General features: G+C 34.4%; 21 protein-coding genes, 1 long non-coding RNA gene and 4 other non-coding genes across 27 annotated transcripts in view; 17 read left to right on the top strand and 9 right to left on the bottom strand.

Annotated features, from left to right (window-relative positions):
- LOC105951992 (proline-rich receptor-like protein kinase PERK4) overlaps positions 1–4883 on the bottom strand; it is a 5575-nt gene extending 692 nt beyond the window's left edge. The window contains exons 1-8 of the mRNA XM_088813120.1: positions 4669–4883; positions 3642–4336; positions 2360–2914; positions 1509–1595; positions 1349–1419; positions 1136–1212; positions 902–1049; positions 15–176 (exon numbers count right to left, since the gene is read on the bottom strand). Coding sequence (XP_088669246.1) covers positions 15–176; positions 902–1049; positions 1136–1212; positions 1349–1419; positions 1509–1595; positions 2360–2914; positions 3642–4251 — 1710 coding nt within the window. The 5' untranslated portion in view covers positions 4252–4336; positions 4669–4883. The remainder of the gene's footprint in view (positions 1–14; positions 177–901; positions 1050–1135; positions 1213–1348; positions 1420–1508; positions 1596–2359; positions 2915–3641; positions 4337–4668) is intronic.
- Positions 4884–20484: 15601 nt separating this feature from the next.
- LOC105952064 (ras-related protein Rab7) lies at positions 20485–23534 on the top strand. Its single transcript, XM_012975568.2, has 7 exons — positions 20485–20825; positions 21266–21292; positions 21418–21517; positions 21909–22055; positions 22301–22381; positions 22958–23103; positions 23222–23534. Exons 1-7 carry the CDS (start codon positions 20773–20775, stop codon positions 23286–23288), a joined length of 621 nt encoding a protein of 206 aa, XP_012831022.1. The 5' UTR covers positions 20485–20772; the 3' UTR covers positions 23289–23534.
- Positions 23535–32624: 9090 nt separating this feature from the next.
- On the top strand, positions 32625–33815 carry LOC105952014 (BURP domain-containing protein BNM2A). The gene has a single exon (XM_012975510.2). It carries the CDS (start codon positions 32660–32662, stop codon positions 33548–33550), a length of 891 nt encoding a protein of 296 aa, XP_012830964.2. The 5' UTR covers positions 32625–32659; the 3' UTR covers positions 33551–33815.
- A 1237-nt stretch (positions 33816–35052) lies between these two features.
- On the bottom strand, positions 35053–36488 carry LOC105952015 (hydroxyproline-rich glycoprotein family protein). Its single transcript, XM_012975512.2, has one exon. The coding sequence runs from the start codon at positions 36293–36295 to the stop codon at positions 35303–35305; it is 993 nt and encodes a 330-aa protein (XP_012830966.2). The 5' UTR covers positions 36296–36488; the 3' UTR covers positions 35053–35302.
- Positions 36489–38714: 2226 nt separating this feature from the next.
- Positions 38715–41773, top strand: LOC105952066 (uncharacterized). Its single transcript, XR_016029480.1, has 3 exons — positions 38715–38894; positions 39537–39650; positions 40268–41773. It is a non-coding gene; the product is annotated as an uncharacterized LOC105952066 (long non-coding RNA).
- Positions 40391–43265, bottom strand: LOC105951993 (polyol transporter 5-like). Its single transcript, XM_088812836.1, has 3 exons — positions 42903–43265; positions 42422–42784; positions 40391–41772 (listed from the first exon to the last, which is right to left on the bottom strand). The coding sequence occupies exons 1-3, from the start codon at positions 43048–43050 to the stop codon at positions 40700–40702; spliced, it is 1584 nt and encodes a 527-aa protein (XP_088668962.1). The 5' UTR covers positions 43051–43265; the 3' UTR covers positions 40391–40699.
- A 5952-nt stretch (positions 43266–49217) lies between these two features.
- Positions 49218–52747, top strand: LOC105952016 (pfkB-like carbohydrate kinase family protein). The gene is made up of 9 exons (XM_012975513.2): positions 49218–49329; positions 49423–49542; positions 50127–50229; positions 50339–50386; positions 50664–50761; positions 50860–50974; positions 51065–51147; positions 51872–52433; positions 52522–52747. Exons 1-9 carry the CDS (start codon positions 49327–49329, stop codon positions 52578–52580), a joined length of 1191 nt encoding a protein of 396 aa, XP_012830967.2. The 5' UTR covers positions 49218–49326; the 3' UTR covers positions 52581–52747.
- Positions 52748–53344: 597 nt separating this feature from the next.
- LOC105952017 (putative NAD(P)H dehydrogenase (quinone) FQR1-like 1) lies at positions 53345–55018 on the top strand. The gene is made up of 2 exons (XM_012975514.2): positions 53345–53967; positions 54475–55018. Exons 1-2 carry the CDS (start codon positions 53432–53434, stop codon positions 54698–54700), a joined length of 762 nt encoding a protein of 253 aa, XP_012830968.1. The 5' UTR covers positions 53345–53431; the 3' UTR covers positions 54701–55018.
- Positions 55019–56196: 1178 nt separating this feature from the next.
- LOC148765110 (small nucleolar RNA snoR83) lies at positions 56197–56333 on the bottom strand. Its single transcript, XR_016029984.1, has one exon. It is a non-coding gene; the product is annotated as a small nucleolar RNA snoR83 (small nucleolar RNA).
- Positions 56334–58398: 2065 nt separating this feature from the next.
- LOC105952018 (putative lipid-transfer protein DIR1) lies at positions 58399–59057 on the bottom strand. The gene has a single exon (XR_016029811.1). It is a non-coding gene; the product is annotated as a putative lipid-transfer protein DIR1 (transcript).
- An 11963-nt stretch (positions 59058–71020) lies between these two features.
- Positions 71021–72600, top strand: LOC105953709 (UPF0496 protein At4g34320). Its single transcript, XM_012977397.2, has 2 exons — positions 71021–71106; positions 71283–72600. Exon 2 carries the CDS (start codon positions 71303–71305, stop codon positions 72440–72442), a length of 1140 nt encoding a protein of 379 aa, XP_012832851.2. The 5' UTR covers positions 71021–71106; positions 71283–71302; the 3' UTR covers positions 72443–72600.
- A 12527-nt stretch (positions 72601–85127) lies between these two features.
- LOC148765109 (uncharacterized) lies at positions 85128–86468 on the top strand. The gene is made up of 2 exons (XM_088813032.1): positions 85128–85272; positions 85635–86468. The coding sequence occupies exons 1-2, from the start codon at positions 85246–85248 to the stop codon at positions 86376–86378; spliced, it is 771 nt and encodes a 256-aa protein (XP_088669158.1). The 5' UTR covers positions 85128–85245; the 3' UTR covers positions 86379–86468.
- LOC105949794 (uncharacterized) lies at positions 86376–88512 on the top strand. Its single transcript, XM_088813031.1, has 2 exons — positions 86376–86969; positions 87079–88512. The coding sequence occupies exons 1-2, from the start codon at positions 86470–86472 to the stop codon at positions 88448–88450; spliced, it is 1872 nt and encodes a 623-aa protein (XP_088669157.1). The 5' UTR covers positions 86376–86469; the 3' UTR covers positions 88451–88512.
- A 1476-nt stretch (positions 88513–89988) lies between these two features.
- LOC105952068 (clast3-like protein) lies at positions 89989–92473 on the top strand. Its single transcript, XM_012975572.2, has 7 exons — positions 89989–90295; positions 90405–90570; positions 90701–90759; positions 90911–91029; positions 91221–91455; positions 91769–91892; positions 92195–92473. Exons 1-7 carry the CDS (start codon positions 90236–90238, stop codon positions 92272–92274), a joined length of 843 nt encoding a protein of 280 aa, XP_012831026.2. The 5' UTR covers positions 89989–90235; the 3' UTR covers positions 92275–92473.
- A 1924-nt stretch (positions 92474–94397) lies between these two features.
- Positions 94398–96136, top strand: LOC105952067 (allene oxide synthase 3). The gene has a single exon (XM_012975571.2). The coding sequence runs from the start codon at positions 94569–94571 to the stop codon at positions 96018–96020; it is 1452 nt and encodes a 483-aa protein (XP_012831025.2). The 5' UTR covers positions 94398–94568; the 3' UTR covers positions 96021–96136.
- A 671-nt stretch (positions 96137–96807) lies between these two features.
- Positions 96808–96881, top strand: TRNAI-AAU (transfer RNA isoleucine (anticodon AAU)). The gene has a single exon. It is a non-coding gene; the product is annotated as a tRNA-Ile (tRNA).
- A 236-nt stretch (positions 96882–97117) lies between these two features.
- On the bottom strand, positions 97118–99314 carry LOC105952019 (Tetratricopeptide repeat (TPR)-like superfamily protein). Its single transcript, XM_012975516.2, has one exon. The coding sequence runs from the start codon at positions 99176–99178 to the stop codon at positions 97661–97663; it is 1518 nt and encodes a 505-aa protein (XP_012830970.2). The 5' UTR covers positions 99179–99314; the 3' UTR covers positions 97118–97660.
- Positions 99315–103904: 4590 nt separating this feature from the next.
- On the top strand, positions 103905–104480 carry LOC148765107 (uncharacterized). The gene has a single exon (XM_088812664.1). It carries the CDS (start codon positions 103905–103907, stop codon positions 104478–104480), a length of 576 nt encoding a protein of 191 aa, XP_088668790.1.
- A 2329-nt stretch (positions 104481–106809) lies between these two features.
- LOC105952069 (Cysteine/Histidine-rich C1 domain family protein) lies at positions 106810–108485 on the top strand. The gene is made up of 2 exons (XM_012975573.2): positions 106810–107308; positions 108063–108485. Exons 1-2 carry the CDS (start codon positions 106902–106904, stop codon positions 108388–108390), a joined length of 735 nt encoding a protein of 244 aa, XP_012831027.2. The 5' UTR covers positions 106810–106901; the 3' UTR covers positions 108391–108485.
- Positions 108486–109130: 645 nt separating this feature from the next.
- Positions 109131–109778, top strand: LOC105952070 (uncharacterized). The gene has a single exon (XM_012975574.2). The coding sequence runs from the start codon at positions 109199–109201 to the stop codon at positions 109700–109702; it is 504 nt and encodes a 167-aa protein (XP_012831028.2). The 5' UTR covers positions 109131–109198; the 3' UTR covers positions 109703–109778.
- A 521-nt stretch (positions 109779–110299) lies between these two features.
- On the bottom strand, positions 110300–111795 carry LOC105951994 (anaerobic nitrite reductase HBII). The gene is made up of 6 exons (XM_012975490.2): positions 111574–111795; positions 111359–111482; positions 111131–111245; positions 110721–110837; positions 110500–110635; positions 110300–110407 (listed from the first exon to the last, which is right to left on the bottom strand). Exons 1-5 carry the CDS (start codon positions 111734–111736, stop codon positions 110501–110503), a joined length of 654 nt encoding a protein of 217 aa, XP_012830944.2. The 5' UTR covers positions 111737–111795; the 3' UTR covers positions 110300–110407; position 110500.
- A 181-nt stretch (positions 111796–111976) lies between these two features.
- On the bottom strand, positions 111977–113711 carry LOC148765106 (plastid division protein PDV2-like). Its single transcript, XM_088814113.1, has 2 exons — positions 113328–113711; positions 111977–112708 (listed from the first exon to the last, which is right to left on the bottom strand). The coding sequence occupies exons 1-2, from the start codon at positions 113565–113567 to the stop codon at positions 112094–112096; spliced, it is 855 nt and encodes a 284-aa protein (XP_088670239.1). The 5' UTR covers positions 113568–113711; the 3' UTR covers positions 111977–112093.
- Positions 113712–114666: 955 nt separating this feature from the next.
- LOC105951995 (fasciclin-like arabinogalactan protein 21) lies at positions 114667–116127 on the top strand. The gene has a single exon (XM_012975491.2). The coding sequence runs from the start codon at positions 114722–114724 to the stop codon at positions 115919–115921; it is 1200 nt and encodes a 399-aa protein (XP_012830945.2). The 5' UTR covers positions 114667–114721; the 3' UTR covers positions 115922–116127.
- A 650-nt stretch (positions 116128–116777) lies between these two features.
- Positions 116778–120908, bottom strand: LOC105952071 (putative E3 ubiquitin-protein ligase ARI2). 2 transcript variants are annotated; one of them, XM_088813219.1, is made up of 8 exons: positions 120506–120908; positions 119894–119926; positions 119463–119742; positions 118847–119327; positions 118217–118765; positions 117925–118088; positions 117546–117602; positions 116778–117313 (listed from the first exon to the last, which is right to left on the bottom strand). In XM_088813219.1, the coding sequence occupies exons 1-7, from the start codon at positions 120647–120649 to the stop codon at positions 117577–117579; spliced, it is 1677 nt and encodes a 558-aa protein (XP_088669345.1). In that variant the 5' UTR covers positions 120650–120908; the 3' UTR covers positions 116778–117313; positions 117546–117576. The 2 variants fall into 2 exon arrangements, with proteins under 2 accessions (XP_088669345.1, XP_088669344.1); XM_088813218.1 differs by lacking the exon at positions 117546–117602 and having other exon boundaries at positions 120506–120888.
- A 1930-nt stretch (positions 120909–122838) lies between these two features.
- TRNAN-GUU (transfer RNA asparagine (anticodon GUU)) lies at positions 122839–122912 on the top strand. The gene has a single exon. It is a non-coding gene; the product is annotated as a tRNA-Asn (tRNA).
- Positions 122913–124092: 1180 nt separating this feature from the next.
- LOC105952020 (diphthamide biosynthesis protein 3) lies at positions 124093–125305 on the top strand. The gene is made up of 2 exons (XM_012975517.2): positions 124093–124482; positions 125014–125305. The coding sequence occupies exon 1, from the start codon at positions 124217–124219 to the stop codon at positions 124460–124462; it is 246 nt and encodes an 81-aa protein (XP_012830971.1). The 5' UTR covers positions 124093–124216; the 3' UTR covers positions 124463–124482; positions 125014–125305.
- The last annotated feature ends 16692 nt before the right edge of the window (positions 125306–141997 follow it).

The following is a 141997-nucleotide window of genomic DNA, read 5'->3' as shown; positions in this document are numbered from 1 at the left end:
TATAAATATTAAACCTGGCTCATTTTAGGGCGTCTCCTTGCAGATTGTCTAACGCACGCGGCGGCAGAGTATATCATGCGCAGCATCTCATGTGGATCAAAATTGCCCTCTAAGCGTGGATCAACAAACTCTTCATAACTTCCCCCTTCTGCAACTTTTATCATAATTGGCCTAGCCTGTATTTATATACATATATATACATACATCATATGTCATAAAACAAAATTTAATTTTTAAACATATATATATATATATATATATATATATAATATTGCAAATTTAGTATATCACTATATAGGAAATAATCTTTTGAGTGACAATACTAATTTTCACACGATTGGTAACTAATGAGTTATGTATTTAGTGACAACTTTAGGTAAATTACGACCACCCTGAGGTAAGGTCAAATTGTGAAACACCCCCTCATGTTTGGTTAATTACAATCACCACTTAACTATGAATCTTTTTAATTACACATTCACCTTTATGGTGTCAAATTCAACATAATCTTTTATATTCCATGTAATGTTCTCTAATTTGTACTCGTTTTGTGAAAAAATGCAGTTTTCAAAATGTGGAGCTCGAATGGGATAAAACGGGTACACACTGGAGAATATTCCGCATAATCTAGAAGATTCCACTAAATTTGACACTGAAAAGATGAACGGGTAAAAAGATTCGTAGTTAAGGGGTGGTTGTAATTACCTAAATAAGATGAATTTTTTGATAATTTAACATTCTCTCAAAGGCTGTGCGTAATGTACCTGACAACTTTTGATAGTTTAATAGTTATGACATCACTATTCCCATTTTTTTTCTTGTACTGACAGTTTTCGATGGAAAGTTTTATAAGAGGTTTGAGCATAAATAAGAAATCGAAAAAGAAAAAAAAAAATCGTACCCAGTCAACTAGGGTGTCGTCGTCATCATCCCTGCTGATGTCAATAGGGCGCCGTCCGGTTATAAGCTCTAAAAGCATAATTCCGTACGAGTAAACATCGGATTTCTCTGTGAGCTTTCCGCTCGATGCATACTCCGGCGCCAAATATCTGCGTCACATGTTCGTTATTATTAATTAGTTAATTGATTTTTTTTTTAAAGTTAATTATTTGGATTATTATATATATTTTCGCACCCGAATGTTCCCATTATTCGAGTAGAGACGTGAGTGTTGTTGTCTGAAGAAAGCTTAGCCAATCCAAAGTCAGCAACCTACAATAATTAGCGTTCAATTAGTTTATAAAATTAAATATATATATATATATATATATATAACTTGTATCTGTAATAAAATGGTGATAGTTTATAAAAAAATAATTGATTGTTATAAATTAATTAATGTAATTACCTTTGCTTCAAAATTGTCATCAAGCAAAATATTTGCAGTTTTGATATCTCTGTGGATAATACGAGGATGACCTGGTAAAAAGAAATAATTATTAATTAGGTTGAATTAAATTAAATAAAAAAATGGGAAGTAATTAAATTAATATAGGTAATTAACTCACAATCTTCATGAAGATAAGCAAATCCTTTGGCTGAACCCAAAGCAATTTTAAGCCTGGTTGTCCAATCCATTACCGGCCGACCAGCTCCTGCATTAAGTATTCGACATACAAAATTAGGCTTTGATTTATTATTACTATTAAGGTAAATTATATCTACACCCCTCATGTATGCTACAATAACTTTAAGGTCCATGTAGTATCGGTAATTACAATCACCCCTAAAACATTGTTGGAAACCCTAACGTAATAAATGCATTGGATAAGTTAGTCCGTTAGGGTTCTAACGGACTATTAATTTCAGGTTAGGGGGTGACATGGTTCTCGTAATATTTCTTAAATCCTTATTATTTTGTATAAGATTCATAAATTTTCGTATATGGTAGCACTAACGGCCTCGCGGGAAACAAATATAGTGCATATCGATCACCCGGACATGAAATTTTGGCTCTGATAATTGTTTCAGGGGTGTGGCTGTAATTACCTTTACCACATAGATCTTAAAGTTATTTTAGCGTACCCGGGATGTATGTGTAATTTACCTTTATTGTTATTACTAAATCATAATATAGTATCATAAAAATAATCTCATATTATATTATTTTTTAACAAGATGTGGAAAAATATAATATATTTTTAGGGTAAAATTACAATCACCTCTATGAGGTAAAGTGTAATTACAAAATAAACCCTTATTTTTGATAAATTAAATCCAACCCCGCAATTTATAAATTTCTTACATTCACCACTGAAAAAGTATTAATGTAAGAAACCTACAAATTGCAAGGAGAAGAATGTAAATATGAAAAGAAAAGGAAAGAAAGAGTATATGAAGACGATGAATGAATTCATACCATGAAGGTGATACTCAAGGGTTCCATTGGACACGTATTCATAAACCAGCATCCTCTGAGCTCCGGCGATGCAGTACCCGACGAGCGACACCAGGTGGCGGTGGTGGACCCGGCTGATAATATCAACCTCCGCCTGAAACTCACGCTCCCCCTGCCCGCTGTTGGCCTTCAAGCTCTTCACCGCTATTTCCTTCCCGTTGGGCAGCACCCCCTTGTGCACGTACCCGAACCCGCCCTGCCCGAGCAGGTACTGCTGCGCGAAGCCCCCGGTGGCGGCGGCGAGGTCGTTGTACGTGAAGCTGCTCTGGTTGAAGCCGAGGGCCACCGCCGGGTGCGGCGGCGGCAGGGCGGCTTGGTGCGGGCCGGAGAAGCCGGCGGAGCTCATCTCGCTGCTGCTCATCATAGGTGGAGGCGGGGGCGGCCCCACCATCCAGTTGTGCTCGGAGCTCACTCCGGCGCTCCCCGGCGGCGGATGGGAGGGTTTCGCCATCCCGCCGGAGAGGTTGCCGCTGTGCTGCCAGTTGTTGTGGGGAGGCATGTCGTAGTAGTCGGAATCTGCATGGGAATTAAATGCGTGTGATTTTTTATTAGGTTTATTTAAATTACAGCCAACCCCTACGTAATGTCAAATTACAAAACAACCCCTTATATTTGGGTAATTACAACTACCCTCTTATAACAAATGTTTTCTTACGAAAAACCCCCTACTTCAGTTGGTAAATTTGCACCATATGGGAGGACATATAAGACAATCTATAGTTGATGGATGGTTGTAATTACCCAAATGAGAAGGGTTTTTCGTAACCTTAGGGGGCTGGCCGTAATTTGCATATATATATATATATATATATATATATTTACTACCAGCTTTATAACAAAAAACATTCGAACTTATAGAATACTGCAAAATTATCTGTATAATTAAGCAATAAAAAACTCATTATTAATTATAAGCACCAAGTAATATCAAAAAAAAAAGATGGCCATATTAAATTTAATATTATTAGAGTATGATTTTAATTAATAAGTTTTACATATTTTTAAAAATTAAATTAGATGCTACTACTTGTGTATAATCCCTATTATACAAAATCAAGAATGTTTAATAGTTTCTTTATAATTAATAAAATTTAAAACATAATTATCATAAGAAAAATTGATTGAAGTTTGTATTAGCAAATTAATAATGTATATATAAGTTCTATAAAATTACTATATTTTAAATAAATAGATTTTCTTTGTTATAAAAAGAAAAGTGAAATTCATGAGGAAAGTAACGTACTTCTATTTCCATGGGAGTTATCCGTATAGAAGTTCATATGATCCCGATGTTTCCGCTTCTTCCTCTTACCACACGACACCAAGAACACGATCATGATTAGCAGCAGTAATCCCGCACCGGCAGCCGCTCCGGCGATTACGGCCTTCTGATCGTCGTTCGACGATCCAGAAGACGGCAGTCGCGGCGGCGGCGGCGGATGCCGCCCGGAGTTTCCATTTGACGGCGGAGGTGGATATTTCTTGTTGTTGTTATTGTTGTTGTTGTTACCGTTACCGTTGTCGTTGTCGTTATCATTGTCGTTATCGTTATTGTTGTTGTTGTTGTTGTTGCCGTTGGAAGGTGATGAGTTTTTGTCCGGGGGTGGAGGGGGCGGGCTTTTAGGTGGAGGAGGGGGTGGCGGCGATGAATCGTCGTCGGAAGGTGGTGGAGGTGAAGATGACGACTGAGATGGAGGTGGAGGTGGTGGTGGTGTGGATGAGGATGAGTTGTCGGAAGGTGGCGGAGGTGAGGTGGAGGATGACGACGAGTCAGACGGCGGCGGTGGTGGTGGAGAATTTGAAGATTGACCGGAATCCGAGGGCGGAGATTCCTCCGGTGACGTTGAAGACATTTTTCAGAAATAATACTATTTTCGCCAGATTCGGTATCAGTTTCAGCACCAGATCAATTCCCCACCTCTCTCCCAAGAAATGACCCTAATCAAATATTCATCCATTTTTATTGTCACATTCATCTAAATTTCCTCAAAATCAAATCACCAAAAAAAAAAAAAAACACACAAAATATAACTCAAATTTATTAAAAGAATGATGTTACGCGTAAATATAAATATACATACATACTGATACAGTCGTTACGCGTAATCATATATAAGCGTATCGTAATTCTAATTTTACGCAACAAACAAAACCCTTGATCAAAACTAGCAAAAACGATTGTAATAAAAATTCAATTCACGAACATTATATATATGTTATTTCGAATTTCATCGTGAAAAAAAAGAAAATTAAAAACCGGGGGCGAATACCTTTAGGAGAAGGGGCAGGGATGAATGTGAAGAGAAGGGAAACAAAAAGAAGAAGGTGCATGGTAAATAATTTCAACCAACAAAAACTATGTTCTCAATCTTCCCATCAATCTCCTACAAAAAGGGAATATCAACTTACATTTTTTTTCTATTTTCAGTTTTTTTTGTTAACCATTCATTTATTTGAATAAATAATAATAATAATGAAATATATAAGGTATTAGATCAACAAAATTAAATTATATATATGTACATACGCTTTTTAAATGAGGCGGGAAGAAGGAACATAAACATTACACCCAAAATATATACGAGACAAGATATTCGTTAAATATGTAAACAGATCCCATTCAATATGTAAATTAATAAATAAAAATGTATTGGATAAAATCAATTTTTCGTTTTAATCACCATCTACAAAATTAATCGGATTTTGTTGAAGAACTACTAGTTTTATTGAAGGAGATATTGAGCCAACAACGTAGAGCAAAAGCATAATAAAACTTGTGCAAATTATAGTCAACCCCGCGAGATATATTAATTTATGGAAAAAAAAATTATTTTTGGATAATTACAATCACCTCGCAACTTTGTATTGTCCTACCAAAAAACTCATCCTTTAGTTGGTAAATTTGATATCGTGTTTGTGGACGTGTAAGAAAATGAAAGACTTTTATTTATTTTAGGGTAAATTACACACACCCCCCTGAGGTAAGCTTAAATAACTGTAAGATCCCTGTGGTATCGATAATTACACTTAGCCCCCTGAAACATAGTCAGAAATTCTAATGGGATAATGAATTGGATAAGTTATTCCGATAGGGTTCTAACGGACTATTGGTTTCAGAAAGTGGTGAAGACAACAAAGAGTTATGGGGTGACATGGCTCCCCAAACATTCCGAACATTTCTTAAATCACCCATAGCTCTTTGTTGTCTCCACCACTTTCTGAAACCAATAGTCCGTTAGAACCCTATCGGAATAACGTATCCAATTCATTATCCCATTAGAGTTTCTGACTACGTTTCAGGGGGCTAAGTGTAATTATCGATACCACAGGGACCTTACAGTTATTTAAGCATACCTCAGGGGGGTGTGTGTAATTGACCCTTTATTTTATGCGGAAAATCTTAATCACAGAATCTTGAAATCAAATTCATCTTAAGAATATAATCACGTAATAGAGATTATTGACATACCGTTCGCCATGGGTTTAGATAGAGACGATGAGCAATCTACAAGCCGAGCCTAGCCAGGCCTCCTTCGAATCTCCTTGAGAACTTTATTCGTAGCACACCTTCTTCTCTCTATCTCTCTAATATCACAACTCACGAATATTTCTGTAAGTGATGGAATTCTCAATTGTGTCTGATGGTTGAGGAGAAGAGTTGTGGATTTCTTTTATAGACGAGAGAAGAAGGCCACGATTGATTTGTAACGGCAGAAGACAAATCCCACCCATCATGGTCTTTTACTGCCTTCAACGTTACAAATCAACTACCATAAAATCACCTTAATACCATGATTTGAATTACCCACAATTTAATTAATTAAAATAAAGATTAGTGGACCAAAAAATTAAAACGTTTTAAAACGTAAACTAACATTCTCCCACTTGGTCCACTGAATCGATTAAGAAAAAATAAGTTTAAAAAATATTTGACTCGGTGGGTTCTTCATACAAAACATTTGACACGTGATCACGATTTTAAAAGAAAATTAAGGTGATTACCATAATAGGTAAATAGAGTACTTTAATACTAGAACTAGTTTGAGTTATTAATGTGAATCATAGCGGTTATATGATTCATTCATCATATTCCCTTCTATGTATCACGCCACTAATAACCTTTACTATTCTAATCCATAATAGCCCCTTTAATTTTGTCTTGTTAGGACAAACCCTGTTAAATCCAAATATAATATGTGCACACATAATTGGAAACAGGAAAACAGAAACATTTCATTAAATAAATTAAGTGTCAATTACATAATCATAACTCATTAAATCATGGATTGCTCAAAAGACCCATTCTAATAACATGTTCCTCATATGTCTTTATAGGCAATCCCTTGGTTAATGGATCAGCAACCATAAGAGTTGTACTTAAATTTTCTATTGACACTTGTTGTTTCTGGACTCTTTCTTTAACAACCAAGTACTTAATATCCATGTGCTTGGATCCACTTGAATACTTTCCATTCTTAGAGAAGAAAACGGCTGCGGTGTTATCACAATATATCTTCAAAGGCTTAGCAATTGAGTCAACAGCCTTAAGCCCTAAGATAAATTTCGCAACCACAGTGCATGACTCGAGGCCTCAAAACATGCTACAAACTCAGCCTCCATTGTGGAAGAAGCAATAATACTTTCCTTTACACTCTTCCACGAGATTGCTCCACCAGCTAGTAGAAATACAAAGCCCGATGTGGACTTTCTACTATCTACACAACCAGCGAAATCGGAGTCTGAATAACCAATAACCTCTAATTGGTCCGATCTTCTGTAAGTAAGCATGTAATCCTTTGTTCCTTGAAGATACCTCATAACCTTCTTTGCTGCTTTCCAATGATCTATTCCCGGATTACTTTGATATCTACCAAGTACTCCCACTGCATAACTAATATCTGGTCTAGTACAAGTCTGTGCATACATCAGACTTCCAACTGCTGATGCATATGGAATCAATTTCATTTTCTCCTTTTCCAAATCATTCTTTGGACATTGCTTTTCATTTAACTTATCACCTTTCGTGATAGGAGCATTAATGGCTGAACAAAACTGCATATTAAATCTTTCAAGAACTCGATTGATATATCCTTTCTGAGACAAGCCTAACAATCCTCGAGATCGATCTCTAAAGATCTCTATCCCAATGACATAATTTGCCTCGCCCATATCAACCATCTTAAAATTCTTGGAAAGATAATTCTTAGTTTCGTGAAGCAAATCAAGATCACTACTTGCTAGTAAAATATCATCCACATACAAGACTAAAAAGATAAACTTGCTCCCACTGACCTTTAGATATATACACTGGTCAACAGTGTTTTCCTTAAATCCAAAGGAAGTAATGGTATCATTGAATTTTATATACCATTGTCTAGAAGCTTGTTTAAGTCCATATATGGATTTCTTTAATTTACAAGCCAAGTGTTCCTTTCCTTGTTTTGCAAATCCTTCAGGCTGGTCCATATAGATATCTTCATCTAAATCCCCATTCAGAAAAGCGGTTTTCACGTCCATTTGGTGTAACTCCAAATCATAATGAGCTACAAGAGCCATAACGATTCTAAGAGAGTCTTTCTTAGATACTGGGGAGAAAGTTTCTCTATAATCAATGCCTTCTTTTTGAGTGAAACCTTTGGCTACTAGTCTAGCTTTAAATCTTTTGATATTGCCTTTAGAGTCACGTTTGGTCTTGAAGACCCATCTACAACCGACTTTCTTACTGTTATTAGGCAATTCGAAAAGATCCCAGACACCATTATAGTCCATTGATTTCAACTCTTCATTCATAGCATCAATCCATTTACTAGAATCTTTACTTTTCATGGCTTGTGAATATGAAACTGGATCATTTTGAATACCAATATCAAAATCAGATTCTTGTAGATACACCACATAATCATCGGATATGGCAGATTTCCTTTCCCTTTGAGATTTTCTCAAAGCTACCGGTTGTGGTGGTTCTATAGTATTGCCAATAATAACATCTTCATGAAGTGGTGAATGGAGTGGCGAATCATTTGTTTCATCAACCTGCTGTATAGGTTGAAGAGTAACGTTATCTTGAGGGAAATAAGATGGTAAAATATCCACCCTAATTTCCTCAAGTTCTACCTTTCTTGATTCAAGACTCCCACTAACTTCACCATTCTCTAAGAATTTGGCGTTTCCAGTTTCAACTATCCTCGTAGTATGGTTAGGACAATAAAATCTGTACCCTTTTGACTTTAGTGGATAACCAATAAAATATCCAGAAATTGTTCTAGGGTCCAATTTCTTTTCATTTGGATTGTATATTCTAGCCTCTGCTGGACAACCCCAAATATGTAAATGTCTTAAACTAGGTTTCCTACCAGTCCACAACTCGTAAGGAGTTGTTGGAACCGCCTTACTGGGAACCCGGTTTAAGATATACATAGCGGTTTTCAAGGCTTCATTCCAAAATGAAATGGGTACAGTTGAATTACTTAACATACTCCTAACCATATCCATGAGAGTACGATTACGACGTTCAGCAACTCCATTCTGCTGTGGTGTTCCAGGCATTGTGTATTGAGCACAAATACCACGCTTTTCTAAGAATTTAGCAAATGGGCCAGGATTTTGTCCCGACTCATCATATCTACCATAGTATTCCCCACCCCGATTTGATCGTATAACTTTAATTTTTCTATCTAATTGTCTTTCGACTTCCGTAACAAACACCTCAAGCATGTCAACGGCTTGAGATTTTTCATGAATTAGATAGAGATAACCATAACGAGATAGATCATCAATAAAGGTGATAAAATATTTTTCTCCACTAAAACATGGAATAGGTAGTGAGCAGATATCTGTATGGATTAACTCAAGAAGCTCTTTACTTCTTGTGGCACCCCTTTTATTGTGTTTGGTTTGCTTACCCTTAATGCAATCAACACACTTTTGAAAATCAGTAAAGTCTAGATTTTCCAAAATTCCAGTTTTTACCAATCTTTCGATTCTTTCCTTGGAGATATGCCCCAATCGTTTATGCCACAAGATAGAAGAATTTTCGTTATTTAGGCTTCGCTTTATGCCAACTTCCGAATGAGTGGTTAATAATGATTGTTCAAACTCATGATTCAAAGATATTTTATATAAACTATCACATAAAATACCGGAACCAATTATTATTGAATTAAACATAAAACTGAGTTTTCCACAACCAATTAAAGCTGAATAACCACACACATCCAGTTTTGACAAAGAAACCAAATTCCTAGAAAACGAAGGTACATAAAAAGTGTTTTCAAGATCCATCTTATGACCCGTCTCTAATATGAGACGATAAGTGCCAACAAACGCCACTTTAGATTTGAGACGGTTCCCCATATAGATGTACTTTTCACTTTCCTCCGGTTTCCGAGTTGTAAGGAATCCCTGTAATGAATTTGTGATATGAGTTGTAGCACTAGAATCAAGCCACCAAGTGTAAGAAGGAACTTCAGTAAGATTTGATTCATAACATACAAAATAAAGATGAATACCTTTCTTTTCGAACCAAGCCTTTCGTTTCTCACAATCCTTCTTTACGTGTCCCTTCTTGTTACAAAAGTAACACGTGACAACAAAAGCCTTTCCATGACCCTGACTACTTTCACCAGGTTCATATCTTTTGTTTGGTGCGAATTTCTTTCCACTCTTCACAAATTTCCCTTTATTCTTCATACTTCCATGAGTTACAGCCAATGCAAAGTGATTTCCTTCTTGCTTTAATCTCACTTCCTCTTGAATACACATACTAGTCAGCTCATTCAAATTCCACTTATCTTTTTGAGTATTATAGTGGATTTTGAATGGGCCGAACTTTGATGGAAGTGAGTTAAGGATAAATTGCACAAGGAAGGACTCTTCCACTTTCATGCCAAGAGCTCCAAGTTTGGCAGCCTTATCAGTCATATTCAGGATGTGCTCCTGAATTCCCTTATCACCACCATATTTCATGGTAGTCAATTCAGCCATGAGTGTCCCTGCTAACGACTTGTCCGCTGATTTAAAGCGTTCTTTAATAGCCGTTAACAAATCCATAGCATTGTCAACCTCGGGAAGAGAAGTCTTAATGTTATTAGCAACGGTCATTCTAATAAGCATAAGACTAAGCCTATTAAACTTGGTCCAGGCTTCAATTAGGCTAACTTCTTCCTCACTGTTAGCATTCGTTATTTCTCCAGGTTTTTCAGTAAGCAATGCTAGGTCCAAATCCATAACACCCAAGGTGAATTAAATTTGTTCATACCGTTCGGAGAAATTTGACCCACTGAGAGTCTTAATACAAAAAGCATGCGAGTACAATGAAGTAGGAATAGCAACTGAAATAAAATAGCAAATATAATAAGGTAAAGATAAAAGGATGCTCACATAAGACCTTGAGTCAAATAAGATGAACTATTGATATCACTACAAGTTCGCCTTTGGGTGAAATACATCATACCTATTGTTCACTCTATGTTGGTGTAAATGATCGTTTATAACACCTAAGTAGGGTCTAACATAATTTGTCTCACTCGTCAATTATTAATGTTACCTTTAGGTAAACAATTCTAATTGCTAAGTAATACAAATTATGATACCCTACCCAGTTCATAATTAATTAAAATCGACTATCCTTTGAGCTAGTCTCAATTTCTTAATTATGACTGCAATTTGAGAATATTATAATCTTTAATATCATGTAAATGATTAAACTTTCATATAGTTCTTATATTTATTAGATTTTACTAATCTAGGTCACTTTAGCAACTACGAGATTAGTAAATTTCATAAATATAGAACTAATAATATTCTCGTTATTTTATTTAAGTCATCAAATATACACAAACATGTATTTGATCACACACATATTGCATGATGTACTATATTAAACCCATCAAAAACATACAAAATGAGTACTGACATATTGTATCACCCAGTTAAATATACAAAATATCATGCATTCTGTTATGTACTATATAATCATATATGCCGACTAATAAAATTTCAGAGTTGTGTATTTTCTATTATTTCATGTGTACAGATGAATTATGTGTTCAATATCACGTGTGTGTGCAGATAATGTCCACAGTGTTTAATTCATACAATAGCCATTGATTTTTCCATAGACCAACTTTGAAACACACAGATTGATATTATTATAAAATTAAATAGACATATAATAATTAATTTAATCAAGACTCACGTATACTAACAGGCCTATGCTATATTCGTTACCATAGTGGAGCACAACTAATCAGTCGAATACAGATAAGTATACAAAATTTATCGGCATTATCTAAACACGTATATAAATCAAGATTGTGTTTCGCAGAAGACTACCCACAAATAATAATATCCAATTCGTCAAACAGATTATAAATATCAAAACACAAATACTAATCATAATCGCAATCCGATTTCATAAAACCGTATAATTAACATATAACATATTTGAGTTCTAAGATGAATCGATTTCAAAACCCTGCTCTGATACCAATTGAAAGACTTTTATTTATTTTATGCGGAAAATCTTAATCACAGAATCTTGAAATCAAATTCATCTTAAGAATATAATCACGTAATAGAGATTATTGACATACCGTTCGCCATGGGTTTAGATAGAGACGATGAGCAATCTACAAGCCGAGCCTAGCCAGGCCTCCTTCGAATCTCCTTGAGAACTTTATTCGTAGCACACCTTCTTCTCTCTATCTCTCTAATATCACAACTCACGAATATTTCTGTAAGTGATGGAATTCTCAATTGTGTCTGATGGTTGAGGAGAAGAGTTGTGGATTTCTTTTATAGACGAGAGAAGAGGGCCACGATTGATTTGTAACGGCAGAAGACAAATCCCACCCATCATGGTCTTTTACTGCCTTCAACGTTACTGTTGGTCGAAAACCTACACGCAAGTGCACGTATCGTACAAGTAATATAGTGGACTAAAAGTCCGGATATCGAACCCACAGGGAATATTTAATTACTTAATCCTAGACGCTAAATCCTAGCAATTATTATCAAGCCCACCCTACACAGTCGAAAGATGATTAATAAACTAAACTAAACTAAAGCAATTAAATAGATAAAAACAAGAAAGCAATTTAAACACGAAGATTAATCAAAGTAGACAAGCCTAGGATTTTATTCTTCCCCCTATGTGATTATTATTCCCCCAATTCCTTCAATTATGCAATCAATTAACCCGGATTATTAACCTGAGATGCTAAAATAATCATAACCCGCTTCCGCGTGTATTACGATTCTAATACTCTAGATTCAATTACTATATTCCTATGCAATTAATTCTAGAACACAGCATTAAACACAAATCTCAATAATGGCTACCTAAGAGATTAACTATATTCCTATGTTAATACCACAAAGGCTCTTCTACCACAGTTCTAATTATTAACCCGATCTTCCGATTCATGCGATTAACAATAACATAAAAGCACATAAGGTGATCAAATTCATGCACTTAATAAAACAAGTAGAAGAAATAATCCGGAATTAAAACTTGCATAAAATCATAGAAAAGGGTTCATAAATCCCACATAGGGTTCCATATAAAATCCTAGGAATAAGTAATTTAGCTACTCATGATTAAAGGAAAAACGCAAATAAAATAAATCATAGACGATAAATCTATGCTTGGAGTCTTCGAATTCTTCGTCTTCGTTATTGCTTTGTTGCTCTTGAAATTGCGTAAAAGGGGTCCCCCAATTGTGTGCTTGGTTTGGTCTTATATAGGGTGAAGAACTTTGAGAAGAAGGCAGTTTTCTTGTGCAATTAAAATCCCTTTACGGCGCTGTTTCGGGGTCTCGGACGGCCGTCCCATAATTTGAACTAAAACTCGGACGGCCGTCCCAGCTTTAAATCTCCATATTTTAATTTTTTCACTTTTGGCCCATATTTTCTCCAAAATTGCAGTTTTGACCCCATACTTTTCCAATTCTTCAATTTGTACCTAGAATACAATAAATCAAATTTTTAAGCACCAATTATCATTAAAACACACCAAAAGCTCAAATAAAAAGATACGATAAAGTGTAAAAATATACACTTAACACACCCCCAAACTTGAACTTTTGCTTGTCCTCAAGCAAAATCTACCAATAAGCAAATAACTCAACTATTACATCTCATCACATAGATCAATGATCAACTTCACGTTTTCAGAACTTGAAATTATAATGACAATTCTTAGGCATTCGCAAGCTCAAAATTCAACAACACTTAGTCACTCACCATTACCAAAAACCACAATTCATACAATTTGCTTCAAGCATCCAATATTTGCAAATTAAAGATAGAAAGAATTTATACTTACATGCATATGCTTGACTCCAAATACTCACCAAATTATTCTACTCTACTAATATCGAACATTAAGCTATTGGGATCATTGGGGCTTTGTGGCTTCCAATTGTTAGGCTCTTTGGTTCGAGGTAGGAAATATGGGTATATGTGGCTATTATTCTTGAATTGAGGTGATTACGCCAAAATTTGAAAGATAGGCGTTTGAAACAATGAATTCACCTTTAAGGACTTTAATAAACTCGATTCTCAAAAGTTCAAAAGTCTCCACTTTTGCTTTTGAGACAATGGATCGAGTTTTCAAAAGTAATTCAACAACTAGTCCTTATTTCTCCCTTCTAGTCTCTTTTTCTTTCTTTTTTTTTTTTTTTTTTTTTTTTTATATATAGAAGCATAGATATTTGTCTTCTTTTTATTTTTTTTTTCTTTTTTTTTTCTCTTTTTTTTTCGAAGAAGAAGAAGGACCTTATAAAAAATTTCGACCGAACTCCAAGGGGTAATTTTTTTCAAGAGTCTCCACTTTTCTACCTTATACACATGGCTAAAAGAAAGAACACCTTTTCTCCGAGGCTCAAATCAAGGTTCTAAGGAATTTCGATAAAAAGGTCGGCTTGAAAGGCTCAAACGGTTCAAAGAAGGCCCAAATCATATCCCAAATCACTTACTACTCAATACTTCGTATCATAAATTTCCTAAGGTGAGTCTTAAAACCGAACATAGCATGATCTAGCACAAATTAATTCCAAATTTAAAATACAAAACATTCAACAAAAGCAATGCACAAAATGTGATTCCTAGCAATAATTCGCTTCTAAGTCCCGTTGAATTGAAAGCTAAAAAACATCAAATCCTTATCACATAAAACGAGCAATTTCATCATCAAACATTGATCATCTCTCATCATCATAAATCATCGATGCATTCGACTCAAGCAGTTTTTTTATTATTATTTTTTTTTTATATTCCGGAAAAACGAGAAAAACAATAAAAACGAATAAAACCTAATGCATGCAAATTAAAACAAAAAATTAAAACACAAATAAAGCGCACATAAAAGAACACAAGTAGTTAACCACCCCCAAACTTAAAATTCACATTGCCCTCAATGTGATTCGCCCAAAGTTTAAGGATAGAAAACACCTGTTTAAGCGTCGGTTTTCTTGCCCTTCCCTTTGCCTTTAGAAGTGCTTTCGCCGTGTGAGGTGCCCTACCCGTCACGTCCTCGTTTCCTCATTATTTGAGAATGCTTGTGGAGGAGATTTGGAGTGAATTGGTGTGCAAAATTTCCCCCAAACTTGACTTGGGCAATTCGTCGAACACCTTGTGGGCGTTCTTGGTGGAATGGATTTTTGGAGAAATTTGTACCTTTCTTGAATCCTCCCTGCACAAATCAACAAGAATCCACCAAGATTAAGTAGTATGTGTGTGTAGTTGGTAAATTTTCGGTGAAATTTGTCAAAGAAAAGGGAAAATTTCGAAAAAGGAAGGCTAGGGTTCGAAGTGGGGGAGAGAGAGGATTTGAAATTATGGAAATTGTTTTTTTTTTTTTTTTTTTTTTAATCCGCACGGCCGTGCGAGATTTAGGTGAAAAATCCGCACGACCGTGCCCTTTCTCATAATTGGGCAGTACCCTCTTCAAATTTCGCACGGCCGTGCGAGATTTAGGTGTAAAATCCGCACGGCCGTGCCCTTTTCCAATTTTGGGCAGTAGCACCGTCAAAATCTCACACGGCCGTGTGAAATTCCTGCCTTTTTCATGCACGGCCGTGTGAATAATTGCAATTAGGCCCCTGAAAAATACAAACGTCTTATTAGTGCCCCTAAAACTTTTTTTTTTTTTTTTTTTTTTTTTTTTTAATAAAGACAAAAACTAAAAAAAAATTAAAATTAAAATAACATAAAATAAAAATAAGAAAAACGAAATCTCGGGTTGCCTCCCGAGAAGCGCTAAGTTTACAGTCTTCAGCCGGACTTTGTCTGCTTCTTTGTTCAAGCTACGTGACCGAAGTCACTTGGCAATTGAATTCCTCTCCCCGATGATGCTCATTTGATTTTTTAGGTGGCCACATCCTCCTTGCACGTTCATCACCGTTAGCGCCCCAACTCTTTTGACTATCTCTCGGAGGAGTTGAACTTGAGTCCGCACAATAAATGTGTTCCTTCCGATTCCCTTTTCCGGCGTCATCTCCTGCACTCAACGATGCTTTCCCATGGTCCAAAGTTGAAACATCAAATTTTTCATGATTTGTAAAATCCATAAGCTCAATAGTAAAACAGTCATTATTCTCACATGGATTTTTATTCGCATAAAAAACATTAAATTTGATCGTTTCATCATGCACCGTCATTGTAAGATCACCACTAGCACAATCAATGAGAGTTTTTGACGTGGCTAAAAATGGCCTCCCTACGATAAGAGGTATCTCCCTATCCTCATCTATATCTAGTATCACGAAATCAACATGGAAGATAAATTTATTGACTTTCACTAGCACATTCTCTAAAATACCTTTTGGGTAAACTAAAGATCTATCGGCTAATTGAAGAGTTATAGCCGTCGGTTCAATTTCTCCTAACCCAAGATTTTTAAAGGTTGAATAAGGCATAAGATTAATGCTAGCGCCTAAATCAATGAGTGATCTAAAATTAGTACCTCCTATAGTACAAGGAATAGTAAACTTACCTGGATCGCCGAGTTTTTGTGGAAGAGGCCGAGTAAGAATTGCACTAATTTGCTCCGTGAGTTGGATCATCTCGTTCCCTTGCAATTTCTTACTTTTCTTCACGAGGTCCTTGAGGAACTTTACCCACTTTGGCATCTTTTGAAGTGCTTCAATGAAAGGAATATTTATGCGAATTTCCTTCAACTTGTCCAAAAATCTTTGATATTCGGCATCGAGCTTATTCTTTATAAACTTTTGAGGATAAGGAATTGGAGGGACTTGTGAAGGCATCGTTGATGGTGGCTCTTCATGAGTTGATTCTTTTTCCTCATTCACTTTCGGCTTCTCGATTACCGTATTCCTCTTCTCTTTTCGTGGGGCTTCCTCCAATTGCTTACCGTTCTTCAAGGTGACTGCTTGGCACGTCTCGACCTCGATCTTTTTCGTTAGCAATCTTTGTGGATATGGGATTGGCTCGACCCATTCGGCTACAGTGACTTGCGGCTTGACTTGACTTTCTTCCTTTTTCTCGATCTTGAAATCGATAGCTTGGCACGTCTCGAACTTTTGCTTTCGAGGATCTTCCGTATTCGATGGCAATGCTCCCGCCGGACGTTTCTCTTGATTCACAACGAATTGAGCGAATTGATTCTCCAAATTCCGCAGCGAGGCTTGGGTAGCGGTCATGAATTGGGCCAATATCTCATTCGTATTTGATTTTTGGGCCGGTGGATTGTTGCCTTGATAGCTTTGTTGAGGAGGGGCTTGATTTTGAAATTGACCTTGAGGTCTTTGATACCCTTGGCCTTGTTGATTTCCTCCATATTGCCCTTGTGATCTCCACCCTTGATTTTGGAATTGGCGAGGTGCGTTATTGACGTAGTTGAGCGATTCCACATCTTGTTGGCATTGGAGCGTGTAGTGATTTCCACCGCAAATTTCACAACATGGAGACTCAACGGCTTAGACTTGTTGTGGTGGACTTGCTTTGATGTGCTGCAGAAGGAGTTGATTTTGTTGAGCAATTTGGGTCATTTGAGCTTGAAGAGCCGTAATTGCATCTAACTCCAACACTCCGGGAACTTTCTTGGCTCCACTAACCGTTCTCTCGCTTGACTTGGCAAACCGATTTTGTGCAATTTGATCCAACATGACGAAAGCATCCGGTATCGATTGACTCATAAAATTTCCCCCGGTTGATGCATCTAAGACCGTTCGTGCATTCTCGTTAATCCCTTGGTAGAAGATGTGGATTTGCCGCCATTGTTCGACTCCATGTGTTGGACACTGCCGCAAAAGAGTTTTAAATCTCTCCCATGCTTCGTATAATTGCTCGCCTTGCTCTTGGACAAAATTGTGAATTTCTCGTCGGATTCTCTCGTCCTTCTCGGGTGAGCTATAGAATTTCATGAAAATGTTGAGGAGTTGAGGCCACGACGAGATAGAGTAGGGGGCTTGGGACATCAACCACTGGCGAGCTCTTCCTTGTAAGGAGTGCTTGAAGAGAATTAATTGAAGCGCCTCTTGGGAAACGCCGTTTTGACGGTGGGAGTTACAGGTATTTAGAAAATTGACAATGTGAAGATGGGGATCTTCACCTGCCAACCCACTAAATAGCCCGTTATTTTGGAGCATCGTCAAAAGGCCTTGCTTGATCTCAAAATTGTGCGCCTCAATGGGTGGATATTGGATGCTCGGGCGGAATCCGTCTAGAGTTGGGATTATGTAATCTTGAAGTGCTCGTGGCCTAGCTGCTGGCTGTAACGGAAGTTGAGGGGGTGGGTCTTGGACTTGGTTTCCATTGGCATTGATTAAATTACCCTCTGCGCGTATGCGTTCTTCGTCCTCCATTGTATTGGTTGCGTGTTGACGTCTCCTAGCGGCTCGAAACGTGCGTTCGATTTCGGGATCAAACGGTTCTCTAGCAAGATCGAGTCTCCTAGGCATACACCGTACCTAAAACAAAAATAAAATAAAACAAAAATTAAATGGGTGAATCGTGAAAATTGTTCAAATCTAGAGCTAGAATAAAATAAATAATTAATATATTCCCCGGCAACGGCGCCAAAAACTTGTTGGTCGAAAACCTACACGCAAGTGCACGTATCGTACAAGTAATATAGTGGACTAAAAGTCCGGATATCGAACCCACAGGGAATATTTAATTACTTAATCCTAGACGCTAAATCCTAGCAATTATTATCAAGCCCACCCTACACAGTCGAAAGATGATTAATAAACTAAACTAAACTAAAGCAATTAAATAGATAAAAACAAGAAAGCAATTTAAACACGAAGATTAATCAAAGTAGACAAGCCTAGGATTTTATTCTTCCCCCTATGTGATTATTATTCCCCCAATTCCTTCAATTATGCAATCAATTAACCCGGATTATTAACCTGAGATGCTAAAATAATCATAACCCGCTTCCGCGTGTATTACGATTCTAATACTCTAGATTCAATTACTATATTCCTATGCAATTAATTCTAGAACACAACATTAAGCACAAATCTCAATAATGGCTACCTAAGAGATTAACTATATTCCTATGTTAATACCACAAAGGCTCTTCTACCACAGTTCTAATTATTAACCCGATCTTCCGATTCATGCGATTAACAATAACATAAAAGCACATAAGGTGATCAAATTCATGCACTTAATAAAACAAGTAGAAGAAATAATCCGGAATTAAAACTTGCATAAAATCATAGAAAAGGGTTCATAAATCCCACATAGGGTTCCAAATAAAATCCTAAGAATAAGTAATTTAGCTACTCATGATTAAAGGAAAAACGCAAATAAAATAAATCATAGATGATAAATCTATGCTTGGAGTCTTCGAATTCTTCGTCTTCGTTATTGCTTTGTTGCTCTTGAAATTGCGTAAAAGGGGTCCCCCAATTGTGTGCTTGGTTTGGTCTTATATAGGGTGAAGAACTTTGGGAAGAAGGCAGTTTCCTTGTGCAATTAAAATCCCTTTACTGCGCTGTTTCGGGGTCTCGGACGGCCGTCCCATAATTTGAACTAAAACTCGGACAGCCGTCCCAGCTTTAAATCTCCAGATTTTAATGTTTTCACTTTTGGCCCATATTTTCTCCAAAATTGCAGGTTTGACCCCATACTTTTCCAATTCTTCAATTTGTACCTAGAATACAATAAATCAACTTTTTAAGCACCAATTATCATTAAAACACACCAAAAGCTCAAATAAAAAGATACGATAAAGTGTAAAAATATACACTTAACAGTTACAAATCAACTACCATAAAATCACCTTAATACCATGATTTGAATTACCCACAATTTAATTAATTAAAATAAAGATTAGTGGACCAAAAAATTAAAACGTTTTAAAACGTAAACTAACAGAAAATTCATAGTTAAGGCGTGTGATTGTAATTATCCAAACACAAAAGATTTTTTTTCGTAAATTTGAGCATAGTTTAGAGGGTGGTCGTAATTTGGCCATAAAACTATTACGTACAATAAAAAATGACCATTGATAAGGATCTAGAGGGTAAATTATAACAACCTCTCTAAAGTAAAGTATGATTATAAAAGCCCCTATTTGTTGAGAAATTACATACAAACCCCTGACATTTGTAAATTTCTTACATCCACACCCCTTCAAAAGGGTGTCAAATGTAAGAAATCTACAAATTTCAGGAGTAGATGTAATTATTGATAAATAAGAGATTTTTTCGTACATAGACCTTGTCTTATGGAGACAGTTGTAATTATCCAAACATGAGGGATTTTTTCGTAATTTGAGCATAGCTTAGAGGGTGACCGTAATTTACCAATAAAACCATAATGTACAATAAAAAATGACCATTGATAAGGATCTAAAGGGTAAATTACAACAACCATTGAGAAATTACATACCCCTGACATTTTGTAAATTTCTTACATCCACGCCCCTCCAAAAGGGTGTCAAATGTAAGAAATCTACAAATTTCAGGAGTAGATGTAATTATTGATAAATAAGGGGTTTTTTCCGTACGTAGACCTTGGATCAGGGAGGTGGTTGTAGTTTACCCAAGATCTAAATCCTAAAACATAAATATAAAACTAATATATTTCGTGAAAAATGAATCTATTTTCACACACACACACAAAATAATTATAATTAAAAATAAATAAATAAATAAATAAATAAGGGAATAATCCAGCAAGAAATTGGGCCTAAGTCAGTCGCCAGCTGTTCTTTGTTTATGGTCTAGAGAGAGAAACACTTGCAAAACGAAAAAACAAGAGAGAGAAACGAAAACGAAAACGATCCGATTCGAATCATCAGACTAAATTCCAATCGCCTCTCTGGGGGTAACAACACGTACGTGGAGAGAAAAATCCTCGACCGGGTCAAATAACCCGCCCGAACCCGAATCAGGATGCCGTCCCGCCGCAGAGCTCTCCTCAAGGTCATCATCCTCGGCGACAGCGGGTCAGTTTTCTTCCTAATAATTCTGTTTGTAAACTTGATTTTTATGCGAAATGGTGTTCTCTGTGCGTGTGTGTGTGTGTGTGTTTCGGCGGTTTTGGATTGGGTTGATTTGGATCTTCAATTTCTAGTTTAAGCGGCGCAAATTCTCGATATATTGGTGTTTTTATGAGTTCGATTTAGATTAATTGGAACTATAGCACATCCGTTTTGGATCGTGAATTATGCAGAAGTGAAATGGAAAAAAAAAAAGAGGAGAAATTAGTGCAAACTAGAATCTGCTGTAGTTTCTTTCGAGTAATGCGGATATGGAAGTTGGATGTTGCGATGAAGTAGAAGCAATCGAGACGAATGGAGATGGAATTATGTGCTAATTAGTGTGAAATTGTGTTTGTGTGTGTACATGCATTTATATTGTGGCTAATGTTTGTGTGATTTTGCAGGGTGGGGAAGACCTCGTTGATGAATCAGTATCCTCGATTAAGTACTTGTTTAATTAAATTAATTGCTGATAATTAGTTGTTTTGCTGCTAATGTTGAGAATATCGAATTTTAGTTATTTGTGTGGTGTTTTTTTCTTGACCTGCGATTAAAGATATGTGAATAAGAAGTTCAGCAATCAATACAAGGCAACAATCGGGGCAGATTTCCTGACAAAGGAAGTGCAGTTTGAGGATAGACTTTTCACTTTGCAGGTCAGCCTCGAACGTATTTGTTTAATCGCGATATACGAAAAAAGTTCCGTTAAACGGGAAAAATCTTTATACGTATGGTCTTCCCTATGGATCATTAAACGAGACACTCACACACAATTTTCATGTACATTGTTCATCATTATCAAATGGATTTTATGCGCTATTGTTTATGAATCTGACTGCCGTTCTGCTCGATTATCAAGATTGTATCATTATTGAATTTTTTTATTATACAGATTAATTGTTCCTTTTGTTACATATTTCAATTTTATAGAACTAAGTTATCATATCATATATAATCTCTAGCCAATTTCTAGTTGTTTGTGTTGTGAAATGAAATTGAATGATGTGTAGGCTTCTTATTATCTAAGACCGATTTTTGTTTAATTAGATATGGGATACTGCTGGACAAGAAAGATTTCAAAGTCTCGGGGTTGCTTTTTACCGTGGTGCCGATTGCTGTGTGCTTGTCTATGATGTCAATGTGATGAAATCATTTGACAACCTTAACAATTGGAGGGAAGAGTTCCTAATTCAGGTACAACATGAAACAACAATTTGTGATTGTCTTTTTAGAGTTCCTGCCTTCAATTCCCTCGATTATTTCCCCACCTCAAATTCAAGTAAGCATGATCATGAATGCCAAAAAAAAAAATTTATCTATGTATTTCAGCAAAACAATCACACTTTTTGACTTAGATACCGAGGGTTTTCCATTTATGAAGAAAGGAAAACGAAAACGAAGACGGAAAAAATACTAATGAAACAGAAATTTCAATGCAGGCTAGTCCATCAGATCCTGAAAATTTCCCATTCGTTGTGATTGGCAACAAGACTGATGTGGACGGTGGAAATAGTAGAGTGGTAATCTCCTCTCTCACTCTTTCTCCGTGGGATTTCATGTTGTTCGTTTTTTCTATTTCAGTTCTGCTCTTTCTACTTCCAAGTTTTTTTTTTTGAGAGATCTACTTCCAAGTTTCTATTCCTACAATTGAAGTGCACTCCTAAATAAAGGGGTCTGTAAAGTTTGACACTCGTACAAATTGGCTCTTACGAGTGTCCAAGGAATTAAATAAATATGAAAAAAGTATAGCACCTCCGAAAAGTTACCTTCATGTTTTAGGTAACTCGTTGGTTTCTTTCACAAAGTCAAATTATGCTGCAGCAGTAGTTTTGGCCTGCCAAATTGGATTTTATATCTATTCGGTGCCTGTAAAGCAATGAATATTTTGGTCTTTGTTTGTACGATGTAGACTGAATACATGCCTTTTCGGTACAACATGAAACAACAATTTGAGTTGATATTCGACCTTGGTGATTTTGCCATGGACGATATATTAGTTGTACTTTACTGTTGCTCATCGGAGTTCTTTGTTCTTGAAGCCGTGTATTTTATTTGAGATTGACAAATGTTGTTTCACTTCACTTTGCTTGCATAAGGTGTCTGAAAAAAAGGCTCGTGCATGGTGTGCCTCGAAAGGGAATATTCCTTACTTTGAGACTTCTGCCAAGGAAGGCACAAACGTTGAAGAGGCGTTTCAGGTTATTGCCAAGAACGCCCTCAAGAGTGGAGAAGAAGAAGAAATGTGAGTACAAAATCCCATCTCTCTCTCTCTCTCCATATACATATATATGTATATGTATATGTATATATATGTAAATGTCTTAGTTCTTGATAAACATTTCTTCTTGGTGATGGTGTAGATACCTGCCGGACACAATCGATGTTGGTAGCAGCAGTCAACAAAGGTCAACTGGATGCGAATGTTGAACAGAGATTCAAATATTCTTCGGACGAAAAAAAAAAGAGAAAATAATTACTCATGTGTTTTACGCCTTGTTCGAAGTTCATCACTCCTGTATACTCTAGTGTTTGTATCATGGAGCGAATTCGACTCTCGTTGGTTTTCTTGGTTATTTTCGGTACATACTATAGTGTGTTGATTTTACAGAGTTGCTTATTCGGATATGATTTTCAGTAAAGCATTGTTTAATGGTTGCTAAATTTTATGTAAAACCAATTCCCTTTTTTTTTTTTCTTTTTTTCTGCATTTTATTGTATTCATTTACCATCGTCTTGAGTAAAAAAAATGTTCGTCCTCCAAACTTAGGGTCGTTTTGCACTTTGCCCCCTAAACAAAAAAAGATTGTACATTTTCGCCCCCTAATTTCATATTATGTTATTTTGCTTGCCCTTTTAATTATCATTTAAAAGTTTAAATTTCAAGAAACTTCACTCTTATAAAGATCATATATGTTACATTGATTGGATACACATTACATGCATAAATTAAATGCAGTCACACCATAATAGTATCACGCTACTCGTATTCGGGCGCATACAATACAATTACACACAATAACGCACCCAAACCTTTATTTATCAAATGCAAATAAACGCATTTATCTTACTTTCCGTACTCTCGATAAACCGAAACATTCTGCTTAATCTGTGTAAGCTGAGATATTAGGCCTCGGTTCAAAGTCTTTAACGAAAGATTTATTCTCCTCTGTTTTGTCATCATCTGTGTATGCTGAGATATTAGGCCTCGGCTCGAAGTCTTTAACGAAAGATTTATTCTCGTCTGTTTTTTCATCGTCTGTGTATGCTGAGATATTTGGCCTCGGCTCAAACTCTTTCGTGTAAGAAGTCTTCGGTTTAGGTGTCGATGCTTTGCCTAAAGCATGACAGTCGATTTCTTCGTTGGAGATTGTGCATGTAACTTTGCCGAAATCTTGCAGCAGGTACTCCCCTGGATCTTTTCTTGCATTAGTGAAGCTTGCAAACTGCGGTTTTTACATACGTACAATTCATGATTATTAGAACACGAACGAGATTTCTTGATTAGAATGTAAATAAGAAAATTAATAAAATTACACGTGCAAAACCGAAAAATGTCGTTCTGCATACATAGCAGGGAAATACAAAGGAGCCCGGATAGAGCGTAGATGGATACCATAACTTTAAAACGACGAACTATTATTTATTTATTTCTTTCTTTTTTATGATATGAATCCCTTGCACATCTGCAGCTCCTATTTATAGGTGCGTAATATGGCTAGGGGTGGAAATCGGATGAATAGGATTCGGGAATTGGAATTTTCATTTTTAGTTATGTATAATATAAAATACGTAATAGTATTGATGTTATAATTTATAAGTGTAGTTTTCGAAAATATTTTCGGAAATTGGAATCTAATATGTATTCCAGTTTCGTCAATTTCAGAAAAATCGGGATTTTTGGAATTCTGAACGAAGAATATTGTTCAAAAGATCGAAAAATACTCGGATTAGAATAGGCGGAATTCGGAAATTTCGTTCCAATTTATATCCCTAGTGATGGCTAATAATTCAATCTTGTGTATAAAATTCAGTATATTTCATAATAGTGAAAAAGATATATATACATTTTTTTTTGTCATTTTGATAAATAATAATTGCAGAAGTAAGAAAAAAAATCAAGATTGTCTGTCTTAAAACATTAAATGGGGTACCTTTTCTTTATTTGTTTATGTTATTGCTCAATAATTATCATGAAAATCCAAGATAGCTGTTTTTGCTAATGGGTCCTCTGTTTTAAACCATATCTTATCTCTTATTTAAATATTACTATATTAGTAACAATTCTTGCCAAGTTTATGTAAGTTTTAATAAACCACTAATTTAGCAATTAGAAAGTGGAAGATCCCAATCAACCCAATAGATATTCATATAAAAATTATAGGGTAAATTACGGAAAACCCCCTAAACTTAGGCAAAATAACGAAACACAACACCTATCCATAATTACTAAAAAACCCCTTTGACTAACTATTGACCGAGTTTTTAAATAGAATATGTGTAAAGTCCATTATACCCTTCGGTTAAATACGTGAAAAAATAAAAGAAAAAAGTCTAAAATATGTAAAGTCTACATCGGATCTCGATCAAGGCCATGAATTTTATGAACAACTTAATTAATGATATCTTCGAGAAATTGATGCAGGAGGTAGAGTCGACATATTAATGTGAATATTCTCTCGAATCAAGAAGATTTAGTGAAAAGTCACACCATAGGGGAAGTTTTGTGTAAGACATAAACAAACGTCAGGGAGGGATTTGATAATTAAGAATAGGTGGGAGTTTTTCGTTATTTAACCTAAGCTCAGGAGGGTTTTAGTAATTTACCCAAAAATATTATATATATATATATATATATATATATATATATATATATATATATATATATATATATATATATAGGAATCACATCACACACTTATCAATCCGCTAGATTTTTAGCCAAAATCGAATTCGACATAAATATAAATTAGATATTGTGCTATAGTAGCATTTTCATAATCACATCACACACTTATCAATCCGCTAGATTTTTAGCCAAAATCGAATTCGACATAAATATAAATTAGATATTGTGCTATAGTAGCATTTTCATCATCAACATCTAATTGGTGGGACATATTCCACACTTATATATATTTATTAATTTTATATATTATTTAGAGTAAATTGGTCAAATTACGAAAAAAATCATTTTGTTTGGGTAATTGCAATCACCCCCTTCAACTAAAAATCTTCTTACACGTCAACAATTATGGTGTTACATAATCTTCTAGATTATGTGGAATGTTCTCTAGTTTGTACACGTTTAGTTCAAAAATACAGTTTCTGCTGCACCACAATCTGATATTTACAAACCAAGTGATGCATCTTACGATCATCTTGTTTCAAGAACGTGGAGCTCAAACGGGGTAAAAGAACTGGAGAATATTCCACATAATCTACAAGATTCCCACTAAATTGAGAGCACGTTGTAATTACCAAAAGATGAGGGTTTTTTTCGTAATTTGATCGTAACTCGGAGGTGGCAGGAATAATTTACCCTATTATTTATATTAAAAATACTAATTGAGGGTTCTAAAAATTTGTTAACAAAAAAATACTGTATGATAAATCCCACATTAATTCCAGGTATATATGTAAGAAAAATAAGTTTAAACACATAATAAAATGTCTGAAATTTATAGATTATATAAATACCTTACATCTTCTGCAACACTTTGAAAACCCAAAAACAAAAACGATTGGACTATTCCAAATTATAAAATAATCCCTAGCAAACCAAAAGGGATGTGGAAATAAAATTAAACTCGAACTCAAACTCGACCCAGACGTTACATTTCACACACATAAAACCATCTCGAAAAAACAATAGTAATCAAATAATTATTTTAAAAATAATAAATTTTCGCAGCCAGACAGATCGATATCAACAAGGCTTCGGTGCCTGAGCATGACTGTTGGCATGATAATTGCTGTGGTATATAATAACATTCGGCTTCGTATCGAAATCCTTAACGAAGCGACTCGTTTTCACATCCGAATCCGAAACGACATCCATCAGCGCTTTAGGCATCGCCTCGCCGTTCATTCTGCTCTTCCAGTATTCTCCTGGGCTAGGTCTTGCTTCGGTAACACATGCAAACTGAATAATGATAATAATAATTAAAAAAATTTTAAAAAAAATCATAGATTAAATTTATCAAAATTCATAAATAAAAAAAAAAAAATAAATTCATGGAGAAAAAGATTACCACTAGAGAGAGAAGGAAGAAGGTAGAGAGAAGTTTCATTTCCATCTCTAGAATTTGTTTTTGTTTTTTTGTGTTTTTGTTTTTGGGTTTAATACAACTGTAGAACATGTGACTTTGGTATTTATAGAGAGGGGATTAATTATGAAAGAGAATTGTGATTAAGAGAGGATTAGTGGTTAATTAAATAATTAAATAGTCAACACCACACGTTAGAAGGGTGTGATTAAGAATTGACAATTGAAGCAATGAAAAAGCTTAGTGCTGGCTAGTGTTTGCATATGCTTTACTATTCATTGCGTCTAGTGGATGTCACACCCACCACATACTTTTTCTTTTTTCTTTTTTTTTTTCAAATTAAGTAAATTATTTTCAATTTGGTTGTGATTAAGAAAATTATTTGCAATTTGGTTGTGATTAAGACAATTATATATATATACTCAAATTGCAAATTTTTCCCTTTTAATGAATTTTACAACTATTTTTGTGTTTATATCTCAATTCTCGTCTTTTCTACGCATGCTGATAGGGGTGAAAATTGGAACGGTATACCCGAAATATGTTGATTAAAATCGGAAAATTTTGAAACAATATTTTTTTGATTTCAAATTACTGAAAATTTAGATTTTTGGATTTAATTGATTTTCTTTTTGAGAACTTGAATATATATTATAGGGTAAATTACAAACACCCCCCTGAGGTATGGTCAAATTACAAAAACCCCCCTCTTGTTTGGATAATTACATCTACCCCCCTCAACTATGATTTTTTTCTTACACATCCACCCTTATTGTGCCAAATTCAATATAATAATCTAGATTCCGTGGAATGTGCTCTAGTTTGTATTCGTTTTGTGTAAAAAACGAATACAAACTAGAAATCACATATACAGTTTCCGATGCACCACAAACTGATATACACAAGCTAAAAATCACAAATTATGCTCATCTTACTTCATAATGTAGAGTTTGAATGGTATAAAACGGGTACAAAAGTGATAATATTTCATATAATCTCGAAGATTCCACTAAATTTGAAGAGCTGAGGGGGTGGTTGTAATTATCCAAACAAGAGGGGTGTTTTTGTAATTTGACCATACCTCAGGGGGGTGTTTGTAATTTACCCTATATTATATTCCGATTTTCAGTCCAATTTTTTTTTTGAAAAATAATTAGAAATTTCCGAAATTTTATGGTGTCAATTTTGTTATATATCAAATTCCGAAATTTTGTATTTTCGAATTATTTGAACGAAATTGGGATTTATTTTTCACTTTCGAAAAAAAAAATGGAATCTATCAATCTATTTTCCCACCCCTACACATATAGAGAGAGAGGCCAAATATTTATTTTTTAATTTTTTTAAGGGGAAAAAATGGTTTGAGTGCCCTTCCATTTCTCAAGTGGATATTTAGATGCTTTGACCTCTAAACTCAATAAATTTAATTAACCTCTAAAACACACTTATTAAACTTTATAATTAATCTGTCTGCAATAATTAATGTAAAAAGATTAAAGTGAGTTAGCCAATGAGTGGTCGCCATTGTTAAAGTTGTCTGTTTTTTAACCTACCAAAAGAATTAGAACCCTTAATTTTAAGGCTGACAAACACATGGTCAACCAGAATTATAACCCATAACCGTTGACTTTTTCTTTATTTATATAAACATGCAAGGCATCTAGACGTAATATTGACAAAAAAATATTTAATTAAAAATTTCAAATTTATGGCATATCCATCTTTTGAAAAATTGCAAATCATAACCACCACATTTAGATGTTAAATTGTTGTGGGGCATCAACAAAATAAAAGGGTAAATTACCGCTATCATGAGGTAAGATTAAATTATAAAAAAACTCATCTTTTTATGAGTAATTACATCTATCTCCTCAATTATGTATTTTCTTACACGTATATTATTACGGTGTCAAATTTATCTATTATATAAGGGATTTTTTCGTTAGACAATACAAAGTTACGGGCTGTGGTTGTAATTACCTAAAAATAAGGGGAATTTTTGTGATTTTGACCTTAACTCAGGACCGGTGGTAATTTACCCAAAATAAAACGTGACAAAACATTTCACAACCAATCATATCTATCAAAATTCAAATCGTGACCTAACATATTTCATATTAGCAACACAAAAATTCAAAAGATCAATGATGCATGTAAAAATATGACAAAAAAGGCAATTGAACTTGCTATAATAGTACATATCCATGAAGGAATAGTAGACTTTTTCTTAGTGGAGTTGACTATATATAAAGTTTGCTTCATGATTTAAAGAAAAAATTGAAGCAGATAAGATCAAAATCTCTTTCTCTCTCTATATATATTTATGGTTTTTGTTACGATTCAATAATGTTTTATTTTCGTTACGATTATTTGCTTTCCGTGTAGAATAGGATTTCAGTTATTTAATTTGTTTTAGGTAGACACTAATCTTTCTTGTGGAGTAGAGAGTTTTAAAGTTTTATTATCTTTAAATAGATATTTCGTGTTAGGGTTTCATTTATATATGCAGAAATATATTATTCAATAAATCTTACGTTTTCGTAGGATTTACTTATGATATTGAAGAGATCCGGCTCATGTCCTTTCAACCAAACACATCCCATGAATATTCCAGAATTTTAATTAAAAAAATCGAAATAATTTTGATAGTAAAATTGAATATATATATATATATATATATATATATATATATATATATATATATATATATATATATATATATATATATATATATATATATATATATATATATTGAGTAGAAGAGTATATCCAAGTGCATATCTTAGAACCATACAACATTTGCCATTGGCACCTTTTGTCAACTCTCTTCACCCCCCACTCTCCTATTGATCATTCATTGCAAAATTTGGCTAAGTTCGGTGTCGGGATCAACCAAATTCTATATGTATAGCGAAATAATAACTTAGCACGCTATAAACGAATCGGGACCTAAAAAAAATATTATTTAAATGATGTTATTAATTTATCGAGATTCTACCGTGATTGTTGTTTCCCCTTTATATCGAATAAGTTAAAATGAAAAATGTATTCTTACTTTTATCCTTTATAAAAATATATATGGTCCATGCATACGAACTTTTCAATGTGAGAGGTCATTTTCGAATATTTAATATTTAAATTGTCTTTTGAAATGTTATATATATATATATATATATATATATATATATATATATATATATATATATATATATATATATATATATATATATATATATATACTTGAATGAGTATATGCAAATCTCTCTAAAACAAAAATGGAGATGTGACCTCAAGTTTGCTTGTTTGTTTTTTTTTTACTTCAACTTGATGCTTTCATTTGTCAACTTCGCTTTTATGGAATAGTTCGCAAATCGTGCAATCGAATTGATGTAAAACGAATTCAAGATTATATTTGTAAATTGTAATGCTTGAGATAAGGTTAAATTATGAAAAAATTAATCTTGCTGAGTAATCACAGCCATTCCATCAATTATGTATTATCTTACGAAAAAATCCATCTTCCGATCAGTAGATAAATTGGCCCCGTAAGAATAGACGTATAAAACAATACATAGCTGATGAGTAGTTGTAATTAACCATACTATAGGATTTTTTATAATTTACAAAAACATAGCTGAATTATTTTATGTATAAACCAAAATTTAAGAGCAAATATTATCTAAATTATTATAGTTATAGATTCTATTTTAATTTAATTGCAACTTCATCTCCAATCGTGTCACAACACTAAAGTTGACCTTCCATCTAGAAATTTCTTTTATTTATTTCTTTTTCCTCCCTAAACTTTTCAAAACATTAAAAACTTAAACTAATGCCCAATATCCCACTCAATGGTGGTGTGCCATCACAATGTCAAACTCTTGTTTTAAGAGGAATCACAATGTCAACTTATTTACATTATTAAATCAACGATTAAATAGGTTAAAAATGCTTATTAGATATAATTGTAATACCCAATTATTAAAGTAAAAAATACAGAAGTCTTAATCTTATAGTGCATTCAGCATACATAAATGCATATAACATCTGATTACGGTCTATCTAAACATGAATCTCTGTCACATGAACAATTAATATGAATCTCAAACCAATACACGTATGACGTAACTTTAAGAGAGGTGTATTACCGTCAATCTCAATTCTATCGAATAATTTTTTTTTTCTCCCAAATATTTTCAAAAACATATAGTAAACATAATGTGCAATTGTCACACTCTATAGTGGTATGTCATCACATTGTCAAACTAATTTCAATAGCTATATGAAAAAATACAATTTGTATAAGATCTTCTTAGATATTTATTTAATACCCCATAAATCTTCATGGTACGTGCTAGTACTTGCTTGATTCCTAACCCCACCACCACCATGTTAGGTAAAAGGGGTTTTTTTTTTTCTTTACTCAAGAAAAATGAGAAGAAAAAAAAAAAGTTAAATTACGGTGACCCCTGAGGTGAGGTCAAATTACGAAAATCCCCTTATGTTTGGGTAATTACAACCACCCCTTTATGAATCTTCTTACAAGTTCACCCTTGCGGTGTCAAACTTAGTGAAATCTTCTAAATTATGTGGAATATTCTCCAGTTTGTACCCATTTTATCCCATTCGAGATCCACATTTTTCAAAACAAGATTATCATAAGATGTGTCGTCTGGCTTGTAAATATCAGATTGGTGCACCAAAAACTGCATTTTGAACAAAACGATTACAAACTAGAGAACATTGGAATCTAGAAGATTATGTTTAATTTGACACCATAAGGGTGAAATAAAAGATTCATAGTCGGAGGGGTGTTGTAAGTACCAAAACAAGAGGGATTTTTTTTTTTTTAATTTGACATTATCTAAGAGAGTGGTAGTAATTTAGACAACAAAAGTATCCAAGGAATAGATTAAAGATTATTATTCTTAAAGAGAATAATAGCAAATTCATTTAATAAAATCATGGTTGCATAATTATAATCTTTCTGACTAAAGTGGCCATGTGCACATTTTAAATAATCTTGATCTTTTGACTTTTGACTACTAGACAATAAAATGCTTAATCTATTCATTTGACTTCCAACAAATTGTATTACTTGAATGACCTAAGCAATAAATAATTAAATAAATTAACAGAGTAAACTCTGTTGTAGTTTATCAACAACAATGTACAGCTCATCAAACAGAGACACAAACTATTACTTAATAAATAAATAAATAAATAAAAATAAATAAACAAATAAATAAAATTACATGTAGCTAGTTTCTTCTTAATTATTAATTTGAGTGGGAGCTTTTCAATATTTCCATCAGCTATTTCTGGAAAACATCATTACCACCATGATGTTTCTTTTTTCCTTATGCTAACAAGATTCCCTCTTCTTACCTCAATCAAGCTGCCACATGTCCTCTTCCCATTTGTCCAAATATTTTTTTAATAAAAAAAGTCAACACAAAGCAAGAAGACTTCATAAAAGGGAATCACACTAAGCTTCATTTCATAAGCAAAAGACTTTCAAAAAATCAAGAAATGATGAATCCTCCATTCTTGATCCTCTCTTCGGTCCCTCGGCTTATCGAAACTTCTATTACGTTTATTTCGAGTCGAAAATATCATATGTTCGGTACCGTTTTATTTGTTATGTTATTTTTGCAATGTATTCAAACAACGCAATCCCACCGCAGAAACATCGTCGATGAAAAAAACGACGACGACGATTCCAACCGCCATCTTCCGATAGAGCTCAACGTTTTCTTCCACTACGAAGACCTAAGGCTCGGGAATAAGATGCCGATCTACTTCCCGACAAACGACCCTTCGACCACGCCGCAATTACTATCGAAGCCGGAATCCGATTCCATTCCCTTCTCGTCATTCCAACTCCCTCAAATCCTCCAACTCTTCTCATTCCAAGAGGGATCCAAACAGGCCTTAGCCATGCAATCGACTCTCCGCCACTGCGAATTCCCCGCGATGAAAGGCGAGAGCAAATTCTGCGCCACGTCCCTCGAATCCATGCTCGATTCCGTCGCTAATATATTAGCGACGAAATTCAAATCCGTCACCACGAACTACCTCTCGGAACCGATACCCCTCCTGCAGAACTACACGATAACCGAAATAGTGACGGAGCAAACGGTCGGGAAAACGGTTATCGCTTGCCATACGCTGCCTTATCCTTACGCGGTTTTCTACTGCCACGGTCAAGTCAGCGACAATAAGATCTATAAGGTTTTGCTCGCCGGAGAAGACGGCGGCAAGGTGGCGGCTGCCGCCATCTGCCACCTGGACACATCGCAGTGGAACGCGGATCATGTTGCGTTTCGTGTTTTGAGGACTGTGCCCGGTGATTCGCCGGTTTGCCATTTTTTCCCTCCGGATAATCTCGTTTGGATTCCATTGTCTCAAGGGGAAAAATAGAAAAAATATATACTAAAAAAAATACATATATATGAAATATGTGACTGTTTTAAACATATGTAAAGTTTATAGTTTATTTTTTTATTTTTTTATTTTATTTTTGTAAGTGTAAAATAGAGGTGATTGCTATAATTATGTTTGGGTAGTGTTCTTGATTTTTCTAATTGTTGTGGTTTTTTGATGTGTGTACTGATGAAATGATATATGCAAAATGGTGATATTAGCTCTGTTTGTAAATTCTAATTGATTTATTTTTAGGGCAAAATACTCTTTTTTTTTTTTTTTTTTTTTTTTGATAAGTAAAGGGCAAAATACACTTCACCCCCTAAAGAATTAAAATTTTGCAATAAACCCCTTACAACCATAAAAAAGTGAACTTCCGCCCTTGAAAATAAAATATACATTGCACATTGCCCCAATAGTAGATTTTCTGGTAGATGAAGTGTTTTAGAAGGGTAGTTTTGTCAATTACTGTGCATCAAGTTCGGCTTTGATATATCCAACCTAATTTTCCGTTAAATGCTGGTATTCAGTTGATCAGTTGTGAGAATTTAATGATTTTTTAATTTTAATTATAATTGTATATATATATATATATTTTAATTTAAAGTTATTTGAATTTACTCTTATATAGATCAATATATAGATCATCATAGATCAAATTAATGATTTATTAATTCTAGAATTTACGGAGTTAGGTTTGGTTAAAATTGTTTTGAAATTAAATATAGATTTAGAAAATAAAGATAAGATTGAAATTAAATTAAAATTTATCATAGGCCTATTGGGCTATTGCCAATAAAACACACTTCTGGCACGGCCCAATTATCAAGTCCAAAACTTATATAATTTATGTAGCACGGAAACTCGAGGGCACTTTTTCATGTTTCCGTGTTTCCTACATGTTTCGGAAACTCGAGGGCACTTGCCGGACACTTTATGGGTCATTTTGCAATTTAAAAAAAAATTATAAACATATTTGAATAACAAAATTTCAAATATTCTTACTGTTTCCCTAATTATTTGCACGATTTGATAATCAATTGTCAAATTGATAGTTGATAATAAGATTTATTCCGAATTTGCTTGTATCAATATATATAAAAAATAGAATTTATATATAAAATAAATACTTATATATCTTTATATAGCATATTTATAAATATACCCTACAATTTTAATATTTACACGTTTCTCCCAATCTCCCATGTCCCCGTTTTTGGCATAGGCCGATTTCATGTATGATTGTTTTCATGTCCGTACTCCATAGATTTATCCAAATGACTAAAAAACCAGCAGAAATGTGATTTATCTTTAATTTAATTAAATCTTTATAAAGTCACCATAATCTTTCTACAAGCTAGAGAGAGAGAGAGAGAGAAGTACACACATGCAGAGATAGAGGTAGAGAGAGAGAGAGGAGAGAGAGAACACGTACGGTCATAATGAAGACTAATTAACTAACAAAATCTATTGAATTAAAAACTAGAGATGCAATGCAATGCACGAGTAATTAATATGATAATATTGACCAAAGATTCATTCAAACCAAAAAAATTAAAAAAAAAAAACAAGTAATGAATATGTTTGCATAAAACGAAACCAAGAGATCGATTTACACTACTGATAGAAGTCCAACCCAAAACCCTAGAAAAAAAATTAAAATCTCAACATGCAAACCATTAAACCCTAAAAAAAATTAAATCCACACTAATCCACGATTAACAAAACAATTAAACCGAATTAATCAAATCAAACATCAAAGGGACCGTTTGGATCGAGCTGTTTGCAGAGAGCGAGATAAGCCAAGTACAGAACCCGGTCTTTAGCTCCGGTGCGGTGGTTCTTGGTGTGCTTGCAGAAGTATTTGAGCTGTTCGAGTGTGCAGCAGCCGAGCATCTGTCCGAGGAGGAGGAACAGCCAGTTGATGGATCTCTTCTTGTCGGCGATTACGGGGCGGGCGGCGTTCTCCTGCCCGCAGAATTCGCACATGGGGAGCGGCGGGCTGAGCCAGGCTTTTGGTGCGCGGTGGTGCATGGCGTCTCTGTTGGTGGTGATGTATGCGGCCACCTCGTTGTACTTCTGCATCAGGTTGAATGAGATCGTGTAGCGGCGCTCGCAGCGGCGGCACTGGACCTCGCCGCTCACGGCGCCGATTTGGTTTGAGAGGAGGTGGTTGAGGCTGTGCACGGTGGCGCGGAGGTTTGTTGACCATGGGAATGGTGGTGTGATGGTGGGGGATCTGCCTTCCGGTGGGGGTCGGGATTGGTTGCGACGGGGGCGGCGTGGACGGAGGAAGCCGACGGAGGTTGGCGATGGCGGCGGCGGCGCGGCGAGGGGGAGGGGTGGGTTGTTGAGGTTGATGAAGGAAAGGCCGGCGGGGGTGAAATTTGGTGGGTAGAACATTTGGTTGAAGTGGGGTAGATCCATGGGTAGTGTTATTGGAAGAGGGAAGTACTGATGAATCTGCGGCGGCGGAGGGCGGTGGTGCCAGTTTTGTGGGGTGGAGAGCAGACGCGGACGGAGGGAGGTGGTGGCTGTGGCAGTGGGTTGGCTGGACAGAGATAGGGTTAACGAAACCGTTTCGTTCTCACCCACGCCGTTATTTTCATTGACGGCGGCGGGGGGAGATTCATTGACGGCGGCGGGGTGAGATTCATCATCGTCGGCGGAGGTGGAAGAAGAAGAAGGGTTCATTATCGGGATGGGTGAATTTTGGGCACTGCTCTTTCGCTTTCGGTCCATTTCTTTATAATGAATGCAGTAGAGAGAGAAAGAAGGCCTAGAGAGAGAAAGCTAGGGCAGAAAAAGGAGGAAGAAATTAAGAAGAAGAAGAAGAGTAGAAGAAGTTTGTTAGAGATAAAGATGCACAAACAGAAATGCCTGAGTTTATTTATTTATTTTTTATTTTTTTATTTTTCATTCGCGGAAAAAGAATCCCATCACCTACTAATGCGGAGTTTATGCCCATTCAAATTCTTATTTTTTATTTTTATTTTTATTTTTAATTAATAATATATATATTATATTGCAAATTAATTGCAATAAAAGGAAGCCCAAAAATATTGGAGTAATATAAGAAAAAAATAAAATGATAATTTTTTTTTTATTTTTATGTATTTAAAGGAGGAATTATATTATATAGTAGAAATGTAAAATGATTTCGTTTCAAAGATTTAGGCTTATCCAATCAGAAAAAATAGCAAACGTGATTAACTTTAAGATGTATATTACATTTTTGAATTTAAATAGGGCTCAAGTTTGTTAAAAAAGAAAATAAAATTGTCTTTAAAGATTTAAAAGTTGCCTCTAATTATTTGTCCAATTAGGACCAAATTTATTTATACAAGAAATGTATTTATTGAGATAAAAATATTGTTTTATAAATGAAATTCAAAATATTAATAACTAGGGGTGGAAGTGATTTAATCGAAAACTCTATTTTTTTATATTATATAAGTATAATTTCCGCAAAAAAGTGCAATTTTAGAATTATATTTTTTATGCCATGTATTTATAATTATTTATTGATAATTTGAATTTTTATAATATTATATTATTGATTATATCATTACTCATTACATAAGACAGAATGTAGTACGAATGTACAATATACCACCTGACATAATTAACAAAATATACCACCTGACACTCCCAGTAGTCACACTGGTGGTGCTGCAGTCTAATTCTAATTTTGAATTTTGATTTTTATTTCAATTTTTCTAAATTGAATAAATTTAAACGTTTATTGCAATTATGTAAGATGAATTTAAATAGGGCTTAAAAAATACTAGTATTTTAAAAAATGAGGAAAATAATTATTTAAATACGTGACAATTGAAAAACAAGCATATTTGAAGAAAATATTACGAGAAAAAAATGCTATCATGATTTCCGAGAGTTTTCGTATAGATTTTTTTTTTCTTTTACGAAAACGCCATTAACAATAACAAAAAATGAGATAGTAAAGATAAAAAAAAAATAGTAATTACACATAGATGCCATTAGGGTTTTCTTAGGCTTGACCTAAGCATTAACACCGTTTATATATAAAAAAAATGTTCATAAATGCAACTGAATTATTGAATTAAAAAGAATATATTATTCTTAAAATTAATGTATTTCTTAATTATTATTTTTTTAAATATATTATATGATTGCTATTATCATTACAGAGACACAAGTGTACGAATGTATAATATACTGTCTGATCGATTGATTATGATACAGTGGTACCTTTTATCTTTCTATATGAAAATATAATTTGTATTAACTTATTAATTATATCCACTAATACAACCAATTAAAAAGAAAAAAAATTAGCGTTGGGATTATTAGAGAAATTAAACAATGTACTTAGGTTCTTAATTACTCCTACACGAACAAGCACGAAATTCTGCGTATTTATAGCTTTAACTAATTCCATGCATATCGCATTAATTAGCCAATTCATTGAATTTTCCTAACTTTTAATGCAATTATATTACTACTAATTCTTACTCACTTCGTTTTGTAATTAGGTTTTTAATCTAACCTTGTCTTAGACCTACAAACCAAGGGACATCATTTTTTCCCGTGTATGAACAAGATCGATGCACGGGATAATATTTTAAAAGTGGAAAAAATAATTATTTAAAACATGAAAATAACAATTATAATAAGACAATAAATTAAAATTTATATAATAAAATTTATTAGTAATATTTAAATAACAATATCAACATTCATACAAATCCAATTTAATACAATCTTAATCTCCAAAATAAATTACATAAACTTAGTTGTCATAAAATGAAATCGATCGTTAAAGAAATGAAGTAATTAATACAACAAAATTTTAGAGAGCGAAAAAAAAATGTGTAAATGTAATTAGATATAAGATTATTAATTACTAACTCTCAAAGAATTAATTCAGATTATCATAATTCTGTCAATTTGTTTGAATTTAAATTCGTCAATTTATGCAACGGGACTACGCATAACGCGGAACGGAATATTGGGCCCATTCGAATTGAAAAAGAACGTCACGTGTAACAAATTTCCGGCCCAAACAAATTCCCGCCAAATTAGATAGAAGCAATTTCCGCCGTCCGATCTTTGTCGCAAAATCCGACGGCCATCATTGCGCCAGCCTTTTACGTGAAATCTCAATAGTACAGACTACAGAGTATCAGCACCACGGAATCCACGCCGCTCGCCTGCTGGAAGAAATTTAAACCCCCAACACCCGCCCCCCCCTCCGGCGCACGGCGGCGCGTGAGCTGGAATCGGAGATGTCGCCGAACTCCTCCGCCGCGGGTGCTGTTCGGCGGCCGGAACGATGTCGTCGCCGTGCGAAGTTCAGGTACGAAATATTCGAACCAATCGTTCTCGCATCTGAGCTGAATACTCTATTGATGATTTATTCATGGCGAAATTCGAAACTCGAAATTGAAATTGAAATGGATTTCAACTCCTTCTCTGAATTATGGAGATGTAATTTGGAATTACTGATAGTTCGCCACACAGAAATGCATTTAGGTTAATTAATCGGGGCCCTGTAGAATTATCACTACATCTAGGGTTTGATGCTATCAATGTACAATCACACATACACAAAATACATTAATTAACGCTTGTTACAATAATTAGTTTAATTTTGATGGTGGCTGATGAAATGAAATTACCAGAAATATAGCTAAAATTAAGTTTAATCTTGGGCTTTGATTTCTGTTCACAGTGGTTTGGCTTGTTGGTTTTCTGTCACGGGCCAAGTTTCGGGCTGCGTTCATGGTTAAATTCATGTTTAATTCGTTAATTGATTTTGATCGTTTAGTTAGAGTTATAGTTCGGTTAATTCACGTGTAGCACTGGTTTGGTATAGTTTGAGTAATTAACTCGGTCGCCGTAGTTTAGTGTATATTAGAATAGAAGAGCAGCCTTGCTATTATTATTATTCCCTTCGTTATTTTTCGTAAGCAACCGCTAAAGGGGTGTTTGGATGTAGGCATAGCAAAACGAAGATGGTGAATTAAGTACCTCGTTGTGCGGTGGAGGATTGAAGGCGAGCAGCCAAGAGAGGCCGGTTACTTATATTTGAAATTTTGCTTCTCCTAGTAATGTAAGTTAAACGACCCATAAGCTCCAACTCTACGATTATATAAACTGGGCATGCTTAGGTTGGATTGTTTGAGAAGGCTAGTTTGTTTCGCTATTCTTGCGGAATAATAAACGACTCAAAAGTTCATCACCATATGAGTTTTTATTTATTTTTTATTTTTTATTCCCCTTAAAGACATCTAAATTGTAATTCGTCGTGTCGCATTCGAAACTTTCTACTGATGGAAATATGCAATTTGAACATGCCCATCAAAACCGAGACATGAATTCGTTACTTGTTCCTTAGAAAGTCGTGATTTGTGTACATTACAATTTGATTGAATATTTTTGCAAAACGGGATTCAAAACGGGATTCAAAATGGAATAACGAGGCAGCAATTATATCATCTGCATGAATGCTGTGAGTTGCATATCTTGATCTCTCCTGATTTCGTTACTTTGTCCTTAGAAAGTCGTGATTTGGGTACATTACAATTTGATGGAATATTTTCGCAAAACAGTGATTGAAAATGGAAAAACGAGGCAGCAATTATATCATCTGCATGCATGCTGTGAGTTGCATATCTTTATCTCTCCTGATTATTTTCTTCTAATTTTTTATTTATTTTTTTGGAACAGAGGAACATGAAGATGAGCTACTTGTACGTAATCGGGCGATTCCTCGTTTTAGTAAAATTCAGACAGCAGCTCGAATTATTAAGGTATGTATGAAACTTTCCTCAGCTGCATGCAAAATCTGTGTAGAAAGTAAGTATGTTTTGTTGTTGGAATTTAATGCATCCCATCTTAGACTTGTTTCACATACAATCCATTACGAAAACTGCCGAAGTACTCAACAAATTCAGCACCTTACATCGAATATGTTCGCATGTTCGATTTTCTACCACATGTTTCATTCTACCTTACAATAGTACTTTCGACTTGTCGCCATCCATCCCTTTCTCATCTCCCACCTCACCCCCCACAATCTTTATGGATTGTCATTATTGATGAAGTTCGAAACGAAAATACAACTCATCAAGAAAGCAATTTACAAAACTACCCTCAACCCTAATTCGCAACACGAGCACCCTCTAACTGAATTTGGCCGTTCTTTTCGCTCTTCTTTTCGTTCAATGTCCTCAAAGTAGACCTCCACTTGAAGAAAGTCCCGAACAAACTCTCCATCTCCTCGAGTGTCTTCCCCTGCGTCTCGGGGAACAAGGTGTAAAAGATCACCAATGCAATAGCAGCTACCGCTGCGTAAAGAAAGAACGTCCCTCCAATAGTTATAGACTTGTTGAGGGATAAGAACGTCATTGATATCACCCCACTTGTGACCCGATTCACCGCCACTGCCATAGCGCACCCTTGTGCCCTCAGCCTCAGCGGGAAAACCTCCGAACTGTAGACCCATGTAATGGGGCCCATCCCTATCGAGAAGAAAGACACGTAGGACAAGGTCGACCCGATGCACAGAGCGATGGCCCAGATTAACTTGTGCTTCGCGTGTTCGATGACAGTGAGCCCGATCGCTAGGCCCGACAGGGATACGATCATCCCCACCACACTGGAGAGGAGCAACGGACGCCGTCCGATCTTGTCCAGCAGAAACGTGGCCACTAAGATGAAGACCGTCTTCATGAATCCGACTGCCATCGTCGCCAGCAGCTTGTCGGTGGTCTTGGTGATCCCGGCCTTTTCGAAGATCTCGGGACTGTAGAGGACCACAGAGTCGATGCCGCTCGCCTGCTGGAAGAAGTGGATCCCCACCGCGCATATCAATATGTGGCGCACAGCAGGGGTCGGGTGGAGGAATAGATCCCGCCAGACTCCTCCACCCTGGCTCTTCTTAGAGACCGCGACGACGTCTTCGTCGCAGTGTTCGGGGATTCCGGCCGCCTCTTTGATCTCGGCGAGTCTAAGTTTGGACTCTTCAAGGGAGTCGGAGGTTCGGTCGAGGACTCGTTTGGCATCGCCGAGTCGACCCTGCATGACGAGCCATCGGGGCGACTCGGGCATGGCTAGGACGCCTAGTGCGAGGAATACGGAGGGGATTGCGCCGATTCCGAGCATGAATCGCCAACCGATGTTTTCTGGGAGCTTGGAGAAGGCGAAGTTTGAGACATAGCCGAGTAATATGCCTATAAAATGGTTAAATGATTTAATATTACATTAATTTTGAAACAAGAAAAAGTAACTTTAAACTAATATAGCAATTGGCATATTTGAATAAAATAAAATAAAATAATATTTGCTATTTATAAATCTAATTGATATATATATATATATATATATATATATATATATATATATATATATATATATATATATATATATATATATATATATATATATATATATATATACACACACGTCTTTGTCGTGAGGCTGGCTGTATGGGTAGGACTTAGGAGTAAGAAACAATGCACGTTGCTTTCAATTTGTGGGCACAACCTAAAATTCTGGAACCCGTGATGTAGATTGTACATACATGTGTACAATGTATATATTAAATAAATTTCTCAAAAAAAATATATATATTAAATAAGTGTTCATCTCTGTCAATTATTGTTCTCATCAATTAAATAAATTATATAAAAATATTATCTTTGATTGTCCTATAAATTTAATATTCAACAAATTAATTAATTAATAAAAAAAAATCACGAATGGTGTTACTTTACGAACTGGAGATTTCATGTGCACGAAAAGAAAAAAAAAACAGAATAAACTACCGACAATTAAATAAACTCGAAACTCAAAAAATAGTAAAAAGAAATTACTGTGTACCAAAATTGATGAACACTTCGGGGAAAGAACTGAGGAACCCCCGGGAGGAAGCGGGGGCCACCTCAGCCGTGTACACCGGAGCAATCATGAGAGCGTAGCCGACCCCGATTCCGGCGACGAAGCGGCCGACCATGAGGAATGCATAGTTTGTGGCGAATCCCATGAGCAGAGCGCCGACGAAAAATATAGCTCCGGCGAGTACGATTGTGTACCGGCGGCCGATCCAGTCGGAGGTACGGCCGGCAGCGGCGGAGCCGAGGAGGGAGTAGACGTTGAGAATACCCATCACCACCTCCTTTTGGACGGAGGTTATGCCGAATTCTTCCTGGATGTAGATTATTGCTCCACTCATCACTCCTATATCTGTTTAAATTAATTGGGTTTTTGCATTGATAATTAGTTTGAATTAATCATGTGATTAGTAATAATGACGTAATATAATTATATAAATTATGAAGAAAAAAGAAGGAAGGCTTATTACCATATCCAAGTAAAATGGAGGTCATGGAAGCTAAGAAAGAACAAGCCAAAGCGTACATGTTTCTCTTGGGTTTTTTAGGCGGGTCGAAACCGGGTATGGGTAAACGGGTTTGGGCACCATTTGTTTCTGGTTTACCAGAATGGGCCATAACGACTAGGGGAAGAAGAAGAAGAGAGTTTGAAAGTAGAGTGATGGATGTTTTGTGTAGGTTGGGTGGTGTGTGTATATATAGAGGAAGAATAGTGATGACGTCAGAAATCTCAGTTATTACATCATCAATTTTGAGTTTGCAAGTTGCAAATATTACTCCACTTGTTATAATACGGGTCAGCCGAAAAATGAAGAAAATCGGATTCCCATTCCATTGATGACACGTGGCAGACTCATGTGGATGATTCATTTGCTTAACCTAGCTGATCCGACAGGAAAAAAACTTGAACTCAAGTTTTTTTACGAGTCGAACTCGATCTTTTTTTAGTTGTTTGTGATCACACGAACCTTCCTTTTATTTATTTTTAAATATTATTTTTTATTTAAATAATATATAATAATTTAAAATGTTATAATGATAATATAAAATGAACATATAAATATATATAGTTACAGTTCATTATTTATTTTGTAATTTTTTTTGTTATAATATAAGTAATTTTATTAAAAAAAATAGCTAGAACCCGTCAAAGCACACGAGTTTGGCTCCTTCATACCCCTAGCTTAACCTATTTTTAATATTGATTTAACCGTGCAAATTGTTGTAACTAATTTAGGATTATCTTTATTTGCTTTTATCATTTGATTAATTTGTTTCCACCTTAGTAATTTCAAACCAAATAATTTTCAAAAATTTGATTAATAAGTTTAATAATCACTTGTATTTCTTTGTTAGGTCTTTTAATTTGGACCATATATCTTCATATACAATCCCATAAACTTTATGGTACTATATAATATATTAGTAATTAATTTTTGATTTTTAGTTTGTAAAGTTTGTGGGTAGTTATTTTCTGAAAAAAATAAATAAATCGCAAAAAAACAAAATAGTCACATACAGAAAACTGTGACAGCTTGTGAAGTCAAATAGTCAAAAGTGGGGAGTGACAAATAACAAGAAATGAAGCTGCATCGAAATAGAATATAAGTTTATTATGAGATTATTGTGTGTGGTCTGGACATTGTTGGTCAACTATGAGGGGCAGATATTATTTATTTTCTTGATTTTTATTTATTTATTAATAATCATATATGAGGTCAGACTAAATTACAAAATTATTTATTTTCGTAAATTTAGACTAGCGTGAGTTACCTTTCTCGTATGGCTTGTAAAAGATTATATTACGCCTATCTCATGAGATCAGACTAAATTACAAAAAAACCCTCTATTTTTTGGGTAACAACAATAATCCCTTAACTATTTATCATCTTATACATAAATCGTTACGGTATTCAATTTACTTACTGAATGAGGGGTTCTTTCGTAAGACATTATATAGTTGAATATGTGGTTGTAATTACTCGAAAATAAGGGAGTTTCTTCCGTAATGGCTACCTTTATACCAGCGTTTGCCGTAATTTACTCTAGTTTTTAACATCGTTGCGGTCGTTTGTTGTTGTAGTTCGATCTCGATTATCGACTTGTATGTGTACAAACAATCATATAAGGTATTAGAGAAAATCCTTTAGATAGGACTTGTTGTCATCTTTACCACACACTCATAATTTAAAGTAGACTTTTCAATGATAATTGAACCAACTCATTGTCATCATTTTGAATATATTCATCTATTATCAATATTAAAAAAACAAAAAAAAAAAAAATTGAGGGAGGGAGGAAATTTCTTGCTTTAAAAAGGACACCCCGTTTTTCGTAAGACAAATTTTCAACTAGTCATTATCTTTGACTCGTATATATACGTCATATGAGTCCAGTTTTTGGTGAAGTTTGTTGAATTAAAATCACATAGCGTTGAGATAAAATACATTGCATTCCCCTACTTAACAAAATAAAATAAAATAAAATAAACCATGATTAATTTTTCCAAATATAAATAAAAGAATGTGTAGCATGTACACGAAAACTACGATACGGAAAACGGACACGGGGAAACGACATGTCACGAAAATAGGGATGGATACATGAATTTAGGAGAAAATGCGTAAATATTAAAAATATAGGAGTATAGTTATAAATATGCTATATAAGTTTATATTTTTATATAATTTTTCTATATGTTCCAATACAAATATATTCAAAATAAATATTATTATCAACCATCAGTTTGAAATTGATTGTTAAATCATGTAAGTAATTAGAAAATCAATAGAAATGTTTGAAAATTTGTTTTTTCAAACATATTTCTAACTTTTCAAAATTTACAAAATGGCCATAAGGTGTCAGCAGGTGTACTCGAGTTTCGGACAGGAAAATATATCCGAAACGGGCCTATGCTAAATAATAATAATAATAATAATAATAATAATAATAATAATAATAATAATAATAATAATAATAATAATAATAATAATAATAATAATAATAATAATAATAATAATGATAATAATAATAGTTATTATTATTATTATTATTATTATTATTATTATTATTATTATTATTATTATAATATTTATTATGTGTTTATTTATTTATTTTTTCTTATTCTAACTGCTTGCACATAGTTCCAAATTTCAATCATGAGAAAACATATATCTTTTTCATTTTTTCAATTGACAATTAATAGAAATGCAAAATCAAACACGGCTCAAGCACTCCCCCACAGTCCCATACGACACCGTTATGTCGATATATTCTGATTTTTCAAATGATTATAATTTCATATATCCTTTTCACGTAGACCTCAACCATATTAATATTTAATACTACTACAAAATAATTAAAGTTAAAACATTAAAGTAAGTCAAACAATTCACACGTGTATTGAAACTTCAACAATTCCAAATATATATACATAATTGTAATATTTTAGTTCCTATATAAATAAAAGGGCAAATAATAAAAAATGCGCTGATTTTTAATTTTTGTTATATACAGCGCACATATAAGCGCCCACATAATTCGAGTATGCTTCGTATCTGATTACGAGACTCCACTACTTAGTAGTTGGACCTAATCAAAACCTTCATCACGTTATAATTATTGCTCATAATACACAGTCTATTCTATACTACATCGGGTGAAATATATTGGATATATCTTTATCATTTATATACACCCACACGTACATTGGTATGTGTAGATCAACAGTAAAAAAAATATGCGGTGTAATCTTCACCAGATATAACATAGAAATAACCCATAATACACAAGCTAACAAATATGTATATAAATTAGGTAATATTAAATACTTATTTCATTTTAATATTATGCTAACTAAGATGTCACTGGCAATGATATTATGGATCCACTAATTAAAGGGTGTCCCCACAAGTTTGGGACTTGATTTATATGGTTGGACCAACCTGTTCAAATTTTCAAGTATATCATAAAATAAAATAAATAAATAAAAGATTTCGACACGGTATTATGATTATGCAAGCAAGTCGTATCTTGTAAATAAAGAGCAAAAATATCATTAAAATTAGTAAACATATATAGTAAATTATGGCCAACTTTGAGATACATTCAAATTACAAAAAAAATCTCTCATATTTCGATAATTACAATCATCTTTTCAAATAAAATGGGTTTTTTGTAATTTAATTTTACTTCAGGGAATGGGAATGACAATAATTTGTCCCACCATATATTGATGCATCATAGGCCTTTTCAATCTCACATCAAAAGTAAAAGTTGTGTGGGCATAAATAAACGTCTTATTCTATAATTAAAATGTTATTTTAAGTAACAAAATATAGGCATGTTAAATTTTGGCCCAATTTTATTACTTAAGTTAGACAATAGACGTATCCCCTACGAATCACCATTATTTAGAAAAAGCAAGCGTGTCTGGTGCCATATTGTCAAAATCGGACGTGGTTCTATGGGGTCGAACTGGTTCAATCCGATTTGTATTTTTTCTTATTATTTTATAAAAAAATATTATTTTAAAAATGCTATTTTCTTTATTATTTTTTAATCCCATCTATTATTTTTACTTTTATCCACCTCACTCCATTTTTTCTTACACTTTATATGTACTTATTCTTTATTATCCAAATGCGGCAATCTAGTACCCCTATTCGACCACTCGTGACTATATTCGACAATGCCACCCTTATTCGACCATCCACGACTAGATCATGCCACCAACAACTAAGTCCGTTAAAGTTCGTTCCAATCCAAATACAAATAACCAATTTCACGGTGATTTGATCTGTTTTGGCCGAAAATCGAGTTCCTTGGTTGGTTCGTTGATTCCCAGGTTTTACCCGGTCGAATCAAGTTTTTATTTTTTCCGATTTTAGAGGTCAGGCGACCGCCTCATCGTTGGGTCACGGTTGGATCCGGTTTTGACAGCATTGGTCTAGTGTATCTATCATTATTGGGCAAAAAACACATTTTTTTTCATTAGAAGTTTGTTAATAAATATTTACGGCATTTCAATTTTCAAAAATAAAATTAAAATAGTGGGAATACGATTTTGTCAAAACAAAAATAATTGGAATATGAATTAAAAATAAATAAATAAATAAAAAATAATAAAAAAAAAAAAAATTGAGCGGACACCTTTCACCAATCAAGACCACCAAATCTAATCTTTAATCTTTTATGGGGCAATTTGCTATAGGTCCCTCCATATTATAATTTATGTGTATAAATCCAAGTTAAAGTTTCCATATTTTAATAAATTAATAATATATATTGAGTCAAAAATACCCTTAAGTCAAATCAAATCAAATCCCAAAAAAATTCTCTATCAAAACAAATTCTCAAACAACTCTCTTCCAAATATTAACTAAAAAATGAAATTAATCCGTTAAAAAATATACTATTTATTTTACAAACTCATACTCTAAAAATGCCACCGCCGCTGCACCACCGCCTATGACTCCGTGAACTCCGACTCACTCTGTTAACCGCAAATAGCAAACTGAAAATTAGAATTTGTATTATTGAATTGCAAACAACAAAATACCTCTGATTTCGCCAAATGCTATGACTCCGTGAACTCCGACTCACTCTGTTAACCGCAAATAGCAAACTGAAAATTAGAATTTGTATTATTGAATTGCAAACAACAAAATGCCTCTGATTTCGCCAAATGCAAACAACAAACTGAATTTGTTTTCTCCAGAATTTGCAATATTGAATTGCAAACAAAAAACTACCTATGACTTCCCCATATGCAAACAGCATACTGTAAAAAAAATAGCATAATTTGCTATGTTGAATTGAAAGTAATAAACTATTGATGACTTCATCAAATGCAAACACCAAACTGAAAAAAAAAAATCAGCATCATTAAAAAACATTAACAAAAAAATTGTTTATGGAACACGTTGCAAACAACAAAAACATTGAACGGAGTTTTCGTAAAAATGTAACTTAAGACATACCTTACAAATTGTAAACTAGAGGAATCGAATCTCAACACCCAACGCAAATTCTTCAAACAATAAAGGAAGTTAACCTCTAAACATAAATTGCTAACAACAAACGATGAAGGTTCTACATACGAAAAACTCAATGCCAATTTTGACTAGGGCTTGAATTTCTGAATTTTTTTTGGGAGGAAGATGTTTATTTTCCTCTTTAATTATTATCAAGAAATCAACTCATAATCTATTTTTTTTTCTTTTTTCCTTCTCTATAATATTTCTTCATAAGAAAAAAAACCAAAGAAAAAGAAAAGAAAAACATAGAAGAACGAGAGAGAGGGAGACGCATGAGATACAGAGAGAGAGATTGAGGATTTAATATAGGCGGAGAGAAACGTGAGATTGGAGAGAGAGAGAGAGAATGAATGATATATGAGATTTGTTTTCTTATTAATTGGGGGTGTTTATGTCTATATACTAATTATTTTATTTTATTTATATTATTTTTTTTGGTCAAAGGACCTATGCCTATATTGATCTACTAACTAGGATATCTACCTATATAAGTCCAAAATTAGGGGTGTCTAAGCAAATTTCCCCATCTTTTATTACTTTAATAATTTTAGTCGAGTTATGATATGAATATGACTCACCATCTAACTTTGATATACCCTTTATTTATTTTTAAAAGCACCAATATATTTATTTATTTATTTTTAAAGCCCAAAAGGGTCTAAATATTATCAGGCCCGTTTATTTATATTTTCAAAATTGAAGCCCAATATATTAATTTATCGCATAAGCCCTTGGATTAAATATATTAATTAATTAATATGTTTATTAATTAAATTCTCAAGTCAAAACCACCACTGATTTACTGAAGCAAAATCGTTCAAGCGAAAAGGAGAGGAGCAATTGCTATTGAATCCGCATGGTTATCCACTTCTTCTTCTTTTATGCGTTATTATTTTTTTTTTTGTTGTATTTTATTTATTTATTAATTTTTGTTTTTTTTAATTGATTTCAGGAAAAAAAGGGTAAAGTTTCAGATGATGAAGCAGAAGCAGTAGTAATTGGAGGTATGGTGCTTGACATAAACGCCACCCCTTCAATCGCCGCCAATCCCAGAACCACCACTCCCGGAAAGGTTTACTGTGTGTTCTGTGTGTGTAATTTTTTTTATTTTTTATTTTTATTTTTTTTTAAATAATTGTGATGAAATATTTGTATGCTCGTAGGAAATTCAATTTTGCATATTCTCTTAAATGTGTGTACTTCTTTATTAAATAATGTCGAATTACGAAAAAAAAAAAATCCATCATGTTTGGGTAATTACAACCAACCCCCTCAACTATGAACCTTCTTACACATGTCCACCCTTGCGGTGTCAAATTTAGTGGAATCTTCTAGATTATGTGGAATACTCTCTAGTTTGTACCCGTTTTACCCCATTCGAGCTCCACATTTTGAAATAAGATGATCATAAGATGTGTTGTAAAATATCAGATTGTGATTGTGGTGCATCAAAAACTGCATTTTTGAATGAACAAAACGAGTACAAACTAGAGAACATTCCACAGAATTGTAGAAGATTCAGTTGAATTTGATACCCAAACATAGTTGAGGGGTGGTGGTTGAGAATTACTCAAATATGAAGGGCGTTTTCGTAATTTGACCTTACCTCGGGGAGGTGGAATGACATTTTACATGTGTGTGTGCGCGTAATGTCAGGTTGTGTATACATTAGGCGGTGTGGGAAGAAATGTAGGTGAGTGCATGTCGAAGCTTGGGGCGAAGCCTTTCATGATAAGTGCATTAGGGTTTGACATGGCAGGTACCTACTTACACTTATTCGCCATGTTTAACACATGTTTAATTATTAATCCATTATTGTAAAACATGTGTAATACCAATTGCTTCCCTTCTTTCGTTTTTTCGAGTAGGAAGTTTGCTTTTGGAAAACTGGAGATCTGCTGGATTATCGGTAACGGGTAAATAGCCGCTTCGTTTTTTTTTTCTTGATTAAACATTGGTTATTTGACATGCTTGTTTGAATTAAGTAACTAAGGTTACGGGAATTACGATGATGAAACATTGTGGAAGTTTCACGCATTTCCGTGTAGGTCTACGTATTTCAACATCTAAGGGCTCGTTTGGTTGAAAAAAAAAATGATTGTGTAATCTTAACTTATAGGGGGTTGTGTGCTAAACTATTTTGCCGTGTAAGAGTAAACTGTTATCGAGTTTTTACAATTCATTTCTGATCAGGAATTAGAAGAAGCCAAGATATAGATACAGCTGTCGTATGCAACATCTTTGACGGTGTAGGAGAATTGGCTGCTGCTGTTGCTAGTGTTGAATCAATCGTAAGATTTTTTTTTTTTTTTCTCTTTTTAAATTAAAAAAAAAAAATCGTATTTGTGCTAAATAAATCTTGTTAAATATGTGTATGTTTTTACGACAGGAAAAATTTCTAACTGCTGAATGGATTCAAAAATTCAAGTCGAACATATGCTCCGCACCGGTATTGATGGTTGATGCTAACTTAAGCCCGCCTGCTCTTTTATCCTCTTGTCGATGTAACATTTAGTAATTATTTTATTAATTGCATTTTCTAACAATAATTATTTCTACTAAATAATTAGTTCGGTGAATATAAATTCCTCCAGTGGCAGCAGAGTGCAAGACTTCCGTATGGTTCGAGCCAGTATCGGTCGCCAAATCCAAACGAGTTGCTTCCGTTTCGAAATATGTGAGTTTCATACCCTCTCCGATATTGGCATATTCTTAATATTATTACATCGAATTTATCGCATTTAGCCAAAAAACTCCTCGTGTTATAAATATTTGCAAAAAAAACCCCTATAGTTGCATATTTTTTTAGCGAACAACCCCCTACATTGCGGGCTTTGGCAGGGTAGTTTGCCAAAAGAATTACATCATGGGGTATTTTTTGCTAATGTTTATAATACGGGGAGTTTTTTAGAAATGAACTTATAGGGGGTTGTGTGCTAAACAATGCATTATAGGGGGGTTTTAACTAATATTTATAATACGGAGAGTGTTTTTAGCAATTATCTTTTAGGGTCCATTTGGATGGAGGGATTTGGGGAGGGATTTGATTTGGGGAATGGATTTGAAATGACTCCAATTTTGGAGTCATTTGAAATCCATCACTATTGCTCCAAAATCAACTAAAAAGGAGGGGTGGGGATTTGAAATCCATCTCCAAATCCCTCAATCCAAACAAGTCCGAGGGATTTGTTATTATGGATTTGAAATCCCTCCCCCAAATCCCTCCATCCAAATGCACCCTTAGGGTAATGCGTGCTAAAAAAATGCATCATGGGGTTTTTTTTTCGCTAATATTTACAATACGTGGAGATTTTTAGTAATTAGACTAAACACAGGGGTATTGAATGCAATAAACCCTTATTGCATCACTGATTCACAAAATCTTTTTTTTTTTTGAACAGATAACTTACACCTCACCGAACGAAGACGAGCTAATCGCAATGGCAAACGCTCTTTCATCCGAAGATAAATTCTCACCAATTAAAATAGATTCCAACAATGCTAACTTTTCGATTGAAAAATTGTTCCGAAAACTAAAACCTCCAACATGGATTTTACTCGAGAAAGGAATTAGAGTAGTAATTATAACCCTCGGAGCGCAAGGAATATTCTTATGCTTCAAAGCAATAAACGGAGTAGAGAAAAAAGATTACACGACAAACGCGCCTAATTCTTTCAGCAGAAAATTATACGAAGCGGTAAATAAAAGCTGCCCTCCTAATAAAATCTTGGGCAGTCCCAAATCGAAGGGGAATTATTATATTGCAGTACATTTTCCGGCACTTTCCGCCGCTGTGGTGAGGCTGACCGGTGCAGGAGATTGCTTAGTTGGCGGCACGATAGCTTCGATTTGTGCTGGTTTGGATGTAATGCAGAGTGTGGCGGTCGGTATAGCGGCGGCAAAAGGGGCTGTGGAAACGGAGAAGAATGTTCCGGAAGGATACGGATTGGCAAGAATTGCAGGTATTTATTTATTCTGAATTTTGCATTTTGTGATTTCTTGAATGGGAGAAAGATTAATGAATTGAATCGTTTTTCGTTGTGTTTGCAGACGATGCGAGTATTGTCTATTCTGAAGCGAAAGTCGTTTTCTGCGAATCGAAGTTATAACCTTTTTTCGGATTTTTATTTCTTTATTTTTTATTTTTTTCCCTTGTAGTATTTATAGACATTTGGTTATAAAGTTGTGGAAAACATTATTATAGTCAAGAGTTGTAATAATATACATTATTTCTACAACAGTTCAAGTATCTAAAATAAAAAATCAAATTATTTTAGCCAGGTTGTAGCAATTATATTTTGGGTAAATTACAACCGCCTCCTTGAGGTAAAGTCTATTTACGGAAAAATCCCTTACTTTGAGAAATTATATCCAACCCCTTTAGTTTGTAAATTACCTACATCAACCCCCCTATAAAAGGGTGTTAATGTAAGAAATCTACAAATTGTAATTATGAAAAAATGGGGTGGAGTTTTTTGTAAATAGACCTTACCTCAGGGGGAGATTGAAATAAAATTTCCGGTTTTTTTTTTTAAATAATGGTTTTCAATCCAATTTTCTTTGAAATTTTTCAGATTGAAATTGCAATTAGTTATTATTTTTTTTTTCTTTTGCTTCTGAAGAAAATTTGATTTTTTTTCGAAAACGCTAATTTCTATTTGATTCGTCTTATTTTAATGGGTAGGAGAAGACACTCTGTTTGACAACTATTTATCACTGATAATTAAATAATTAATTAATTCATTAAAAAGAAAATCAGAAAGCAGTTCGACAAATTGATGATGCCAGCAAAGCTCCAAAAGTGGAATATTCCTAGAAATTTCTCTAAATAATTATTAATTAATCATAGGATTAGCAACTAATTAAATTCCGCACAAATAAAGATTGAAATTGAATTCAATTTTTTTTTCTTGAAACAAAATTCATTAGTATTTGCAGTTTGTGTTGAATTCTATACAGTATGGGTAAAGGAGGAGGATGTATGCCCAGTAAGAACAAGCCACCTGAGAATATATCATCTCCCCAAAATACCCCTCTCTCACATACCCAATTACCAATCCCCAGTATCAGTATAATAACTGATTCTGCTGCTGTGGAAGAAAAATCCAAGAAAAAATTAAAAATATTCATTGTGTTCTATTCAATGTACAGACACGTGGAAATCCTAGCCAAAAAAATCAAGAAAGGGGTTGACAGTGTTGAGGGCATTGAGGGAATTTTGTATAGGGTTCCGGAGATTTTGTCGCCGGAGATTTTGTCGCAGATGAATGTGCCTAGTGATAAAGATGATGAGATTCCGATTATATCGGTGGAGAAGTTGGTTGAGGCCGATGGATTTTTGTTTGGATTTCCGACGAGGTACGGATGTATGGCCGCTCAGATGAAGGCGTTTTTTGATTCGACGGGGGGTTTGTGGAGGGATCAGAAACTCGCCGGAGTTCCTGCCGGAATCTTTGTCAGCACCGGTACGCAAGGCGGCGGCCAGGAAACCACCGCGTAAGTCTTTACTTAATCATGGAAATTTATGTTTCGAAGTAATATTGTAGGGGTGGAACTAGCACTTTCAGAAAACTTTTAATTTTTTTCGGAAGTGAAAAACTAATTTCAAATCTATTCAAAAAACAAAGTCAGAATCGAATTATGATAATATGTGTTTTATAAGTGTAGATTTGGAAAGAAAATCGGAATTTTTGAAAATTAAAACCTGATCGAAAATCGAAACCACCACATAAGTCTTAACTAATTATTTGTGAATTGCATTTTAGTCTTTAGATGATAAAACGAATGGTGGTAATTGTTGAGTTTTTTGGCTGGTTCATTTTATGCTACCGTACACGTGTATATATTCATACATATTTTACAATATATATATATATATATATATATATATATATATATATATATATATATATATATATATATATATAATTGCTGATAATTTCAATTTCTGATTCAATTTAATTACTGAATTTAGATTAACCGGTTCGGTTTATTTTGGTGCAGGTGGACGGCAATTACGCAATTAGCCCATCACGGAATGTTGTACGTGCCGATTGGATACACATTCGGTTCCGGAATGTTCGATAACGATAGTATAAGAGGAGGTTCGCCTTACGGAGCAGGAGTTATATCAGGTGATGGAACAAGAGAACCTACTCAAACTGAACTTTCTCTTGCAGAGTATCAAGGCAAATATATGGCTTTGTTTGTCAAGAGATATTCTTATTAGCCATTTAATAATTACAATTTACAACCAACCCCTTGAGGTAAGGTCTATTTACCAAAAAACCCCTCCCTTTTTTTCCATAATTACATCCAGAACCTGCAATTTGTATATTCGTTACATTAACAACTCTTTGTAGGGGGTGGATGTAAACAAATTACAAACAAACTGCAGGGGATTAGATGTAATTTCTCAAAGACAATGGGTATATTTTGTAATTACACTTTATTACGGGGAGGTGGTTGTAATTTACCTTAGGTTTGTTTTATTTATGTCTTGATGTAAATTCTCCAAAAATGAAATTATATTTATTCAGCCATTCAATTTAAGCTTTAATAATTCTGATATGCTAAATCCCACACCAATTTTACCAAATCATACACACAATTGAAAATTTTTCTCTCTAAAATCTCATCTTCTCCTTTCCCATCCTTCTTCTTTTTCCCTAACTTTTTCACAAAATCACACACTAAAAACGTCCATATCATTCCAAGTTCGAATTTGAGAAAAATCTCCATGTGTTCAAACTAAAATAAAGTTGGAATTTGAGGAAAAAATTCGAATTGATATGAATTTAAATAATTACAAAGGCATAATGAAATTGAAAAATATTAAATAAACCTAAACTCATTTTTTATGATTATTAGCGTGAAAGATTAACGAATTTTGAGTGACTTGGAAAAAATCATCATGGAGAAAAGTTAGAGAGAATATAAGTAGAGAGGATTTTTTTTTTTAATTTATATGTGGTATTTAGTAAATTTTAGTGTGGGATTTAGCATGCCCCTTAATAATTATATTAATTTTCAAACCCTTTAATTTTCCAAAAAATATAATAAAAATAAAAATATTTATCACCAACACACAAACGATAAAAATTTAATAACAGTAATTATGAAACAATTAGCCAAAAAATAATTACATCCACCCACATGAGGTAAGGACTATTTACAATAAAACCCCGCCATTTTTCAATAGTTACATCCAGAACCTGCAATTTTGTACATTTCTTACACTAACACCCTTTTGTAGGGTGTGGATGTAAAAAAATTACAAGCTGCAGAGGATTAGATGTAATTTCTCAAAAAGAAGAGGTAATTTTGTAATTTAACTTTATTACAACACCATTTTGTAGGGTGTGGATGTAAAAAATTTACAAGCTGGAGGGGATTAGATTTAATTTCTCAAAAAGAAGAGGTAATTTTGTAATTACACTTTATTATAGGGAGGTGGTTGTAATTTACCACAAGTTTGTCTTATTTTTGTGTCTTTATGTGAATTCTGCAAAAATTAAATTATATTTATTCAGCATTACAATTTAAACTTTAAAAAATATATTTATTTTCAAACAATTTAGTTTTCCAAAAATATTAAAAAAACAATTGAAAAAGATTATCACCCAAAACAAAAATTTAATAACATTTTTACGAAACAATTAAAGCATAATTTCAAAAAAGAAAAAAGAAATATTCACCAAAAAAAAAGGGATTAAAAAAGAGAATGAATGTGGGGTAAGCTACTAGTAAACGCCGTCTCGCAATAAGGATGAAAAAGTAACGGCGTTATCAGCGAAACTTCCACGGATCGTTATCGGCCTCCCATGAATCAGATAAGAACCAAATTTTAGCTTATCTGGGATTATGAAGGCTCTTTTTTTTTTCTCTGCTACCAAAATAAAATTAAACAGGTAATTAAAAAAATAATGGACGATCGAAAACCGGAAACCAAAAGAAAAGGGAAAGGAAATGCGGGACAGGCGGCGGAGGTATTGGCCGGAATAAATTACACGGCGGCGCTGCTGCCGTTCTGCCTAATTGAAAACATCACTTGTGTTATTTATAGGAGTAATGGGGCAATGAGTCCACTGCCAGCAAAGCCCTAATAGTGCCATTATTTTCGTTACATTATAAGATTATATTAAATAAAATTCGCATTATAATATTAATATGAAATCAGCATAGATGGGCCATGCCCATCTAATTTATGAGGACCATTTATGTGAACCTAGTAATATATTAATAAATAAGGAATAAAAAAAATCATTTGTCGTATCATCTTAGATGGGCCAGGCCCATCTAATTTTAGTGGATCAATAAAAGTTTTATTTAGTAATTACAGTAGGACTTCGATAAAATAATAATATCACTTAAGTAATAATTTTTTTGGGTTCCAACTTTATAGAAATTGTACTAAATTATTAGATTGATAATTTAATTTTTCACTAAATTAATAGGATTTTGTTAATCCTGACTAGTGACAAAGTCAGGATCTTGTTGGACTAATAATTATACAGTGGTTCGAGTTTTAGAGAGTGTTTGGCTAAGCTTATTTTAAACAGCTGATAAGCTCTTTTACGTCTGATAAGATGTTTTTAGAGCTGATAAGTTGTTACATCTTATTTTTAGGGTTAATTTCTAAAGTGTCTGGATAATGAGCTTATTTACTATTTTTACTCAATATAAGATCTTAAATAAAAAGGTGGGGTAAAGATACTTATTTAAAAAAATCTTATTTGTTCTCCAACAGCCTATTTTAAAAAAAATACCAAACACTTTAGAAGAGATTATAAGCTCTAAAACATCTTATAAACTCCTTTTAACATCTTATAAGCCAAACACCCTCTTAGTAATTTAAAAAAAAATAGTATAAATTAAGTAATTATTTTTATATTCTAACTAAATTATATAAATTATGCTGTATTATTTCTAATGCATCCCAATTATAATTAATGGATCTATTTAAACTAATTCACAAATCAATTAGGTGGGCTAATTAAATTGAATTAATATTAAAATAATGTATAAAAAAATTTAGCTCATAGTGAACTTCAACTCACCCAAGGGGTACACATAACTCCGCTCCTGACCCCGACTGTAATAATTTATAGAGTTTTCAATGTACATTCACGTTCATGTATATATGAATAATTAATTTCTCTAAATATTTGATGCACTTTTTTTTTATCAAACAATCCAAATTTCGTTTGACTATTTTTGGTAGCTGACAAGATTTGTCATGATTCATCCACCACTTATATCACGGATACAATCGAATGTCTTAGAGAAAACTTTCAAGAAAAAAACAACCAAATCACAACTTGTCTAATAGTGTTTTTTTTTTTTTTTTTGACAAATAAACTTAGATAGTCCTTGCAAAAGCTTGTTTAGAAGCATAATTTAATAATTGTAGGTTAAGTTGAACTGAGTGCTTATTTACAAAAGTTGGGGGCGTTTACAAATTAACTGAAAAGTCAACTAAAATATAAAAGACAGGTATATGTGCGCTTTTAAAATTATAGCTTAAAACAACTTATTTTAAGAGAAATAAAAGCAAAAACTTGTTTTGCAAACACCTAAAAACAGATTATGTGCAGGAAAAAAAAACTGACAATCTATTTCTAAAAGCTTTTGCAAACACCATCTTATTATAATGTACACATCATGCTTTTAAAGACATTGTATGCGTTCCAATTCACGATATTACAACTCATATTTGACTCAATTTATATTGTGTTACGTAAAATTAATTATGCCCGTGCCGAGTATTATTTATCGTTTTAACGAAAAATATTGTCGCTCGATTTCGCGAATGTAGTGGACACATGCATTTTGTCGCCAACGGGGGGCATGACCCCTAGCATTTCTCAAATTCATAGTATTTTTTTATATAGAATATAATGACATTTTATCTAAAAACTTAATGTATTATTCGTGAAACGATTCATTTAATATTTAGCAACTCCACGTGCAAAACATTCATATAAAACGATCGCATAACAACTAGTACGTCGATTACAAACAAATTAACATGAAATGAACATTAAACGTACAATCGAAACATCGCAAGCAAACACTAGAACTAACACACACACACACACGAACAAAATAAATTCAAAAGCAAAATTAACTAATTAACCGATTAATTATGGTTTTGAAATATTAATTTCAGCAGTGGGCGATTTGGGTCGGGTCACATTTCGAAGGAAGCTGCATGGCCCGGGTGGAATTTATCCCGAAAAGAGGCAAGTACTTGTTGTTCTTGAACGTGCAGAAGCACGTCGCGTTCGCGTGCGTCAATGCGGTGCAGCACGCGGCTGATGGCGGCGGCGGGACGGCGGCACCGGCTGCCACCGCCGGCTTGCACTCAAACAGCTCATCTTGGCTCATCCCACAGAGGCCGTTGTCGTCGCTACTCGCCGCCTTTGCCATCCCCAATACGGCGGAGGCGGCGATCACCACGAAGGCGATAAACAATGCCCTAACAGCAATTTGTGACGCCGTCATTTTTTTAACAAGAACAATAATTTTTGCACCTAATTAAAAATTTGTTTATGCAACTTTTTTTGTGTGTTTTTAATTTCCATTCTTTTAGCATGGGGTTTGGGGGTTTATATAGAAATAGGGTCACTAGTGGGGTAGGTGATACTATAGGTTTTCAACGAATCAAACAATGACACGTGTTTGGCTGAGATTCTTTTGGAATGTGTGCATGGTGTCTTTAAAATATAATTTACTAAAATAATGCAATATAACGAAATTGCATGTATGTGAACATTAAATCTTACTTTGAGATCATTATAAAGAACAATAATACAACTTTGATTAATAAATATTTTTTGAAAAATAAATATTAATTTGTAAAATGAGCTTTTTGCTTACGTGGACAAATTATGGTGAAATAGTTGTCTTAGACATGCATGCTTAATTTAATTTTATTTTTTATTCTGTTAAATTAGTTAGGGTTTGGGCGGATCAAACCTCAATTGTTACATAGTTAATTTGAAAGTTTATTAAAGTTAATTAATTAGGGTTTGGATATGGATTATTAATAATTAATATTTAAAAAAAAAAAGATAAATGGATTTAATTGGTGACCACTAAAATTCTATCAAGATGTAAAAGTAGAGCCCGTGAGTGGAGTTGACTGGCAAATCTTGGCTTTATACATCACGGGTTTGCTTCTTTAATCCTGTTTAGTGTTTAATTAACAGATGTAATTTGTACTTTAAAAATTAATATGCTATTTTTATTACCTTTGGAGTTGATGGTTTTGTCAGGTAATTTGATTTGTTAATTACCACTAATTAAGCTTTGTGCATATAACGAGCTGAAATAATTAAAAAAAAAATCAATTTAGGCAGAAAACAGAATCTGCCAATTTCGAAGAAAATTTTAATATCGAACTAGCGAGAGCAAGCAAGAGGTGAAAGTAGGGGTGATAAATGAGCTGAGCCGGCTCAAAAACTCGATAAGCCGACTTGATAAAAGCCCAACTCGAGCTTGGGTATTTCTAGTTCGAGCTTGAGCTCACGAGCCCGATTATAGTTGTTCGACAGCTCGCAAAACGACTCGCGAGCTTCTTATTTATTTATTTATTATTTAAATAATAAAAATAGTAATAAAAAAAATAATAATAATAATAATAAATAAATATATATAAAAAATAAAAATATATTTTTATAAGGGTCTATTAGATATAACCCCCTTAAACATTCAAATAATAGGGGTAGACCCAAACTTAAATTTGCCATTTTGATAAAAACCCAAATTTTTCTAAATTACATAATTACCCTCAATCGAATCCCACAAATCCCGTTACTTTACCTTTTGAAATAATATCAAATTTCTCCCTATTTTCCCGTTAAAACACTATCACCACAAACCCACTATCAAAAAAACTGCAAAACCTCCCAAAACCAGAAATTTGCACGACCGTGTGGATCGGCGATTTTTCTGCACTCCGACCAAGCCTCCGTAGGTACGTCGTCGCCACTCGCTGAATCGCTATCATCCATCGATTTGTTGATATGTTTTGGCTAAATCGACTATCACGTTTGTGTAATTGCAGATCTGTTAAAATCGCATACCGAATTCGAGCACTAAATCAGTGATATTGCAACAATTGATGGGCAGGACATCCACCAGAAGTGATATCGTCGTTGGCCGACGTCGCCGTCGCCGTCACTGCTCCAATCTAGGGTTACTCAAATCTAGGATTACTCAAATCTAGGGTTTTGATAATTCTTCGGCCCATAGTTGATTAACGAGATGCATAGTCGAATTACATCTGTATTAATATACTATCTCATATCATTTAATAGACTATCCCACTGGTATAATTTTACTATGGATCTCGTTAATCGACTATGGGCCGAATAATCATCAAAACCCTAGATTTGAGAAGTGACGGCGGCGGATTTGTGTTTTAAAATTAATAGATTATCTCATATCTTTTAATAGACTATCCCATGTATCTAATTCGACTATGGATTTAGTTAATTGACTATTGAAAAAATAATAATATATATGGAAACTGAATAATATGTTTGTTTGAAATACTAATCAATAAGGGTAATTTTTCTTATTATATGAAAACGATTAGGGTAAATAATAATATATATGAAAAAATAATAATATATATGGAAACTGAATAATATGTTTGTTTGAAATACTAATCAATTAGGGTAATTTTCCTTATATCATGTAATAGACTATCTTATTGATCTAATTCGACTATGGATCTCGTTAATCGACTATGGATCCCGTATTATTCAACCACATAGTATATTAATAATTTCAATATAGTACATTAATCTGCTATGATAGTATATTACGGTTATAGTAGTGATATGAATTGTGTTACAAACAATATACTACTGAAATGACAAGAACATTGAGAACAACACCAACATAAAGTATTCCAACATAACCAATAAAATTAATAATCTCATAATTTCAATCTAGGGTTTTGATAAAATACATAAAACACATTATAACATAATCAAACCAATATGTCGAGTTAAAAAACTCTAGTACATTAATAATCTCATAATAATATAATAAAATGATAATGGTAGTATCATACGGTATTCATAATAGTATACTACTGTATTACAACGGTTTAACACTTAACCGAAGTTACCGAGCCATTACATCGTAAACACCTCTTTATAGCAACCAACCCACCAAACCTCAACAAAATCCGTACGAAATTCGCCATCGAAAAAACCTAAAATCATGAAACAAAATTAAAAATGCAGAATACTAAAAAATGATTAAATAGACTGCAAATACATTTGAATGACAATACACTAATATCATCAAAAATAAACTTAAAATGCAAAATCCATACGCTAAATTAAAAAAGACTACGAACTATATTTTAATGTACTACCCAGCACACTTAAATCGGCTGTTATAAACAAATAAACCAACTATCGATCGGGATCAAAAAACATGAACTCGAGCACAGCGGACAATTATTCCGATTATTGCATAAACCAACTACGAAGCTCATATAAAACAACTCTGGTCCGATCTGCGTGAACCATCCTCTTCTAACTCTCAATCCTCTTCCAAACAAACATCATCCGCCAAAAATAACGATGTATATATGACGACGTAATTTTGTTAAAAAACGTTCTACTTAATAGAATCTGCAAGTATCAACACAACTCTTAAAAATGTCTAACCACCGTACACGACAATCCTGTACATACAGCGAAAATAAAAGCGAAAAAAGACGCATTCATACCCGCTTGATGGTGAAGAAATCTTCAAAGGCGATTAAAACGATGGAACGCTCGATAAATCTTCAAAAAAAAATTGTACACGATTTGATAGATACGATTTGATAGAACGGCCAATGATCTCACGTAAATTTATTCCGTGATTTTAGAATCACGTATCAGCAAATCTCATATCACGTAGTTAAGGAAATAAATGCCGTTCAAAAATAAAACAGGTGTATTAAAGGGAAATTATATAATATATTTTGCCAAGTTGGCAAATTTGAGTGTATCTCAAAAAGGGAAAAATTAATTGGATCTACCTTATTAGAAAATATGAACAGGGGGTTATTCCTAATAAACTCTTTTTATAAATTATTTTTATTTTTATAGTCATATAAATAATTTATACTTACAAAATAAAGTAATATTAATATAAAAAAACTAACAATTAACAAAATGAGCTGAGCTCGAGCTCGATGAACTCACTTGAGCTTGGCTAAGAAAATAAAAGCTCGATGAAATTGCAAAATTGTACACAAGCTTGAGCCTCGAAATTCTAGCGGACGTTCAGAGACCTAGGTGAAACACCTATATTAAATCTTATTTTGTATATATTCTTTAAAATTGTAATAACTAATCAATGTGTGTTGATGCGGCCCAATCCAATTAAATTAAATCACCTAGGCCCGGCCCGTGAGAATCCATCCTCTTATAAATACAGTCCAAAATCCAGCTTTCACATATTCAAAGAATTTAGGGCTGTTTATCTAATTCATCGAATTAGGTATTGTTTTCTTATGATTCTTTTGTCGTATATGAATTAATCTTGATTAATTAGCTTAATTAATTCCATCTCTTAATTACAATTATGATTAGGTTGGATTAATCTTAATAATGTCTGAGAATTCGCATGATGAAGAACGTATTGCCCATCTCCTGAAGTTGATGGAATCATTCAAAGCCGATACGGTTCGGATAATTGGGGCGTCGCCATTCCAAGCCATACTAAACCACCCGTACGCTCCCAACTCTTCGGTTCCCATCCCGAACGGACTCCGGAACGACGAGAAGCTCGTAAAGATGTGGCCTCAAGTAGAGAAACAAGTTCTAGAGTGGCGAAAGATTTTGTACCTCATGAGCTACCTTTTTAGGGCAAAAGTAATTTATAATTTAAAACAGTAACTTGTTTTAACTTGCAAATATAAACGCATACATATATTTTAATAACAGGTGTTGATTTAAAAGTAAAAACAGAGATTCAAATTTTTTTTTACAAAAGGTTGGAAAAACAAATATAAATTACGCAGAAGTTAACAAATTGAAACTTATTATTGTCTTAAGATTGTTGGTATAATTATAAACAATCTGCGTAAACGAAAAATACTTACTTGTTTGTCGAAAAGAGGAATTGTCAAAAACACAAAGAACAACCGAGGCTTGCCAAAGCAATTCCCTTAAGACAATATTTCCGGGCTGTCAACGGTGCACAGTCTCTTCCCGGTAGTCTCCCAAGGTACAACGATCGGTTGTCGAATATTTGCACGAATATTCGACCCACGGCGAACTTGAACAACGAACGGAACTTTGACGAAGAGAAAGAGAAATATGAAGAACTATCTCTCAGTTGCCGATTAAATTCAGTACAGAATTGGCCAGATTCTGCCTTTATTTATAGGTTGTAGAGATCCATTCACAGAGGGATGCAATGGTTGGAGAAGAAGCAGAGACATTTGTCTGTTCTTTTTACCGAGTTCAAAAAACGTAGGAAAATTAATTGGTCATGGGCCAATTATTAAATATTTGGTTTGGGCCAAATATTTTATTATTTAAACTTTGGGTCAACTAATTTAACTAATTACTAAATGTCCCCAAAAGTAATATTTGTGGACACTTAAACCCAAACTAGTCCTATCACTCGATCACATCGAGCGCACATTTTTTGAACTTTAACCATTTAATCAAGACAATTTTCATTCACTTTACTTCATGATTATGATCAAGTAAATAAATGAAATTAATCTTTTCATAATTTAATTAATATTGCTCAATATTAATTATTGGAAATCATGAAAATTCCAACAATCCCCCACATGAATAAAATTGTTCTTCCAATCTTATCGCATAAGATATATTTGTCAAAATTCCTTAGTGAATAGTACAGCATCGGGATAGGTGAAATGTTTCATCTTGAACCTTCCCTAGTTAAAGCTTATCGGATTTACTTAGTCAATCGGTGAATTATTTCATCTTGAACCGTCGGCTGTTTGTGTAAACCAAGACAATAAACTTAACACCATACTAAACGAATTTGTTCAAATTCTCGGTTGTGTTCGTTTTGGCCCTGAACATCCTCGGGTTCTGCGAGTGCTTTAGAGAATTCCAGCCTTTAAGAATTCTCAACGAGCCGACCCAGCTCACACTAACATAGGTGACCGCATCTATAAAGAGTATCCTACTATACCCCACTTGTAATTTACAAGATATAGACGTCATTAAAAGCAATAGCTTAACCTTTATGAACGTCGTAGGTTGCACTTATTGCATCATAGGAATAAGATGGAGTTAAAACTCCTAAGTGCCCCATTCATTTAAGTTACACAGAACTGGTTGTCCTATTGAACTTGGTCCGTGGGATCTCCAGTCGCCAAGTTAGGTTTCCGAATAAGGTAACTTAGTTATTGAGGCTTTAAACTTATTCCCCTCGACGCACATTTAACTCTTTCGCTAGATAAACCTTATTAAATGGATCCGCTCGGTTATCTATGGACTTCTCAAAATCAATGGAAATTTATTCCATTAGAGAGTAAATGTATCGCGTTATATGTCTACGACGAATATGTCGAGACTTACTATCGTAAAGTATGAGAGCAATTGTTAATTGATTGTTTTTAAATCGAATCTCTAATTATGTTGCCTCGCTATATCCCTCAAGGACATATAAGAACATATTTAACTTGTAGTCAAATGCCCCCACATTTTGAGATATTTATAGCTCAATTATATATATTTCCATAACTCATAAGGAATGTTCATCTTGTGTGAAACTCTATTTAATATGTCATTAGACATACAAGGAGTTTCCCCCACAAGTTGTTCGGTAAACTCAAGTTTAATCGTGTCTTTAAATCATGATTTTTCCATTTGACTACCCCATTCAATGTGAATAGGGTGCAATAATTTTTCCATGCACACAAATAAGTTACTCATATTATCCGCTCTATCGGATTTAAGAAGTTATCTTCTTATTTTGTATTTCACAAATACGCATTTGCTACCTTTTTATTAAACTCAAAATTTTAAGAACTTTAATTTTTATTGAGAAAATACTCATAATATGATTGGACAGAATCATATTGCACCGTTTAAATCAAGAACTAACTTACAAAAGTTTTGAAAATAGAGAAATCAAGCACCCCTCACGAGAGCTTATTTGAAGTATAAATAAATATTGATTATGCCCAAATTCAACCAACTCATTGATTTGAAAACAATATTGTTTCAAAAGAAAGAATAAAATATTTATATGATTTAATAATTTTAAATTTCATACAAACTTGTAAAACATATGGCAATTTTGAAAACAATATACTAGTAAAAAACTTGTATAGTAAAACCTTGTTTTACACACGATATTTCCCAACATAATAAGTTCTTACAACTCTTAAATAAACCATATAAACTAAAAATTATTAATATAAGTTTAGTAGCTTAGTTCTTGCCGATAACGGCTACGTTCGCCTTAAAGAGGCCGTCACATAGGTACCCCTTTCCCACATAGAACCCTCCTTTGGTTAGCACAAATTTGTCCGACTCAAAAGCCAACTTGAAACCTTTCTTGGTTAGGATAGAACCACTGATTAAGTCCTTCCTAATATCCGGAACATGTAGCACATCGTTCAAGGTAACTTCCTTTCCGGAAGTGAATTTTAGGATCACTTGTCCTTGTCCTTCAACCACCGAATAAGCATCATTTCCCATGAAAAGCTTTTGTTCTTGTTCCAACTTTTTATAGGAGGAGAACATGCTCTTGTCATAGCAAATGTGACGAGTTGCCCCGGTGTCTACCCACCATCCTTTAGTATCGCTCATGACGTATGCTTCAGATACAAGGACAACACTCTTGAATGTGTTCGATATTTCGGTTGCTCCAAAAACCATGTTTGAAGCCATTTGCACAAATTTCAGATTAACATGAAAAGTTTGAACAAAAAGAATTTTAAACTCGAAAGCCAAAATAATTTGAAGATAATTCAAGTCAAAAAAACTTTCAAATCCAAATATTCTGTAATTAAGAATATAAGCAATTAAGTATTATATACCTTAATCTCTCCACTAACAGTAATAGAATAACATTTGTTTAATAAACAAACAGAACAGATTTGAACAAGAAATACCAATTAATTATACAATATAATAACAATTTCACACAGAACCAGACAAAAGAATAATACCTTACATAGGCACAACTCTTCGCAAGAATAATAACATATTAATAACTCAAAATCTTAAAAGCAGATTTCAGAATCAAAATTACTTTATAAATTGCAAACGTTTAAGGAAGGCAAAAGTAATTTATAATTTAAAACAGTAACTTGTTTTAACTTGCAAATATAAACGCATACATATATTTTAATAACAGGTGTTGATTTAAAAGTAAAAACAGAGATTCAAATTTTTTTTTACAAAAGTTTGGAAAAACAAATATAAATTACGCAGAAGTTAACAAATTGAAACTTATTATTGTCTTAAGATTGTTGGTATAATTATAAACAATCTGCGTAAACGAAAAATACTTACTTGTTTGTCGAAAAGAGGAATTGTCAAAAACACAAAGAACAACCGAGGCTTGCCAAAGCAATTCCCTTAAGACAATATTTCCGGGCTGTCAACGGTGCACAGTCTCTTCCCGGTAGTCTCCCAAGGTACAACGATCGGTTGTCGAATATTTGCACGAATATTCGACCCACGGCGAACTTGAACAACGAACGGAACTTTGACGAAGAGAAAGAGAAATATAAAGAACTATCTCTCAATTGCCGATTAAATTCAGTACATAATTGGCCAGATTCTACCTTTATTTATAGGTTGTAGAGATCCATTCACAGAGGGATGCAATGGTTGGAGAAGAAGTAGAGAGATTTGTCTGTTCTTTTTACCGAGTTCAAAAAAACGTAGGAAAATTAATTGGTCATGGGCCAATTATTAAATATTTGGTTTGGGCCAAATATTTTATTATTTAAACTTTGGGTCAACTAATTTAACTAATTACTAAATGTCCCCAAAAGTAATATTTGTGGACACTTAAACCCAAACTAGTCCTATCACTCGATCACATCGAGCGCACATTTTTTGAACTTTAACCATTTAATCAAGACAATTTTCATTCACTTTACTTCATGATTATGATCAAGTAAATAAATGAAATTAATCTTTTCATAATTTAATTAATATTGCTCAATATTAATTATTGGAAATCATGAAAATTCCAACATTTTTTTCGAGATTGAAATTAGGTTTCTAAGACATTGGATGAATTAAGGATGTCGGAGATGCGTTCGCCGAGGATTTTTTCGAGATTTTTCCGATCGGTGTACTAACAACAAATGCTTATTGCTTAAGAGGCTAACAATTGAAGAAGAACAAATTGGACAAGAAGTTGAGGTCCATGCATGCATGCATGGAGGAAAGGTCTCGAGCGTGATCTTTGCCGCCACCCTTGCGGCAGTTTTGATATGCTCGGTGGTGGCGGCGGCCGCCACCTCCATCCCTCTGGGGTCGATGGGGAAGTGGATCGATTCGCTACTCTTGAATTACGAGAATGCGGTGAAGGGGCAAAAAGGAGATGGTGGATTGCATGAATGTGGGGACTTATATGTTGCAATTAAAGATTTTGGATAAAATTAGGGTTTCAATCGAGAGGTTGGAGATCGATATCGAGTCGATGTTGAAGAATGCCGATTTTGCCCTTGGTGGAGAGGGTGATTTGAGGGTTTGTGCGGAGGAAATTAGGGGCTCAAGCTGATAATTGCTGTAGGGATATTCGGAGGGCTAGAACGGTAATTCTGCAGAGAATTATCAAACACATCCCAACAACCATTAGTGAAGATAAAAACATAATTAATTAATCAATTAATTAATTACCAGACAATAATAATATAGGACTAGCTGTTGCTTTTATTACTTGATTTTATTTTCATTTTTTTGTTGTTGATGGAATTATATATGCATTAGTATTTATTTATATGTAGTGATTCGAATTTCTGGTGATGGATTCTTTTTACTTAAAATTTTCTGTATTTAATAGTTAAAAAGAAGAAGAAATATTTGATAGCAATCCATGCACGCAGTACACCATAAACTAGGTGTAATAATAACAGGCACGTTATGTATGTATATGTGACACGTGTCCGATTTTCGTGATGCTATTATTGTCAATAATTAAAATTTTGTGAAATCTAGAACATGAATTTCCTCCATCTAATTAATAACACGTTAATTAATTGATCACCACAATTAATTTTGCAATCTAATTCAAGTATTCAACCTAAATTTATGATTAGAGATCCAAATTAGGTTAGGTGGGGTGGGGTGGGGTGGGGTGGGGTGGGTGGGGTTCTTTCGACCCTACACCCGATGATAAACACATGGTGGGTCTTCTGTTGGCACGTGTCCATTTTTTTATTTTTCTAAAACCCCTAAAGATAAACCCTAGCGGGAAATATATTATAAAATGCAAAAAAGAGACACGCGGCAGCAGAAGACCCACTCTGTATTTATCATCGGGTGTAGGGTCGAACAAATCGGGGGTGGGGGTATCGCGATGCACGTGACCATAAGGAATATACTGACGTAACGTGGAGAAATATTAATAAGCGAAAACGAGTAAGGAGCTGACACGTATTAAAAAGTGTGACGTGTCACTTCAAGGCGGGTGAAGGAACAGCTCAAATAGCGTGGGGTGGCGATGTACGCGGTGATTTCCATCCCCGTTCTTTAACAACTTTTAACTTTTCATTTTGCTCCTCATTTTAAGGTTTTATTAATTCCAAGTACTAATATTTTGGAACGGTGGTCTAATAGATGTTATATTTTGTGAAATATACGTACAAAATTCACATGTTATTTTGCATGTTTGTTACATTAGAAAATACCCATTATTACAATGAATCATCAATACAATATCCAACATTAATACACGAATCGTACCATGTACGCAAGAACATCTAATCGATTACCTTCGAAAAGTTTGTAAAATTCTTTCGATACTTAATATACACAGGATTAAGTCAATATTAATTGTTCGCTCGATTTCTCATGCAATTTTCTCGTATAGATCGAGGAGCATTTCTACATTTGTGACGAACAAAAGGGCTTTTGTGACGAACAATTTTGTCACTAAATTTAAGAAAATCCGTCACAAACATGTTTTTGTGACGGAATACAGAAAAACCCTCATCACCAAATATTTTTGAATAATATGTAATTTTGTTGAACTAGTTTAGATATTAAAAGTGTTCATATTTAAATGTCATCCAAATTGTTAAAGGTGGAATTGAAGTAGAGATTGGATAGTAAAGAAGCTTGACTTAGTTTGCCTTCTTTACAATGAAACTTTTATTTTGAATTAATTAATGTACATGTTCATAATTTCAGTTCTTATCCCATATTCAAGCATTTATGGAATACTTTCCCCCCAAGCAATTTAATTTTATTATATATCTCAATTTTCATGAATATACATTTTACATATCATTCTACCTGGCATTTTAGGAGCTCTCCCATTCTTGTAATAAGGTTCGTTTACAATTCAATTTTTATTTCCTTTAAACATATTTTATTTTCACGCATAGATCTTCTCAAATTAGCAGAGGCGGAGTCAGCATAGGGCCAGAGAGGGCCATGGCCCCCACAATTCTCGAATCTCTATTTTTATGTAAAAATTTAAAAGAATTCATGTATAATTAGCATCATTTGCCCCTCTCATAAAAGTTTTAATACATTCGGCTCTCACAAACTTAAAATACTGGTTCCATTAGTGCAAACTAGTACTCTTATAAGTCCTACAATTATTAGTTAGGCACGTTTTTCTTTCGATATGATATAGAATAATATTGTCGCATAAAATACCAACCAATAAATTGATAGTTTCCTAATTATCAATATTTTTTCATTTTTTTAATAATGAAAAAAAATCCGCAGTCAACTATAAAGGTGCACTTATTGTTTATTTTTTTCATCGTCCGTATATTTCAACTAGCCATTTAAAAAAAATGTATGTATATATATAGAGCTTAAACTTATATAAATTTTATTGTCATGTAATTTATTTTTTATTCAAAACTTCGCTGTAAAAATAAATAAATATATATATTTATTTGCGTTTAAGGGGGCAGTAAATATCAGTTCCTTCCATCTGAAGTCAATTCACCAAACTCTGACTTATTAGTTTGTGGATAGAAATGAAGATACATATATATATATATTGTGTGTGTGTGTGTGTGTTTTATATGTATACAGTAGCGAGGGAAAACATTGCTTCCCGCGTTTTCCATATGCAATATTATATCTATTTATTATATTTAAATTGATTAATTAATTAATTATTATTATTATTTGGGTGTGATGAAAATAAATAATAAAATGAATGCGTGCAAGCTATTTGTTAATAATAAGAAGGCAGCACCACCGCCACCACAAATTTTATTTTGTCTTTGCCACCTTAACGGTTTTATTTTCTCTTTAAGCTTTCTTCTTCCCCTCAATTCTCTATCTATATATCTATATCTATATCTATATCTATATCTATATAATTTCCCATAGCTAATCATCCCAAAATTATTATTAAAAAAAAAAAAAATTGTCCTTGGAATAATATACATGATCTTGTCAAGAACTACATGAAGTATGTCTACTCTTTCTTTTTTGTTCATTTTTTTTTTCAAATAAAAGTTTGAATATTTTTTTAATAGAGATCTTTTATTCTTTATTTCCTTTTTCTTTAGCTTTGAAGGAACAATAACATCTTTAAGATCTAAATCCAATTTTTTATTTTTATTTTTGTGTGTGTTGAATTTGTAGATCAAGATTATATTGTCACCATGGGAAGCCACATAAGCAAAAAGCAAGGTCATGAAACAACAACCTCATCAATCAACAATCTCCATAACATTTCAACCGAGCTCAACTCGTACGAAGCGGCATGCAAACTCGACATCGATTTGCAATCTTTCGACGCGACCCTCCAATCGCGAACCCACAACGTAATCAACTCCTTAGCCGTGGGGGTCGAGGTGAAAGCGTTGTCATTCGATTCCCTAAAGGAAGTCACCGAATGTTTACTAGAAATGAATCAAGAAGTTGTCAAAGTTATCTTGGATTGCAAGAAAGACATTTGGAAGAATCAAGAACTGTTCGATCTAGTGGAGGACTACTTCGACAATAGCCTCAAAACCCTCGATTTCTGCACCGCCCTCGAAAAATGTCTGAAACGAGCTCGAGATAGCCAACTTCTCATCCACGTGGCGCTTCAACAATTCGAAGACGAAAACAGGGTTGAAGGTGGTAGTAGTGAAGTAAGGTATTCTAAGACATTGGAGGAATTAAGGAACTTTAAGGATGTTGGAGATCCGTTCACCGAGGATTTTTTCGTAATTTTCCGATCTGTGTACAAAAACCAAATGCTTATGCTTGAGAGGCTACAAAAGAAGAAGAATAAATTGGATAAGAAGTTGAGGTCCTTGCATGCATGGAGGAAGGTCTCGAGCGTAATCTTTGCCGCCACCTTCGCGGCGGTTTTGATATGCTCGGTGGTGGCGGCCGCCATGGCAGCGCCGCCAGTGGCGGCGGCGCTGGCGGCCGCAGCCTCGATCCCTCTAGGGTCGATGGGGAAGTGGATCGATTCGCTTCTGAAAAACTACGAGAACGCGGTGAAGGGGCAAAAGGAGATGGTGAATTACATGAATGTGGGGACTTATGTTGCAATTAAGGATTTGGATAATATTAGGGTTTCGATCGAGAGGTTGGAGATCGATATCGAGTCGATGTTGAAGAATGCCGATTTTGCCCTTAGTGGAGAGGGTGATGTGAAGGCTTGTGTGGAGGAAATTAGGAGGAAATTGGATTTGTTTATGAAGAATAGTGAAGAATTAGGGGCTCAAGCTGATAATTGCAGTAGGGATATTCGGAGGGCTAGAACGGTAATTCTGCAGAGGATTATCAAACACCCCAACAATCATTAGTGAAGATAGAAAACATAATTAATTAATTAAATAATTAAGTACCTCGTTTCCTAGTCCTAAATATTTAGTATTAGTATTATTTACTTTATTTTTTTTGTGGATGGAATTTTATATGTATTAGTATTTATTTATATAGTAGTGATTCGAATTTCTGGTGATGGATTCTTTTTATTTAAAATTTTCGGTATTTTAATAATTGGTGTTCTTTTAATATGTAAAGTGAATTTTTTTTTTGATAATTAAAAAAAAATAAAAAAAATAATAGTAATACATGCACGTAGTACACCATAAAGTAGGTGTAATGACAGACATTAGATAATCTTTTATGCAGATATATATGGTGGAAAGATAATTAGTTATGGAACAGAAAAGTGTATGGATGAATTATCTTAACTTCTAGATTGTCCCATTGTGGAAATTAAATAACAATATTTATACGTACTCATTACTCTTAATAATTGGTTATTAAGGCCACGTACTTTTTTTTTTGAAGAAAAGGCCACGTACTTCATCTCAATATATATATAGCTAGTTTGGTATAATTTCGATTTTTTTGGGGCTCTTTGAGAAAACCACCTCACTATTTTTTTTTTAATGGAGGAAGACCCAAAATATTTTAGTCCATTTGAGAAAAGTCCACACCCATTTTCAGCTATTATATTTTCCAGCTTTGCCCCCGTCCGCCACGTCATCACTGGGTTACGCGCTCAGCGATTTTTATTTTTTTTTTCGTTTTTTTCCCCGTATTTTTTGTATCAGTTTCCTTAATCAACTATGAAGCATAGTCGATTAGCCTTAATCGACTATGCGTCATAGTCGATTAATGAAATTATTTAATTTTTTAACTTTTTTTTTGTTTTTTAATTTTTTTTTCTATATCAGGTATACTAATCGACTATGATGTGAAGCATAGTCGATTAAGAGTCTGCTACTAAAAATAACAAATCACAACTGCGAAAAAAATACAAAATCAACTATATATTACAAAAACAAAAAATATACAAATATTATAAATGATTTATACAATTGGAATCAATAAACAAAAAGTTCAAAAAAAATAAAAAAAAATTGGAGTCGATCAACCTTAATCGACTGCCAGAGCATAGTCGATTAGCTTAATCGACTATGAATATGTGCATAGTCGATTAAGGTTTCAGCATGCGCGAAATTTTCTACCGGTGCCATCCTCCGCCCGATCCACCAAAAAACCCTAAATCTGCCTCCCCATCGTCACCACACCGCCGCCACAACACACTATCACCACCTTACTTTGACATTATGACGGTTTTTTATTGCAAATAAATAAATAAAATCACAACTCACACCACCAACCAAAGCAGAACCACCACCCATCAAAATCAGATTCCGGCGACAAATCGACAATCTTATCTCTATTCGCCTCCGAAGTAGCATTCCTAGTATTCGAATTCATAATTGCTATCAAAATCATTTATAATGTTTGATGGGTGCTTCATCTTCTTTCTTTCTCCATCTCCCGACGGCGGCGGCAGCGGCGGCGGCGGTGGCGACAATGGCAGAGAAGTCACGGAGAAAACAAAGGAAAAAAACAAAGAAGAAGAGAAAAGAGAGAAGAAGAGAAACATTGGAGCGTGAAAATGGTGGATGAAAAATATAAAAATAAGATTATGATTTTGAAAGAGTCAATTAAAGGTAATTTTGGAATTATAAAAATATCACATGGGTGGAATATTAGCTAAGGGGATTTTCTCTAATTATTTTTGGGAGAAGGTATTTTCTTAACTCATTTTCCTAGATGGGGGTTCTTGCTAATTATCCCTTTTTTTTTTTATTGTTTTTGCCTTTTTTGGGTGGAAATATTAGAAAAATATTTTTATATAGTGTAATTTTTGTTAATTGCAAATTTCTGCGTATGCAAAATATAAATACAAGACGAGAAAAAATAAGTACAAATACAATTTATTAATCAATGAGATTCTTCTCTTTTAATTCAATTTAAGGGTTTAGAAGTTTTTTTTTTCTTGAATCGAATAATTGAGAGCTCGATGAGTCTGTCTTTTTTCATGCATCAACACAAATTAGGGTTTCTTGGCATACATCGAACCGGAACATTAGTAAAAAACTCAAATTTAAAATGATTTTTTTTTATTTAAGACCCAAATTAATAACCAATTATCCGGGGGCTATTATTTGGTGATTTATCTCAAAATTTCGACACGATTTACGAGTAACCCAACGAGTTGGTTTATGAAAAAAACAAAGAATATAATTAAGCCCATAAACTATGTCTGGAAATACCACTTGCTAGTTGAAAATAAGCTCATAGTTTTTCTTCCAATAAATCTATCTGCTATCAAAACCATAACCTTCGCCCACTAAATATACATACATATAAATCCCATGTGTATGTATATAAATACACACACAAACACACAATAATATTATCTCAAACAAATTAATTATCAAGAAATTAAATCACACGTACGGGAAAAATGTCTGGGCTTGTGGACAAATGGACTGATGAGGTAGCCAAGCGAAGGAACAAAAGTGGCTCGGCTCCACCTAGCCAAGAAGCCACAGCTGCTCCGGTGGCGGCTCATGTAGATAAAAACAGCGGCGGCTCGATTTGGTGGCCCGCCGGCTTGGCTCAAGCTAAGCTCCCGGCTGTGCAGTTGTCAGAGGCTTCAATCTCCATGCTTATGGACAGCTTTTGTGCTTAAACCAAGAATCAATTGAGGCTTAATTATATTCTGTGTGTTTTTCCTTTTCCTTTTTCTTTTTCACTTTTTTTTTTTTTTTTTTAATTTCTTTTGTGTTTGTTAAATAAAACTAATACTAATGTATATTTTTGTGAATTAGAGTAATCACCAGTGAAGCCAGGATTTTAGGGGGTCAAATACATTAAAAAAATATGTGTTCGTTAATGCTATTGTAATTTGTAGGTCTTAATGAAATGATTAAAAGGTGTTTAATTAATTAGCTGAAGAATTGGCAATTTAACTCATAATTATATGTATATATTCTTTTGAGCTAATTTAATTTTTTATTTTTTTATTTTTTTTATTGCTTTCTATCTCAATCAATCACCTTAACTTGCTGATGACCAAATACAATATTGATAATAACCCCATATTAAATTTTTATAATTAATTTGTTGAAATTAATACCACATAACAAATTAATGAAGTTGCAATTATAAAAGCATGATCGATGTTGTTGTAATTCCTAATTCCTAAAACCAAACCTAACAACATTATATTATACATATATTTTGACTTTGAAGAAGTCAACTATAATTAACTAATAAACATATATACTTGCTTTTGATTTTGGGAAAAGCATGTGAATGTTAATTAATTAGACGCGTTTGGATAGCTTCTGATATACATAATATAACTTCTGACTTTGAATTTTCAAGAAAATTACTCACACCGGTTTAATTTAACAATTTTTTGTGCCCCCTCGCAAAACCAAAAATCTAAACTATCCCATAACACACACACACACACAGTTGATCATTATATATTTATAGAGTTTATTGCAAATACTACCCCTGTGTTTTCTCGAATTGCCAAATACCCCCCTGCGAAAAAAAAAATTCACCAACACCTCCTTGTGTTAACATTTTCGAAGCACACTGCACCCTTTGTGATTTTAGGCTTTGACTGAAGGTAAAGTTAAAAAAATACCCTTGTAAATTTTTCAGCAATTAATAAAACATATTATAATTTTATAGATATTATATAGTTTTTTACTTTGTAAATACTAAAAATAAAAAATATATTTAAACGAGAATGAAATATATATTATAACATTAAAAGTTTTAATATGTTTTCTATTTTTTTTTTTTAGTTTTACATTATATATTAAATAAAGAAAAGAAAAGAAAAAACAAAAAAAAAAACGTTCTTCTTCCCCACCCTCCCACCCAACTCTCAGCACTCATCCATCATATCTCCACCGGGTTGACGGCTCCGCCGCAGCTCACCACCATCTCACCTCTCCTTCACCAACACCACCATCTTCTCTAGATCTGCCGCCCACCAATAAATTTTAATTTATTGAAACTTTAGTTTCCACCAACAAATTACTTTACACGAGCCTCAAACCTTCCCCCAATCTCTTATTTTGACGGCGGTGGTGGCGATAAGAAAGAGCAAGAGAAGAGAAAAGAACCAAAAGACGCAATTTTGACCTAGCAAGTTCGGCCGTTGTCAAAGTCGTCGCCGTCGAGAGAAATTGCTTGGAGATTTTAGATAACCATTGCTATAATTGGGCTTAATTAGCCTCGAGTTGTACGGATTCGGGTCTGGTATGGAAATCGTAGAATAGATGAGTTGGTGTTGCTGAACTTCTCTTCTCTTGTTAGGGTTGGGGTTTGGGGGTGGGGAACGGGGAAGAAGACGATGTTTTGTCTTCTTCTTCTTTTTTTTTATTTTTCTTATAATATTTTTCTGCATTATTATTTTATTTTGCAATTCTTGAAATTACAATTTGGTCCTATAAATTTAGGTTATTCATAATTTAACCAACAAGATTATTTTTTATTTTATGAAGGGGTATTTATGACATTTCACCCTAAAAATACCATTAAAAATCGCACAACCCGCGAGTGAGGGACACGATTTGCGTCCAGGGGTGTCGATGCCTTGACTTTGTTAACACAAGGGGGTGTTGGTGAGTTTTTTTTTCACAGGGGGGTATCTGGCAATTAGAGATTACACAGGGGTTGTATTTGCAATTACCTCTATATTTATAAGTGTGACAAATATATATATGTACGTATATTTTGAAAAAATGTCTGGGATTGGGGATGTATAGGCTAGCCAAGCTAAGGCACAAAGCCGCCCAAACCAGTGGCTCGGCTCAATCCAGTGAGGAAGTTGCTCGTGATGAAAAGAGCGGCGGCCCAATGTGGTGGTACCCTAACGGCTTGGCTCAAGCCGACTTGCATGTGAAGAAGCTGACGCCTTTGCAGTGTTCAAAGGCTTCCATATCCATGCTTGTTCATACCTTTAGTGTTAAGCGTATCTAAATCTTGTCCCCGTCTTTAGGAGTTTAGCTTATTCAGTTATAACGTTCCTTCTATTTCTCTGTGTAAATGTGAGAGTTTCATGTATGTCAAACTCTATTCAAATTGTAACTCTTCTGTATAAAACCATATGAATGAAATACAACTCGGTAAGCCGAATATTTTCATCTTTCTCTTGTTTTACATGGTATCACTTGGGAAATAAGCTCACGCTTCTTCTCCTGGTTCAACGCTTCCGCATATGGCTTCCCTCACTCAAAATATGTCAAACCCTCATTTCCCTTCCCCCTGTCTCCTTCAAACTTGAAGGACCCAATTACCTAGGATGGCAATCTCTATTTTTGCCATTCTTAAGAAGCAATTCTTTGATGGAATTTGTGGATGGTTCGAAACCCGCTCCTGATAAGAATTTAGCTGATAATACTCCAAATCCAGCCTATGAAATTTGGTTCAAGAAAGACCAAGCTCTTCTTGGTTGTATTCTTTCCTCTATTTCCGAAACCTTGGTCTCTAGCGTGTATGGCTTGGACAGTTCCTATAAAGTGTGTAATGCTTTGCTCACTCGATTTTCCAGTCAATCACGCTCTAGAATCACTCATATAAAGCGTCAACTACAGACAATTTCACAAGGTAGTCGAAACATACATGACTATCTTCAATCCGCTAAGGCTCTTGCCGATCAATTAGCCGCAGCGGGTAAATCGGTAGACGATCAAGATTTGATCTCTTATATTATTGGTGGTTTGCAACCAGAGTTTAATCCATTCATTACCTCGTATAATTTTGCGTCGCGAGATAAAGATCTCACTATTGAAGAATTCAACTCTGAGCTCCTTAGTTATGAAGGATTGATTGATTCTCAGCGTGTGCATTTGGCCTCAAACTCTAATCACTTTGCTCTTACAGCCACTAAACCAAGGTCGAACTTCACGCACAGGAAGAAACCTTCCATTCAGCCAACTCGACCTCCTTCAAATTCACGGAGTGCCAGTACCTTCAATCATGTTCAGACCACACAAGCAGCAAAGTCAAATCAGGGTCAATCTGCCTTTGGTAATCGGCCAACTTGTCAAATATGTTCCAAGGTTGGCCATTCAGCTCTTGATTGCTACCACAGGTTTGATTTTTCATACCAAGGTCGACATCCTCCGGCAGAACTTGCAGCAATGGTGGCTGAATCAAATGCTGCATATGAGCACCAAGTATGGTTTGCTGACAGCGGTGCAAATGCTCATATAACATCCGAAGCGGACAATCTCTCCGATCAGCAACCTTTCACCTGACAAGACACTCTGACTGTAGGTAATGGTTCTGGTTTATTAATTAAAAGCATTGGTTCAACATCTTTACAAATTGGACAAACCAAATTCAACCTCAAAAATATTCTCCATTGTCCTCATGCTTCAACCAATTTATTATCCATAAATAAATTTTGCTTGGATAACAATTGTTATTTTGTACTAACTGGTGTTGACTTCACTGTGAAGGAGAATCAGACCGGGCAAACGCTACTCCACGGGCAGGTTGAAAATGGTTTATATCCTATTGCTGGAAATATGTGACTTCAGAATAAATTGCAGTGTCTAACGGCTACCATAGGAGTTTCTACCTCGATGGATCATTGGCATTCTAGGCTAGGCCACCCATCTAAATTTATTTTAGATTCTTTAATTCGTTCAAACTTTTTATCTTTATCTAGTTTTTCTCGTAAGTTAGGATTTTGTTCTTCGTATCAATTGGGAAAGGCAAAACAATTACCTTTTCATGAGTCATCTCATCAATCTGTTGCACCTTTGTCCTTAGTTCACTCGGATGTGTGGACTTCACCAATTTCATCCGTTAGTGGTTGTCGTTATTATGTTCTCTTTGTTGACGATTTTTCACGATTCAGTTGGATATATCCTCTTTATCATAAATCAGATGTTTTTGCTACATTCATAAAATTTAAATCTCTTGTTGAGAATTATTTTTCTTGTTCCATTAAACAATTACAATCTAACAATGGTGGAGAATATTTATCCAATCAATTCAAAGATTTTTTATCGAAACATGGCATTTTTCATAGACTTACATGTCCTCACACACTTCTCAACAAAATGGAATTGCCGAAAGGAAACATCGTCACATACAAGAAACATGCATAACATTATTGGCCCAATCAGGATTAAAGACACGATATTGGGTTGATGCCTTCCAATCCGCAGTTTATTTAATCAATAGATTACCAACGAAAGTCTTAGGACAAATGTCTCCGTTTCATGTGTTGTTTAACAAAGCACCAAATTATTCAGAGTTACGTGTCTTTGGTTGTTCTTCGTTTCCACTCTTAAGACCATATCAGCCACATAAGCTTACTTTTCGCAGCAAAAAATGTGTTTTCATAGAATACTCTAGTAATCAGAAAGGCTATCGTTGCTTAGATTTAGACACCGGTCGAGTATATATTTCTAGACACGTTATTTTTTATGAAGATCATTTTCCAGCTAAGCATGTGACTAAAAATTCAACCTCCTCAAAGAATGCGTTGCTCAACTCTCCTTTGCCGGTAAATTCTTTTCCAGTTTTGCCAAATATCTTGTTATCTGATGATTCCATTTCTCACTTACCCACACACGATCACCTAGTTTCACCTGCATTAAATACCTTAAATATTGAGTCTGCTCTTAATACTACCAATACTACTAGTAATACTTTACAAAATTGTCCAGTAACTCAAACTTTAGATTCGATCTATCATAATTCCAATATTGAGTTACAAACGCATTATGCTCCCTCTCAGCCAGCAAGTTCGTCCCAAACACACCCAATTACCACTGATCCAATAATATCCGTCTTGGCCCCCGCACCGAGTCACGATCATCTCGAACCTATAAATCAACCCGTTAATTCTTCAATTGTGACTCGATCCAAAACAGGCCGCAATAAACCCAAACACTTTCCCGATTATAAGGCTTATTATTCGACTAGACACCCTTTGTATGTGTTGTCCAGTGTTTTTAATGAACATGAACCAACTTGCTTTACACAAGCAGTGTCTAATCCCACGTGGAGGGCGGCTATGGGACATGAATTTGATGCTTTAATGGAAAATGGTACATGGACTTTGTGTCATCGACCTCGTAATAAGCATGTGGTTCGTAATAAATGGGTCTACAAAGTTAAGAGAAAACAAGATGGCAGTGTGGAGAGATTCAAAGCAAGACTTGTGGCGAAAGGATTCGATCAACGAAGTGGAGTAGACTATCATGATACGTTTTCACCGGTAATAAAACCGACTACTATACGATTGGTTTTATCACTGGCAGTTACATTTAATTGGCCTATTCGGCAGTTGGACGTCTCAAACGCTTTCCTTCATGGTATTCTAGATGAAGAAGTATACATGGAGCAACCACAGGGGTTTATTGACGAATCCAAACCAAGTTTTGTTTGCAGACTACACAAGTCATTGTATGGCCTCAAACAAGCTCTACGGGCGTGGTTTCGACGGCTTTCTCAACAGCTCATTGAACTTGGGTTTTATGAGTCTAAAGTTGACTATTCTCTTTTTACTTTGCACATGAATGACTATAAAATTTTTGTCCTTGTCTACGTTGATGACATATTAGTAACTGGCTCAAATACTTTGGCTATTACTAACATTATTCAACAATTACAATCTGGATTTCAAGTCAAGGATCTTGGGCCCATTAGCTACTTTTTGGGTATACAAGCATCACGGGATAATTTAGGACTTCATTTACGCCAGTCTGCATATATCTCTGACTTATTGCATCGAACAAAAATGATTGGCGCCAAACCTCTTTCTTCGCCAACCACATCGGGTTCCAAACTCTCCGCTGAAGAAGGCGAACTCTTGGAAGATGCTACTGAATATCGACAAGTTGTGGGCGCTCTTCAATATTGCACCATCTCACGTCCTGATATAAGTTATGCTGTAACTCAATTGTGTCAGTTTATGCATAAACCTCGGGAGCCCCATTGGTGTGCAGTTAAGAGAGTACTTAGATATTTAAAAGGAAGCATTGATTATGGATTGTCCTATACTCCTTCATCTATTTCTTTGTCTTCCTTTTGTGATTCTGATTGGGCAGGATGTCCAGACGATAGAAGATCGACCAGCGGTTTTGGTGTGTTTCTTGGACAAAACCTTATATCGTGGAGCTCCAAGAAACAACGTGTTGTCTCTAGATCAAGCACAGAAGCCGAGTATAGGTCTATGGCATTGGCTACTGCTGAATTATATTGGATTCGAATGTTATTGCGCGAGTTGGATGTTTCACTTTCTTCTCCGCCGATCATCTGGTGTGATAACATTGGTGCCATTGCTCTTGCTTCAAATCCTGTGTTCCATGCTCGCACTAAACATGTGGAGATCGACTATCATTTTATCAGAGAAAAAGTGGTGAACAAAGACATACAAGTCAAGTATATTTCTACTCATGACCAAGTGGCTGACGTTTTCGCCAAAGGACAGACTAGCGTGCGTTTTAATTATTCGCGTTCCAAATTGTTGGTTACGCTTCCCCCATCAATTTGGGGTGGGGGGGGGGGGGGGGGGGGGGGGGGGGGGTTGTTAAGCGTATCTAAATCTTGTTCCCGTCTTTAGAAGTTTAGCTTATTCAGTTATAACGTTCCTCCTATTTCTCTGTGTAAATGTGAGAGTTTCACGTATGTCAAACTCTATTCAAATTGTAACTCTTCTGTATAAAACCATATGAATGAAATACAACTCGGTAAGCCGAATATTTTCATCTTTCTCTTGTTTTACATTTAGTCCCTAAATTGAACATGCATATATTTATATATTAACCTTTTTTTTTTTTTATTAAATAATACGGTGAATAATATGTATGGTACTTGTATGTATATGTGTAGTGTGGGTATACATACGATTATGTTTGAAAGTACGAATTTAATTTCAATCTGATATGTCCGATTCTCACAGCTACCTAAATAAAGTTGGCTATACCGATTGAAATAACTAATAAGTACGAAATTTAAACTTACCAGAATTTAGATTCAATTTATATACATATGCTATACGATTTCTCAATACTTTAGAGATAGAAACCTAAAAGATCAATTAATTTTGATAGAGTTATTACAAGAAAGCTTAAATTTCAAGTAAATATGGTATATATTAGTTCATACATGAATGAATATGCTATAAAGTAGGTGATGTTCCCTGTTTTTTCACATTTTTTCGGTTTAGTAGATTCTACATTCGATAAAATACACATAATATTATTCTATACATAATTATTCGTATAGATTTACGGTCCAAAATCACCAGGTGTAGCATCTCATAAATCCATTTTTTCGGTTTTGTAGATGCTACATCCGGTGAAATGCATCGGGTGATCTTGAACAATAGATATGTACATAATATCACACACACACACACACACATATGTGTGTGTGCACTTTTTTTGAGTAAATTCAAGTCCATTACAAGGGGAAGTAGGGGAGGGGGGGACTCGAACCCTAGACCGTTACCCTATTGGTAAAGGCTAGGTACCAACTCTCCTAATTACCCGATATATTTCATCGGGTGTAGCATATCGTTGACCAAATTTTCCCATTTTTCTTGGTTTTCTTTAGATTGGAACAAAATAAATCACTTAAAAAAAACTGAAGCTTATCCACAAATACCGGAAATTGGGGGAAAAAATTAGGTTAAAAAAAAAGATTATTAATTTGGGATAAAGACCATACCGGAAATTCAATCATGAATCATATAAGATTAAGATGACACGTCACTGTAATAATCTATTTAGTTCCAATTATTCATGCTACGGCTACTTGGCACTATAAGAAGCACTATCTAATTTAAATCAATTATAAATAATTGAATTATTTTATTTATTATTTTCCTTAAGAAAAAAAATATTATTTTATTTATTTATTTTATTTTTCTCTTCCCTACTTTTCTGCTCAAGCATTATCAGTTAATGTGCTGGAAACCAATCAGCAGACACCTATTTTTGTCTTTTAGGACCAAAATGAATTATTGGTCACGTGAATTATTGTCTAAAATAAATCCAATGAATATAGATTGATAATTCAATTCATGAATATTTGTTTTTTAAATCATTAAATATGTACTTTTTTATTACTTTTCCGATTTTACATTTAAAAGAAATGTTTGAATCTAGCAAAAAAAAAATGTAATTGTAGTTTAATTATTATTTTTTTGCAAATTTCGAAAATATATATTATTGATATTGTTATAACGTTATAAACATGTGAAAAATATAATTGATTCGGTTTATACCAATTTGCATAATGTCGAAATAGAAGTCAAAAAATTTCTCAATTTTGTTTTGAAAAATCATCTCTTTTATATTGAAAGAAAAATATGGTGAATTAAGTAAATTCCAAGAATATTCCGACGAACAAAACACCGTGTCCCATGACCAAATGGGGGGCCGCGACCGCGTACACAGATTTTTCTTTCAATTTAGGTAAATTACAAAAAACCCCCTTAACTTACACTAAATTATAAACAATGCACCCACCTATACATAATTACAAAAATCTCCTAATGTTTGTTTCCGCTCTTACATTGACCCCTTATGGTGTGATTTTTCATGGATTTTGTTTTTATTCCAGGAGTATTTTTACTTCTCGAAAATTTTCGATTATATCCCTATAGACTTATATGCCAATAGACGTGATATTTTTTTATGCTACTTTTTAAATACAAAAAGTACATTCACGGGGCCTTTAATTTCAGCGTAATCTTTAATCTTCTTAAATAACACATTCGCAACTTTCTAATAATATCATTACTTCCTAGGGTAAATTTCGTCTTTAAAAAGTAGCATAAATAAATATCACTTCCTCAAGGGTGGCATTGATATTTTCCGGGAAATACTACCTGAAATAAAAAAGATTCGTTCGAAAATCACACTGTATGGGGGTCAGTGTCAGACGGAAACAAATATCAGGAGGATTTTGATAATTACAGATAGATGAAGGTCCTTTTCGCAATTTAGCCTAAGTCCAGGGGTATTTTCGTATTTTACCTTTAATTTATTCTTTTTCCCGGGGCCCCCCTTTTCATCATCCTATATAAATAAAATAACACATTCCCCCCTTCATTAAAAAAAAATATCTCTAAAAGTTGATATATATCATCAAATAATTGAAAGGAAAAAATAAAAATAACAGATAATTCAAAAGGGTGAAGATCAAGAAAAATGGCGGCGGTAGCTGATTTGTGCATCGGAGAATTGACGAAGTTAAGAGGAAAGGTAATCGGATCAAGCTGCAACCCTTTCTTTCTTAGATCCATGAAAAAAGATGCTCCTGAAGAGAAAGCAGATGAAATTACCAAATTACCCCCAAACGGGTCATCTTCGTCTTCCTTAAAGTCGTCAAAAAGCCAGAAGACAATGTCGGAAACAACGGTTTTCTTGCTCATGGACCGGTTCGCTCCCAGCTGAAATCAGAGCATATGAAAATATACATATATATGATATATCATATATGTATAATATATATATGTATGTATCTGTAAAACTCCTTTTTTTTTTTTTTTTTTTTTAGTTTTGTATTTATGTATGTATAGTTTCATTGTATAAATAAATTTAATTGAAGGGATGTATTATATTGTAATGGGGCTTGCTATTATCAGTGCGGTTTTTTCCAGCTACAGTGCAAAATAATTCATTTGTCAAAAAACACTTTAACCTTTTACAAAATCCTCTCAACCTCCAAATATTTCGACTTTCGTAGATCGTGATTTGTTTTCGTAGAAATGAGTTAAAACCCAACGATTATCAAGATGGCCAACATCGATCCCGTAAATGAGGTAAAAAAATACGTTTTAGTGTGATTTTTTTCGATTTTCAGTCGTTTCGTGTAGAATATCACGAAATTATTCAAGTCATTTCGTGGTGTTTTGCACGAAATGAACACTTTATTCGTATTTTCCAGTCATTTCGTGTACAATACTACGAAATAATACCTATTATTTCGTGTAAAGTCACACGAAATATCAGTAAAACTGTTTTGTTATTTATTTCGTGCAGTACTATACGAAATGTATGCATACATTTCGTGTACAATTACACGAAATGTATGCATATACTTCGTGTAATTTTACACGAAATACCTAGTATTGTTATTAATTTTTTTGTGCAAGTATCTAACCTTTTTTTTGTATTTACGCAGCCATATGACGACAATTTGTATTTTGATCCCTCGGTTTTGGATAAAAAGGAATATGAAGATTTCTCTCACTTCTTCCAAGTTGATATTGTGTTCGGCAGTAGGGAAGAATTAATCAACTGGGCGAAAGAAACTGCAGTTAGTCATTGTCACCGTTTGATTTGTCAGTCTAGAAGGGAGAATGCACAGTACATGACGTGTGACAAATACGGACATGGCCGACAAACGAATATCGATGTGGAAGATCCTAGAAACTCAGGAACAAAAAAATGTGGTTGTCCGTTCAAATTGATTGGCAAAAGGTCAAGGTTTGATGAATTATGGCGGTTGACTGTCAGCGATGGCAGGCATAGTCATCGTCCGACTTTGTTTCCTCACGGACAAGGTACGACTAGTCGTATAACTCCACAACAGAAAGCAAGAATTAAAGAATTGCGAAATTCTCACGTGAAGCCAATGCTGATCATGGATAGACTGAGAAAAGATGATCCAACGATACAAACCTCTATGAAGCATGTTTACAATGAGTTGGCCAAGATTAAATCTGAGGAAATGGAGGGCATGACTGTTATTCAGTTTATGATGCATAACTTTCAAAAAGGCGAGTATCGATATTGGCATCGCGTCGATAGTGAAACGAGCAACACGATTACAGATATTATGTTTGCATGTCCCGAATCTATTAAGTTATTACGGTTGTTCCCGTATGTTATATTGATGGACTGCACATACAAAACCAATAAGTAAGTAAAAATTACGATTGTTCAAATTATGATTATTGTGTTTTAATGTCTTGTATTGTTTAAATATGTAAAAACAACATTGTTGTAGGTATGGAATGCCTCTTTTGGAAATAATTGGGATAACTCCAGTTGGGAGGAATTATACAATTGCTGTTGCATTTATGTCGCATGAAGATGCAGACACCTACGAGTGGACTTTGAATTGTTTGAAAGAGTTGCTAGATGGTGTCGAACCTGATGCGATCTTGACAGACAGAGAGTTGGGTCTTTTGAAAGCACTGCCAAATGTCTTCCCATTTTCGTATCATATGTTGTGTATATTCCATATAAACAGAAATGTTGAGGCAAATGCGACGAAATTTATGGGAGGCAACAAGGACCAAGGTCTAATATTCCGACGTGTGCTGTGGGCTAAGCTGGTGAAATCAGAAACCGAAGAAGAGTATCATTACAATTACAATGAAATTGTTGGACGGTATGCAGGGTATCCTAGGCTGATACAGTATTTGAATGATACGTGGTTGATATACAAGGAGAAGTTTGTTCGTGCCTATACTCGCAATGTGTATCATTTTGGCAACACGAGCACCAACAGGTATTACATGTTTTAGTTATTTAAATGATAAAAGATATTATATAAAAATAATATTTATTTTGTAATTTGATTGTCGTTGTATGCTCTGATTGTTGTTGTAATTGGATAGGGTGGAGAGCGCTCATTCTTCAGCGAAGGGTTGGTTAAATGCTTCGACCGGAGGTCTGGATAACGTGCAAGGCAAACTTCGGGACCAAGTTTATATCCAAATTAGTGAGCTGAAGTGCGATTTTTCATTATCATCCAAGATAAGGAAGCATACTGCAGCATGGCCGTGTTTTCAGGGTTTGATTTGTTATGTTACGCATCTGGCATTAGAGAAATTGGATGAAGAGATGGAGTCCCCGGCGATGCAAGATCCGAGTATTTGCACACACTATCTTTGGAATACTCATGGGCTCCCATGCGCGTGCAAAATTGTGCAGAAAATGGAAGATAATGACACGTTCGTCATTTCAGACTTGCATCCATTCTGGAGTACCATGGCAGTTGAGCCTTCGGAGCTACCTGAGTATCAAGTAAACCGCGAGGAGATTGTGGATAGACAGATTGATGACCTGAATTGCAATTTGAAGAAGATGAATTACACGAGTAAGATAAATGCCGTGGCCTCATTGCGTGGCATCGTTTATCCGTCTACGTCGCATCTGTCCGAGCCATCATTTGTTAAGACCAAAGGACGACCAAAGAATAACTCGACAAAGAGAGACCCTTCTGGATGGCAGTATCATATTGATGAGGAGACAATTAAGTCGTCTTGTGGTTCCAAGGGTCGCCAAACCTCATCTGGTGCAAAGATTCCTAAAACAAAGGTTGAGAGAAGCACTGATGGAACGCCTCAATCGAAGATGAAAGGTCGTGGTTCTCGTATTCCCACACAAGAATCTGCTGCCCCTCCAATACCTGCACATGAAGGAATCGACTTTTATTCTTTCGTGCCCAGATTTATGGTCCGTCTTATTCAAGATTATGTTAACGTGATGGCGGATGGCAACTGTGGGTATCGGTGCGTTGCTCAAGCCGTGTACGGGGATCAAGAAAGATGGCCGCAAGTGAGAGGGGAGTTGCTTATTGAGTTATACGAGCATGCTAGTGTCTACACGGCGATGTTTGGCAGTACCGGATACGTTGAGGTCATACGCAAGTGTGACTGGACCTCAGGGCCTTGTCCACAAGCTTATTGGATGGACATGAATGAAATGGGATTGGCCATTGCTACCAGATACAGTGCATTAGTGGTACTTTTGACTCAAGTAGGGAGTATGACTTACCTTCCTATGTTTGGCAGTGGTCACTTATCATGTATGATTGTTGTGACATTGCACAACAATCATTTCATGTTTGTTAATTTGGTCGCAAATAGTCCACTACCACCAATCCATCCGGCATGGGTACACCATAGAGCTAAAAATTTGAGGCACTTACTCAAAACGTACAAACCCCGACTACTCTTGTACGAACAATTAAAGTCTGGTCGGTAGTTCAATTTGTAGTTGTATCTGAAATCTAGTTCAATTTTATTCGTATTTGAAATTTAGATCAATTTGTAGTTGTATTTGAAATTTAGATCAATTTGTAGTTGTATTTGAATTCTAGTTCAATTTAGATCAATTTGTAGTTGTATTTGAATTCTAGTTCAATTTGTAGTTGTATTTGAATTCTAGTTCAATTTGTAGTTGCATTTGAATTCTAGTTCAATTTGTATTTGTATTTGAATTTTTAGGTCAATTTTGTATTTGAAATTTAGATCAATTTGTAGTTGTATTTGAATTCTAGTTCAATTTGTAGTTGTATTTGAATTTTTGTGTCAATTTTGTATTTGAAATTTAGATCAATTTGTAGTTGTATTTGAATTGTAGTTCAATTTGTATTTGTATTTGAATTTTTATGTCAATTTGAGTGTCTGAAATAAATTGGTTAGTTAAAAAATAAATCAATTAGTTATTTCGTACTGAATTTACCGAAATGTCACTTCATATTTCGTGGAAAAATCTACGAAATATGGTCTTCCATTTCGTAGAAAACTCCACGAAATATGCTCTTCCATTTCGTAGAAAACGCCACGAAATATGGCCTTCCATTTCGTGTACGTTTACACGAAATACACGATTTTTTTTAATCTAACAGTTTCGTCCTTCGTGTTCTATAACAATAAACACCGCTATTTCGTGTGAAAAGACACGAAATTATTGAGTGGATTTCGTGTAATAATACACGAAATAGCGGGCGAATTTGGTTTTTTTTTAGGAAAGTTACAAATGAAATAAATCGCACTGCAAGCCGGTAAAAACCGCACTATGAATAGCATTTCAGTATTGTAATTTGCTATTAATTTCTATATTTTCCCCACCTTTTATTTTTGATGATCTTCTCTGGAAATTAAACTAATAAACGATTAGTTTTGGGTTTCAAACTATTTTTCTAATACATTTTTCTTTGAAAACAATATAAAAACATATTCTTAAATTACTTCAGAGCCAACAATATAGGTGCACTGGATAAACCTACACTCTCCTATAATAGATTGTAAATTATACCAAAGACGCAAATCAAACTAAACTAAACATATATGACAAGTTCGACTTAGCGATCGTTGTCAATGAGATCTGAACTTGGATCAGTTAATACAATCTCAATTGTTCCAACCATTAGGTTGTGCGCTTATGGGACTACATATAGTAGTTCTTACATCTCTTCACAATGGCCTACATGTTGTAGAAATCATATTGTTTGAATTAATCTCCAAAATGTCAATTAGCTATCTTTCATTATACATCATGATTAATTAAAATAATTGAATCTTATTTAATATTTGGTTTCTTACAATAATTTGCCGCGCTACTCTAAAATATTAAAGAAATCTGCAGTCAACCATATATGTGCACAGAGTAAACCTATCTTTCGTAAAATTTCCTAAATCAATTATACAATAGCGTGTTCTCGTAAAATTAGGCGAGAGGTTTGTTTATGTGTGAGAAATTTGAATTAAAAATTATCAAAAATCGGATTAAGCCCACCCACTTTACCATTTAGTAAAACGGGTCGAAAAGAATTGGATCCTTATTTATTTTAGGCCCAAAATATTTCCAAAGAGGAAAAAAAGAACAGGCCCAAATAATTAACTCTTTCTTCGTAAAATGATTTCCACTGGGAAATCGAACCCCCCTCTTTCTTCTTCCTCAAGAATTTCCACTGTTAGCTCAGCTCAAAATATTGTCGATTAATCACGAAATTGCTGCACGGAACAATTGAGGAAAGTTACGCAGATGGAGTTTTATCTCGAAGAAGGAAGAGAGTTAAACCCTAATAGCTCTACTTTGATTCTGGTTCGTTTTTTAGGGTTTCAATACCTTTCGTTTTTCCAATTCTCCTAATCTTATTCTTAATGTATGGAGGTGTTGATTTACTTTTGAATTTTTTTTTTGAATTTTGCAGCCGGCGCTATCGGTCGGAAATGTAGGGCAGCTAGCTGTGGATCTATTGATTTCGTCGCTAAAAGCCGACAAAATCGGCTGTTTGGACGATCCGAATGTGCTTCCTTGTGTTGGCAACGACGCTTATTCGCCGGCGCCGGCCGGAAAATTAGCTCTCCCTCTCGAAGGTATTTTCGAAGAATTGTATTTTATTTTTTAATCATTTTTTACAACTTTTACTCTGTTAATTCCTCATTGTTATTATTTTTTTAGTTTGAATCCTTTGTTGAATTTATGAGTTTGGCTTAAACTTGGCAGCTTATGAATCATCTTCTAGTGCATTGACACTCGTGCAGCAGCGGTCTCCGGTTATTAAGGTTGTGAATAACTTTCGTTAGTTTTGAGTTATGAAGATTTTGTTGTTTATATACTTTCTGCTTATGCTTAACAATACAATTCAATCATTGGATAACACTGTCTTGCAAAATCGATACTGAAATAATGTTTATCGTATTGGTGGTGAAACAGGGTATGATGATTGAATATGCTAAGAACATGGCAAATTTTGCGGCTGCTAACGGGAAGAAGCACGTTGTCATACTCTCCAGCTTGGATTTCGGGCGGTGGAAAAATATTGATATGTCGAGGTATTTTTCCTCCACTTGACATTAAGCTTCAAGATTTGTTATGGAGTGTAATTAATTGCTATAAGTAACAAGAAATACGAGGGATGTTGAATACATCCTTCACTTTTTCGGTGTAGGTGTCACTACGATTTGATTTTTTTTTCAAATGAAATTTCGGTGAACTTAACTGATTTAGTGGTGATGTGTATCAGCGGTATGCAGATGTATTACTTATCTAGTTCCAATGCCGATGGAGCTGATGCTGATTGTGAAAGTCTTGGGTGGAAGAGCCTGCAAGATTACAATCCTGGCCAAAGAATGTGGAAACATCTCGATGAATTAGCCGAAGAAGGATCCATGATTGATGAAGATTTTCTCTTCGAGGAACTAGAAGATGAAGATTACTATCCGAGCTTGCCTTTTGCTGCACTCTTTTCCTGCTTTAAGGTAATGATTTTTTTTAAAATGATCTTCTGATGTGTAATAGCACTCGTTTTGTGGAATTCTTGAAATATCTTCAAATAGTTATTGTGGCATATACTTTATTTTTGGGAACTTTATCTCCAACCAAATGTTTGGTGGATATCGATTAGAATGACAAGCCTGCGAATTTCTTTTTAGGAGTTCGACAAAAATATGAACCGATAATTGTTTGATAGGTTGATAATGTGTGACCCGTTTATTTTTGTTTTTGTTTTTATTTTTATTTTTATGCTTCTATTGATTCCATTTCTTCGACGCGCTTGTTGTGTATGTATAGGCAAAAGGTATAAAAGTTACTTGCTTACTATGTTACTGCTCGGAGGGAGACAATATACCCGAAGCTTTCTATATGGCTGAGGCAACTAGCAAATTTACAGGATTGAACCAGAATCAATTTCACGGTGAGCCGTTTTTCCTCTTTTTTTCTTCTTTTTTTTAATTAATTTATTATTATTAATGGGTTTTATCCCCACCAAATATACATGTGTGCGCGCACACAAACACACGTCTCTAATACATATATGTAGTTTCTTATGCAACTTGACTAAAATATGACAAAGTATTTATGCATAATTGTACGGAAATTTAAATATTTTGAAATTATTTTTATAAATATTTTTAAACTTTCTGACCACAATCTAAGGATCTAGTATTTTGCTTTTGAAGATTTCAGACCAAATTCTAACACGCTGTCGTTGTTCAGGCAACGGTGCTGATAAATGGATCGCTCCGTTTTCATGGCAGAGTGTATACGGACCACCAGCAGATATGAGTCTTTTCTAAGCAGATATGAGTCTTTTCTAAACAGCTACTCATTTTTTCCGGTAAGTTTGTCGAGATATTTTGTTTGTTTTTTTTTCCTTTATGAAACACGACTTTAATTGGTTATACGAAAACCACTTTTAGAGGACTTGGGACTCTAATTGCTTGTACCAATAGCTCTATACAAATGATTTAGTTATTTCAATATTTCTTAATTTCATTTGGTGTACCATCTCATCTTCCATTTTAAAAATTAAAAGTAATATACACATGTTTTATTAAATGATATAAAAGAAAATGTATTTTGAGTGGTAAGTTCATCATCAATTTCAATTTTGTGAAAGCACCACTAATTAAGGTAAACTACAACCACCTCCCAGGGTAAAGTGTTATTACAAAAAAAGACCACCTCACTTTGAGAAATTTCATCCAGACCCCGTGCAGTTTGTAAATTTCTTACATCCACCCCTCTATAAAAGTGTGTTGTTAATGTAAGAAATCTACAAATTGCAGGAGTGGATAAAATAATTTACTAATTATTTATATCTAATTTTTGGAGATGTATTTGGATATTAAATTAATCGAGAACAAACGTGCACAAAAATACACGCAATAATTCAAGGATAAATCACAAAAAGATCCATGACAAGGGCACTTAATTAAAAGAGGGACATCCAATTTTTTTGTCTTTCAAATAAATCCAGTTCATTCAAACTTATTTGCAAATAAGGAAAATCCTTTTACATATACCACAATTACCCCCAATTCATTGAAACCCAATTCAACTCCAATTTTATGATTTATATTCCAATTTAGCCCAATTTCATCAATTAACCAATTTGAACCCTAATTTCAATTTTGATCCCAATTTTGACCCGTCACCACCGGAGACCGGCGGTCTCCGGCGTTGACTTTTTTTTTTTCTTTTTTTGAAAAACTTTTTTTTACCTGAAATTTTTTTCCTTTTTCCGGCCGGTCAACTGCCGTTGACCGCCGGGTCTCCGGCGTTAACTTTTTTTTTTTTTTTTTTGTAATTTTGTTTTTTCTTAAAAGAAATATTTTAATTAATATTACTGTCTTTGGCTGCTAAATTACTGCCTTCGGCAGTTATTTAACTGTCGGAGACAGTAATTTAACTGTAAATTGACTTTTTTTTTTTCTTCAAAAATATTTTAATTAATATTACTGTATTCGTTGCTAAATTAATGTCTCCATCAGTTATTTAACTGTCGGAGACAGTAATTTAACTGTTAATTGATTTTTTTATTCTTAAAAAAATATTTTTAATTAATATTACTGTATTCGTTGCTAAATTACTGTCTCCAGCAGTTATTTACCTGTCGGAGATAGTAACTTAACTGTTAATTGACTTTTTTTTTAAAAATATTTTAATTAATATTACAGTATTTAATGCTAAATTACTTTCTCCAGCAGTTATTTAACTGTCGGAGACAGTAATTTAACTGTTAATTGACTTTTTTTTTTGTTAAGAAAAATTATGTTAATTAATATTACTGCATTGACTACTAAATTACTGTATCCAACAGTAATTTAACTGTCGTAGACAATAATATTAATAATATTACTGTTCGGGAAAATAATATTCATAATATTACTGTCCCAAACAGTAATATTACTGTATGAGACAGTAATTTAGTAGACAAGAAAGTAATATTAATTAAAATATTTTTTTCTAAGAAAAAAAAAATTCAAAAAAAAAAAAAAAAAAGTCAACGCCGGAGACCGGTGGTCAACGCCTGAATCTGGCCGGAAAAAAAATTGTTTTTCTGAAAAAAAAAATTTGGGGGTTAATGTGATATATTTGTTTAAATCCGAGGTCAATGTGTAATATTAAGGAAGTTAGAGCATAATGGATGGAATTGATAAGAATTATATTATGAAGGGTATTTTAGACTAAAGACATGAGAATGAGTTTAATTGAGAGACTGTTTTTTTTTGTGAACCAAAATTCATTTAAGTTCCATGTGATAATGGACCTTTTCACGATTCGCCCATAATTCAATGTGGCCATAATTCAATGTGCCCAACCGGGCATAGTCTTGTCATGTCATTATCAACCACGCGAGGAGAAATGTGTAATGTCGCATAAATTTTAATGTTTTATTGCATTTTGATTATGTATCTCATATTTATTTCATCAAAAATATATTACAAGAACGAAAATATTATTATAATTTATACACATATATGTACTAAGAAAATAAAATTAAATAATAATAATAAATGACTGAACCCCACTTTTGCATTAATCTATAAATGAAACTATTTCATCAATACTGCACCACACCACAAAAATGTCTACTGAGAATCTTCCATTGAAGGAAATTCCCGGTAGCTACGGATTACCGTTTTTCGGTCCGATAAGAGACCGTTTCGACTTCTTCTACAAACAAGGGCAAGACGAGTTTTTCCGAGCCCGAGTCAAGAAATACAACTCAACCGTTTTCAGGGCTAACGTCCGTCCCGGCCCATTCAATGCCAAAGACTCCAAAGTGGTGGTCCTTCTTGACGCCGTCAGTTTCCCCGTCCTATTCGACGTTTCGAAGGTTGAAAAACGGGACGTCTTCACCGGCACTTTCATGCCGTCAACCCACTTCACGGGAGGGTACCATGTTTGCTCCTATCTAGACCCGTCTGAGCCGAAGCACGCGATATTAAAATCGTTCTTTTTGTCGTTTCTGAGTAGGGCCCACAAGAGTTTGATCCCTACTTTTTGGAGCTCCGTCGGTCAAATGTTTGTTGACCTTGAGGAGGAGCTGGCGGTTAAGGGGCAAGCTGAAGGGGCTGGGTTTAACGCCGTTAGTGATAAGATGTCATTTGATTTCCTGTTCCGTTTGTTTGGTGATGGTAAGAGCTCGTATGAGACGAGTGTGGGCGGCGGTGGGAACGGGAATCTTGATAAGTGGCTGCTGTTTCAGTTGGCGCCGTTAGTGACGTTAGGGTTGAAGTGGCTGCCGAACTTTCTGGAAGATTTTGTGCTGCACACTTTCCCGTTGCCGTTTTGGGCGGTGAAGTCCGGGTATGAGAAGGTTCATGATGCTTTTCGGGATGCTGCGGTGGCGCTGCTCGATGAGGCGGCGAAGACTATGTCGCCAGTTATAATTAGCAAGGACGAGGCCACACACAACCTACTTTTCCTAACCGGTTTCAACGCCTACGGCGGCATGAAAGTGCTATTCCCGGCGCTGTTAAAGTACATCGGCGCGGCGGGGGAGGATCTCCACCGCCGCCTGGCGGCGGAGATCAGGGCGGTGGTGAAGGAGGAGGGCGGCAAGGTCACACTGGCGGCGGTGAACAAGATGAGCCTGACGAAATCGGTGGCGTGGGAGGTGATGCGGATCGAGCCGCCGGTGGCGTACCAGTTCGGCAGGGCGAAACACGACATCACCGTCGCCAGCCACACGGCGGCGTTCGTGATCAAAAGGGGGGAGATGATATGCGGGTATCAGCCGTTCGCGACGAAAGATCCCGAGATTTTCGAGAGCCCGGAGGATTTCGTCGCGAACAGATTCGTCGGGGAGGAAGGGGAGAAGCTGATAAAGTACGTGCTGTGGTCGAACGGGAGGGAGGATGAAGATCCGACGGCGGCGAACAAGCAGTGTCCGGCGAAGGATATGGTGGTGCTTTTGGCGCGAATGATGGTGGTGGAGTTTTTTCTGAAGTATGATACTTTTACCGTTGAGAGTGGAACGCTTCTGTTAGGTACTTCCGTTACGGTCAAATCTTTGACCAATGCCACGTGGTGATTTTTGATTTGTTATTACTGTAAAGCTTATTTTTATTTTATCTCATTTGTTTTATTTAAATATTTTTTTCGTTTTTGTTGGTGGAAAATGGAATATTTGTCGAGTGCTTGATAAAATAGACTTCGTAGTACATCAACCATGTCAAGGGATAATATTTTTAATTATTAATTAATATAGTCAATGCATGTTAGTAATAATATTTTGTTTAAAAAAAAAAAAAAAATATATATATATATATATATATATATATATATATATATATAGTGAGATGGTAGAATAAACCAATAATATTTAAAATATGAAATTAGAAAACCAACCCAAGTATAAAAGTCGAAAAAGTACGATAGATACAATCTTCGACGGGAATTTTTAAAAGTTGGAAGGCATGTACGGAATGGTAAAGTAATGGAGATCGAGAGGCAGTATACGAACTGAAGGGTTTACACTAGATTAACTTCAAAATGATTAGTCTAAAAGAGAATAAAAACATATTAATATTAGGGAAATTTTATTCTAGATCCGATTATTAAGATTGAGTGACTGTAAATCGTAAATTTATGCATAATAATCACACACACCTATGAGTATGTGTACTAAGTAAATGATTATTTAACATTATTTATAATTAACAAATACCCGATATAAATAACTCGGTCTAGCATATAATTTCCCCTAATATTAAGTCATTGAAAATGATGGGTATACTTGGTTCGGTAAAAGGAGACTTGAAGATTTGATTTGTGGGTAATTAAAGGACAAACATAATAGTTAAGTAAATCTAACATCTGGCCCATTAGCTCAGTTGGTTAGAGCGTCGTGCTAATAACGCGAAGGTCACAGGTTCGAGACCTGTATGGGCCATTTTTTTTAATAATTATTTTAAGGCTTTTTTTCGCCATTAGTTTTGCTTATAAATTAATATCATTCATTTAATGGGCCGTATTTTTAATAATTATTTTAATGCTTTTTTCGCCATTAATTATTTATATTAATGATTAATTTATCAGCAAAATTAAATGGGCTCCATGGATCCACATAATTATTTCCGAACCACTTAGCCCAACATTACTACATAAATCGAAGTACAAATAAAAAGATTATTAAAAGGAAAAGAGGATTGATTATTAGAGTTTTTAATTCATTCTTCTGTTTATATTAATTAAAAGCAAAGAAGAAAAGGACAAGGTAAAAAGCAATGCAAAAATGTTACGTGAGAAACCGAACAAAACGGCGGCGTTTAAGCAGCTGAAGAGCCACGTGGCCATGTTCGGAGTTCGGAGTTCGGAGTTCGGGTAGCCGTCGTTCGCGTCCACCCCTTATCTCCGATCAAAGTGAACAACTTGAGCTCCAACTCGTAACTATTGTCGCCTATCACCGGCATCACATCAACTATTGTATGTACGTATAATGGTGTACATAATTTATGTAGCAATGTCTATTGTCGGCACTCGGCGGAGACGAGGGAGATCGAAGAAAAATGAACTATCAAATCTCATCAAGTTAACTGCACATCCAATAGCAAGAGGAGGATCATCTTTATGACCTTTATAATCAAGAAGATTCGGTTTCTGATGTAAGAAAATCGCCATCCATCGCTTACGCGGAAAAATCTTTGCATTGTTTTCAATCACATTCGTTCATTATCGACTTTTACAGAGCATTTCTTCCCTCAATTTATCGGCCATTCGTTCATTCCCCTGTTTCAAATACCCGTCAATGAAAGCACCATAAATATCCGAATTCGGTTCAAACCCTTTCACCACCATCTCCGCTTGAATCTTCAAACCTTCCTCCATCATTCCCTCCTCACACAAACCCTTAACCAACTTCTCGTAATTCTCCTTCTCCAAAACAGAATCGTACTTTTTCTCCGCCATCCTCCAAAACTCCAATGCAGCAGAAATTTCATTCTTCTCACAAAGCGATCCGATAATAACATTCACAGTCGAATTCTCCGGGCTAAATTCTTTCCTGCACATATCCTTATACAGCAACTTCACAGAATCCAAATCCCCGATTTTACAGTACCCGTTTATTAGATGCTCGTAAGTAACACAAGTGCTTTCGACATCTTTCATCGCCATTTCTCTATAAATCTCCTCTGCCCTTTCGACTTCTCCGATTCGGCAAAACCCACCGATAACTGTGTTATATGAAACCGCGTCACGTTTCAACTCTTGATCCTCCATTTTCTCCCACACCTCCATGGCTTCTTTCATTCTCCCTTCATCGCAATATGCTGCCATTAACACGTTGAAGCTGTATACATTCGGCACGCATGCGACTCTCGAGAATTCATCCCACACTTGTTCGACTTTATCCACCAACCCTTCTCTGTAAAAACCAATCATAACCGCATTCAAAGTACTCGCATTCGGAGAAACGCCGTTTTCTCGTTTCCGATTTCGACACGCGTTTTCAGCGTCGAGATTGAAAATTTCCCTATATAAATCGTACCCGGCAAAGCAACCTCGATTCTTCGAGACGATTTCAATCAGAGAGTTGCAAGTGCTCGTTTTCAGATACACGTTCTTCGACTTTAGAGCTGCGTAAATTTCGATAGCGAGATCGATTTTTTTGGACTCTAGACAAGCGTCGACTAACAAATCGAAGACGAAGGGGGCGGAATCACAAGCTCTGTAGGTTTTGATCAGTGCATCGAGGATTGCAATCGAGGATGTTTGCTGCTGGGATTCAGAGAATGCGCACATGGCGGATTTAATTAGGGTTAGGGCTTGTGATTTAAGTCTAGAGCGAGAGAGAATGTGAATTACGGTGGCGTAGGAAGAGAGAGTGTGGGAGGAGAGAGAGTGGTGGAGAGTGAAGTGGAAGAAGCGGATGACGAGTTGTGGACTGTTGCGGAGTTGAAGGGAGATCTGAGAGAATTGGGCGGCGGTGAGGCGGTTGTCTTCTCCGTAGGCGATGAGAGAACGGAGGTGTGACCACCGGGATTTTGAGCGGTGGTGCTTGAGGATTGAGACGGCGGCGGACGCTACGTCGACGCCGGAAGTAGGTGGCGATGGCGGTGGTGGTGGTGTTGATGATGAAGAGAATGGCGTGGGTTTTGGGAAGAGTGAAGCGAAGAGGATGGATTTCCTGAAATTGATTGAAACGCCATTGGCGTCTGTCAGGAATTTCATCGAACAGTTAGTGTGCATGAAAACTGAAAATAGCAAAAAAAATCGGAGGTGCAGAGTTTTGAATTTACTCGATTTTTGGACGGGCGTGCTAAATCCTACACTAAAATTTACTAAATTCCACCCATAAATTAAAAAAACATTATCTCTCTACTCAAATTTTCTCTAACTTCTCTCTAAAATGATTTTATCCAAGGCACTCAAAATTCATTAATTTTTTAAGTAAATAATCATAGAAAATTAGTTCCGTTTTATTTAATATTTATTCAATTTCATTAAGCGTTTTTAATTATTCAAATTCATATGAATTTGATTTTTTTCCTCAAATTCCAACTTTATTTTAGTTTGAACATATGAAGATTTTTGTCAAATTCGAACTTGGAATGCTAAAGATGTTTTTAGTGTGTGATTTTGTAAGAAAAATAGGGAAAAAGAAGAAGGATGGAGAAGGAGAAGAGAATATTTTAGAGAGAAAAATATTTTTAGTTATGTGCATAATTTGATAAAAATAGTGTAGAATTCAGCATTTCAGTTTTTGAAATTCTCTTACAATTTTTAATTAATTAACGGTGTGATATTATAATATTTTTACGAGTAATTCAACACAACGTTCTCAATTAGATTGTTAATTAAGTTGATTATATTAAGGCACAATTATATATTGGTTTAATTCAACTTTGTATTTTCAAAGTATAGCATTTTATTTCCCATTTTATTTACAGTTGATCTTTATTTTCCTAATCATCCTTGTTCCCTGGAGTCTCAATCTTCTGAGTTTTTTCATCTTTTAGATTACTGGTTTCCATCTCCCCTTGCCTAGGGTTAATGGTTATTATCTTTTTGCCGCTCTTTCTATTTTTCGAAATTAAACCCTAGTGTTTTATGGCTTCTCGCAAGCGATTCAGATCTGAACTTAAGGTGCAATGAATTGTCTTGTATGGAATTGCCGGGGGCTAGGGGGTCGTCGGACAGTCCGATCGCTTGAAGATTTGATTCGAGCAAATAACCCCCAACTCATTTTTCTTTCAGAAACTAAGGCAATGTTTGGAAGCTTTTTGGATTTATTTTGATTTCATTTTGAAGAAATATGTTTTGGGGGAATAATTTGAAAATGAAAGTAATGTTTGTTTGTATTTTGGAAGGAGACAAAATACACTGTAGCAGTCAAATCATGTTTAAAGGTGTTAGAAAAAGTTATTTTTGAAGAAAAAAATTGAAAGATAAAGTGATGTTTATTTGTTTTTTAGTGAAGACATTTTTCACTATAGCAGTCAAATCATTTTATTGTAGCAGTCACATCATGTCTGAAGGAGAGAGAAATTTTTGAAATTGTTTTGAGAAAATGATTTGAAAAATGTAATAAATCTCGTTTTGTTTTGGGGAAACAATAAAAACAAAATGGAAATGGTTCCAAACATTACCTAAATTATCTGCAAGAAAATTTGAGTTTATTAAACGCAAGTTTTGTCTATATGGAATGGCAGTGGATGCAAGAGGGAGGTCAGGTGGTCTGGGTCTCCTTTGGTCTAAAGAAGTTACAGTGATATTACAAAGCTTTTCCATAAATCATATTGACGTTCACGTATACGATGATGATGCAAAATTGGACTGGAGATTTACAGGTTTTTACGGGGACCCGGATGATTCGGTTAGATACAAGTCATGGAGGCTTCTACGTCACCTATCCACTGTATCAAATAAACCATGGTTGTGTGCAGGCGATTTCAACGCTATGCTATCTACATCAGAAAAAAAAAGGAGGTATACCAATCCCATTCAAGGATTTGTATGAATTCAGCTCGTGCCTATACGACTCGGGGTTGAAAGATTTGGGTTATACTGGAAACCGTTTACGTGGTCGAATTATAGGAAACACCCCTTTACAATACGGGAACGACTTGACAGAGCATGTGCTACGAATGATTGGATGAATCTTTTCCCAAATTATTGTGTTGTTCACCTTGAGACAATTAGTTCAGACCATTCCCCTGTTCGAATTGACTTAAAAGGCAGAGGCAGAATGCAACAAAATCGGAGACAACGGGGTTTTAAGTTCGAAGCTATGTGGCTGAAAACAGAGGATTGTGCCAAAATTATTGAAGAGAGTTGGAAGCCAATGCAGGTGTCAAGTGAGAAACAAGGGCAGTGGAATAATATGGAAAGCTGTAAATGGGGTCTGCTAAAATGGAGTAAACTTTCTTTCCGAGGCGTCTCGAATCGAATTTATTATTTAAAAGAACAAATCCTCACAATGAAAAAGGGTACACTCACGTATGAATCTTGCCAACGGATAAAGGAGTTCTCTGACGAACTAAATGAACTACTCGACAAGGAAGAGATGATGTGACGACAACGAGCTAAGGTACACTGGATGAGGGAGGGGGACATGAAATACAAAGTTTTTCCACGCTAAGGCTTCGTCAAGAAAGAAGAAAAATACAATTATGGGATTACGAAACTCGAATGGGGAATGGTGTGATGATGGGGCTGATCTGGAAAATATAGTGATGGATTATTTTCGCAAAATATTTACATCTAGTCGACCGACGGAAGCAAAGTTAGATGAAGTGCTTGAAGCCGTTGAACCAAAAGTTAGCCCATATATTAATATGGAACTACTCCGAGAGTATTCAGCTGAAGAAGTTAAAAGTGCCCTCGACAGCATGCACCCATTAAAATCTCCAGGTCCCGATGGTTTTCCGGCTATTTTTTTTCAACGCTATTGGCACATTGTTGGTAAGGACGTCACTAGGTGGGTTTTGCAGTTACTTAATCATATGGAATTTCCTTCCTCGGGAAACTTTACGCATATCGTTCTTATCCCTAAGTGCTCAAATCCGGAAAATATAACTCACTTTCGCCCAATCAGTCTTAGCAATGTGGTATACAAGATCGCGTCAAAGACCATTGTTAATCGATTGAAGCCTTTTATGCACTTAATCATTTCGGAATCTCAGTCTGCCTTTGTACCATCGCGGCTCATATCAGATAATGTTCTCATAGCTTACGAAATTTCACATTACATGAAACGAAGCTCTGGGGAACACATGGCAATAAAACTCGACATGAGCAAGGCTTATGACCGTATAGAGTGGTCATTCTTACACAAAGTTATGATGCGGTTGGGCTTTGATCCTCGTTTCATAAAGTTAATTATGTTATGCGTGACTACGGTGACTTATGCTTTCGTTCTGAATGGGGGCGTTTTTGGGTTCCTTACTCCGGAGCGGGGTATTAGACAGGGAGACCCATTATCGCCGTATCTTTTCATTTTTGTTGCGGAAGCATTGAGCGTTATGATCATTCGCGAAGAAAGTAAGGGCTTCCTATCAGGTCTCGCAGTGTGTAGGGGTTCGCCGAAGGTCTCACACCTTCTTTTTGCTGACGATACCATGATATTTTGTAAGGCTAATGAGCGTTCAGCAATTAGTATTAAAAGTATCTTGCAAAACTACGAAGAGGCATCGGGTCAACAAGTGAATTTTGAGAAATCGTGTATCGTTTTTAGCAAGAATACAAGTGAACCAGTGAAGGAGAGGATTCGTTTAGTTCTTCCAATGGAAGTGGTGGACAAACACGGGAAATATCTTGGGCTTCCTTCAGTTGTCGGCAAATCCAAACGCCAAATTTTCGCCAACATCCTTGGTAAAGTGTGCTCACGTCTTCATGGATGGAAAGAAAAATGGCTATCAAGAGATGGTAAAAAAATCCTAATTAAAGCGGTAATTCAAGCAATCCCAAAGGTATTCACTGGACAAACTGGAAAAAGCTTTGCATGAGTAAACATTTTGGTGGGCTTGGTTTTAGGGATTTGGAAGCGTTTAATACGGCATTACTAGCAAAACAGCTATGGCGTTTATTGGAAAATTCCGAAAGTCTTTTGGGCAAAATTTTCAAAGCAAGATATTTTCCAAATTCGAATGTTCTTGGAGCAGCCTTGGGACCGAACCCATCATATACATGGAGAAGTATTTGGGGCGCGAAAAATCTTTTGGAGGCTGGGCTGCGGTGGCGAATTGGAGATGGTCGTTCTATTAAAATTTGGGGTGACAAATGGTTGCCTAGAGAAAGTACCTTTCAAATATTTACTCCGAGAGGTAACTGGCCATCCACAACGACGGTGAGTGAACTAATTGATGGAGTTAATGGCCAATGGAAGTTTGATTTAATTAAAGATAGTTTCTACGAAGAAGATAGCAAGAGTATATTGTCTATACCTCTTGGAAGCAGATTTAATGAGGATCGGTGTATTTGGCATTATAACCGAAGTGGGTTATTTTCAGTTCGTGGTGCTTACCACCTTGCGATTAAAATTAACTATGAAGTGGATGGAAGGCCAGGTAATAGTTCGTCCGCTCGTGAAAGGGGGGTGTGGAAATGGTTATGGGATCTAAATATCCCGAACAAGGTCAAGATTTTTCTTTGGAGGGCATGCAAAAATTTGCTACCTACTCGAAATAATCTATTGAAAAGGAGAGTGTCCGAAGAAGATAGCTGCGCTTTTTGTGAAAGTCGAGGGGAAGACGTTATGCATTGTTTGTTCTATTGCTCGTTATCTCGACAAATATGGGCTATGAGTGATGTTCCGCGGTCAAGTTATTTAACGACGACAACAGACATGAACGAATGGATGGGACAAATAAGAACCAACTCCGAGACTATTATTGTCGAAAAATGTGTTCTGCTTTGTTGGCAAATATGAAATGCTCGAAACAAGAAAATTTTCGAAGGGGATGTTCCAAATGCCATGGATATTGCAAATTTATCGAAGAAGTTGAGGAGCGAAATACATGAAGCCACAATAGAGGTTTTGCGCCCAAGAATTCAGAGGACTAACGAAGATGGGCGATGGCTACCCCCTAATCACGATGAAGTGAAACTAAATTTTGACGCGGCAGTGAATAATGTTGACGGCGTATGCAGCCTAGGTGTGATTGCAAGATCGAGTACGGGCGCATGTCTAGGATGGCTATCTAGAAGGATAAAACAATATTTGGATCCAACATCGGCGGAGGCTAAAGCAGGATTAATGGCAATGGAGATGGCTAAAATCCACAATTGGGAGAATATAATATTAGAAGGCGATTCCTTAGTCGTAATATCAGCAATTAAAGATGCCTCGAGTTCTCGAGCAGAATATGGTAACATTATAGCAGATATACAGAGGTTGGGAGCAAGTTTACTGAAGTTTAGAGCTCAACACGTTCGGCGAAATGGTAATAAAGCAGCCCATGCAATTGCGGCTTTGTCGAAGAAAAAATCAAACTTTGTTCGTGAATTACCTGATGTGGTTTTGGATATTGTATCTTCTGATATGTCTTGAATGAAAAGCTCTAATTCTTTCTAAAAAAAAAAAAAAGTATAGCATTTTGACGCTTGGAATATATGAAGAAAAATTAATAACATTTTACACACGTTAAGTAAAAATTTAAATACACATCCTAAAAAATAAGATAGTTAGAATAATGTAAACTAAAAGGGCTTTTTTTTTATATTCATGATCAATTTTTATTATTTATTTATTTATGATCATTTAGTAGGTGGATGGTGTAAAAGTGAAATAATTGAATAATATTCTTTATGTAGTCCTTTTTAATATTCTCTCTTAAGTTCAAAAAAAATAAAATGGATGCAAATTACCAATAATATGACCAAAAAGATTACTTGTGGAGATCTTCAAAATATATTCCACTTCTTTTAAAAATTCAACCATATCAATTTTCATGATATTCTTTTGGGTAAATTGCAAAACTCCCTTAAATTTAGGCTAAATTATGACCCCACCTATTTTTAATTACAAAAATACCTCCGACATTTGTTTACGTCTTACAACAACCCCTCTTGACGTGACATTTATTTATGTTATTTTTTAAAGACAAATTAACCTCATATGCCTTTACACGGAATCTTTATCCTTCTCAAATTACCCTCACAATTTTTGCGTATTACAATTACCTCTCTTAATGTGTTTTTTGTCTTTGAAAAGTACCATGATAAATGGCACGTTTGCAGGGGAAGAATTGTCGTTTTTGGGAAATGTCCATTGAAATGAAAAGGATTCCGTAAAATACCACACCATAAGGGGGTTTGTGTAAGATACAAACAAACGTCAAAGGAGTTGCGATAACTACAAATAGGTGGGGAGATTTTTCGTAATTTAACCTAAGTTTAAGGGCTTTTTGTAATTTATCCTATTCTTTTCCAATGCATAATCAAACTGTAGTTGCCGTTCTTTAGACTCATCCTCTAATTTAGAAAACACTTTTTCAATAGTCAAGAATTTAAATATTTCCATTTTTTGCAGCTATTTCAAAAATAAAAATGTATTGATTTCTTTTTTTTTTTTTTTTTTTTTTCTTTCTTGTTTCTAACATTTTGACTTAAGTGTCCTTTTCTCTAACATACTTGTACACTAAGACTTGGTGTATCGAATTTTCCTACAACAGCCAAAGTGAAGTATCTTTAAAAGTAGGAATATATTAAAGTTGCTTCTATTTACTAATCCAATTAGACTTTCTTATTAGTGCCTGCAAATTATATAATTATAATTAGTGGAGTAAACAAAATACGATATCTAACGAACGACTCGAGCTTCATTATATTGCATGTTGCACATGTCTTGCCAGTTTGCAGACTATTGTACGAAAACGAGATTTACTCAGTGCACGTATATAATTATCATTTTTTTTTCTTTTTTAATTAGTTATTCACGATAAAAAAAATCTAAACTTTTAGATATAAAGTTATAAACAATATTGTTTGAAAACTTCACCCACAATTATTAACATTTTTAGTTTTTTAACAAAAAAAAAACATAATCAAGCTAATTGGAATATCTTTATGCTTCAATCATGTAATAATCAATGAAAGAAGTAAAAAGATTTGGGACCAAAGAATTTGTTCCTTCATGCCACCATGGACTCCACCCAACACACCAAAATTTCTTTCCCTTTTGTTTTCTGTAATTATATCCAAAAATTAATTCAACTTTTTTTCGGGTCATGTCATGTATGAAATTCCTTGCTAATATTTTCAGCAATGAATAAATAACTATATGCTAAATATATTACATATGTATATTTGGGCATGTATATATGACACATAGGAATAATGACGTTTTTTTAGTATGGACACCTAATTATTTCTTAGATTAAAATTTAAATTGTAATATATTAATGTCACAACAATTATAAATTCCATCAAATAAAATGTGAATCAATATATGTTTTTCTGTAATGAAAGAACATTCAGCTAACCAAATATGTGCGGTAGGTAAACCACACTTGCAGCATACACTCTCGTATAATACTTGCAAACCATACGAGAAACGTAAACCACAGTAGATTAACCATTACGTGACTGAATAAATATAGTTTTCGACTTTGTGTACGTGGAGTTAGTAGAACTATATCCATTTCAAGAAATCGTGTAAAGTCAAAATTCCCATTCTTATGTGCTTTATTTATGCCTTATGCATCCCCACATTATAATTTTTAAAAGCATTTATGAACTTTAAAAAATATTGAAAATGTATTTCTACATAATAAAAAAAAGTAAAAAAAATGTCAATTGCTTCAACTTCAAGCCATTAAACAACCTTAAAAAAAGCTACTTAAAAAAAAACATATATACTTAGGACAATAAATTTAGACTACCCCCAAAAATAGCAAAAAATAAAAATATATTTATTTATTATTAGACCCCCGGAATTTTAATTATTTGGCCTTCCTCAAATTCCAAAGCCATGAAATACAGTGAAATCTCCCACTTCAGCCACCCCCACCACACGCTCAAGCCCCAACACACGGAGGCGCCGTTCAAATGCGACGGCTGCAAGGAGGTCGGGATCGGCTCCTCCTACAAGTGCGGCGGCGCCGCCTGCGACTTCGACCTGCACACACACTGCGCGATCCCGTCGCCCACCGTCGTCCACCCTTTCTACACGATGTGCTCGTTCCAGTTCCTCAGCCGGCCGCCGGGTACGGAGGCGCGTTACTGCAACGCGTGCGAGAAGCGCGTGACTGGATTCGTTTACCACTGCAGGACGTGTGGGTTTGACCTCCACCCTTGCTGCGCTAAGCTTCCGATGGTGCTCGCCGACGGCGACACCAAGTTGCACCTCTACAGTAAAGTCAACGCGCCGTGTCACAGGCATATATAGTAACCCTATTTATTATTTCTCATTTTTCACTATTTTATATATGCAAAAATTAATTTCTAAGAGAAATTAATAACGATTTATTAATATATATCTGCAAATAAAAAAACTATTTTATTAATATTTGAAAAAAAATACATTTTAAAATAATTGTAGCATGTTTTATTTTTTAACATTAAGTACATGTTTTTTGTAATTTTATGTGTAAATTAATTAATTTTGTTACATTATTGGTTTTTTTTAATTATTATTATTATTATTATTATTATTATTATTATTATTATTATTATTATTATTATTATTATTATTATTATTATTATTATTATTATTATTATTATTATTATTATATTTTTGGATTTAATTGTATATACTCTAACAATATTCTCGTTTTTCGAATTACAATTCGATTTGTTTTTCAAGAATATTCGAAATAAAGCTAGAGATTATAAAACCTCTCAAAATATTCCCAATCAAAATACATTACACCAACAATAATATCATTTGAATTCCAAACCGAAATTCGATTGTATTATTTTAGTAGTAGAGAGAAAAAAAAAAATGGACGTATATTTAATTGTCATTTATAATTAATCGTAATTAATATCGTTCGTTCTTCGTATTTATATATATAACTAATATGCCATTACATAATTCTATTTTTTTTTTTATTTAATTGCAATTCATTTGTGAAAAAATGGTAGGATAAAAAAATTAATTATTATTTAAAAAAAAAAAAGCTGTGATCAGGTGTGGGAGGAAGGGGAGGAGCTGGAGCTACAGATCCACCTGCCATAAGTACAACTTCCACGTGGCGTGCGTGAAGGAGATGCTAGTTGACAGCTGGCACGGACTATACGACGGGTGCAGCTACACCGGAAGCAGGAAATCCGATACTCGGATACCCAGCTTAAAAGCCACGCTGGAAACTCACAGTAATCACACCAAGGGTAAAAGTGGAAAAGCACAGAAATGCTGTGAGGTGGCTGGATTGGCTTTGCAGTTTGTTGTGTCCGCTGTTCTAGGGGATCCCACCTCCCTTATCGCTGGTGTGGTCGGCACTTTGATGTCTAAATAATTAATTAATACTATTTTTATATTTAAATAATAAATAAATAAATGCGTTGACTGGAGTATGACTTATGATCTTAATCAGAATTGAACTTCATCAAATATTTGTGTTAATGAGGTTATATACTTATATTAATATTAAGGGTAAATTACAAACCCCCGAGGTATGGTCAATTTACGAAGAAACCCTTCTTGTTTGGATAATTACATATACCCCCCTCAGCTATGATTTTTTCTTACTTATTCACCCTTATAGTGTCAAATTCAACATAATCATCTAGATTTTGTGAAATTTGTTCTAGTTTGTACTCATTTTGTGTAAAAATACAGTTTTGATGCATCACAATATGATATATAGAAGCTTAAAAACACATATTATGACCATCTTGCTTTAAAATGTCGAGTTCGAATAGGATAATACGGGTACAAAAGTGATAATAATCCTTATAATCTCTAAAATTCCACGAAATTTGAAACCGCAAGGGTAGACGTGTAAAAAGATTTATGATTGAGGGGTGGTTATAATTATCCAAACAAGAGGGATTTTTTGTAATTTGACCATACCTCAATGGTGATTGTAATTCCCTAATATTAAAAATTTAAAACTTCCAATGTGTCAAATTATTTGTTTATTTATTTTTATTTTAAAATTTGAATAACCAATACAAATAAATAATAATGTATTGCGTGGACAACAATGAAAAATTGCATTACAAAACAATTCTTATTTATAAAATTACTCAAAATATTATTTAATTTATCACAAATTTATTTACTTGTTCCGCAAAATCCGCAGTTCTCCGATCCCCGCGGCTATGGGTAATTGCAGATCGTGCGAGATTACATCCGCCGCCACACTCACGGCGAAGTTAATCCTCCTAAACGGCGAGCTTCGAGAATATTCGTGGCCGGTTAAGGTTTCGTATCTATCGCCGGAAAATTCGGATTGCTTTGTTTGCAGCTCCGACGAGATGGAGTTCGGCGAATTCGCGGCGGCGATGAGCGGCGACGAGGTGCTGCAGCCTAGGGAGTTATATTTCGAGTTGCCGCTGCGGTGGCGGAACCACCGGCTGCGGGCGGAGGATATGGCGGTTTTGGCGGCGAAAGCGAGCGTAGCCCTTGCCGGAAAATATAGGAGCGATTACGGTGGTGATCGGATGAATATTAGATGCTGTTGTTGCGGATGGAGAAAGGCTGCCGACCATTTGATTTTATTTAGTGAGAAGGAGCGGCCGCTCCTGGCGGCGGACGGCGGCGGAGGTGGTGGTTCCAAGGGACGCAAATTTGTCGCCAACTTAAGTACAATAGGTGAAGACTGAAAAATTAAAACTTAAAAATAAATTTTAAATTTCCCTTTTGATTTACCTATTTATCTTTGGGTTTATTGCAATTAGTACCCCTACGTTATATCGAATTGTTAAACAACCATCCTATGTTATTTTATCAGCAAACAGCCCCCTATGGTTCAATTTTTTAGCACACAATCCCTAACTAGGGGTACTAATTGCTAAATAAAACCAAATCATAGGGGTATTTTGTCAATAAAATAACATGGGTAGTTTTTAGCAATTTGATCTAATACAAGGGTACTAATTGCAATAAACTCCTTTTAAAGAAAAATATATTAATTTTTTTTTGAATGTTGTGGCTTGTTATATGTTACAACGAATGAAATTAATCGATTGTATGTATAATATAAGGGACATATGAATCTTAATCTGGCTACATCTATATTATATATTGAATATAATTGAGCTAATTTCAACTAAGTTCATTTATTTTATTTTTTGAAAATTCGACTAAATTCGGAATTTTCAAAACTGTAACTTTACCCGCTACGCAATTTCGATGCAATCACGACAACTTGACTTTCATAATAGAGAAAATACATAATCAAATATGAATAAACATAGTAATTTATCGAGAAAAACATGGACCGGAAAGAGGCGAAATAACAAAATAAATTGTTCGTCTTGATAATTAAAAATAAAATTACAATAATTTGCAAATTATATATATATATATATATATATATATATATATATATATATATATATATATATATATATATATATATATATATATATATATATATATATATATATATATATATATAATCAAGGAGGGTTCATTTCGAGTTTGATAGCAGCTACCAACTGATCGTAAGCATCAGCCCACGCGCACTTCATCTCCGGCGACCACATTTCGGGCACTGCTTCCTTTATTGTTTCTAGCAATGCATATTTTGTCACCTATATTGAATTTTCCACACAAATATAATCAATTAAAAAACATTTAATTTTATTTACAAATTAATTAACCAACTTAATTAAGTACCTCAAAGTGTTCATCAGCAACACCATATTTGAAGTGTGTAGTGCCCAAATCCCTGAGAGTTGAGTCTTTGATTGTAACTTTGCCAGCTTTTCGAAGCTGCACTGCCGATTCACACGTCTGCAATAATTTCATTCATGCCCCGTAAAAATAAATTTCGAGAAAATTCGAAAACTTTCTTGCAATATACAGTAGAACCTCGATAAATTAATAACCTCGCTTAAATAATAATAATTTATCCCGACCCCGACTCGGTAAAAACGTACCAAATTTTTGGTCCGATAATTTAATATTTTACTAAATTAATAGAATTTTGCTAGTCCCGTCTGCATTAATTTATAGAGATTTAACTGTATGTAGCTAATTTATTAAATAAAAAAAGAAAAAAAAGGGGGTGGGGGGTGGGGGTGTACCATGACAAAAACAGTGATGGCATGGGGCTTGAGCTTTGGATTAAGCTCCAAAGGAATATCTGAATCATTCAAGAATGAAAAAAGCTTCTTTGCAGACGGTGCAATCTCGAAGATCCTGCGAATTTTCGACCAACCGAACGAATTAATTATGTCCATATTGAAAAAGGGATATATGTATAATAAAGATGAATGAATGAATTAATTAATAATTAAAAGAATTAAGATCACCTGAGAAAAAACTTGAGTCCCAACTCAGAAGCATTCTTCTTCATTACATTCCATGATTTTGTGACCAAAGCCTCCTGCTCTTCTGTAAAAGCTCTCACTTTTAGATCCCTACTTTTCCCCATGCCTTCAATTTAACAAAATAATAACAAATAAATAAATAAATAAAAGAAAACACACAAACACAAACACACAGTAAAAGATCTGCAACTTCTTACATGAACTTGAGATCCTAGGAGTTGTCAAAACAAGACAATATTCCGAAGCATCCCTTCTGAGCCACGATAATCTCACCGGCTGGTGACATGGAAATCCCAACCTGGAAATAATTCCAGTGCCACTAATAGATCCAATACTACTATTGATCTTCAAGATGCTCATATTTGAAGAGAGAGTGTGTGTGTGTGTGTGTGTGTGTTTGTGTGTTTTAACTTTAAGAGGAGTAATAAACTAAAGGAAGTTTGATTAGCCTTTGAGGTTTATGTAGAGACAACTTGTGTCATTGTTTTTTTAGTCATTGTCCCAACACTATGTATAATATAGTGTGTGTGTGTGTGTGTGTGTGAGGTCAGATAAAAAACCTACCTTGACCATATTAAATGAGTCAAAAAAGGCAGTATATAATAGCAAAGAGTTGTGCCATATTAATTAATTAAATATAAGCAAAGATAACAACAATACATAAGTGTATGTCAAAAAGATGTTTGGGATATACAAAAAACGAATATTCCTACATTTTCACCCACACCCATAACTCACATCAGGAGTAGCAACAACCGGCTCGAACGGAATCTCAACTCTCTCCTTCACAACACACCGAATTTCACCGCTCTCGAAAACAGGTACCTTGCCAGGTGGACAATCGACCAAACTTCCTTTCTCGTCATTCTTTTGCAGCTTCAATAAATCAAGAATCTTAGGTAGATTATCCCGTTTCCTCAGCTTCGGCTCAAAGCCAGCCAAACTCAAGATAGTGATAACCCCAACTACAGTTAGAGCCGCCTTTGCTGCTGCAGTTATAAAGACTTTAACCCGTTTGAACGGGCCCTCTAACCCTGGTTGAGTCTTGTTATTTCTGTCTGGTTTATCACCACCATTCACATTTTTTAACCCGCCGTTCTGAACGAATTTGTGAGTTAAAAAGCCGTTTTGGGAGTGAGAAGGGCGGCTTGGATACGGTGGAAGTAAGAGATCGTGATTATCCTCTGTTTCGCTAGCGAAAGCAATTGCCTCGTTTATGACTTGATATTCGTTGCCTTTGTATTCCTTCAACTCTTTGAGAAGCTTCTTTTGGCTGTACTCGATTTCGGCCAAGGCTGATTCTTTCTCGTACCATTGTTGTTGTTGCAGTGCCTAGTAATCGAAAATAGAAACATGAGGGACATACGCGTAATTTGAAGATTTATTTAGAGCAAACTCGTATATAACTTAGAAAAGTAAATCGCATTGAAGATGACGAGATTCTTGTAAGGAAACATTTAGTGACTATTAAATGTGCTAGAAATGTTCGATGCAAAATTTCAAGATATAAGTTCGATATGTCATTCTCTACGAATGAAAATCGGATTTGCTTCGTATAAACTCAACGGTAGCTTTCGATTATCTGTATGCATAAAGTTTACTTAATTAGGCATATCACTAAGTCGATTACTAATTATAGTTCGCCCTTAATTAGAAACTATCGGTTCGAACAGAAACCACTAAAACGAAAGGTTTTACTAATGTGGCAAATAACCAGTGTCGAGATATGTCGATCTTCCAACCGAAACTATGCCGAGAAAATCGAAAGGGAAACATTAAACAAAGCATTGATAAAACCCTAAAACAGTTCTGAATCTCTCATATATATATATCAATAGCAAAGCAATCAACACAGAACCAATCAATTAAACCCTAGAAAAATGTTATACCCAAGACAAAACCCTAGAACAGTCATTCACAATTTATTAAATTTCTGCAAAAATTAAAGCACCTGCAGTGAAGTGAGCTGGGCCTCAAGGGATTCGAGAGCATCTTTTATACCGAGGAGACTCTCTGTTTCTTCTTCGTTATCATCTTCTTCGATTTCTGCATCTGGTTTTGCTTCGGATTCCTTCGAATCGCTTTGGTTAGCTTCGTTATCGGCATTGGAAGTCTTGTGGATACAGTTGATGATTTTGGACTTTAAATCTGAGGTTTTTGCCAAAACCAGAACAATTCTCTCTTCATCCATGTGCGTCTGAGCTACGGCGGCGGCGGCGGCGGAGGAGGGCGGCGGTGGTGAGGGAGAGGGGTTTGAAAGCTGCAACAAATAAAATTATACCCTACAAATGGGGGAACCGCCAAAATCCAGCGAGTTGTGGTGTTAAGTGAAGGTCTGCAGAAAGCAGATAGTCGATATTTGCTAGCTGACCCAAGGCAAAAAACTTGTTTCTAAAAAGGTCCAATAACTTTGTCTTTTCGTTCAAAATGATCCTACTATTTGTGGAAATTGGACCTAAACTTTCGATTTTTATGAATAGAAATTTTGAGGTTTTGGAATGAGAATTTTAATTCCCACAAAATTTATCTTGTAGAAAGACAATCCAATTTCAAATTAATCCATCAATTTATTATTTAATTTATTTCATTCCTATTTTTCACAGAGAATTTTCACTCATGATATTTATTTTGCTTAATTATATTTAATTTTCCCATAAAAAAAGGGTCAATTTACGAAAAAATCCCTCTTGTTTGGATAGCTACACCTACCCGCTCAACTATGATTTTTTTCTTACATCTCCACCCTTATGGTGGAAATTCAACCTAATCGTCTGGATTTCGTGGAATGTGCTCTATTTTTTTCTCGTTTTGTGTAAAAGTACTGTTTCTGATGCACCACAATCTAATATATACAAGCAAAAAAAAATACATATTATGATCATCTTGCTTCAAAATTTGGAGTTCGAATGGGATAAAGCGGGTAAAAAAGTGATAATATTCCATATAATCTCGAAGATTCCACTAAATTTGAAACCGCAAGGGTGGACGTGTAAGAAGATTTATAAGCAAGGGGTAGTTATAATTATCCAAACAAGAGGGGTGTTTTCGTAGTTTAACCATAACCCGTGGGTGCTTGGAATTTAACCAAAAAAATAAAAATAGGAGTAAGTAAACCCAATTAGTTGCTAATAAATTCAGCTACTGAACGACGTCGTTAGATGAAAGCTGGAGTTCAAAACTTTCAACCAATCAGATGACTCCAAAAAGAATCTTTTCCTTTTCCCTTCCGCTGTAACAAACTCAGAATTCCCCTTTCTCTCTCTTCCACCACTATATATATACTGCACAGCAGCAATTTTCTACACTCACATTTTTCACACACACTCTCCCAAACAGAAAAAATCAATGGCGATCCCTCCGCGAATCCAGCTCCTCTTCCTGCTTGTAATCCTCCTACTCATTTCACTGTTCATCTCCGCCGCAACCGCCGTAGACGGCGGCTCCACCGCTCCATCAATTTCTCCTACTTCCACCCCCTTCCAGGCCATAACTCACACATATCCACCAGCTCTCTTCGCCACCATCCTATCCACACTCGGCTACCAGGAACTCTCCACCGCCGCCGTAACCGCCAACCTCTCCGCCACCGCTCCACTCACCATATTCGCCGCCTCCGACGCCTCTCTCCTCACCTGCGCCTCCTGCTCCGTCCCCGTCCTCCTCCAGGAGCTCTCCATCCCCGGACTTTACCCCTTCCACTTCCTCCAAACCCTAACGTTCGGTACCAAAATCGAAACCCTAGCCCCCAACCGCTGCCTCACCCTCACCGGCGACGGCAAGAATAACAGTAAGCTGTTCGTCAACGGCGTCCAGATCACGAGCCCTGACATCTTCAGCAACGGCCTCGTCGTTATCCACGGCCTCCAAGGCTACGTCTCGCATCTCTCTCCGCTCTCATGCAACGTCGAGCGGATGACGTCATTGTCGTTTCCTTCGCCGTCTCTCTCCTCCGCCACGTCGGCGCCTCAGTCGCTGTTCGTCATGCGCCTGATGCTGAAGGACGCGATCGTCCGGCTCCGCGCCACCGGTTACACCGTCGTCTCGCTCGCGCTCCGCGTGAAGTACGCCGATCTATCGGAACTGAAATCGATGACGATCTTCGCGCTCGACGATGTCTCGATCTTCTCCGGCAACGGAAATGCCTACCTCTCGAATTTCAGGTACCACGTCGTGCCGAACAAGCGGCTGACGGCGGCGGAGCTCGTGAGCTTGCAGCTTGCGACGCCGTTGCCCACCATGGACGCCGGAAACAGCCTGGTGGTGACCACCGCAGGCGGCGGAGGACTTCTGTCGCCGATGAAGATCAACTACGTGAAGATTACAACCATCGATCTGCTGCACAACAGCAGGATTGCCATCCATGGAGTGTCGTCGCCGTTTCCCCATATGAACCAGCATCAGCCGTTCGATCTGGAGAGCAGTTCTGCTGAGATCCGACGGCCCATGTGCGATCACTTTGATTGGAACAGTGGGACCTGTGTGGCTGAGGCACGGGTGCCACCTGGCGTTCTGTCGACCGTCGATTTTGAAGATCATCATGACTGAAGTTCTGATTGACTGGTTAGTCAACTTTGTTGAGTTTGAATTGTATGTCACTGTAGGATGACAAACTTTACTGAATCATCACTGTACGTACGCTTCTTGTACTCTCTGGCACTGATCATTTTCGGCGGTTATGTTATGGGAGTAAAATTGAGGTGATACTTTTCGTAATAATAATAAAAAAAAAAAAAAAAAAACAGAATTAAAAATCCTGTTGCGTGTGTGATTATTTGATATTTTTTAACTATATTAATTCTACTTAACTACTTTTAGTTGATCATTTATTTTACATTTAATATTAATCATAAATTAGTGCATTTATATACTTCTTTTCAAAATTTAAAATTAATTTACAAAAAAATACAAACTTGTATTAATGTAATCAATTTTCATTAGATCAACTCAATTGCATTTGGCGCAGTTGAATCTTGTAAGTAGCATGTAAAATTAACCAACAAATATGACTCAAATCGAACATATACATGTTTTCCGACACTTTGTAGAGAAATAAAACACGAGATGTAAATCAATGGAATCGCACCCAACACATGTTTTTTCAGACTTGTTCGAATTTTTATCAAGCTTTCAAAGATGTTTTTTAGCAACCGGTTCAAGCTCAAACGAGTTTTAATAGAGCCAAAAAGTATCGAATTCGAGTAGCAATATTATGCATGTCAAACTCGAGTTGAGTTTCATAACTTGTCAAAACGAAAACGTGTTCAATATTGGTTCGTCATGTATGTTGACAAAACTGAGCTCAAACGGGCTTTATAGTAACGATCTCAAATCGATATCGAGTTCAAATTTACGCCAAAAGAATGCCAAAACCACATTGGATCAGAGTTAGAATGCAACGAAGTAATTAGTAATGTTTATTTATATTTTGGAAGAAAACATCAAATACGGTAACATAAGAGCGTAATGTTTATTTATATTTTAAAAGTACCACTTGCCACAGCCACATGAAGCAGCCAAGAAAGCAAACGACATACTGACGAAGAAAAAAGACTAAAAAAACTACCACCACTTTGTACACATCGAAGCATCACAACGGACTATAACGTAAAATATAGATAAATTATGCAAAGAGCCCGAGCATAAACTATATATATATATATAGTCGAGCTAAATTTTCTTCCATAGTAGCATCTGGAAATAAATAGCCTCGGGGGAGCCAAAATATGTGAAAAACCGCCACTTCTTTGTCATGTTATTTTATGTACCTTAATATAGAGAGCAACTCCTATGGATTCATTTGATTAGCCTCTGCTGGTTTGTTGAGATCGAATAGATTATCTGCAGAACTTTCTTCTCGAGCACGCTTACGTGAAAACTGTTGAAGATTCTCGTCTGAAGTTCCGGATGCTGATGCTTGGCTTACTGCTTTTTCACCTCCTACAAAATATATACATATATATTTACTAAGCTATTTTTCTAACGATTGAACAGACTATACACTATTCTGTTTTTAGGTTTCAAGTCATTGGAGTAAATATTCAAACAACAAAGTATAACGAAGGCCAGTGGTCCTAAGCAAATGCACATGCTCAATGAAATTCCCGACAATTTGTAACCTTCCGCCACCACAGATAGTTGAATAAAAAATTATGGATTCAACGGAACTTACAAATTGAATTGGAATTGGGATTTTGATGGCTTCAGAAAGGACATAGAAAGTGACCTTCTGCAAGACAAAATTTTCAAATGCAAAATTGCCTTGCAGTACAAACAGAACCGAGACTCACTATGTAGTAAATCCTTTCTAACTGTTAGCTTATGCATCTGTTCTGATATAGTTAAAATGCAGGTGTAGTGGTACAAAGTAAGATCATAATGTGGGGATTAGTTAATCAAGCCTAGTAATCTTTATATTGTTTAATTAGAATTTCCCCCTATATCTATTATGATTGAACATAAATATTACTTTCGTCGGAAATGAGCAATACAATCGTCGGAAATGAGCAATACATGGATCTACGAAAAAGGGTCCCAAGCAAAAAAATTACCATAGGACTGATCAGTTGAAGTCTGACATTTATTATCGTTACTCGATTGAGCGCTCCACCCAACAGTCAACTCCCCTGCCTTCTCAATGTTTGACTGATACGGAGCTATATTGTGAGTAGTAAATTGAAGTGGAGCTAACAAATCATTCTCAATGCATTCATACCTGCAAAATTAGCAAAATTGCTTCATCTTTTGCAGTTCAAAAATAACTCCTCCTTAGACAACTAAAAGTCACATTTTTTTTGGGTTTCCACAAAAAAAATAATAAGAAACAAATATAGTTAAACTTACATTTTCTTGCAGAGGCTATCAGTGATAGCAGAGAGATCAAGAACTTGCATCTTCATTTGCATGACTCGTTCCTCAGAGTACTCATCGAACGGCTCCTCGAGAAATTTGGACAGCTTCTCAACATTCGACTCTAACTGCTGTTGTTGGTCTTCGAACAAGTGCTGTTTCGTTTCCCTAACCTTTTCGGTCATCTCATCCTTAAACAGTTCATCGCCAAACATGTAGAAAGCAAACGGGTAAGAGTATGTAAGAGCCCGCCTTGACCTGAAGAGTCTGTAAAGCCCGTTTGTAACCCAGCTGAAATCTCTCAAGTTCGACTCGTTCGCTTCCAAATTCGATACTTTCTCCTTCACTGTCTCGCTTAGTCGAGATTCTTGCTTGAAGGAGTCTGTATGAGCTTTGTAGCGATTGTGGTAATGCATGTATCTGTAGAGCTCTCGCTTTGCACGCTCGGACTTTTTTGCACTGTCTTCTTTGTATCGACCACAGCTGTGGTTAGCTATACTTGACCAAGTATGATCTCGGCCTGTAGCTCCACCACACAGCCAACTACAGTAAAGTAGTAAGATATATGTAAATTATGGTACTTATAAAAATTAGATGCAATAAAAACTAATAAAGCATGCTTACCAAAATGGCTGCCCGCATATGCAACTAACTAAATTACAACCACCATTCTTCTCAACAGGTTTGTGACACTTTGGACAAGGCTTTGTATGAACAGTAATCCAATTGACTGTCTCGGATTCGTCCTGACATTTCTTGGTCCAGAGCTTCCACATCAAGCACGAACAAGGAGAATGTGCTTCCGATACACAACTGAAACAGAACTGTAAACCGCAAGAGCATTCTACCTCAAAGAATTCATCGTTTTCTACCCGTATAGCATTCCCACAGTGAGGTGTACTGGGACACCATTTGGCCATTTTGTTGTCTTCAATGTACGATTCGATAAGAAATCGGTCAAATTTCTCCGCTAGATCAGGGTGTCTTACGCTGACTAGCTTTCTAACAACAGCTTCGTCGCATATTGCATTGCATTTATGGGCCATACACCTGATCCTCTTGCTTTGCCCCTCGTTAATTTTGACGATGAAATGCTCTGTCCAACCTAAAATCCCACAAATTGAAACCAAACAGTAAAGAACTGATTGTCTCCTGATTTTTAATATTTTATGAAAAGATTAAACTTGTGTCTCTCAAAAGAGAGAATGCAAAATTGAACCATAAAGGCAAGGGTGCTTACAGTTGTTGCAGAAGCAATGGCCACAGTCCATTAGGGTAGTATCTTTTGCAAGTGCATCATCCATACATATATTGCACATCACCGTCGAGGTAGACTCTTGAGGATCAAGGTCAATAACCTCAACCGCGGTTACACCTGCTTCAGCAAACATGCACTCTTTCCCCTTCTCAACGCAAACTGCAGTCAATTTCAGAACATCCCACCGATAGTGAATGAGTAGAGTTCGGGCATGGTGTTCTCTTACAGATAACAAGTCCATCACTCTTTGCAGATCTTCTCTCTGCACAACATGAAATCTCACTTTCAGTTTGCCGAAGCACAGGGGAAAAAACATTCCATACCATTTTTTATGAAGTTCGATAATCAAAACAAAAGAATGTAGTTAGGTGTATACTGAACTAAGAATACGGAACTATGTAACTTATTATTACCTGTGCAGCCAAGAGAGACTCTTTCGTAATTACCTGAAGCAGGCACAACAAAAAGTCAGTAAACAGTTCCAATCCAAACCAATGAGTTAAAACCCCAAAGCTAAGTGTCGTAGATCTACAAAAAGATGTTGTACTGCCAACACATAATCCGAGACTAACGTAACAAAAGAAAAACCCGTGCAGGAAACCAAAAGAATAAAATTAAAAAATCCCAAAAATCAAATTGCAAACTACATTGACAAGTTTTACTTCAACAGAAGGGCAAAATATCATTAACATTCCAAATAAACCATGTCTACATTGTACAATCGCCAAATCGATAAAATCCGAGCCTTTTTTTTTTATATACAGTCACAAAATCAGTGATCTTAACTTCAAAAGCATGAAACAACATCATCAAATTTTCTATTTCATCAAATCCACCCAACAAACTTCCCCTATTTATTATTTGCAAACAATTAATTAAATCCAAAATTCAGTACAATCAGCTCATCGGAAACTGCTCCTGAGTGGAATTTTTTTTTTTTTTTTAATTTAAAAAAATCAGAGGCGAATTTCAACAACTCACAGAAGAAGCTACACTATAATAGTATAATGTATGTATATATATACCTTGGAAGAGAAGGTTTTAGTCGGGGCTGAGCGAACATCGGATTGCTCGTCATCGAAATCGTAGAGCTGCTCGCCCTCGCCATCGGAAAAGTCAGAATCCTCCTCTTCTTCGCTGTGGCCGCTGCTATAGTAATCGTCCTCCATAAATACTGTACTTATTGCCTAGTTTCATAAAATCTGTATATACATGTAAAATCGGTGGAGATAATCGCCTTCGAATTGGTCACCGTGATCGGCTTCGGCGATCGACGGCGGGTAATTTCCGGGGAAATTTTCGCCGGCAATTGTACAGATAGGAAGAGTTGTAGAGAGAGAGAGAAACTTAGAGAGAGAAGCTGATAGAAAGAGGGGTCTTTTATTGTGTGGAGTGGGGTCTGTAGAGTAGTTTATACGACGCCGTTTTCCTTTTCTTTTTAGTGGTTTGTGAAGCTTGTACGACACCGTTCTGTAGGAGGTGTGCGATGGAAGGTGTTTAAATTTTAAGGTCAAATTACGCTCACCACCTTGAGGTAATGTCATATTACGAAAAAAATCCCTACTGGCGTAATTACAGTCACCCTCTCAACTGTGTATTTCCTTACACGTTCACCCTTATGTTGTCAAATTTACATAGGGGTGTTCGTCCGGTCAGTTCGAACGAAATTTCGGTACATGCCGATTACTAAACCGGTAATTCAGTTCCATATTCACGATATGAAATATTAGTATTTAAACTAAATTAATCTAAAAAATAAATAAATAATTTATTATTAATTATTTTTTATAAAATTTCGATGATTCAGTTATTTACCGAACTGTACGATAAACGATATGAAAATTTGGCCTACCGATATTTCGGTATGATTTTACCGAATGAACACCTCTAAATTTACCAATTGAAAGGGTTTTTTCGTAAGACAATACATCGTTGAGGGGTGGCTGTAATTATGTAAACAATAGGATTTTTAAGTAATTTAACCTTACATCAGGGGTGGTTGTAATTTTTCTTAAATTTTAATTATGGCATGATTGGTATACAAGGAAAAGAGAAGATAAATAAATAAATAAATAAATAATTAATACAATGGAATTACGTAAGTAAATAAAATTATATAATTACTCTAAATTGTCCATGAAAACTACATAAAGAATTAGTTATAAGACCAATATAGCTCAGAAAATTAAACAAATACAAGACCTATATAATTTGATTTTTAAAAATTAATATGATGATAAATTTGTGTTATATGACATCATAAAGTAAATGTGTAATATTTATCAGCTTGTTGAGTATATATTTAGATCATATTCAAACCCTATTGTGGAAAAGGCTCCGAGATAAATATTATCTGATGGGGGTCAACTCGGCACTTTTGGGCCGAGCACGCCATACTCAAGATTAGTGGCTTGAAAGCCCAACGAAGAAGAAAAGATAAACTCATAATCAAGGTGACCCAAATACTTTATGCGCAAAATCTAGGCGAAGAGAGAGAATGGAGATGAGACAATGTCTTCGCCGGAAAGAAAGCACAGAGAAAGAGAGGCCAACGAGCTCGCACAACTGAAAGATCGCTGGTATACTTCCCCTCACAAGATGTCAGTTCGCAAGATAAGAATGTGGATAGGAGGCGAGATCATAAGCGGGAATTATGTGAGGAAGATTCGAGTATATTTTCCATAAAAAAAATAAGAAAAATGTAAATTAATGATTAAGATTGATTGATCGATTAATGTAAGACCGGATAAAAGATCCTCATTAGGAAATCAACCATATATAATTAGCTATATAAATAAATGTACGAAAAACTCTATTAGAGTTACGCACACAATCAATAATCCAATTTATATCTTTTTTTTGAACTCTCTCTTTCTTTCATAATCTATGTGTCGATCTTGTTCATACTTGCTAGCCTTAAATACGGCCACGATTGAGCTTCTCCGACGAACAAGTGAGCATGGTTCGAAGAGAGGGATTGAAGGTGCAATTTTTGTGCCATCATCACCTAAGCTAACCTTTAGTGATTATTAGTAAGTTAATTCTTACCTTTCTTATTGATTTTCTTAGATAGTATATAGACTAATAACCAAATGAATATTTAGCATAAGTTGTAATTTTTGGTTCACAGTTTCATTTGTGATTTGTGATGGTATTTGGGAAACAAGTTTGATTTCTCTCTCTCTCTCTCTCCCTCTCTCTCTTTTAGTTAATATATAAAAATAAAGTTTATTCCTTATTAATATTTCATAAAATTGGCCAACTATTTGTTTAGTTTAGTAATAGTAAATAAATTAACTAAATAGCATTCCTGTATTATTATATATATATACATATTACTATCAAACTTTATCAATAAGCTGGAATAGCTCAGTTGGTTAGAGCGTGTGGCTGTTAACCACAAGGTCAGAGGTTCGACCCCTCTTTCTAGCGAATTTTCTTTTTTTTTTTTACTTTTATATGTCGGTGGCTAAAAAAAATCGACGGAATTATCCCCAATTTACGAAATCCCGATTTTTCCAATTCTTTTCGGAATATAATTTAATTTCTCTTTTAAAATAGAAAAAGTAAAATAATAAATCTGCAGGCTTAACCCAAGCTCTGAGATAGAATTAAAAATAGATACATTGATGGCCCAATCCAAAAAGGCCCAAGTAATCTGCAAGTAAGCCCAAATAGATACATTAGGCCCAAGTAGTACCTAATTGTCATATTAAAGAAAAATGTTAATTGTATAACTAAAGTGGTGTCTCAAAAAAAAAAAAAAAAAGTTGTTTTTCCTCGTATATCCATTTTGGCTAATTTCATATATGGTTTATCATTATACTTTAGACATTGCACTCTCCATTTTTAGGTTCTGCTCATACTTAGCTCTCTATATGTCTTGAAAATTTGGAATGCCCTTCACTCTACATTAGAATTACAAGTTACACTTCATTTCCATTTAAAAAAACGGGACTAGTCATAAAAACGTGTTCTAAAGAAACACGTTGAATATTTTTTTTCCCTCAAAATTTTTTTTCATAAGACAACATTTTCTAAAGACGTGTTTCAACAAATATTTTCGAAAAAACGTGTTTGATGACATTTTTGAACATCAACAACTTCATATTTGTATCCGTTTGTTTCGAAATCACTGTAAGTCACAATGTTTTGTATTCTTGCTTCAGAAACCGAGACGAGAAAAGCGGGGAAATCAAGGAAGAAGAAAGAGGAGATTTCGACAAACTTCTGTTGCAGTTCAGACTCGTTGCGTATCCTACTTTTAAGGTTCGATTTATTGTTCTTAACAAATTACATAGTTGTTGCATATTAGTTTGACCCGATTTTAAACTTAACATTGCAATAAAATTTGTTTTTTCGTTGTCGGAGTTCGATGATCCCTATTTTTTTTCTTCGAATCGCACGATTTTGACAAATTTTGCAGTGGGGTAGTGTGTTTCCACTATTTAGTTCATGAAAATAGTATTCATAATTCAGATGCAAGAACTATATATTTTTCTTTGCTATTTTTCCCTAAAAGATAATTTGATAATGAAAAATACTTTTATTAATCAATATTACTTATTTCAATTTCTTTTTTATGAAATTTAAAAAATTCCCCACTCACACAACATTCCTCCACCGACCAACTTCTTCGCCGTATATTAACTAACCTGCGCACCTGGTTAATTAATTAAGGAAAAAAAAAGGGGGAACGAGGAGAAAAAAGAAGAAACCCTAGATTCTTCAAAACGATGTCGTACGACGATGTAGAGATCGAAGATATGGAGTGGAACGAAGAGCTGCAGTCCTTCACTTACCCATGCCCGTGCGGCGATCTTTTCCAGATAACGAAAGAGGATCTTCGAATCGGCGAGGAAATCGCGCGCTGCCCTAGCTGCTCTCTCTACATCACCGTTATTTACAACATGGAAGATTTTCAGGACAAGCCGAACAAGAAAGCCGAGCCGCCTAAGCCGCAATCCGTCGCCGTCGCCTGAAAAAAAAAAATTAAATTCAGGTCATGTGAAATTTTTTATTATTTTTCCTAGTTTTTATTTTTATTTTTTATTTTTCAGGCGGATGTGTTTAATTTGTGAGGAGTTTTGATTTTGGTTTTGGTATCAATTTAGGGTTAGGGTTTTTTATTTTATTTTTGGGTGTTTCAGTTAGATGAAAATTTGTATCTTGTGGAATAGAGAAAACAGTGATAGAAAATTTCTACATGATTTTTACCTTTTTTTTTTTAATTTTTTTTGGGTTATAAAAATTTGAGCTTGAAGTTATTTTCTTTGGTTTTCCTAATTGTATATTTACATACACTCTGTTCATCTTCTTGCCATAAGATCTTGGTAATAAGCACTTATTTAGTTATATTATTACAGTAGAACCTCGATAAATTAAGAATCTCGCTAAAATTGTAATTTATCGCAGTCCTGACTCAGTGAAATATAATTAAATTATTAGTTCGATAACGTAATATTTCGCTAAATTAATAGAATTTTGCTAGTCCCGATTCTATTAATTTGTTGAGGTTTAACTGGTGAATTAGGTCAAACATGGAAATACTTTGGATGCAGCTTATTTATGGTCTTGTTAATGCTTCTTATGGTGAAATAATCGGATAGCTTTCCACCGTTGATTTACACACGCACACACACATGTGTGTGTATGTGTTTAAAATAAATTGAAAATATTCGCTAGGCTTTATTTGGTTGATGCTGTAATTAGAGGATCATTTTTCGCGTCGACACTTTGACAGGTGAATTATTTTGCTGTTCTTGTTCTGCAGTAGATCAACTTGGAATTGTTTATGGAAGCATTTAAAGAGTTTAACGCATGAACCAATTTTGTGTCCAAAGTTTTTCGTGTTCCTCAGGTTTAATTGAAACTGTCGATTTAATAGCACGATTCTCTGTGTGTAGTAGCATTGTAAACAAATTGATTCTGGTATTTGTTAATGACCGAAGACACAAGCTGTGTTGTTATCGTACTTTTGCTGATTTGCAGCTTGGATCGGTTTAAGGCAAAAGCTAGTCTCTATACCCCATCCGTACGCAGAAAGTTACTGGGTCGGGTTTTTTCTGTAATTTGGAAGTTGGAACGAGAGATTTTGGGTTTTTTTCGTTCAAATTTGAATCCAGAAATTCCCGTATTGAAAAACAAAATTCAGAAGTCTTGAAATCCTGTTTTTTTTCCTTAAGAAAAAGAAAATTGGGATTGAAACTTTCAAAAGGATGCAAATTTAAAGAATGGACAAAACAATTTCTTCGTTCTGAATGCAAACAATGATACGGTCTATGAGATGTTGCACCCGTTGATTTTACACCATATATACAAGTAACTACCCATTATATATATATATATATATATATATATATATATATATATATATATATATATATATATATATATGTTTTGAATCATCTGGTATATTGACCGAGTATAAATTACAAGTATAATATTTTTTCGTAAATCATCGGTAATTAACAAATTAGCGACTGTTCCCATTGGTAACTAAATGCATCAAAATCTTTAGAAAGAAAAAAAAATCAGCACCTGTTATCTGATCGAGGGGTAGCTGCGGGGTACTTGGAAGTTGGAAACACATAGCTACCTACAATTGGAAAATCGAGAAATCCTCGGTTCTTTATGGGGGGATTCGGAATCAAGTTAGTAATCTTCGAAAAGACTTAGGAGATAGTCTCTTATTTTCCATTGATTCCACAATAGACTGACTTCCTTGTGCTTTGAATGAAATTGCTTTCTTTGAATGAAAACCAAAATCAAAATGCATTTATTTTGAAATTTCAACCAATCGAATCAAAATGCAACCAAAATCCGATACAAGCCACATATTTGTAATATTACAAATTATGTTCAAGAAAGAAGCTATAAGCTACTCATAAATAAGTTGCCAACAAACCAATAAAGTGGCAAATAAGTTCGAAAGTAATATAATATAATATTACTTTCAAAACTTAAACTCTAATTGCAAAAAAAAAAAAAGGAATATAATAAACTCTTGTTTTTTGGTACTAGAATGGTACGCGAAGAAATGGAGGGAAGAATTTGCCCTGGCACTCTAGTCATGTTAGAAAAGATGCAAACATGGAATTATAAACCTAATCATAATTATAATTAAGAGATGGAATTAATTAAGCTAATTAATCAAGATTAATTCATATACGACAAAAGAATCATAAGAAAACAATACCTAATTCGATGAATTAGATAAACAGCCCTAAATTCTTGAATATATGAAAGCTGGATTTTGAATGTATTTATAATACGATGGAACGGGCCTAAGTAATCGGCTTTTAATTTAAGGGGTCATTACAAATAAGCCCATCAATGGGTACATATTTATAAAGAGATCCAGATAAAAAACTCATTTACCAATAAGTCCACACATGGTCCAGATTTTTGTGAAAGACTAGAATAGCCCCTCATACTTTAATACTAGTACTTCACCCGTACGTTGCACGGGAAATTCATCAAAAAAATAAATATTTAATTTTAAAAAGTTCTCGGAAAGTAAGTTTAATGTGCAATACAAAGTTAATTTTTTTTTATTTCATGTAGATAACAAATTGAGCCAAAATAAGTGAAAAAAACTAAATATCGAAGGTTTAATTTTCGTATACAAAAGGCTAGTACATCGTTACCATTACCATTACCAATACCAACACCAATACCAACACCGTGACCGTTACCATTACCATTACCATTACCATTACCATTATCATTGCTATTATCATTACGATACCAATACTGATATAGATACCGATACTCATACCAATATCAATCATTACCATTACAACTACTGTCACCATTATCATTATCATTATCTACCATTGCTAATACTAATACTAATATAGTAACACTAATACTAATCTGATAATAATACTATTACTATTAGTAATCCTAATGCTAATCTTAATCATAACGTTAACGCTAATCCTAACCATAATCCTAATCCTAGTACTATACACCCAATCATTATTATAATCAAAATTATAATCATAATCCTAATACTAATATTAATGTTAATCTTAATTCTAATTTTAATTATAATCCTAATCCTAATAATAATACGAATCATAATTCTAATCCTTATAGAAATGCAAATATGCTATTGCTAACACTAATTTTAATACTATTCTTAATATGCCAATGCTAATGGTAATGTTAATCCTAATTCTAATCATAATTCTAATCATAATTCTAATTATAATGCTAGTAATATTAATAATCAAAATGCTAATATATCGCAATACTAATATTCATACTAATATGCTAATAATAATGCTAAGGCTCATCATAATACTAACATAATACTTATATGCTAATGCTAATGCTAATCATAATATACTAATGCTAATGATAATCTTAATTCTAATTCTACTGTTATTGCTAGTACTAATGTTAGTCCTAAACTAATGCTACTAATTCTAGTCCTAATGCTAGTGCTAATATTAATCATAATCCTAGTCTTACGCATAAACATAATGTTAATTCAAATGTTAATTCTAATGCTAATTCTAATTATAATTCTAATGTCAGTGCTAATTCTAATAATAATAATCATAATCCTAATCATAATCATAATAATAATCATAATTGTAATCCAATCCAAATCCTAGTAGAAATAATCATAATACTTACTAATACAAATACTAATACTAATGTTAATACTCATGGTCGTTCCTGAGAATTCAGGGGACCTAGGTGAGATTTAAAAAACAACTTAAAACCTGGGCCCCTATTTGACAAATCAATTTTATTAAAAGGTGTTCAAAATTAAATATACTAAAAACATATAAATAATATTTTCTAAAAATGATGAAATAAAGATTACGGGAGTTCGAGGGTAGTGCCCCCGAAACATTTTTTGAAATGTATGAACATAAAATAACTTCAAATATGGAAAAAAACTCAAAATTAACAGGATGATTTGCTGGTTCACTTCCTCCCGTGACGTATAATCTTTATAGCAAATAAACTTCATAAATATTTATAAAACATAAATAGACTAATGAATAACGATTCTTACTTTAGGTATAATAATAAATAATTAAGACATTATAAATTTAATATTTAGGGGCCAAGGTTAAGAAAATTGAAAAAAATATCTATTGATCATTTATATTGAATTTATTTTAGAGTTGATGTTCCAAAACATTATATATAATAAATTTTAAAAAATAAGTACTCATATATAAAGTGTATGTAATATAATTTGGGGGCCCTAAATTTTCTTAGAAATCCGGGGGCCCTAGGCGCCTACTTCGCCTCCCCCAAAACCGGCCCTACTAATACTCATACTAATATTAATACTAATACTAATACTAATACAAATACTAATACTAATACTAATACTAATACTAATACTAATACTAATACTAATACTAATACTAATACTAATACTAATACTAATACTAATACTAATACTATAGTCATATTAAAACCAATACTAATACTAATACTAAACTAATACTAATATACTAATCCTAATATATTAATGATAATCCTAATATATTAATGCGAATTCTAATGTTATTATTAATATTAATACTACTCCTAATTATAATACTAATGTTAATACCAATCTTAATGCTAATGCTAATACGAAACTAATCTTAATCGTAAGACTAAACATAATCCTAATATTAATACTAATTCCAATCCTTATCATAATCATAATTCTAATACTAATTCTAAAATGGTAATGCTAATACTAATGGTAATGCTAATGTTGATGATAATATTGATGTTGATGCTAATGCTAATGCTAATGTTAATACTAATGGTAATGCTAATGATAATCTTAATACTCATGTGAATGCTAATATTAATATTAATATTAATCGTAACATTAAATAAAATCAGACATATTTATTCCATAATTAATTAATATTTCCTTTTAATAGTGCACAAAAAATAATTAGGAGTACAAAAAATCCGTTTACTCCAATTAAAACATATATCTATGAAGTAATATATGGAAAAGGAATTGATGACATGTTTACTTTATAATTCATTTCCATTATAAATTGCCGTTTATCCATTGTTTTAAATCTAGTAGTTAGTAATATTAACAAAATAGATATTTTATAAATAATTTATCAATATTTAAATGTGTTTAGGCTAGTTAAAATAACTAAAATCGTTGAAACATCTAATTCACTAAACAATTACTTATTGTAAATTTTCGTTTATCCATTTTTTAAATTATTTGTCCAGTGATAATAACAAAATAGATATTTTTAATGTAAGTTATATATTAGTGGTTTTATGTTATTCAGCGAAATTAATATCGTTCAATGCAAATAATTCACCGAACAATAACTTAAAATCTTAAAATAATTATTTCACTATGAAATAAATAAGCCATTATTACTTTTCCAGTATGAAATGTCATTTAATCATTTTTAAAAATACTTTATCTAGTTGTGGTAACAACATGGGTATTTCGAAAATTATTTACCAAAATTTGAATGAGTTTATTTTAGTTGAGGCAACTAAAATAGTTAAAAGCACAAAATCCATCGAACTATAACTTACAATAAAAAATATTATTTTCCCATTATAAAATATCGTTTACCATTTTCTTAAATGTTGTTTCTAGTAATGCGAACAGTATAAATATTTTAAAAATTATTTACCCCTATTAAATAAGTTTTAGATTTTGTCAACACAATGAAAATAGTAAAACACACATATATAATTCACCAAACAATAATTAAAAATGTTATCCAGTTTTTACTTTTCTATCTAGTTGCAATAAGAAAAATAATATTCTAAAACTACTTATCCCAATTTAAGTGAAATCAGGTTTATCAAAACAATTAAAATAGTACTACCCATAGTTCACTAAACACAATTAAAAAGTAAAATTATATGACTATTTTGATATATATATATATATATATATATATATATATATATATATATATATATATATATATATATATATATATATATATATATATATACAATTTTAAAATATTGTATTATTGTTTATGGTTTAGCGGAAAAAAGTTAAAAAAAAAAAACATCTCTCAACTTGTATATTAGGATAATTCATTAGATATCGAAATTATATTGCAAGAATACCTATTAGGATGCCAAAGAAAAATATATGAGATAAAGGTATTTGAGGATAAATTATGTGTATAAATAAAAAAAGGAACAAATAAGTTAAAATTGGAAATGCCATTGAATGAATGAAACATAGAGTGTAAAATTTATATTTTTATAAATAAACTTATATGTTAAATATTGACCACATTTAATTGGTGGTTTTCTAGTAAGTAAATCCAAAGTAAGTCTTAGACTTAAATTTGTACTCCAAAATAAAATAAAATCTAGACTTAAATTTGAATGATTCAATTGAAATAAATAAACAACGTAGTTATTTGTTTTGTATGTATTTATCCGTTTAGAAAATTCAAAATAAAATATTAAAGATTAACCTAAGCTGAATGGTGGTTGTATCCAAATTAAGCAATAGTTAAACTATTTTGAATATTTCGATTGGAACAAATTAATAAATAAATAATTTATTTATTATTTGTTATGAATAAATGGTTAATTATAAATATGTAGATATGTAATTGATTGTCACATTCAGTGGTGAAAGTCGGATCGAATGCGTTAGAATTATCATTTTCGAGAAATTTCCATTTCTGAATGTAAGAAAACAAATTGCAATTTCAATTTTAATTTTTAGTATGTAGTTTGTTTCAACGAATATTGATGAAAATCAATTAGTAAAATATATATATGTGTGCAGGGTGTGCAAAAGAGGTATGACAATTAATCAAATAAATTATTGATATCATTGTTTTTGAATTTTAATATCTAACTTCATGAAAATATTGAAAAACAGGTAAAATACTTTTTTTAAACAAATCATTGTGAAATCCATTGATATAAACAGTAACCGAGGAAAGAAGTCACCAAGAGAATAAATTTGGTTTAAAATACGGTATATTAGTCTACTTATTGCTACTATTTAAAATATACATGAATACCATAAAATTGTGAAATATTTAGAAAATAAAAATAAATTAAAAAAAATAAACAATGGATTTCCACTTTTATAATAATACATAAATATGATTCAAAGTCGTTAAACATTTGAACAAACTTTTGAATGGAATTATTAAAAAATAGAAATAAAAATGAATAGTGAATCGAATTTTATATTGAAAATGATGGGAAACAAAAATAAAATGCTACAAAATTATTGAAATAAAATTATATGAAAATAAATATCATTAACATTGAGAGTTGTTTAAAATATGAAAATATAACCAAAACTAAAAAAACATAATATACAGAAAGAATAATTCAAACTTATTAAAAAAATGTATAAAGATTTGAATGAATATATTAAAAAAAAATGAAATAAAATAGAATGGTAATTTAAAATATCTTTTGAAAGCAATAGAAATAAATAAGTAAATAAAAATGATAAAGCATCATTGAAATAAAATTGTATAAAAAATATAATAATAAAAACATAAAAAACAACACTAACAAAATATCATCAGCCAATTTTTTTCTTCTTTCATTTCTTGCTTCTAGCGTTGGAGTGAGGTGAAGATGAAGATAAAAACGGGTGGACAATTTTGCTTTGGTGTTGGATGGAAAATGTGGTTTTATACTTGTATTGAGTATGATAATTAAGTTAAATATGTATAAATAAGGAAATAACCATTTATTATATAATTAACATAAATGTTGATATTCAAATTTGTAAGAAAAAAAATAAAAGATATGATTGGTCAAATCAAAGGAAATTCGAAATTTCCTTATTAAATATCAATATAAAATTTATTTTATAATTAACATAAATGTAATAAAGAAATCATTTTTTTGAAATAAGTTAAATAATAAATAAGACAAAATGTAATAAAGACTAATTAAGGAAAGAAGTCCACAAATAAAAGAGATAAAAAGATTTGGGATCAAAATTAAAGATGTCAAAACTACAATTGTGTATTCTCCCTTTATATATTATATAGATGCTCCAATTTTATCCTTAACTTAATTTAACTTCAATTGACCCCAAATTTTACAAATTATTCAATTTTGACCCAAAACATTTGTTTTTCAAAAAAACAATTTCAAAAAAAATATTTTTGCCGCCGGATTCCGGCGTTGACCTTTCAATATTTTTTTATCCTTTGACTTTTTCGTTTTTTTTCTTCTTTCTGTAACATTCTTTTTTTCGTTTAAACAGCAATATTGCAGTGATTGACAGTAATATTAACCATATTACTATTAAACACAGTAAAATTAACTAAACTACAGTTTAACACAGTAATATTGCTATTTTAATCTCTAGCACAGTAATATTAACACAACAAAACTCATTATTATTGTGTAATAGAGTAATATTACTATGTTGACCGTTCAACAAATGTAAAGATAATAAAAAACCAAAAGAATTAATATTACTGTGAGTGACAGTAATATTACAATAATATAGACAGTAATATTATTACGTTACTCCGTGAATAACTCAAACAAACAAAAAAATCCAAACAAAATAATAATATTGATGTGGTTGACAACAATATTACTATAACAACAGTAATATTAGCGTCAACCACAATAATATTATTGTGTTTACAGTAATATTACAATAATAGACAGTAATATTATTACGTTACTCCGTGAATAACTCAAACAAGACAAAAAACCCAAAAAAAATAATAATATTGATGTTGTTGACAGTAATATTATTGTGTTTACAGTTATTTACTGTCAACGACAGTAATATAATTACGTTGACTTGTCAACAAATCAAACAAATAAAAAAATAACAAAAAATAAAAAAATAATAATATTACGTTAATTTACTGTCAACGGCAGAACAATTACATAAATGTATTGTCAACGACAGTATAATTACGTTAATTTACTGTCAGTGACTGCACAATTACGGTCAACGTTTATCGGCGAACGTAAAAAAAAATAAACAAAACAAAACAAAAAAAAAAAACACTAAAAAAAATCAACACCGGAGACCGCCGGTCAACGCCGGAAACCAGAGAAAAAATCCGGAAGAAAAGAAAAGAAAAAAAATATCGAAAAGTCAACGCCGGAATCTGGCGGCAAAAAAAAATTCTGAAAAAAAAATTTTTTTGAAAAAAGAAAAGTCAAAATTGAATTTTTGTGGACAAAATTGATTAAACTGGGGTTACAATTAAGAATTAGGTGTAAAGAGTTGGGGTAATATTGGCATATAAATGAATGTTTCCTTTATTTATAATAATTATTAAAGGGATGGACTTATTGGTGAAAGAGATATAACCGCTAAACCTAGAATAATAAAGATGCTTGATTGGGGATTTATGCACAAAAACCCCTTAATTTAATTCGTCAAATACAATTTTAATATTATTACAACTTTAAAAAATATATACAAATAAGCTTTTTTTTTTTTTTTTTTTTTAATTATTTCAGAACAAGGCTTTGAATGATCTTTTTCTTGCATATTATATAGGGTAAATTACGAAAACACTCCTAAACTTGGGCTAAATAACAAAAAACATCACCACTTATCCGTAATATAACCAAAATCCCCATCTGCTTAACTGGTCATGAATTATAAGTGTCACACAACATCTTTCCTACTCGAAGAGAAAATATTCATTAATCATGGATCCTTCTTCGGCTAATTCGTCGAGATACTTCCACATACTAGATAAGTAATACATCGGTATGATACACATCACCACTAAACCCGTTAAGTTCACCGAAATTTCATTTGAAAAAAAAAATATAAAATCACAATGACACCTACATTGAAAAAGTGAAGATGTATTCAGCATCCCTTGTATTTCTTGTTGCTTATAGTAATCATCATACATGTTTCACCACAAATATGATAAACATTATTTCAGTATCGATTTCGCAATACAATGTTATCCAATGATTGAAATGTATTGTTCAAAAGAAGCATAAGCAGAAGGTATGTAAACAACAAAATCTTCATAACTCAAAACTAACAAAAGTTATTCGCAACCTTAATAACCGGCGATCGCGTTGTTCCTATGTCAATGCACCTTATTTTTCCATGCAAAATTTCAATATTTTATGTATGAATATAAAATTGTCCTAAAAAATATAAAATTTCCTTTAAAATGGATAAAAGTGGAGATAAGAATTAAAGAACAAAAAAACACTATAACAAAAAGAAAAGAATAATTAGTTTAAATAAAATGTCTTTTCCTACATTATTTGATACGCGCTCAGCTGCCCTAAATCCCATATTTTATGAAAAGCCTTACACCTAGTGATTATTATTATTAGTGGTGAAAATAGGTTTTAATTAGTATTGCACATATTATCTTGAAGAAAAAAAATGGTACAGAAAAGCTCGAGATCTATACGAGAAAATTACTGTAATACGTGTTAACAATATTATTGTATTATATGTAATGACATTTGGAATATTCTTTGCAAATGCACTCGATGACAAAAGGGAAAGGTTCAAACGATTATAGCATATACCCTCAATTCAAACGAAAATTTATCAATGCAAAATTTGAAGTAAACTCAAATATACCAACGAGATTCAAAACAAATTCAGAAATAAGTGTTCAAAACTAAAGAAACAAACATAAAAGTTTTGTAATGTGAAACATGCACGATGTAGAATCTGATATTGAGCCATTGGGTGACGTATTGAGGTCTAACCTGAACCTCTTAGCAGGTGGACCATCAGACGGCCCATCCTCGAGAATAGCTGCAAGAACTCCTGAAGCAGCCGCAACTATCAAAACTCGTGAAGCAGCTGCAACGACCGAAACTCGTGAACCAACTGTTGCATTTTCAGAAACTCGTGAACCAGCTACTGCATTTTCAGAAACTCGTGAACCAGCTGCTGCATCTTTAGAAACTCGTGAACCAACTGCTACATCTGCAGAAACTCGACAGAGACCTACAGTAGTTGACGTACACAACTCAATAAAATTTGCCAATAGGTACACAACTCAATAAGTCGAAACAAGCTTCAGACAAGAAGAAAAAGGGAAAGGGCCATACTGAAACATATACAGATTTTGAACCACATTTAGCTGGTTGTTATTCCTGCACATTCAGAAAATAATATATAAGAACTTGACCTTTATGTTCAATTAAAATATCGCGAAAGAAAATATTTGTACACAAACTAGTTGGGACCACCAAAACCCTGAAAACTGTTTGACATGCCAGTGTTCAAATTATTTTGTGCAATCCCTAGCTCGGGTTCTGGATTAGGGTTCTGAACCCAATTTTAGATTCCACTCTACAACTGATTATTCCTGCAAATTAAAAAAAAAACTGCCAATAAATACACAACTCAATAAATCGAAACAAGTGTCGAGCTTCAGACAAGAAGAAAAAGGGAAAGGGGCATACTGAAACACATTTGGATTATGAACCACATCTTGGATTCCTCCATTCAGCTAGTTGCTATTCCTGCAAATTCAAAAAACAATATATAAGAACTTGACCTTTATCAGTGTAAATGAATTCAAATAGCAATTAGTTGATTACGTATAGTGGATTACGTATACATTATACATATTATATATATATTTTCATAACCATTTGCCTCACAGATTTGTTGGATACATGAGGCCTTTGGTATAATGGATTAAGTATAATTGTTAAATAGTGGTTTCAGTGTTGATACAGTTTCATATAAGTGTTACACTGTCTGTCATCTGAATCATACAAAATAGCGGATTACGTACTTATTGTAAAAAGATCTTGGTTACATTATTGTGTCTTTCATATTAATAGACATTGGATTATGCATATTCACCAGAAATATTTGTCAACACATACGAAAACGTAAACCTAAGTTTGGCAATATATAATTAACTTCAAATATTCATATTACATTGCAAATATCTTTAATTGGCTTAGCAGCATAGGAAACCCAAAAAACTATACAACGCTAGATGTCAAAACATAACAAAGTACTTCAATAAAAGTGATCAAAAACCAATGCAAGCAGAAAGAGAAAAATCCAAAACAAATTTCAGAATAACTTCCTAGTAATGGTCATAAGCTCGTATCTCACACCCGACGTTTATTGTAGTCCTTATCACGGCCTCATTTAAGGTTTTTTTTCTACGATTTCTTGCGCATATTGGGAATGTTTTAACACTTAGTGCGTATGTAATTGGTTGCTGAAGGAAACACTGCTTCACAATGTAGCAAAGAACGACTCCACGGTCCACACTGCCAGTTTTTTTATTGTGGTGCATCTCTAATTAAATTGACCTCTTCATCATATGGAAGATCAAGGTGGTGATGCCTTCCAGTCTTATCAATTGCATTTTTTTGTTGCAAAATTTGAAGTTTTAATTCAAATCTAAGGTCAAAATACGAACCCATCCACTTTTTTTTGTTCAAAAGTACATGCAGATCAAAAATTAAAACAAAATTAGAAGATTATATAAAACAGGGAATCTAAAACTTATTTATAAATGAGAGACCTACGTTTCGATGTTGTCTTTTGCACCATTTTGTCTCTTTGATCGATATAGTGCTGCATTACAAAAAAAAAATATATTCAGCAGTATGCTGTTTAAATCAAAAAAAAAAATAAAAAATTAAAAGAGTTTTTTTTTTAAATCAAAATACGAACCTATCCACTTTTTTTTTTTTTTTTTTTTTTTCAAAGGACTGAAAATTTCAGAGATTAAAAAACAGGGATAATAAATTACGTTTTCAAGGGGGTTTAATTTGACGGCCGATTGTACAAAACGCTTCAATAAAAAGGTTTATGACAAACCCACTATTTTGTCATGCCCACTTAAGATTTTTTGAGTTCTCGGGGCAGCCATGGAAGTGGCGATGTGTAAATCGGAGAAGAAAAACTTTTTTCTGGTGGATATTTATTTTCTGTATACTGTGATTTAAGGGGAGTTATTTTGGGAGAGAGATTAGTAGTGGAATCCAAATTAGCGGAATTTGATTTATGTAAAACTAATTTAATTATATATTTTATGAATATAATAAGGGTAATTGGAGTATTACCATCATTGAAGGCATTATCTCTAATTGTGGATTAAAAATTGGATTTAAGCTTCTAAGAATCTTGCATAAGGCGGTTATCTCAGATAACCCCATATTTAAAAGAAAATGCTCTTTACGGTTTAACAATTGCTATTTACCGTTCAAAGCAAAAAACAGTTTATCTCTCTAAAACCCCTAAAATTCTAAACTCTCTCCAAAACCACCCCATTCCAAAATTTTCAGAATTTTTTTTTTCGAAAAATATCGAATTTAACCAATTTCATTGCTTGGGCTTCGATTTTTTCAGGTAATTTAAACACCTACATGTGTTATATGCAATGGGTAACTCGATTTTGCAACCAATTTCATGTTTAAAAGCCCTACAAATCGATTTGTAGGGCTTTTAAAAATTTCAAAAATAATGCACGAACGCCCAAGTCTGGCGCATGCTGCCTGAACAGACGCCCAAAGTGGGCGTCCGTTCTGGCGACCGGCGCCCGACTTGGGCGTGTACTCACTTTTTGGACGCCCGGTTTGGGCTTTTCCCGGGCGAACCGGCGCCCGGTCCAGGCGTCGGTTCGGCCGGGAAAAGCCCAAACCGGGCGTTCGATATAAATTTTTTTTTTTTTCTAATTTAAAATAAATATTTTTTTTTCTGAATTAAAATAAGTTAGTAAATTTAATATAATTTAGTCAATTCAATGAAATTATAATAATTTTATGTTTACAGGATGTCTAATTGGGCGAAAAAATTCGGACTGGGAAAAGGGAAATGACCCTGATTCGTCCTCCTGCAGATCCGGTGGAGGAGACTACTGTGGAACGGGAGGGAAGGACACATAATAGAAATGTTACCAGTTCTAAACGTCGTGGGGAACGCAGTGGTGCTTTTGTACCCCCACGTACGATGATTGAGGAGGAGACAGAGACAGATGCCGAGCAGGAGATGGATGCACCCATGGATGCATATATGCATCCGCAGGAGTACGAGTTGTTAGAGTAGGTGACCAACAAGCCAACATGTGGCTGTGGTCTTTCGTATTTATTATTGTAATAAACGAACCTTTATTCGTATTAATGATAAAATACATTGGCATTCTATATCTTTGTCCCTTTGTCACAAGCATAGATATAGTCCTTACAGTTATTACAAGTACTAGTAATTGATCTTTAGGATCGTGAGATATTTACTTAAGTATTATAACTGTTAAACGCGTTCCTAGTCGAAGGGTTACGCCACTAATGAGGATATCGGCCTTTCCCATTAAGACTAGCACTTAGTGTATGTGTACTGCATCTCATCAGTAAACGGTATTGTGATATCGGCATGCATAAGTGGGTGCTCGTAAGTTGACGAGTTCACTGAACTCCCTCACCCTAGAAATCTCTAAGTGGTTCCCAATAATCGAGTAGAGATATCTATGGTATAGTTGTACACCATTAGTCCTTATGACCTAGACATCACCGTGACTTCACTAGAGGACCAGCTGTATCGTGACCTGTCCCTGAGTTCCACCGAGGACCATCCCAAGGGCCAGTGTTCGTGCAGTCCGAAATCTAGTGGGAGGTCTGTGCATTGTAGTCGGGGATTCGATCGCTAGAATAGTCTTGGATGTCCTGTGTGTTCTGAAAGTTTGTAATCATTCTAAGTCTCTGGCCAGAGCTGACTAGGTGATGATTAGAGAATTCGATTCTCTAGATCATGCACGTAAGGATTACAACACTTAGAACGATCGCACCGTCATCGAACATATAAAGAGGTCTCGATGAACCAATGCCTCTAGTTCGATCGGGACATATGAATCGAAGGGACCGTACTGTACGTTAACTATATCTGAAGGTTCTTGCAGGCACTTCATTTGTATCTAGGGAATCATGACGCGTAGTTGCTAGACGCCAATCTTGATTCGTTGGGTGATTAAGGTGAAACGAGCTTCATCTTAATCGTAACTCGAAGGGGACGAGTTTTGACCACAAAGGGTTGTGGGCCCACGGCTAGCTTACACCTGAACCATCGAGGGTCACACTGCTCGTGCACATGAGATCTTTGAATGAACGGTCAGAGATAAAATAGTTTATCTTTGCATGATTGGAAGTCAATATGATTGAGTCCAACATTCGTAATTTGGAATTATGAATGAGAATCAGAAAAGGAAAAGAATAGGCGAACGTGTTAGTGAACTTTCTAAATCGGGAAGTTTCCAAATTTAGAAAGTCCACTGAACTAGGGTTTCCACTTTTGGAAAGTTGGAAAATAAGAGATGGCACTCGTAATGACGAGGAAGTTATAATGATTCCGAAAATGCAATCGTTGAAATTTTTCGGTCATTGAATTGATAGAGACGAGCAAGTAAAGGAACTAACGAGCTTAAGCTGTTGGGCCCAGTCCAACTTAAGCCCGCTAGGGTTTTATGCAAGGGACTATAAATACATGATTTATAGACCTTGCACACACACATAACAAACCCTAACCCTAGCCGCTCAACCTCTCTCTCTCTCGGCCCCCTCTCTCCTCGGCCACCGCGCCGCCGTCGCCGGAGCTCCACCGGAATCGGCCATTCATTGGCCGATTGGTTCGGTATTATTATTCCTTCTCTTTTTCTTCTGTTTTATTCTAACTACTTCGTGTCTAGTGCCATGTTTTAGTAGATCGAAGTATACGAGGTGAAATCCGAGAGGAGGAAGATCGTAGATCGAAGAATCGAGGAGCAACGCACGAGCCGAAGCCGCACGCTGCCCCACGCGCCGCCCCGAAGCCGCGCGTACACCACACGCGCCGCTGCTGCCGTTGCACCGCTGCTGCTCCGATTCTACGGATTGGTTTCCGTAGCAATCACGACGTGCTAAACGCTTCTACCTCACGCTTCAAGAGGTAAACACGCGAAACCCTAGTTTCGATTCGATTATGTTTAAACTATTATTTCATGTTTGTTTCGTATGATTTTATGTGATTATGTGTAATCGATTAAATCGTTGTAAGCATGTTATTTGGTTTAAACGCGAGCATGTTAATTGTTTTAAATTCGGTTGAAATTATTAGCATGTAAATTGTTTTTAATTTCGCTGGAAGCGCAAAGGTACGCAATTAATTGAATTTATTTTATCGGGCATGTTCTTATGTGTTTTGAAATCGTTTGAATCACATAAATTTTTTGTTTTCCGCTGCGTATGCGTGCCTGAAACCCAACAGTGGTATCAGAGCTCGTTGCGCAATTAATTGCGTTCGTTTTAATATGCATGTTCGATTTATTAAAGTAGTGATAGTCGTATTATGTAATTGGGAGTTTTCGTAAGTTTAAAATATTTTTGAAATATTGTTTAGAATTTTTCCAGCTTTAAAATTGTTTAAAATTGGAAAATCGGATCTGAAATTGTTTTAAAACATCGGTTTTTTAATTGTTCGGATCGAACCGGTCGAACCGGCCGGTTCGATGGTTGTGCACGATTTAGTTGACCGAATCCACGTGGATTCGGGTTGGTCAGACCGGTTCTCGGTCCGACTGACCCGGCCCACTGATTTGGGTCAGCTGGACCGGACAGAACCGGACCGCTTCGGTCCGAACCGGTCAGACCGGTTGGGCCGAACCGGTTCACTGAAAATAAAAAAAAAAAAAAAAAAAAAAAAATTTATTTCAGATTTCTAAAATTAAACTTAAAACCAATTGATTTTAATTTTTGGAAAATTATTTTCAATTAATCCCAATTAGATAATTGGATCGACAATCATCTATTTTAGTAAATAGGTGTTAGATTAATTAATTAATTTAAATTGTTAAATTGATTTCAATTAATAGAACACATATATAATATTGATTATATATTCAATTTAATTAGTAGTACCTCAACATTATTTGAATGATTTATGCTAGTTGAGGTTCTATAATTATTTTGAAAAACTCGATAATTAATTAATGTAATTAATTATGTAATTAGGTCGTATGTTCCTCTTAGGAAAATATGCGCTTCCATATACCTTTAGAGAACATAGATGTAGGAATCACATAGACCAATCCAAAACCTTCTGATGAGATAAAACTTTTAAATAAAATCCCTCATTCTTAATTCAATTAAGAATCATTTCAAGCTATAAAGAAATACCCAATCTGTTGAGTTATTTCTTTCCTTCTGCCAACGGTTGGATTATGTGTAGCCCTTTACTATAGTGCAGTAAGCCGTGTTAGCGGGGAGTGCTATGGTAGAGTAAGCTGTAATTCAATTGACATAATGATGAAGGTAGCCATAGAAAAGGGTTATGTTGAATTAACGTGGTCGGCTAGATTAACTAGGGACTGCATTAGTTTGGCATAATCGAGTTCTATGAGCATCTTTGATTGGTAGGTTAGACTTGACACACGACGATTTTGATATTCGCGAGATTAACTTAGGTCATTATCAAGTGTGAGGAAAATTAATTTAGGGTCATATTGTGGATATGATTGATTGTGATCTACCTTTGGGCAAATATAATCGGGCTAGATTAACTACGGGTTATATTTGTCTAT

The sequence above is a fragment of the Erythranthe guttata genome, chromosome 14, assembly GCF_056151865.1.
Source record: "Erythranthe guttata isolate IM_541 chromosome 14, IM_541, whole genome shotgun sequence".
NCBI lineage: Eukaryota > Viridiplantae > Streptophyta > Magnoliopsida > Lamiales > Phrymaceae > Erythranthe > Erythranthe guttata.
Note: the sequence above shows the minus strand (reverse complement) of the source record. Positions and strands in the feature narration are given on the sequence as shown.

Excerpts from the sequence above, each read along its gene's own strand:
- LOC105949794 (XM_088813031.1), top strand. The coding sequence starts at position 86,470 with ATGCCTCTTTTGGAAATAATTGGGATAACTCCAGTTGGGAGGAATTAT. Across the intron at positions 86,970-87,078 it reads GGCAACACGAGCACCAACAG|GGTGGAGAGCGCTCATTCTT; the intron begins GTATTACATGTT and ends GTAATTGGATAG.
- LOC148765106 (XM_088814113.1), bottom strand. The coding sequence starts at position 113,567 with ATGGATGAAGAGAGAATTGTTCTGGTTTTGGCAAAAACCTCAGATTTA. Across the intron at positions 112,709-113,327 it reads CCCAGCTCACTTCACTGCAG|GCACTGCAACAACAACAATG; the intron begins GTGCTTTAATTT and ends TTCGATTACTAG.
- LOC105951995 (XM_012975491.2), top strand. The coding sequence starts at position 114,722 with ATGGCGATCCCTCCGCGAATCCAGCTCCTCTTCCTGCTTGTAATCCTC.
- LOC105952064 (XM_012975568.2), top strand. The coding sequence starts at position 20,773 with ATGCCGTCCCGCCGCAGAGCTCTCCTCAAGGTCATCATCCTCGGCGAC. Across the intron at positions 21,293-21,417 it reads AAGACCTCGTTGATGAATCA|ATATGTGAATAAGAAGTTCA; the intron begins GTATCCTCGATT and ends CTGCGATTAAAG. Across the intron at positions 21,518-21,908 it reads ATAGACTTTTCACTTTGCAG|ATATGGGATACTGCTGGACA; the intron begins GTCAGCCTCGAA and ends TTGTTTAATTAG.
- LOC105952014 (XM_012975510.2), top strand. The coding sequence starts at position 32,660 with ATGATGAATCCTCCATTCTTGATCCTCTCTTCGGTCCCTCGGCTTATC.
- LOC105951994 (XM_012975490.2), bottom strand. The coding sequence starts at position 111,736 with ATGAGCATCTTGAAGATCAATAGTAGTATTGGATCTATTAGTGGCACT. Across the intron at positions 110,838-111,130 it reads CCATCACTGTTTTTGTCATG|ACGTGTGAATCGGCAGTGCA; the intron begins GTACACCCCCAC and ends AAATTATTGCAG. Across the intron at positions 110,636-110,720 it reads TTGCTGATGAACACTTTGAG|GTGACAAAATATGCATTGCT; the intron begins GTACTTAATTAA and ends AATTCAATATAG.
- LOC105952020 (XM_012975517.2), top strand. The coding sequence starts at position 124,217 with ATGTCGTACGACGATGTAGAGATCGAAGATATGGAGTGGAACGAAGAG.
- LOC105952017 (XM_012975514.2), top strand. The coding sequence starts at position 53,432 with ATGGGTAAAGGAGGAGGATGTATGCCCAGTAAGAACAAGCCACCTGAG. Across the intron at positions 53,968-54,474 it reads GGCGGCCAGGAAACCACCGC|GTGGACGGCAATTACGCAAT; the intron begins GTAAGTCTTTAC and ends ATTTTGGTGCAG.
- LOC105952016 (XM_012975513.2), top strand. Across the intron at positions 49,543-50,126 it reads GAACCACCACTCCCGGAAAG|GTTGTGTATACATTAGGCGG; the intron begins GTTTACTGTGTG and ends GCGTAATGTCAG. Across the intron at positions 50,230-50,338 it reads ATTAGGGTTTGACATGGCAG|GAAGTTTGCTTTTGGAAAAC; the intron begins GTACCTACTTAC and ends TTTTTCGAGTAG.
- LOC105952069 (XM_012975573.2), top strand. The coding sequence starts at position 106,902 with ATGAAATACAGTGAAATCTCCCACTTCAGCCACCCCCACCACACGCTC. Across the intron at positions 107,309-108,062 it reads GTCAACGCGCCGTGTCACAG|GTGTGGGAGGAAGGGGAGGA; the intron begins GCATATATAGTA and ends AGCTGTGATCAG.
- LOC105951993 (XM_088812836.1), bottom strand. The coding sequence starts at position 43,050 with ATGGCCCATTCTGGTAAACCAGAAACAAATGGTGCCCAAACCCGTTTA. Across the intron at positions 42,785-42,902 it reads CTCCATTTTACTTGGATATG|ATATAGGAGTGATGAGTGGA; the intron begins GTAATAAGCCTT and ends TAATTTAAACAG. Across the intron at positions 41,773-42,421 it reads CGAAGTGTTCATCAATTTTG|GCATATTACTCGGCTATGTC; the intron begins GTACACAGTAAT and ends ACCATTTTATAG.
- LOC105952071 (XM_088813218.1), bottom strand. The coding sequence starts at position 120,649 with ATGGAGGACGATTACTATAGCAGCGGCCACAGCGAAGAAGAGGAGGAT. Across the intron at positions 119,743-119,893 it reads AGTCTCTCTTGGCTGCACAG|AGAGAAGATCTGCAAAGAGT; the intron begins GTAATAATAAGT and ends CATGTTGTGCAG. Across the intron at positions 119,328-119,462 it reads CCATTGCTTCTGCAACAACT|GTTGGACAGAGCATTTCATC; the intron begins GTAAGCACCCTT and ends GTGGGATTTTAG.
- LOC148765109 (XM_088813032.1), top strand. The coding sequence starts at position 85,246 with ATGGCCAACATCGATCCCGTAAATGAG. Across the intron at positions 85,273-85,634 it reads ACATCGATCCCGTAAATGAG|CCATATGACGACAATTTGTA; the intron begins GTAAAAAAATAC and ends GTATTTACGCAG.
- LOC105952019 (XM_012975516.2), bottom strand. The coding sequence starts at position 99,178 with ATGCACACTAACTGTTCGATGAAATTCCTGACAGACGCCAATGGCGTT.
- LOC148765107 (XM_088812664.1), top strand. The coding sequence starts at position 103,905 with ATGGATATTGCAAATTTATCGAAGAAGTTGAGGAGCGAAATACATGAA.
- LOC105952068 (XM_012975572.2), top strand. The coding sequence starts at position 90,236 with ATGGAGTTTTATCTCGAAGAAGGAAGAGAGTTAAACCCTAATAGCTCT. Across the intron at positions 90,296-90,404 it reads ATAGCTCTACTTTGATTCTG|CCGGCGCTATCGGTCGGAAA; the intron begins GTTCGTTTTTTA and ends TGAATTTTGCAG. Across the intron at positions 91,893-92,194 it reads GAACCAGAATCAATTTCACG|GCAACGGTGCTGATAAATGG; the intron begins GTGAGCCGTTTT and ends GTCGTTGTTCAG.
- LOC105952070 (XM_012975574.2), top strand. The coding sequence starts at position 109,199 with ATGGGTAATTGCAGATCGTGCGAGATTACATCCGCCGCCACACTCACG.
- LOC105952067 (XM_012975571.2), top strand. The coding sequence starts at position 94,569 with ATGTCTACTGAGAATCTTCCATTGAAGGAAATTCCCGGTAGCTACGGA.
- LOC105952015 (XM_012975512.2), bottom strand. The coding sequence starts at position 36,295 with ATGGACCGAAAGCGAAAGAGCAGTGCCCAAAATTCACCCATCCCGATA.
- LOC105953709 (XM_012977397.2), top strand. The coding sequence starts at position 71,303 with ATGGGAAGCCACATAAGCAAAAAGCAAGGTCATGAAACAACAACCTCA.